Here is a 144179-nt window from a genome sequence, read left to right on the forward strand (position 1 = left end):
TGATGTTGCAGAGAAGGTTTCTGATCACATGCCTGAAGACTCCATGTCATTAGAGGATCATGTGCCACTCATATCCTTGGTTGGTGTTGAAGAAACAATAGAGTTTGATTGCTTTTAGGCTGTGAATCATCTAGTATGTCTTCTTTTTGATTAGTTGGAAGAATAACTAGTGTTGGAATAGCGATGATTGCGACTACACATAGCTATCTTTGTTTTCATCTTCTTATTGTTATTTTTTAGGTTTATTGGTATTAAATTCTAAAAATATTTTGAGGATGATGGTTTGCAATATTGTTAATGGTTTAATGTATTGCAATATTTTTATGGGATATGTATTGTTTGCGGCCGTGAACTTGAAGGTCCCATATTTTGTCAAAAGTAAAGTCGTCCATGATCGATATTCACATATTGGTTTAAAGGATGAACATACTTTTGACAAACACAAAAGTTAAGCCTATATTGTCAATTCTTTGATGGAAGATAGGTTAAAATCTTTTGTAAACAACGATAAAGTCTATTATGTCATTGTTATGATAAAAAGATAGAATAAATCCTTGTATGTTATCCACGGTATTGATCATTAATTGATCCAATTTCTTGTATTACCGTGAAGGCTCCATTGTGTATCTTATGTTGAGCACGATACGACTAAGTCGATTTTTATTGGCATAGTTGTTCCATAAAATGTTATTTGTCGAGCATTAGAAACTAAGTTAATCAACTTGTTTGGTTATTTAGTTTGTACTCCGTAAGCTTTATCACTTATGTTGAGTACATGTACGGTTAAGGATGTCATATTTTATGATAATCTTAATCGGGGTTCCATAATTCTTTTGTGTTGAGCCAAAAAATTTTTATAAAATTGATTACTTCGGTGATTAGTTTGGTAATCTGTTATCCAATTAGATTAACTATAGGTTCTCTTGTAATTAATCTAGTTGAAGGTTTCATATATTCCACAAGTTCTTGTGTTGAGTATGTGAACGGCTACACTATCATGTTCTATTGGTTAATGTAGTCATATATTCCATGAGGTTTTCCTTATGTTGAGTATACTAATATTCCGTAAGGTCTTCCTTATGTCGAGTATTTGAACGGTTAAGTTGTCACCTCCATATGACCAATTTAGTCTTAGCTCCGTAAGTTTACTTATGTTGAGCACCTTTCAATTAAATTAATCATGGATTTACTTGTGATTAATTTAGTTGAGTTGTGGATATCATAATCACTAATCATGGTTTTTGGTATTCATTCAAATCCTTGTTTCTTTCGAAATTAAGGTCGCCTTTGTTGTTTCTTTCTGGGAATGACATCAAATGGGGGAGAGTTCGTTTGAACTTGTGCTTAATGGTCATATCTTTGTGGGGAGTGCGGCTTTGGAATTTTTAGGGGTTATCTTGTATCTTTAAACTCCTTGATGAATGTTGTTAGTTTCGGCTATATGATTGCATCTAAATTAAGCTGATATGTGTCTTTCTTTTAGTCATGAAATATTTCTCGTGGAAATTTCATTATGAACCCGTTCGTGTACCTTTGCCAATTTTATTGACAAAAAGGGGGAGAAATATTGTAGGTCACACTACAAATACATATGGTTCTTGGATCATTGTGTAAGGGGGAGTGGTTTCCATGATCGAGGTGGAGTATTGACTAAGGGGGAGTGATACATATCACATAGTATTATTATTGAAGTCGTGATACAATTGGACTTTGATATAACATAATAGTACTATGTCACTGTATAACATTGATCGAGAATTTCGAGTTCTTACAGTGTTATAGCGCTACGGATCTTCAACAACGGTGATGCTAAACTTACAACCTTTGGGATCACCGGAGTACTTGGAAAGGACGAAGATTTCAAGGAACGTTGAAGAATTGGACTTATGGAATAAGAGATTTTTAGTTTCATTATCTTTTTTGTATTCCATATGTATTGATAGTTTTGTCACTACAATTTACAAATGGGGAGATTGTTAGAGCATAGCTCGGTCAACCTCGCATGCGTTGCTATCTCAAGCATGTTTGTCAATGTTAGTGATCAAAACTATAAGTCTTGATTTCTAGTCTATTATAGCTAAGTCTCGGACTAGGTTAGAAGGTGTAGTTGAGCTCAAGGACTTTATGGCAATTCATCAGACAAGAAGAAGAACTACTCAAGAAACCGGTGGAACTTCTCGACAAAAAGGTATGTGAAAACTTGAACTCATCTGTCACTCCAAAGTCTATCTATTTTATCTCCTACTTCTAGAGACAAAAGTCGTATGCTATATATATATACTATGATCATAAACATTAGATATTTCGAGTTGAGTATATCTCTCTTATCTATATCTCGAAATGTGTGTTGGTAAAGCGTTTCGCTTCGACCATAGTTTTCTTTACCTAGTGACGAAAGTCATGAATGTTTCAATCACCTTGAAAATTGCTTTGACGAGAAATAGTGTAATAACTATATAACGTCCTTTAAGAATGTTTCAATGATTGGAATAAGAGTTTAGATTACATTACCATGGATTCCTTGAACCAAAGTTGTCCAACTTTGTTGATCAAGAAAAATCGGTAGGATTGTGGAATTGGCTTGCCAAGTCCGCGAACTGGCGGAAGTTCTCATCCCGAGAATTTCTGCTGGGATTTCCAATAACTCGTTTGATGATTAAGTCCGCGAACCCAGTCCGTGAACTGGCGGAAGTTCTCGACCGAGAATTTCTGCTGAGTTTGGAAAACTCAACCGATGTACTTAAGTCCGCGAACTTGTTTGTGAGCTTAAGTGGTTATGATCTAAATATGATTTGTGAACATAGATATTAAATTATCAAGGAATGCTTTATGAAAACCGTGGCTATAATGTTCATGAACCGATTCAATCGAATCGAATCATCTTTGTTTCAATTGTGTCTTGTGTAGTTACATAATATCTCATAGCAATTGAACGACTCTTTAACTAGTTCGTGTGAGCCATATGAACTAGTTATGGTGAAGGAGAAAATGGTTGGTATGAAACACTCATATGGTTAACCTTTGGTTACTGTATTGAACCAACATACACGTACATGTTTGGGCACGGTTTTCACAAACCCAGTAAACGTGTATGGTATTGTGTATGACAAGCTAAAGATTTCGATATAACGGTTGAGAGATATTAGCTTGAATCTAAATCAGGTTTTCAACTAACGGTGGATATGGTTTGCTTAGTACCTAAGGAAAAACCCTGATTTGAAGACTATATATCGGAGACATCTAACAAGGGGAAAACCTAATCCCCACACGTTTGTGTGCTACTAGTGCTCTCGCTAGAGTCGGTCTTCATTAACTCTTAAGTTTCTTCTCTAAACTCGAGTTAACGACTTAAATACTTCATTGGGATTGTGAAGCCAGACCGATACTACTTTATCGTAGTTGTGTGATCTGATCTTGCATCTTCTATCGTACGAGTACAATCTTTGATTGGCTTGAGATCATGAGAGTTCTCCGATAGGCAAGATAAAGTAATCACAAACATCTTCGTCTCTCTGTTTGTGATTCCTCGACAAACCTCCTGTGTAGTCAGGAAGGATTGTCTGAGTAGGTGATTGATTAATCTAGGTTGTTCTTCGGGGATATAAGACCGGATTATCAATTGGTTTCTGATTCACTTAGATTGTAAAATCAAAAGACGAAACAGAATTAGGATTTATCTGTGGGAGACAGATTTATCCTCTTTGATAGACTTTTCTGTGGGAGACAGATTTGTTTATTGTTAAGCCTGCGATTGTGTTCGTAGCAACTCTTAGTTGTGGGTGAGATCAGCTAAGGGATTCAAGTGCGCAGCATCCTGCTGGGATCAGAGGCGTAGGAGCATAACTGTACCTTGTATCAGTGGGAGATTGATAGAGGTTCAACTATAGGCCAGTCCGAAGTTAGGTTGTAGTCGGCTAGTGTTTGTAGCGGCTTAATACAATGTGTGTTCAATCTGGACTAGGTCCCGGGGTTTTTCTGCAGTTGCGGTTTCCTCGTTAACAAAATTTCTGGTGTCTATGTTATTTCAATTTCCGCATTATATTGTTTTATCTTTACAATTGAAATAATACAGGTTGTGCGTTTGATCTAATCAATTGGAAATCCAACCTTTGATTGTTGATTGATATTGATTGATTCTTGGACATTGGTTCTTTGGTACCGTCCAAGCTCTCCTCGTATTTGATTAATACTCACAGTTTCTGTTTGAGGAAATCAAATAAGGATAGAAATATAAACTCGTTGATATAATTTTAATTGATTGAGTCTTGTTGATTCACTTAAAAGTATATTCGCGTTTGTTCATACAGATTGCTAAACAAAATATTGGGTGGTGTTTTTAGACCCCCTCTGTCTCCATCAGTGACAAATAACAAACCAGCCAAAGCGAAACACATGAACATATTCAAAATTGCTTAATTTTTAATCAAGATCCTAGATGAAGAAGGTAAGAAAAGGTTGATAATGTATGCCCCCATTTAAGGAATAGATATTTAAGCGATCATTGAGAGAATGAGTGCGGTGTTTGTTGTGGGAGTAGCATCTAGTTAATTTGCATTTACAGAGGATGCAAATATGATTTTGTATGGGAAAAAAGGACCGTATAATAATATAGTGTCTAGAGTGAAAAGTTCCCTTTGCACGATGTTTCACGTGATTAATTATTCGTGCACCACAATACATAGTGTGATTAAAGTGCGACTCTGAAGGGACGATTGTGTGATTTACGTTTGTCAACCAACATCATCCCACCTTGACTTTTTTCCTTATGACATTAGAGTTGAGAAACCTTTGAAACACTCGACTTGAAATCCTAAAGGGGTTACACCATGAGGTACAATTACCTAAACAAAGAATGTGAAACAACACAAACAATATTCTAGATTGCTTAATTTTAATTCATGCCGCGCGGAGGAAGGTAAGAAAATGATGATGACGTATGCCCTCATTTCAATAAACAGAGGTTTGAGTGACCGGTGAGAGAATAAGATGCGAAACAACATCATTTCTCTATGGAAAAGATTATATCCCTAAACAACGAGGATTGTAATTGTTTTTATTCAAACATCTACTCACATAGATTCTATAATATATATACGAATCAAGATGTTCCAAGTGTCTTTTCCTTAGATGCTGCTTCACAAAAGTCCAAGGAAAAAGAAGGCAACAAAATGTGATGAGGTGTGCCATCATTTCAAGAACTAGATATTTGTGCGACTGTTGAGAGAATTCGGTGCTGTCGCTGTGCGAATCCATATCATTTGTTTCACTATTAAAAAAAATATCTACAAAGTGCGAGGTTTATAAATCACTTGTATTGCTCATATTATTCATGTTGACAAACTCCCTTTGCTCATGGTATTAAAAATTGAGCAAACTACAACTATCTCATCTAATTTGGGACGGAGGGAGTAAACTAGGTAGGATCAAGTTCGCTCCATATTCTCTCAACAGACGCATAATAATCTGGTTAGGGCACCACATCATCATTTGTTGCCTTCTTATCCATGGACAATGTGAGTGAATTTTACAATAATATAGTAATTACACACATCGTATGTTATGGCTATAACCATCATTGCGAAACCAAAATGTTGTTTTACACAGAAACCGCAACGTGTTCAATCATGTGTCGCACAAACGTCTATTTCTTTAAATGAGGGCATATGTCATCATCATTTTTTGCCTCCTTCGAAGCATGAGTAGAAATTAATTAAGCAATCTAGAATATTGCTTGTGTTTCAGATTAGCTAATAGTTATATTGGAATATGCTCAAACAAGATGATGTAGTGTTTACAAACTACAATCTCACTTTAATATCTCTTTGGTCGCACTGGTATTACGTCTTTTACACTTTAGAATATGGTGTACAAACAATTGATCACGTGAAATGTGGTGCATAATACAAATTTCACCTGATAGAATTTTGTGTGTATAATAACATAGATTCACTGCTGGTATCATTCCACAAAAAGTAAATTCTAAATGTTTGTAATTTATTTATTTTTGATCATCTTTCATCAGTAATAGCGATGGATATGTTTCCAGAAATAACTACCGAGATACTACAGCGCATCCAAACTGCAGAAAGTGTTTTAATATGCAAATGTATATGCAAAGAGTGGAATATTGTCCTTGGGGACAAAATAATTGGACTCCTTTTTGGTGTCGCACAAAGAATGGGGAATGATGCTCAACTCTTCTATACAGAACAAATTAACGAGGAATATTTACGCTTGATCCTAACAGCCAACAATAACGGGGCTCCGTTTGACGGAACCTATGATTGGAATAAGTTACACCCAATAGTTGGATCTTGCAAGGGTCTGGTATGTTTTTATGTTTCACACCACGACATACAACATCCTGTACGTATTATGAATCCAGCAACGGGTGAGCACCTACATCTGCCACAACTATCCATCCCAATTGCACAAGATCAAGGGTGGTGTGCACGATACAACGTAATTGGGGGGTTTTGGATACTGTGAACGTACCAATGAGTACAAAGTAGTTCGCATTCACATGGATGGTAAAGTTCAAGTACACATCTAGGAGACGAGAGGGGATGGAGGAACATAATAAAGGAGATTACTTATACTTTTCAAAGTTCAGGTGTATATGCACATGGTTGTATTTTATGGAAGGATTGTCGTCCGCAGGATACATGCATAGTATCTTTCAATTTGGACACCGAAACGTTCCATGAACATTCTTTACCCCCGCATCATATTCCTGGGAGTGAATTTTGGGTAGATTCTTATCCATTACTCGGGATGGTCATGTTCGGAGTTCGCCTTTTTTTTACTACATCCATCTGGTGTCTGATGAGCCTCGGATATATTTTTGGACACCCATTTCCGAAAAGAATATTCATATATGGGCGCCTGGACGGGAATGGGATTGGAATCATAAGATGAGCATTTTCTTAGAAGAGGATAGGGATGAATGGTGGCCGACGTATATACCGATAGCCTATGGAAATAACAAGGACCTCCTATTTTGGCAGAATAGGCGTTTGTTGCGTTACAAAAAAAAAGCACCAGAACTTGGACGGAAATTTGGGGGAAACTACCGTGGGAAACATGGGTTGCAATTATTCCTCACATGAGGAGCGTTGTCTCGTTGAAGAATTTTGGTGGACAATAGGGAACGTGTACTCATGATGTCCATGCCATTAACACATTCCTTAGGTTATCTATGTAGCTTTATTTTATTTTTTTCCTGTTGTTTAGTGTCCCTTGCACGATATTTCACGTGATTAATTATTCGTGCACCAGAATATTTCGTTATTCTTTTTATATGTTGATTTGAATCAAGAAAGATCCAACTTGAACGAGTGGAAGAAATTGCTCTAATTTTTCAAATGCTTTCCAAACTAATAATCATTCTAATGAGTAATTAAAAATAAACACATCTTTTAATGCGATGGAGCAGTAGATTAATTCCAACAAGAAACCCCCAGGAAGATTAATTCTACAAGAAAATATAGCTATTGCTACACCATATATTGGCACACCTTCAATATAGGTGTTGCAAAAGAAAATTTCTAGCCACGGTACTTTTCAGCTGCAGCTAAAAGATATAATTTGGTGCTGCAAAATGAAACTTTTGCCACACAACTGCGACAACAATATAAAAAGAGTGTGGCGAAAAAGTATAATATCTTGCTGCAGCAATAAAATTGGTGCTGCAAAAAGGACTTCTTGCTACATAGGTTATCGCGACACTAATAGGGGTTTATGCCACAACTATAGGGTGCTGCAATATATTAAGTTTCTTGTAGCTATTAAATCATCATGAAGAGAGAACTTATCAACACCAAGGTAGATCTTTCCAAAGATTATACTCCCTTTGCCCCAAATTAGATGAGCTATCCCAAAATAGATGAGTTATTTCACTAATCAAGGGGATATTTGTAAAACTACCATTTTAATTGATTATTGTTATTATAAGAAATATGTATTGTTTGATACCCATGTTTATATTCGTTGCGGAGGTGTTTTAAAATGATTTTCAACGGTATGAAGTTTACGAAAAACCGTGGTATAGTTTAAGAGATAAATCACTTCTAAATTTTACTAGTTATTTTCCGTAAGGGTATAATTATAAAAAAACACTTAAATATACTCCCTTTGCTCATTGTCTTAAAAATTGAGCAAACTACAACTAGCTCATCTAATTTGATACAGAGGGAGTACACTAGGTAGGATCAAATCCCTAGTGTACACTAGGTAGAATCTTCAATAAAATAAAATCATAATCAAATCCCTACACTAGGTCGGATCTGAATCTCCCCAAAATCCTCAGAATGACTAAACTTCATATATCTCTTATAGATCAAATTCAGAATCTTTTGAAAAATAATATAAGATCAAAATGAAGTATCAGTGAACCATACCCAATACCAAAAATAAACCAGTCCTCTCCAATATCACTTCTGATTTATGAATCTCACCTGAAACTCCAGTAGCTCATGACCTAAAATGAAAAAAACAAAAATTTACAAACAAAACAAATCAGTTAGAGGATTAAAGGTAGATTGAAAAAGCCAAACTATCTGATAAGGGAAAAAATCATTTTGTAGACTTCTTCTCCCTGGACTTTTGTCAAGCGACAGCCCTGAAAAAGATATTTCTTGATTGGTACATACATTTTACAGTGACTTAAACTACTTAAGTGAGTGGAAATTTCAAAAGAAAATGGATACACTCCTACCACATAGTATTATGTTTTTTTTTTTTGAAGCATACATAGCAATTATGTAATCATAAACTTAATACTATGTGGATAAAAAAAATTTAAGGCGAAATGATACATTGGTCTCGCAGTGTAACCGGACCTCGTACTCCCAGCTGTAGCACGATAATCTTGTGAGATATCACGTCATCATCATTTTGTCTCCTTCGTCGCACTTGTGTTACGTCTTTTATACTTTAATATATGGTTCATAAACAATTGATCACGTGAAATGTGGTGCAATAAGATGAGCATTTTCTTGGAAGAGGATAGGGATGAATGGTGGTCGCCGTCGTATACACCGATAGCCTATGGAAATAACAAGGACCTCCTATTTTGGCAGAATAGGCGTTTTTTGTGTTACAATAAACGTACTGGAACTTGGACGGAAATTTGGGGGAAACTACCGTGGGAAACATGGGTTGCAATTATTCCTCACATGAGGAGCGCTGTCTCGTTGAAGAATTTTGGTGGACAATAGGGAACGTGTACTCATGATGTCCATGCCAACTTGAACGAGTGCAAAAAATTTCTCTAATTTGTCAAATGCTTTCCAAACTATTATGTATTTAACATTTAGTATTTATCCGAATACTTGTGTTACGTCTTTTATACTTTAAAATATGGTGCACAAACAATTGATCACGTGAAATGTGGTGCAAAATAGAATTTTAACCTTATGTAATTTTGAGTATAGTAACTTAAATTAACATGAATAATAACATAGATATACCTGATTCATATACTAAGCAGAGGAACGATGACGTAATCATGAAGCTCATACTTTGTCGATATATATTTTTAAAGCAAAATGATGCATTGGTGTCACAGTGTAACCGCACCTAGTACTCGCACATCATCATTTTGTAGCTCGGTGGACTTTTCAAGCAACATATTTGGAAGAGACCCATCTTGATTGGTATATGCGGGTCGAAATGTGGATTCAAATTCGGATTATGGGGAGGAAGAAACTGATTTGAATTCCTGCTTGAGTAGTAGTTTCCAAGTGTTTGTTGTTGCCTCGTTTTGGCCAATAAGCTTGAGTAGCGTATAATAGGGCCTTGCATGCATCCAGTAGGCATGTGCCTCCACAAGATCTTAATAACCCAATATCTATGATGTTTAATTGATGGTTGAGATGCGATAACTGTTGGTCTTCCCATCCATAAAACCTTCTGGAGAGAGAGCATTTCCATTTTCCAGCCCTGAAAATTCCAAGCAGTTCTTTGCCCATTGATTCGATGTCGAAGAGGAGCCAAATTTCTTATCAAAACTTGACTAATCTTGCAGCTATGTCTATAAATAAATATCCCAGTGGTGTTCCAGGAGTGCAGAAGTCCAAGATTGATGTGCATGATAAGCAGGTACTGATTTTTGTCATTCATAGACGAATAGCTGAGGTCTAGTTGTTGATATTGGTGTTCATAGTTGTATTCAGCAATGTTTGGTGTAATTAAGAGTCTGATAACCGATAATTTCCATTTCCTCCACTATGACAGGTGATAGAAATAAGTAGCAGCAGTGAATCTCCAGATGCAGACATGCAAGAGGTTACAAGTGGTGTTGGTGATGGTAATGAAGAGAAGGTTGCAGCTCATGGTAGTTTCAAAGCTTCTGGTGGTGTTGGGAGGCGAAATCCTCAACAGGTATCGCATCCTCGGCTCCTTGGAGTGCAGGAAGGGTGGGTGTTATATGTTGTTCATCCTGACAAAGGGAAGTTTTTGATCAATGAAGGGGTAATTATTGTTGGAGATCAGCAGGTGGTGTGTGGTGGAGCTACGCAAGGATTCTTTTCTGCACCAGTTCCAGTAGAATACAAGGTTAGAGTCTGTGAGAATGATTCTCTTGGACTCCCCAATGACATTGTGGTCTTCCCCAATATCTTCATGATGGCACTAGTGATGCAGCAATTGGAAGATGATGCTTATGATATAGCAATATTTGGTCCTGGGGAAATTACTGATCCTCATGAGATTCCAGAGGATAAGGTGCTTCCCATGTCCCCGACAGAGGATGGAGGGAGATATTCCGTGCCAAGGAGGAGAGCCGCACCAACAGAACATGATGCTGACAAGAAAGTTGCGGGAGGTGGTGTAGGGGGGTCTGGAGTTGCACCAGGAGCTTGACCAGGAGCAACAATCCCCATCATGTTGGTGAAGTAAGTAGTCCAGTTTTTTGTGTTTTGCTGAATTTTTCTTATACTTTCCAGACAAGAAAACTTGAAACTAGTGGTGTTGAATTTGATTTTATGAGAGTTGGGTTTGAAAACAATGTGGCAATGTAAATAAGAATGGGTGTGTTTATGAATTGTTATATTGTGCACTAAATTTGAAATTGTGTGTTTAAGTTTGTTATTGACCAAGGTTTGAGCTATGGCATAAGAGGTGAGGTTAACATGAGTAAGAAGATGAATGGCAGGGGGGGTGTTATGGAATGGTTTTTATGCATGATTCTAAGGGTTTCTGTGTTTGGTAAGTTTATTAGAGGTTTTATAAGAATTGACCCAAAAAATTGCATAATTGTAGTTACTGAATTATAGACAATTAAGCATATAGTGGCTGTAAGATAGGAGAGAGTAGTGAAGATACATACCAGTATAGTAAGTAGGCATTAGAGACGTAATGAGGCCAGCACAAAGGACTAAGAGGGCATATCTGCTTAGAAAAGCATTTAGAAAGGTTCTAGGATAGATTTTAAACTTCAATTTCAACTCAACTCCTTTGAGAATTAGGTTATAGGTATTGAGACATTGCATAGGTTCAGATTTTGGGTGTTCATATTTGGTGATTTAAGAGATAGAACTAAAACTAGCAATAAATTGAAAATCAGAATTGATACCAGTGAAGGAGGTGATGAATAAGTTGAAATGGATGTTTAATGAGACTAACAAGGTAACTTAATCTCTGTAGATAGTGTTGAAGGTAGATTCAATCAGGAGAGAATTTAATTTTGCAGGAAGTTATAGCATTGCAGCGGAAAAAAAACTTGGGAGAACATGCAGAAAATGCATACAATTTTCAGTATTTAATATAGTTTGAAGGTAGTTACAAACAATTTTCTTCGGTCAACCAATCAAAATCGAGGGTTTTTTCCACCTACATATTTACTCTTCTTACAATATACCATTGGATACGCGTCACATGTGCGACTCATATGCGAAACGGGTGTAATTTTCCTAGCAAAAAGTAACACTGAATACGGGACCCCAGTGAAATTGATTAATGACACTATAAATAATGTGCGACCCCGAGCCGAATGGATCTTAACTTAATAGCACAGTTTTTGCGATTCTTATTTGATGAATGTGCTACACATAAGCGATGTGGGGCCCAACTCTGTCTAAGCCGAGTAAACGCTGGCAGGCTCTTAACTTAATAGCACCATATTTGCTTTACCCCAGGGATGGGTGTATGACATATCTGCGACGAATTTTAATGGCTTGATTAAAGAAAATTAATAGCTAATGGTTACTGTTTCTGGTTCGCATTAGTGATTCCTGTTTGAATAAGAAGTAAAACCAATTGAAACAACATCCTATTGAAATCTCAAGAATAGAGATTTGAAATCAGTTACAGTTAATCATCATAACTAATCAATTTTAAACTTCCTTATACCATACAGTTAATCGGCTGCAACACAAGCCTGATAATGATAGCTGATCCACCATGAATGGGAATCCTAAGGGTATATTCAACAAACGAACCCCACATGAACGATGTAAATTCTGATCAGAATCTTGAAGGAGTATTTTTCATCACGAGTCTAATTAAAACTCGTGATGGAAACCTAATTAAAACTCTTTTACTGGAAACCTAATTAAAACTCTTTTACTGAATTCCCTGAATCACAAACTTACCAACCAATCAATACTCTTTCCTTACAACAACATTCTATTTTATCGATCAATCATGCACCAGATCCCATTTTTCAAAACGTGCGACCCCGAGTCCGAGGATATGTTAGGTAAATTATGTTTTGTTGGGGGCGAGTTAGTCAAACAACAAAATGGAATGCTATTATGTTAAGTAGTGTTATTTTGTGTTTCCTTAATTTTTATTGTGGTACCAAACGTCATTGGCCCATATATAAGGGACATCTAGCTTTGAGCAAAACTAATCCCCACACGTCTTGTGTGAAACTAGTGCGCTCGCTAGAGTCGATCTCCATTAACCTTTGATTTTCTTCTCTAAAATCAGGTTAACGACTTAAAGACTTCATTGGGATTATGAAGCAAGACCGATAATACTTTATCGTAGTTGTGTGATCTGATCTTGCATCTTCTATTCTACGAGTACAATCTTTGATTGGCTTGATATCGTGAGATTTCTCCGATAGGCAAGATAAAGAAGTCACAAACATCTTCGTCTCTTTGTTTGTGATTCCTCGACAAACCTCCTGTGTAGTCAGGAAGGATTATTGAGAGGTGATTGATTAATCTAGGCTGTTCTTCGGGAATATAAGCCTGGATTATCAATTGGTTTTTGTTCACCTTGATTTCATATCAAAAGACGAAACAAAATTTAGGGTTTATCTGTGGGAGACAGATTTATCCTTTGATAGACTTTTTTGTGGGAGACAGATTTGTTTATTGTTAAAGCCCGCGATTTTGGTGTTATAACAAATCTTAGTTGTGGGTGAGATCGCTAAGGGAATCAAGTGCGCAGCATCCTGCTGGGATCAGAGGCGTAGGAGCGTAACTGTACCTTGGATTAGTGGGAGACTGATTGAGGTTCAACTATAGGCCAGTCCGAAGTTAGCTTGGAGTATGCTGGTGTCTGTAGCGGCTTAATACAGTGTGTGTTCAATCTGGACTAGGCCCCGGGGTTTTTCTGCATTTGCGGTTTTATCATTAACAAAACTTGTGGTGTCTGTTTTATTTCCTTTCCGCATTATATTTGATTATATAATAGAAACAATACAGGTTGTGCGTTTGACCTAATCAATTGGAAATCCAACCTTTGGTGGTAGATTGATATTGATTGATCCTTGGATATTGGTCTTTGGTACCATCCAAGTTTATCTCTCTTTAATCGAGACTCGCAGTTTGCTTGAGTAAGATTAAATCGAGAGATGAGATATTAACTCCTTGAGATACTTTTATCTAGATTGAGTCTGACTGTCTAGTTGATTCTCTAGAAAGTGTTTTGGAGTTAGTTCATACAGATTGCTAAGCGAACCCCCCCCCCCCCCCCCCCCCCCCCCCCCCCCCCCCCCCCCCCCGCTTTTTCAATTGGTATCAGAGCAGACAAACACGTTTAAAGACCTCAAAAGTCTGTGTTTGTAGCGATCTGATTATGGACGAGTCTATCTCTGATAACGTACCAGTTCAGAAATTACCAGATGATTCTAAAAGCTTGGATTCACCTGAGAGAACTGTCACATCTAAGTCAATATCTAAACATTCTCTTGATGTAAAAACTATTGATTGGGAAACTCTCCTAGAAGAACAGTTGGATGAACTTTCTGATGAAGGTGATTCAGATATTGATAGAGATGTTGATGAGGAAGTCTCAGAGTATGTTAAGTTTTTGGATTCGTGGAATATTAAGAAGATTACAACTTCTCATGTCATACCTCTTCTGACTCCTCTCTGTCAAGAAAACAAGAAATTGAGAAGATGTTACGCAAGTGTTTATTTTTCGAATCGTTCTACCGAATCGATCCTCAAGGATTATGAGGAAAACCTACGTATGAAGTCACTTGAATGTGATAATCTTTATGAAAATTACTTTTTGTTGGAAGAGAAACTTTCAGAATCTGAAGCAAGGTTTAACTCCCAGCAAACAAGTTTTGACGATAGAGAAAGCGCTTATCTCACTCGAGAAAAACGCCTTGAGGCTGATTTTGCTGCTGCTCTTGATAAAGTCAAGATGTTGGAAGATGACTTGAAAAATTTCAATACTAGTTCAAGCAAATTAACCACTATGTTAGGAGTAAGTAAAAATCATCGTGATACACGAGGATTGGGCTATAAGGGAATAGATGTTCCAAGTACTAGCAAAGAGGTAAATTTTTTCAAGGCTAGTGATTCTTCTCAACAAAAGGTTCCCACTGATGGAAAAGTGAAATAACTTCACCGACAATTAATGTTCAAAAGAGCAAAGTTTATCAACCTCCATAGTTAGCGCACACGGATCGAGGTAAGAACATTCCTCATGTTTGCCACTATTGCGGAAATAAAGGTCACCTGGAAAGGAGATGTCGTTTCTGTATAAGGAATGAAAAACTTCATGATGTTCTTGTTTGGGCGTCACAAGAATTTGTGAGACCAAGATCATACGTTAAGACGGATACTCTTAACATTACAGGTTGTAATTGTCCAACCTTTAGGCAAAGGAATCAGTGGTATGATAGACCTAGATTTTCCTAGAAACATCGTACGAATCCTTTCACAATCATAATGGTTATCAAAAGGATAACTTCGTAAAGACGAAGACAAGATCCGATATTCTCAGTTGGAGAAAGACTAACTTGCAAAAGAGTACTAAATCCAATCCTCTTTCGAGAAATATTAAAGAGAGTAACGGGAAGAAGGTTTCGATTGTTTCTAAACACTCATAAGTGGGTTCCAAATAAAGTCAATGACACTTTGAGTGTGAAAAGTAATGATCTCCCAGAAAATTCCATGACTATGGAGAAGGCAGTATCCATGATGTCGGAACTTAAAGAGTTCTTTGGAAAGATGGATGTGGATGTGAAAGGTTCTGAAAGTGATATCTTTCATGATAATCCAAAAGTCACTTGTGGTGATCAAGACATTGTTCACCTCAACACAACTTGATTGTGTTGTAAGTTCTTCCTCACGAAGGAATGCCCTGTTATGTATACGGTGAGGGAAGCACAAGAATTGGGGCACACAGATTATGTTCGGTAAGGCTGTAGAATTCAACTGGATTCTTATAAAGAGGTATGTCTACAAACTTGAGCAATATTTGTGTAATGATACATGTACCTTGCTTATTGTTCACTTCTACCTAACTTGATTTGTGTTTAAGGTTCTTAAGTGTTTAGGTTTGAAAATAGTAGTTCGGTATGTTTGGACTTCATGGTACACCTATAAGGTATGCATAACATCTTTTAAAAACCAAAATCCAGGGGTTTAAGTTCGCGGACTTGAAAATTCGTTTGCTAACCCGTAAGTTCGCGGACTTGCCTGTAGACGTCGATATTCGGTGAACATGTTTTGGACGTAACTTCTTCGTCCGAATTCGGAATGACCTCATTCTTTTTTCATTCTCTTCCTATTTAAATTCTCTTCAAAATGGAGATGATAAACCTTGAATTTGGATGAGTTAAGATTGGTATTTGTCCTGCATCTTGTTTTTAAGTGTTTTGCTCCGTATCGTCGCACTTGTTCCACTTCTCTTGGACTCGGGCACTTGGATTCTTGGAGAACTACTCTTCTAAGATAATTGTAGCTTTTACAAGAATGTTTTTGGTGAATCACAAATAAGGAAGTTAAAGAGTGAAAAGTAGTACGCAGTTCAATGGAATTCTTGAATGTTCACAATCATCTTTTGTGAACTATGGTGCATGGTCGTTATTGACTTGGTATGTTCTTATTTGTTAAGAAAATATTTCTATACGACTTTGGTAGCTATTATTGGTGTAATTCCGGTCGGAAAAGATTGAGTCTACCCTCTAAGGACAAATCATCTTATATGTGCATTACGAGTTTGTCTTGATGCCTAGGAAACTTCTTATGATAATTTATTCTTGTTTGAGAAGGGTTACTAGAGTTCAGAATAGCCATGATTGTGATTACACATAGCTATGTCCAACGTTTTCATCTTCATGTTTTTAGATTTATTGGTTTAAATCCTAAAAATATTTGGAGGATAATATTATTGCAGCATTAATCTGTTTTGAAGTATTACAATATTTTTATGGGATATGTATTGTTTGCATCCGTGAACTTGAAGGTCCCATATTTTGTCAAAAGTAAAAGTCGTTCATAAATTGATATTCGTATTGATGAAAGGATGAATGGACTTTTGACATATACAAAAGTTATGCCTATGCAGTCATTTATTTGATGGAAAATAGGATGAAAAGTAGAATAGAATAGAATAGATCCTTGTATGTTATCCACGGTATTGATCTTTATTGATCCATTTTATTATGTATTACCGTGAAGGCTCCATTGTGTGTCTTATGTTGAGCATGATACGACTAAGTCGATTATTCTTATTGGCTTGGTTGGTTGTTCCATAAGATGATATATATTGAGCATTAGGAATTAAATTAATCAACTAGTTTTGTTATTTAGTTTGTACTCCATAAGTTTTTTTTCTTATGTTGAGTACATGTACGGTTAAGGTTGTCATGTTCTATGATAAACTTAGTCGGGGTTCCATAAGTTCTCTTATGTTGAGCCCAAAATAATTAAATTGATTACTTCGGTGAGTAGTTTGGTTATTGGTATTCCAATTGGATTAATTATAGGTTCTCTTGTAATCAATCTAGTTGAGTTTTCATATATTCCACAATTTCTTGTGTTGATTATATGAACGACTATACTAATCATGTTCTATTGGTTAATGTAGTATACTCCGTAAGGTTTTCCTTATGTTGAGTATTTGAACGGTTAAGTTAGTCACCTCCATATGATTAACTCAGTCGTTGCTCCGTAGGTTTACTTATGTTAAGCACCTTCAATTAAATTGATCACTTTTGTGGTTTGATTTACCTGCGTATTCCAATTAAGTTGATCATGAGTTTACTTGTGATTAACTTGGTTGAGTTTTGGATATAGAAAATCATTCTCATGGTTTTTGATGTCCAATTAAAAATCCTTCTTTTCTTTCGAAATTAAGGTCGCTCTTATTGTTCCTTTTGGAATGACATCAAATGGGGGAGAGTTCTTTTGAACTTGTGCTTAATGGTCGTAACTTTATGGGGAGTGCGGATGTGGAATTTTATAGGGGTTATCTTGTATCTTTAAGCTCCTTGATGAATGCTATTAGCTTCGGTTATATGATTGCATCCAAATTAAGATGATGTGTGTCTTTTCTTTTAGTCATGAAATGTTTCTTGTGGAAATTTCATTATGATCCCTCTCTTGTATCTTTGCCAATTTTATTGACAAAAAGGGGGAGAAATATTGTAGGTCACATTACAAATACATATGGTTTTCGTATCATTGTATAAGGGGGAGTGGTTTCCATGATCGAGATGGAGTATTGACTAAGGGGGAGTGATACATATCACCATAGTATTATTGTTAAAGTCGTGATAAATTGGACTTTTATGTTACATAATAGTATTATGCCACTGTATAACAATGATCGAGAATCTCGAGTTTTCTCATTGTTATAGCTACGGATCTTCAACAACAGTGATGGTAAACTTACAACCTCTAGGATCATTGGAGTACTTGGAAGGACGAAGATTTCAAGGAAGAGTTAGACTTATGGAATATGAGGTTTTAAAATTTCATTATAATTTTTTGTATTCCATATGTATTGATAGTTTTGTCCCTAAAATTGACAAAGGGGGACATTGTTAGAGCACTTCTCGGTCAACCTCGCATGCGTTGATATATCAAGCATGTTTGTCAATGTTAGTGATAAAAATTATAAGTCTTGATTTATAGTCTATTATAGCTAAATCTCGAACTAGGATAGTAAGTTTAGTTGAGCTCAAGGACTTCATGGCTATTCATCATACAAGAAGAAGAACTACTCAAGGAACCGGTGGAACTTCTCGACAAAAAGGTATGTGAAGACTTGAACTTATCTGTCACTCAAAAGTCTATTTATTTTATCTCCTACTTCTTGAGACAAAAGTCGTATGCTACATATATAGACTAAGATCATACACATTTGATATTTCGAGTCGAGTATATATCGCCTATCTATATCTCGAAATATGTGTTGGTAAGCGTTTCGCTTCAACCATGTTTTTCTTTACCTAGTGACGCGAGTCATGTATGTTTCGATCATCTTGAAAATTCCTTTGACAAGAAATAGTGTAACAACTATATAACGTCCTCTAAGAATGTTTCAATAATTGGAATAAGAGTTTAGATTACATAACCATGTATTCCTTGAACCGAAGTTGTCTAACTTTGTTGATCAAGAGAAATCGGTAGGATTGTGGAATTGGCTTGCCAAGTCCGCGAACCCAGTCCGCGAATTGACGGAAGTTCTCGACCGAAAAATTCTGTGGGGAATTCCAAAAACTCGTTTGCGTGTTTAGTCCGCGTACCTATTCCGCGAACTGGCAGAAGTTCTCTTTCCGAGAATTTCTACTGAGTTTGCAAAACTCAACCGATTGAACTTAAGTCCACGAACTTGTTTGTGAGCTTAAGTGTTTATGATCTAAAGATGTGCTTTGAACATGAATATTAAATTACTAAGGAATGCTTTATACAAACCGTGGATATAATGTTCATGAGCCGATATTGAATCGAATCATCTTTGCTTCAATTGTGTCTTGTGTAGTACATGAGATTTCCTTGCAATTGAACAACTTATTAACTAGTTCATTTGAAGTCAATTGAACTATTTATGGTGAAGACGAACAAGGTCAATATGAAATGCTCATATGGTTAACCTTTTAGTTACTATGTTGAACCAACATACGCGTACACGTTTGGGCACGGTTTCACAAACCCAGTAAACGTGTATGTCAATTGTGTATGACAAGCTAAGTTTTTGATCTAACGGTTGAGAAATATTATCCTGAATCTAAATCAGGTTTTCATCTAACGGTGAATATGGATTGCTTTGTAACTAAGGAAAAACTATGATTTGAAGACTATATAAGGGACATCTAGCTTTGAGCAAAACTAATCACCACTCGTCTGTGTGGTACTAGTGCGCTCGCTAGAGTCGATCTCCATTAACCTTTGATTTTCTTCTCTAAAATCAAGTTAACGACTTAAAGACTTCATTGGGATTGTGAATCCAGACCGATACTACTTTATCGTAGATGTTTGATCTGATCTTGCATCTTCTATCGTACGAGTACAATCTTTTATTGGATTGAGATCGTGAGATTTCTTCGATAGGCAAGATAAAGAAGTCACAAACATCTTTGTCTCTCTATTTGTGATTCCTTGACAAACCACCTGTGTAGTCAGGAAGGATTGTTGAGAGGTGATTGATTAATCTAGCCTGTTCTTCGGAAATATAAGTCCGGATTATCAATTGGTTTCTGTTCACCTTGATTTCATATCAAAAGACGAAACAAACTTTAGGGTTTGTCTGTGGGAGACAGATTTATCCTTTGATAGACTTTTCTGTTGGGGACAGATTTGTTTATTGTTAAAGCCTGCGATTTTGGTGTCGTAGAAACTCTTAGTTGTGGGTGAGATCAGCTAAGGGAATCAAGTGTGCAGCATCCTGCTAGGATCAGAGGCGTAGGAGCATAACTGTACCTTGGATTAGTGGGAGACTGATTGGGGTTCAACTATAGGCCAGTCTGAAGTTAGCTTGGAGTAGGCTAGTGTCTGTAGCGGCTTAATACATTGTGTGTTCAATCTGGACTAGGTACCGGGGTTTTTCTGCATTTTCGGTTTCCTGGTTAACAAAACTTCTGGTGTCTGTGTTATTTCCTTTCCGCATTAGTTATATTTGATTATATAATAGAAATAATACAGGTTGTGCGTTTGATCTAATCAATTGGAAATCCAACCTTTGGTTGTTGATTGATATTGATTGATCCTTGGATATTGGTCTTTGGTACCATCCAAGTTTATCTCTCTTTAATCGAGACTCGCAGTTTGCTTGAGTAAGATTAAATCGAGAGATTGAGATATTAACTCCTTGAGATACTTTTATCTAGATTGAGTCTGACTGTCTAGTTGATTATCTAGAAAGTGTTTCGGAGTTATTCCATACAGATTGCTAAGCGAAATATTGGGTGGTGTTGTTAGACCCCCGCTTTTTCATTTTCCGGGATATTTCGATCGTTATTTTTGGACAGAGCATTTCCAAGAATTATGGAAACCGAATTTTTGCTTTAATGAATATCTTGAGAATATTTTCGGTTTTTGAAATTCCTTGGTGTCCAAACTTCCTTGTCTATAAATACTTGAAGTTTGCCTTTCTAGCAAACTAATCCTTCATAACAACAGACTTCCTCTTTTGTTGTTGTTACTGGTGTAGCCGCCTATTCGGAGAGGAGAGTAACCTAATTAGGAGAAATCTCTTATGGCCGCTCAGTTTAAAGTCTTCTTTGGGATTGAGAAGCTCTAGTGTGTACCGTTGGTGGGAAAATAGATAATTGTGGTTTATCTTTGGTTTTCGATTGATTTGATTGACTAACGGTGGTTGAAATATGATTTCACCTAGTTTGTTTATGCTTGAGGATCTTCACTCAAACTAGTTCAGAATTTCAACCGGGATCTTTAGATTGTTGTTAGTTCTAAAGACGATCTTGTGATAATCCATTGTTAACAGACTCCGTTCTGTGCGTGATTGATCACAAGAGATTCAAGTGATTGTGTGCAGGTTTTTATTGAAGATTTAAGAAGATATGAAGACAAAGAAGATATTAAAGGTCTGACTTGGGTTTATAATCTTTGGTGTTCACAATACTTGTTTCGGTAAAAGAGGATCCAATTAATAATCGGTTTATCCTTGTGCTAGATTGGATTGATTAATTGAGTAGATCGGCATTAACACAATTCTTTGGATTAAGAGTGTTGTTGGCTTAATCTTAAACGATTACTTCGGTAATTGAACATAAGATAGATCCAAGGACCCGACGAAGGAGTTTATGTTAAGATAAACGGAAGAGCCTTTGTCCGACTGATATCAATTGGTTGAAGAGAGTTGATACCAAACAGATTTGTTGTTCCTTTACTGTTTGGAATACGAACCAAAGGAATTGTTCCAAGTACGTGACTTATTTATAAGTTGGAGGTGCGGGAATACAGACGGAACTAGGTGAACTATAGGTTTAGTTGCTTGGTCTCAACTATACGAAATTAGGTGTAATTTTGTGTAGCAGCTTAATCCTAAGAGTATCCAATTCTGGACAAGGTCCCGGTTTTTTTTTACATTTGTGGTTTCCTCTTTAACAAAATTTTGTGGTGTCATTTACTTTATATTTCCGCATTATAGTTGTTTTATTATAATTAAAGTAAATTACACAAACGTTAATACTATTTACTTGATAAGTGAATCATATTGTGTTTGGTTAAGTTCGAACCTTTTTATCAAGTAACATACTTCATTGTTGTATTATCTCGATCTCGTATCCATAGACGATCACATTAGTGTGAACTGGTTAGTTTTATTGTCTCGACTTAGTCCATTAACAATCACTTTCGTAGAAACGAATTATAAGTAGGAAAAGCTTTAGCTTGAGGTTTAATTGGGTACCCTCGCCTTTTCAGTTTGATCTTGATTCATTTTGCAGTTTGAGTGTTTCACATTACACTTTATCTTGTTTTTCTTCTTGTTGTTACAAACAATTCTATTAGATACCAGATCTACTATGTCTTTTTTAATGAGAGTTATCAATTCTCCGGGCAAGGTTTAATTTTATCAAACACTACTTTGCATCCATATTTCCAGACATGCCAAAGAATAACAACAATCATATCTCTATTATCTTTATCTCTTAGCCATTGAATACACAAATTCTTATAACTAATGTTAGCAGCTTTATAAAAAAAAATGGTGAGAGATAGGCCTCTCCAAATAGCTTCAGAAAAAACACATTTGGTGAACAAGTGATCAATACTTTCTGTACTAGAAGAATTGCAGATAGGACAAGTAATATCTATTGGAACATGTCTACCTAGGATTTCTCTAACAGGCAAATAATTAAGGCTTTTCTAGAGGAAAATTTTAACTCTAGGCAAAACACTAAGAAACCGGATTGATTTCCATTCTAATTTTTCATGATTGTTGTTTTTATTGGTAATGTATATAGTTGTAGGCAGATTTAACAGAAACACAACCATTCTAAGTACCTAACCATTTAATATTATCTTTACCATCAATGCTAGAGAAAGGTTCTATGGATTTTAATTCTTCAGCTGTATTTTTGTCAAATAGATTTTCGATAAGATTATTACTCCATTTACCGGAATTCTCAATGATGTCTGCAACTTTAACAAATCGGGTATTAATATTGTTTCCTTTAGGTTTAGGTTTATCTCCATTTAGTAGCCATCTATCAGTCCATAGATTAATGTTTTAACTGTTACCTATTTCCCAACTATGGACCATAGTCTATGGTTCTCCTTTATAACTTCTAAACCTTTGCAATACTTGTCCAAACCCAAAATTTAATTGTTTTCTTCTTATGTTTTAAATGGCTAGTTTTTGGAAAGTACTTACATTTAAGGATAATACTTCATAATTTGTTTGAAATTTCGATTAGTCTCCAAACTAGTTTAGTTAACAAAGCTAGATTAAACTTATGAGGATATTTAATTCACAAGCCTCCATATTCCTTACTAAGGCAGACTGAGTCCCAAGCTTTCATAAAATTCCTTTATTTTTCTTATTTTTTTCCATCAGAAATCCCTTTGTAAAGAATTAAGCCTATCTATGGTCTTATTTGGTAAGACAAAACACATCTTTTGATATTGACATAACACTAGTGACAAAGCTAACTAGAGTAGCTCTACCTGTTTGTGAGAGTAATTTTGCCTTCCATCTCTAGATTCTGCTGTAGACTTTATCTAGCATGTTTTGGTAATTAAAGGTTTTGGATATATTAAAAAACAAGGGGTACCTAAGTAAGTATCTGTTTTAGTGATTCTACCTACCGTAAGGATTCTAGCTTGAAGTTTACAATGTTTATTTTCAGCTTTTTTACTAAATTATATTCTTGGTTTTTGGTAATTTATGAGTGATAGGTAGGGGCGGAGCCAACCCATTGCATGGGGTTGCAATTGTACCCCTGCCCAGCTGGCTCCAAAGCCTAATTTAGGCCCAACAAGAATTTTTTTTTGCATATACAAACCTATTTTTGCTTCTTTCCATCCCCCAAAAATATTTTTTTGCACCCCCATCTCGTAATTCCTAGCTCCACCTCTGATGATAGGTGCCTAAATTATATCATTTGAGTATCAATTTCGTATGCTTTTTCTAGCTCTTTATTTATTTTTTGTATATTACGCTTCCTTTGCATTTTATAGGTGTTTTGGAGTATCAAATACAAAAAATACTAAAGGCAGTCGCACAATTCGCTCAATGGGCCACCAGCTCTCATTTTATACTTGTATAGGCAGAACTAGGTCGTGTCTGGTGCACATAATGCTACACAAGGCGCAGCTGCTTCTTTACTTTCTCAAGACAAGTTCAAGTCTCTTTCTGCACCATCAGCTAGACGGCTGAACCATGGCCCTGGTATGAGTGTTTGCCAAGAGTTTGGTCAGTTTTCAAAGCCGAAATGAAGGAAACTCAAGTTAAGAAACAGAGGCGAATGAAGTCAGTTTCATGCCGAGAAAACAAGTTAGAGCTGTGAGTTTCGAACATGAGATTCGGAGAATGAAGTTGCCAGCGAGGGAAGGAGTTACAGGAAAGTTTTCGGTGGTATTCGAACTCCCGATATCAGCAAGAAAGTAAAGTTCAAGAACTGCTACTTCTGCCACTGAAAACCTGTAATGGTTGGAGGAGGAATTAATGAGGTTAATTATGATTTGAAATCCTGAATGAATGTGGGTTTGTGTGATTGAACTTGGACTGTGCAGGGACGGAGCTGTGCAATCACCAATTTTCAGCAAGTACCTAGCCAAGGCCAGTTTGCTACACGGACAGCAAGTGTTTGGTAGAAGACCTGAACCAGTTCTGCTGCCAAGTTATGTCACCGAACCAATGCTCCAACCAAGTCTACCAGCGGCTAGTTACGGTCCTTGTGGTCGTGCTTGAAGAGGAAAGGCGTGATTCAGAGATTGAGACCGAGAAACCAGTGGAGAAAGACTTGTTGTCTGCCATTGATTCAGTAAAGGAAATGGTGATGCATGAGGAGTTTACAAAATCTATGGTAATGGAGTTTACACAGGGTTGAGGAGTTCAGGTGAGGGTTACATTACATTCTTATTGAATTTTTTCAATGATGGTTGCAAATTATTATTGATAAAAAATTAAAGTGAAATGGGCTTTTTCTGTATACAAATTTGGTTGTTCTATTCATTTTCTTTTAAGAAGTAGTGGGCAATTTTGAATTAAGTGTTGGAATTTCAGACATGGGATTCCGATTAAGTTTTTTCATTTGTTTTACTTTCCAATCAGTTTCTTACCGTCTCAAAATGACTGACTAGGAAATTGGCGAGATCATGTCGAGATGGAAAAGCACTTGCATGGCGGGTGATGATTACTAAACTCTCTGACCATAGCAGGTAAATTGTAAGTTCTAGAGGTGCAAATGCACACAATACAATGCATATAGTAGGCTTTTGAGTTTGCAGGTATGAAAGATGACATTTTTTTTTGTTCAATACTACGAAGAATTTTTATAATAGTGAAAGAGAATTACAGAAAAATGAGATGTCTGTATGAAAAATGAGATGCCTGGATGAAAAACTTTGTCAGTTATTGCGAGGACCAAGCTGAAGAAGTATATATTGCGCCCCTGTCTGTTTCTCTCGTGTAACTTTTTTGGGTCAAGTTGCAGCTGTGGTGAGGACGACCGTCCATTAAATGAGTTACTCATCTTGCAGCTCGGATCCGAGCACCCCAACGGCCGTTACAGCATTTCTTTATGTAAGATTTTTGGTAGTCATTGGAACCATGAGAAAAGAAGGTTTCCACAAGGAGCAGAGACTGAATTGGTATGCTATGCTGTTAATGAAACTAGATTTATTCAACTTTTCTTTTGCATTCTCCAGAAAACTTCTATGTGAATAAAAGAGAGCAACATAAGAGAGCTAGTGAAACAAAACCAAAGCAAGCTGTGTTGTGCGACTCAGGTTCGTTCTCTTGATTATTTAACATTGCATAAAACTGATTTTGCAACCTTTCCTAAATATTCTTCAGATGCTGTACACGCAAAGAATCGGAAAACAAGTGATTCTAAGCCATGAAGTGGAATCCGAACAAGAAGAATACTCCCTTTCATTGTCGCAGCATTCATCTCCTTCCCAATCTGACCAAGTGCAGACACCGATTAAAGCAACACCTCGTCCATTATGTTTGTTGAAGCAACGTTTTCAGAATCCAAATGTAAACAACGTCGTAGAGACTCAACCGATCAGATTAATAGCATTCAAAGAAGCCCACAAGATTTTCATTTTGTGTCTGGAGAAAATCCTAGACACCCCCCAAAGCAAGAACAGTTTCCACATATGAACACAGGATCGCAAACCAATTGAAGCTATGCCAGTGCATTCCTTGGTAAAATTTCATTTTCCGTACATTTATCAAGTTCGCTTTATTATCGCTTTAGTCTTTTTTAATTGAACCATCCTTTATTTGTGTGTGTAAACTTTATTGAACCATCCACATCTGTTTTATGTTATAGATTGGAGCTGATGTTCGAGGTAAAGTGGATGGAGCGTTCGATTAGGGATTCCTAATGTCTGCAAATGTTAATGGCAAGATCCTTAGAGGAATCTTATTTGCTCCTGCAAGTATTATCATTAACTCAAAGGTTTCCTTGCGTAATGTATTAAAAACATTAATTAACGATCGTGGCCTAATTCTTTTTAGGGAAACGGGTTTGTACCAAGGGGTGTCGTTCTTCCTGACTTCCTCCAAGTTCACCAGCTTTAGGTAGTTTTGCGTCAATTTTTTTGGTCGGTTCTCCCACCATGGCATATGTGAGGATATTAAGGTAATCTATTTTTAAGCTCGATTCGATCTGCGACGTCGAACTAAGATGCGACAGTTGATTTTATTTACCTCGAGATGTCCCTTCTCTATTGCAGGAAATTAACTTTGACCAATCATCTGGCCCGCCAAACAATCAAAGTACCATTGGAGTTGCTCTAAGTAGATCAATTTTTTTTATTTTTTTTTCGGAAAGAAAAATGGATGCCATGCTATACCACATCGGCCATAGGAAAAGGCCCAGGAAGTGCCAGAGAAACCAGTGCGGCCATAGGAAAAGGCCCAGGAAATGCCAGAGAAACCAGTGCGAAGAGCTATTAAAATGAAGTTTACTTTCCCGACCTCCCCAAATCTGCTGGTAAACATCACGATGATCAAGAAAAAGTAAACAGTGAATCTCTTCAACTCCACAAGGATCTTCTTCACCAGCAAAAGCTTCGAAAAGAAAACTCAGTGATTGGCTTATGGTCGTAGTTAGCAATGGTGGTACTTTGCCTCCACTGATAGCTGCCCAACCCAATTACCTCATCAGTCACTCTCCATTCTCTGTCAAAGTAAGTAATTAAACCTTAAAAAGCTAATTTTTTTCATAACTTTGATCTTTTCAGTATCTTAACCATCGGAAACCCTATATCGTATTCCATTTTTTGTAAGTTTTTTTTTTTTTTTTTTAGAGCTTAATACTTCAACTGGTTTTGACATCTTGCAGGTTGATCGAATATGGTCTGGTTGTAAAAACCCATCGGTTTACTCTTCTCATACCACTCTGCCTAGATTCAAATGTCAATTATCTCAATTGTACCTGATCCTGTTGATCTTTTATATTCTGAGGTTTGATGAATGTCAATTAATTTGTTACAGGGGATGTTATATACAATGCACACTACCCATTAGCGGCTCCCAATATTATATTTGCTGCTGAAGATGAAAGACTTTTTATCCATTTTTTGTTGCTGGTGATGGGGAAACACCTAAAAGTAGCTTATGTTATTGGAATATCATGGATCCTTCCAAGCTCTTGGCACTAATTCATGAACTAAGGTCGTTTATGTTTGAATCGAACTATTTTCTATTCTTCTGCTTATATATGTGGGATATGTTTATATCACACATTGGCACTTCAAATGGTTTGTTTTGTAGGGATATTTACGTACTGTATCAGAGGAAAAGAATTGCAGAACTTGACGACAAGATATTGAAATTCGAAATTAGCACCATTCTTTCTAGGGAGGTAAGTTAAGATTCTAAATGAAATTAGTGTTGTCTTATCTTAGAGATTGTAATTGTTGAGCTATGCTTACAACCATTCAGTTTTAATCTATTAACTACATTTAGTTTGTATGCATTCTTCATGGTCTTAAATCCTATTCAAAAAGAATCTGTTTTGTTCGATTCAGTATAGAACTTGTCCAAAACTTAACTGCATGTAACCTATCTTTTCTAATTGACTGTCTACATTTTGCTAGTACTTTTGTGACTTGAGACTTGAGCAATCGATGTCAGTATTAATTTATATGTTCATGGAACAAGGAATTGAAGTCTGTATGATTTCGGGGACCTGACAAGGTAAAGATATGCTAGATGATATTTATTGCTTCTTGGTGGCTTGGTGCCATAGTTCTCCATGATTACATTACTATATTCACATTTAGTCTTGGTTAATTTGTTTTTCCTTGAATTTTAGTGTAGCCAGAAGAAGTTAGATTCACTGTACCTTTGCTGGACATGGATATAAATAAAGATGCTTAATCTTTCCTTATATCCCAAAGTTTTAAATAGGATGACTATAGTTTGAAGTTTTTGTAGAAGCAAAATGGTTAGTAGGACAATTTGGTCTTCAATTCTCTCATGGTCTTGTTAAAGTTCCAAACAGCAACTGTTGCTGAGGTTTCTCTCTTATGGCAAATAGGCAGAGAAGACAGGTGGAGACTGTAGTTGTTTCTCAGTTTGATTGCTCCTAGAATGTAGTGATCTAGCTTACAAGTTAACCTTTTACGGTATACTTTTTATTAATCAAAGTTGATTAAATATCTAAACATATGATCAAAATAATATATCACGAAAAACTACAAAATATGGATCAAAATAACTTGAGATTTGATAATTCAAGAATGATTCTTGTTATTTTCCTTCTTGGATGATGTAATATTAGATTAGATTAGTGCAGGTCGTATTTCCCATTAGGAGAAGATATGCTCCGGCGCTTTCTGCTCCTAAAATGAAACTAGTCTCTTCCTCAGAACTGAAAGCACTATTCTGTGTTAAAGTGTGAAGCTTCTTCCATGGTTAGAAGGAACGTAAGTACCACATCCTAACATTATGGTTGCACCGGCTTTCCAACAGATCACAGCTGTTTTCGTTAATATTTCTTATTGTCTTGTTTTGATCTATCAAAGGTGCATGACTGAATATCTGCCTAATTTAGAGGAAACTCTCAAGCTTCGGGTATTATTATATGCTGTTAAAAGATCATTATCTACATTAGATGATATAGTTTCTTCTTACGAGTTTATAACAGTTTGTCACTGCTGGTAGGTCTAAAATCCTCCATGATACTTCGTTTGTAGATTGTTGATGCTGTTGCATCAGTTAGTGCTAGAAGACGCTTTATAGAGGCTTTAGCTCCAATATGTGGTGGAAGCCCCATAGAGCAGATCCAGTATGCATAATAAAAATATGTTGATTTTTCTTACTATCTGATCAGTTACCGATTATTATTTGTTTTGGGTGGGTGATTGTTCTCTACCATCAGGTCTTTTGCAGAAAGTCCACACTTCTTGCTGCAACTGGGGTGTTTATGTTTCTGGAATGATAGAGCTGTGACTTATGCTTGTTTAGTTATGTGTATGGTTACTGATGGAAGTAGGGAATTATTTCCAGAAGTGTTTTATCTAAGTGAGAGATTTTGTGCCTGAAAACACTAGTATGTTTCCCTAATTCTTTCAGATAACATTAACACTGCTTGTTTTTCTTTGTAAACGAATTTATAAGTTACAAATCAGAGTTTATAGTTGACCTGTTTGGGAACAAACCAACAAAGCATCAGATTTTCTCTTATATAAGCACCGACTCGTAACTTCTTCTACACCGGAGAGAGATTTTAGAACTCTATAGGAATTAGAGAGGCTCTACATGTACAAGGGAGGACATTGTGGGAATCAAATCGGAGCAAAATTCTGGGAAGTGATATGTGATGAAGGTTTAAAGGAGGGAGTATCAGATCTACAATTAGAAAGGAATAATGTGTACTATAGTGAAGCACCGGGTGGAAGATATGTACCAACAGCTGTACTTATGGATCTTGAACCTGGTACTATGGATGCTATTAGATCTGGTCAATTTGGTCAGATCTATCATCCTGATAATTTTGTATTTGGACAATCTAGTGCTGGTAATAATTGGGCTAAAGGTCATTATACTGAAGGTGCTGAGTTGAATGATTCAGTTCTTGATGTTGTTAGAAAAGAGGCTGAGAATTGTGTTTGTCTTCAAGGTAATTTGCATCTCCCTTCTCTTCTCACTATTTATTCTTATTTTTGAGTTTTTTCCCCCCTGTAATTTAATGTCAGTGGTTTCATATTTTCGTTAATGATTTTTGTTTTTCAATATTGTTTGTGGTGAATCGCATTGTTTGATTGTGATATATGATTCTCTTAGTGTGAATTTCTCTTTAGTTTATTTTTTCTGTCTGCTAAATATTAGATTTGCAATTTAGTAGATGAAAAATGAATTAGTTGGGATTTCTCCCGTTTACATGAACTGTATGAGAAATTGGTTGAATGAACTGATACTTCAATTATCATGTGAATGAATTCTTACGCATGAATTATTCTTATTTGTTATGTTCTTCTGTATTTTTGTTGCTTATTTGTAGTTTTTCTGCGTACAGTATTAAGTTGATTTAGCGAGATCTGCGCTTTTTAGTGAATGTTGCAAGTGTAACTAGCTTTGATCTGTCATGGAAATTCGGATGCATTTTGTTTTTGAGACTTTTGGTGGTTTTTCTTATGCATTTCGTTGCTAATTTATTGTTGAACTCCATGTTTTCTTGATTGGTGTAACTGTTGTTGGATAGTGATTCGGATCAATTTAATTACTAGATCTGGATTAAAACTTCCGTTACATTTTTTGCCGTTCCTTTGTATTATGTCGCTGCTTAGAAAAGATGTTGATATATTCCATATCTAGAAGCTGCAAATGATGAAAGGACATGATGCAGTCTGCAATATTCTTAATGAAGCAAAAATTGCTATATAAATGTGTTGATACTGTCTTACTGGTAATAAAACCCTTTTAAATCCTCTATTATACTGCTCAAAAACGACTGATGAGTCCTGATTGTTACTACTTGAAATTGGATTGTGGTTTTTTATCTTCTAATCGGATTTGACAGAATTTATTGATTGAAAGTTATATACCTATCTTGTCATCCCTTTCACAAAACTCATTTTCGGATTTTTCTTCTTCTTTTTGCTGCAAACGTTCCATTATTGCTACTGTGTAGTGAGAAGGATCAATTGCTTAATCATTTCATGGGATGCTGATCTTGTTTGTTACTTATTATTGATTTGCGCCAGCTTTTTCTTCTCTTAGTTATCTTCTTTTCTACAAAAACATGTCATTGCATGGTGCAAAAGTCACGATCTTTAAGTATTTCATGGTTCTTGATCTTTTTGGTTTGTTACCCTTGGATGATACTCTGTTATTAGGTTTTCGAGTATGTCCCTCCCTTGGAGGTGGAACTGGGTCTGGTATGGGAACCCTTCTAATATCAAAGATGAGAGAAGAATACCCAGATAGAATGATGCTGACATTCTCAGTTTTTCCCTCTCCTAAGGTGTTAAACACTGTTGTGGAGCCATACAATGCCACTCTACCAGTCCACCAACTTGTGGAGAACGCGGATGAATGGATGGTCCTGGATAATGAGGCTCTGTACGACATCTGCTTCAGAACCTTAAAGCTGAGCACTCCCAGCTGTAAGTATTTGATTAGTCACTTAAGCTTAACGTGGTCGTCATCGAGTATATGTCTGATATCTATGAATAGCGAAAAGCTTGGCATAAACCACATCTTTTTGTATAAATACCGTTGGAGATCTTGACCAACTCATCTGAGCAACCATGAGTGGTGTCACTTGCTGCCTATGTTTCCCAGGACAGCTGAACTCTGATCTTAGAAAGTTGGCTGTGAACCTTATCCCATTTCCTCGTCTCCATTTTTTCATGGTGGGATTTGCTCCACTCACCTCCCATGGATCTCAGCGATACATCTCTCTTACTGTTCCTGAGCTGACTCAGCAGATGTGGGATTCCAAAAACATGATGTGTGCTGCAGATCCTCGTCATGGTCGTTATCTCACAGCCTCTGCCATGTTCAGAGGAAAGATGAGCACTAAGGAGGTCGATGAACAGATGATAAACGTGCAGAATAAGAACTCATCCTACTTTGTTGAGTGGATCCCAAACAATATGAAGTCGAGTGTATGTGGTATCCCTCCCACTGGACTGCAGATGGCTTCAGCTTTTATCGGAAACTCAACGTCGATCCAGGAGTTGTTAAGAAGAGTGAGTGAGCAGTTCACAGCCATGTTCAGGCACAAAGCTTTCTTGCATTGGTACACGGGTGAAGGAATGGATGAAATGGAATCTACAGAGGCTGAAACCAACATGAATGATCTTGTGTCAGAGTACCAACAGTACCAGGATGCCACTGTTGAGGAGGACGAGGAGGGTGAATATGAGGAGGGAGTTGAAGACAACTATGAGAACTGTAGTTGCAAGTGTTTAGTAGTACACCAACCATTTCCTATTTCAGAACCAGTAGAAATTATATTCATGCGAGTGAGAAGGCAAGGTATTACTTCTGTGTTTACCATGTTCCTTTCAACGTATTATTTTCCCTTTCGTTGTTGTTCATTATTTCATTTTCTGTTCTGTTTTTTACTCTTGTAAGTGAATTCGTATGCTGTTGGTCTTCGCGAAAGTGACTAACAGATGATTGGTTGTATCCTTTAAATTCTATATTCTGCTATGATATATTCTGCTATGATAGTGGAGTATCATCTGCTTGATACAATAATCGCCTGTTTGTTAGTTTGCAGTCGGTTTTTGCTTGTTATGGCTTTTGATAGTTTTCTTTCTGAAGTTGTTAAAATTTTATTAAAAGAAAAATCAACAAAAGCAACAATTAGTGTTGGTGAGTCCACACCCCTTTTTGTTGAGATTGTCCACCGTGGGGATTGCATTTTGGACTGCTGAACAAATGAACCCTTTCACTAATGTCCTTAATGTAGTCTCATAGTTGCAACACGACCTATCATCATGGTAGACAGAGACAGATAATATATGGTGTAATCATTTTATCAATCTCAAGTTCGAAACTACTCTTTTAAAGAAGGGCAACTCTTAACACCAAGAGTTGGGGTAGTTAAAACTTCTGAGATATTGATTCATCTTGTTGACATTATTCTTAGTTTCATACGAACAATCATGTCAGGGTTTTGGATCTCCATATGGTTCAAACACAGATAAAATTCTCATATTTAAAACCAAGTGCACACAAACACAATATCTAAGGCAGGCTACACTGCAGGTTTCTAATGGGGTTAAGATATCAGATAGTATGAACGGAGTCTTTGAAACAATAACTAGTGCTTCGAGTTATAACTCGTAGGAAAATGTAACGGACCCCTTGAACTACATAGACATTATGATAACACAAAAAGATTGATATTGCTACTATAAAGCTAAGACGGAGCACATTTGACTTGAATGAGCAGAATACCTGTGGTTTAAGATGAAAGTCCAGGCAGGTACATCACGAGGAACTCAAACCAGGTGCAGGCCACCCTTTTTTTTCTTTCGAAGGCCACCCTGTAATAGTAAAAAGCAATATTAAGTTATACATAAAAATTAAACATAACAAAAATCACGTAATTATTTAAACAAAGGTAAGTCAGTAATGATAGTAAACAAAAACTAACATGTCTCTCAAAATGTGCTGGGAAAAGACCCGGAGAAATCTGCTTGACCAGCTTTCCCAAATAATCTGGAGTCTTTATATCAGATCTTGCTTAATATGTTCGGTAAGGTCTCTAGTACATGTTACATAGCCCTGAACAGTTACACAATTTGGGTATCCATACCCTTTTTCCTTGATAACCTTTTCCACTTGATCTGTGACAAATTTGCTGATGTTTCCCTTGAACAAATTTAGCCAGTCGCCAGAAAAATCAACAGGTGATAACTCTTCAAGTGGGACTTCCATCTTGTGATACTGACCTTTGCCTCTTAGACCGTCGCGCATTCTGTAACTCTTTATAATCAAGAAACACGGGGTGGTATAGTAATTCAACCGATTCCCCAGCTTTCATCTTCTCTCCGATCCAAGAATCAACACTAAAATAGAAACACAAGAAAAGAAAAAAACTAATGGTTGGAAAAACTTTATATTCAAGGCATCCTAAAAGTTTGTCCTAGAACTGGTATTATCAGAGAGGATAAAAATCAAACAACTCAACGAGAACAAAAGCAAAGCCTGCATAATTAGCAATCATTATTTCTGCCCCAACTAACAAGTGCTTTCACAACCTAATATAAATTAGTACGCATACCAATAGAGTTCTTCACAATTCCAGCACATTAAGAGCCTTAGACCATTTCCACTCACCAATTTCAGAATAAGACTTGTGTTTGTCTTGCCGAACCATCGCACGCATATGGGTGCTGAGAGACCGCATACAGTTTATACACAAATTAGAAGGCAAGACGGACACCCAACACCTCTCCTACCAGTGAAAGCTCCCAAAATCCATGCAGAAAGCTTCTCCACGGATTGGTGGGAGCTGGACCAGTGTTGTGAGGGGTTTAGCAATTAAGTATTTGACCAACAGTCGCAAGACAAAATAAAATAACAATTGGCTTTGAACTGATTTCTTCATGTCTCAAGTATTTAAGAACTTAAATCAGTTTGAGAAAGAGAATTGTGGTATATAATCTAATTATCTTCATATTTATTGATTCTAATTACAAATTGGCAGACTCTACATTTAGACCTAGTGAGAGTCTATCCAATAACAATTTAATGGATTTCCATCGAAGTTATTGTCAAATTCTGCACAAGTATAAAATTGTCGTACGGCCATTTCACCCTTATAGGTACATCTTACCCAGTTTATCAAAACCTAGACTAAACTCGTTTATCAAAAAAATATAATTATAGGTACATCTTACCCAGTTTCATTTCGCAGGCACCTAAGAAAAGACCGTACGCTTGGACTCAAAAGCTCCTCCCTCAAATTAGAAGGTTTACAGTGCATAATTAGATCGGCCAACGACCGGAATCCAGTGCCATTATCTAAAATCATTATTAGTGTTGTCAGATATGTTTTTCTTCTTTTTAATATTAGAAGAAAATGAAGTAGTAAAAAACAATAAAAAAAAATCAAAATCAGATTGTACTGAAAATTCTTACTTGACCCTAAAATTTGACAGTCGACAAGTTTGGGGTTTCCTGGGTCCTTAATGCTTCCCATAAATACGACATTCTGCGAAGTTATTTCTTCAATGTCACGACCATCTCGTGCAAAACCTACAAGCTTTACAAGTACTTGTCTGCATTACATATTAAACGTAAAATTAGTATTCTTATCTACTAGATGTAATAATAAAACAAGTAAAATTGTAATAATAAAGGAAGAAACACAGTTACATACTTACTTCACAATATCAGTAAGTAGAGGACCCATATCATACAAGTCTACTGGTTTGGGGCCACCACATCGAAATGGAACCCACAAAGTATCCCTACCCTTTGATATGATTAAATCTTCAAAAGAAAATTCGTACCCTTCATCTACACAGTGACGATGTACACCATCACTTGGAATTAAACATTTCAAAAGATTTCCTTCAACAGCGTGTGGACATTGATTCATATTAAAAAGTGCTACATGGTTGCTCAAATATTCTGCGTCCCCCCTCGGTTTCATGTAGTAGCTATTCTTTTTAAGATCCTTTGGAGTGAATTCAATTTCCAGTAACTAAACAAGATCATCAAAGGGAAATGAAGTGTTAACATCAGATCTTAATATTATTCAATTTGATTCAAAGTCCAAAGAACATGCAAGTAATAACAGAAAAAACAAATCAAATCCAACTAAACTAGCACATGTGCTCCAGCAATACTTCTAAGAAAAATAATTGCTAAAAAGAACAATGTAAAAAGCATTCCCACAAAAAGTTGGGCATTTCTTTGTTGACGAACGCTATCCTCGCGCATATTCTTACTAGTATCTAGTGATTCAATAATCTCCGGAACCATTCTATAAAAAAACACAATGGAGAAACTGGAGGAAGGTATGAAAACTACGAAGAAAGATATGGCTGCTGGCTGCTATGATGAAGATTCTAAAAGAAATACACTAACACAACAAGAATCAAAAGACAGTTCGATAGAATCTCCAGACTTTGCAGTTTAGTACCTATGGGCATGGGGAAAACTAAAGATTACAAGAAAATACTAGTAAGAAAACATACTGTATGTTATAATGCCCTTGTCCCCCTTTTCCGAGAGATGTCTGAGTGTCGGTGCCGAGATTCTCGAGAATCTACGGTGAGGGGAGGATATCAAAAGCAACCCCGGGAATATCGGTAAGAGTAATACATCCTATTTTTTGCATCCACTTTATACATGTAACAGTTGACCTTGTTTTGATTACATACATAAACAACACTTATTATCTCAGCCCCCGCCCTGTTTATATAAACTTTGTTCTTTGGGGTGGTTCTCAATCTGCAATTGGACTTAACTGATTCACCCAAAACAACGATTAATAAACCTGTTGGAAGAATTATTGATTGGAAGCTGATGGGTTCCAAGGCATTTAAGTATTTATGAAGGGGTTCCCACCTTCTTTGTTGAACATGCAATTCTTGATTGCAACTAGTCATGGTAGACCATACATATATAATATTCTTCGTTGAATGGAAAACAAATGATTTAATTTGATTTACACAACTCTGATTTATATTACCTTCAGATTTGAAGTCTTCATTGACATTGATAATCTCCCCAAAATTAGGACCCCCACCACCCAAAACACAAATGTTGCTGTAATTAGAGGTGCTGAGGGAAACATGTCTTGATCTAGGACCACTGAGCTTTTTGGGCAGAGACTCCCCACCACTTCTACCCAGTACACAATCTCATCACACGAACTTCCATTTTTCTTTCTCCCTCCTAAACAATACAGAATTCCCTTCTTCACATACACAGTTGATATATTTGATTTGTTTATGTCTTCAAATCCTGGGATTTTTTTGATCAAAAGATTGTTATCAGAAAGAGAAAGAGAAACCTTCCACCATTCCCTCACACCATCTAAGAAACTAGAAATAATGAGAATATCATATCATTCTTTTGCCTATGGTTAAGATTTTTTCATCTTGAGAAGTGGAGGCTATGGGGTTTGTGGACGAGGAGTTAGGGTTTTTGATTAATTTGTCTTTTGTCTGAGATGTAGAGGAGTTGCGGTTTGCGGAGGAATTAGGGTTATCCGAGAAGTGGAGGGGTTTGGGGAAGAGAAATCTTTTGATTTTTTTTCACGAGCAAGGATCTCCGCAAATGTTGGAACCTTCTTACGATTGGAATCAGATGATTCCCTCATCTTGAATCACCCAAAGGATGTGATCAATATCGGAGAAAAGTAGAAGGAAACCGTGAATTTTTTTTCTAAAACCCTAAAAAAATCGCAGAGAAAAAATCTGTTAATTCATTCCGTCAATCAGTTCTTAACAATCAAATATGGCTTAAAGATTGTTTAAAAGAACCAAAAGTTGAGATTAAACCCAAGCAACAACAAGTTTGCTGCTGGAAGTATGCGAGAACTGGTGGTGTAAGAAATCTGAATTCTGCTTTTTCTTCACGCTTATATAATACCAACTCCAAAGATTAATCAACGGCGTAGCTCCTCATAGCTGTTTTATTGGCTTGAAGACAAGCTTTTTTTTTTTTTCTATTGGCCTGAAGACAAGCTCGTTACCGCCAACACACTCAAGCCAACTCATCTCTGCCGTGAACCAATGGCCAACTAGCAACAGCGGTTCAGTTATACCGTCCAACACTCGAAACAAACTCCATACACCTGAGCCACACTGCTTGCCAATTCCAAATCAAATGCCTTATCAGCCGTAGACTTGTAAACAAACTCCATAGACCGTCTCATCTCAGCTTCTAAATCACATCAGAGTTCCCCAAACATGACCACTCAGACCCTTGATAACAATGGCAATAAATCTCCTGTGATGGCTGTCTTAAACTGCCATCAACCTTGGCAGACTAATCCTTTGAACACAGCTCACAAAATGAACAGCAACAGCTCCAGTTCTTCATTAGAACCCTGTGAGTCTCAACTTCCCCAAACCATCTCTCAATCTTTCGGACACAGACCACCTGACTCTTGGCAGAAACATCACCTAAGCTGCTGATTTTCAGCTGCAAACTTGACCTGAAACCACCACAAGTTTCTGCATATAAAATTATGCTCCGGATACAACCAAGATACACCTGAACCGAAACAGCCCCAATCTTGAGTCAATTCCTTCGCCTGAAATCTTCAACTTATTAGGATCAAAAATATTGATTAGGAAACAACAAGATCAAAACAAAGAGTAAAAGAGAATATATGGAAGATTTTATTAATGATGGTTTTTCTCTCAGAGAATTTTACAAAACATAGATCCATAGAGTTAAGAGTGGTGACAACTATTTATATTTTCTTCCGCATAACTAGAAGACGTTCTCCTCCAAACTCCTATTAATTCTCAACCACTTAGGAAATGGTTTACCAAGTTAACCAACGAGAATTATACACATAAGCCCCGTACCTATCCACCACTGAGCTAGCCGCTAGGCATTACATGAATGGGTTTTAAGTGCCGTCAGAAACAAAACGACTCATTCTTCCCACACCTATCAAGTACCCATGTCTACTAGAATATCAGCATCATGGTCAAATCCCGACCATTCAAATTATACATAATTGTAACTGACACTGTACCACTATAGTTATGTGCACATGCCAAATTTATTTAGTGAATATAAAATATTGCGTATATAATATAGTAGTAGAAAATAATACAATGCAAAGAAGGCTCAACAATTATTTGTGGTAGTTTACCCAATGGTGTAAGGCTTGACATTATCATCCCTAATTTTAGGCCGATTGGCAAAGGAAGGATCCCATTCATTTCAAAACTTCCACGACCTCTTCCCGAAGTAAACATGAATCTTTCGATTCATTTGGATCTCACGCTCGGTTACTTATAAGGGATTTTATTTATTTTTATGTAACGAACCTATCCTCTCTTCTCTATTCGTATTCCAAATTATCAAAACGAATAGTATTTTGAGGACTCCGATCAGATAAAAATTTGTAATTATAGGCGAAGTTGCTTTTTTTTCTTAAAATCCAAAAAATACTTCTTTCTTTAATACATAGGTCATCGATTCGGCACTGAAAAAATGAATTCTTCCTTTTTCCAGTAACATGTCCAAATTGAACTCAATGATGATACAACACAGCATGATCTAACCCCTGGATGAAAATTCTTGGTGTTTGTTAGGTAAACAAGTCCAGATACTGCTTGGCTATCCACTTTCCAAGCATCATTCAAGAGTTTGAAATCGACTTTACTAAGGAACACAAAATAATGGATACTTCATGCACGCCAGATCTACATGATTATCCATCTATTTATTTTGTAAAATTTAACAGGATTTCCGGGTTGAAATATAAACAATATATAGAACTTCTAAGGATTTTCTTCATGATCAAACTCAAAATTTGTAATATCAGTGAATTACTAGACTGTGACACGTCAACTAAGAAGAAATCTGAAGTTAGCTGCAAATTTTGTCCTTATCAAGTAATTGCCAAGGTTGGAGCAGTGGCATACCAGTTGAAGCTACCAATGGGCTCAAGAATACATTATACCTTTCATGTATCACAGCTTAAGCAAAAATTAGGGAATGGGGTGGTAGCTCAGACACTCCTGCCTACAACTGACAACAATGTACAATTACAAATGATTCTAAAGGAACTTTTGGCTACCATAAGTATTATGAAAAAACAGCAAGTCATAGCTCAAGTATTGGTGAAATGGGAAGGCTTGACTGATTCAGAAGCCACATGGGAGGACAAACACCTTATGAAGACACAATTTCCAAAGTTGATTCTTGAGGACAAGGATCTTGTGGAGTAGAGAGTATTTGTCATGTCCCGGTTATGGGTTATCCATCTTAATGGGTGCCTTAATAAACTTGTCAATTGTTGGTCTGTAATTGTTTCATTTTACCGTTAGTTTGTCGAGTCATGCTTCACACATTGGCCAGGTGAATGATATACATATAACCTCTTGTGGTTGTGATTGGAAGGCATGAGTTGTTTTGTAGTGAATTATCAATTTATTTCTCTTTTGTCTGCTTCTTCTCTCTTCCTTCTTCTATCAAACCCTATCTTCCTTCTTGTCCCCCTTCCCTTAATCATGTCGTCTTTATTCTTGTTCTAAGAGTTGTTTCTGCATATCCATTGTAGTAGTAATCACTAAAAAGATGAAGAAGTATAAATTTTAGTTCACGCTTTGTCACTTAACATATCCCCAAGCACAATCAAGATACATGGCATGACTCAGAATAAGCATCCCATTACTATACTGGTAAATAGTGGCAGCACACATAACTTTGTAGACCCTGAATTAGCCAAATTAAGTGGTTTTTATATTGAACCTACTGCCTCCTTCCAAGAAGTTGTTGTTGATGGAAACAAGTTAGTAAGTTCTGCTAAGTGTCTTATTTTTCAGTGGGGAATGCAGAGTGATAAGTTTCATTTTGACATGAGAATACTAGCTCTTGGAGGCTATGACGTGGTAATTTGAGTGGATTGGATGAAAGGAATTAGTTTCATGCAGTTTGACTTCAAGAAATTAACAATATCTTTCCACAAAAATGGGCAGAATGTGGTGCTACAAGGCATTACTGAGTCTACTGGTATATCATTGATGACAGGTGAGGAGTGTGACAAGTATATTAAGAAGCACAAGCATGGGCTTGTATGGAATTTTCTTTCCGTTACTGGTGAAGAGAAAAAAACCATAACCCCTCCTGACCTTCAACCACTCTTGGATTCTTTTCAGTCCATGTTTAAAGAACCTACTACCCTTCCTCCCACTAGGAGTCATGATCACCACATTCAATCACAACCACAAGAGTTTATATGGATATAGCATTCACCTGGCCAATGTACGAAGCACACGACTCGACAAATTAACGGTAAAATGAAACAATTACAGACCAATAATTGACAAGTTTATAAAGGCACCCATTAAGATGGATAGCCCATAACTGGGACATGACATCGTCTTTTGACTTATTATTTAGTTTCCAACTAAATTCGTCAAGAATAATGATGAACGTAGATAAGACAAAAAGCTACAAACACGTATATCGAGAAATAGATAACAAATGTGTATGATACAAAAGATTATATCGTATAAGGACTTTTGTCTCAATAAGAGATAGAAGAATATAATAGACATTCTGTGTGATAGAAAAGTTTTAGTCTCCACGTACCTTTTGTTGATGAAGTTCCTCCGAGTTCTTCAGTAGATCGTCGTATTCAGTTGTAAGCGTTGTGAAGTCTAAAGCTCAACTATACAATCTATCCTAGTCTAAAACTCCTATAGATAGACTAGAAATCAAGATTGTAGTTTTGATCAACTAAATTTGACAAACAAGCTTGAGATAGCAACGCTTGCGAGTTCGACCGAGCAACGCTCTAACAGTTGTGTATTCTGATCTTACTTGTTCTATCGTATTGAGTACTATATTCTCTAAGATTTGCTCGAGATTTATATCCGAAAGGTAAGATATAAAAAGTAATCTCAAATCTCTTCGTCTCATTCTTTGTGATTCCACAATAACTTCTTCTACTACAATATAGTTAAGTTATTGTGAGGTGATTGATATTTCTAGGCTGTCCTTCAGGAATATAAGACTGGATTATCAATTGGTTCTTGTTCATCCTGATTTATCATAAAATGGAAAAAAACTTCATAGGTACTTCTGTGGGATATAAATTTATCTATCAGAATAGACTTATATGTGGGAGACGGATTTGTTTATAATTTTCGACTTTGGGTCGTAGAAACTCTTAGTTGTGGGTGAGATCATCTAAGGGAATCAAGTGTGTGGAGTCCTTCTGGGATTCAGAGGCATAAGGAACACGAGTGTACCTTAATCGGTGTGAGACTTGGTTAGGTCTCAACGACATTCCAGTCCGAAGTTAACTTGTAGTAGGTGTTAAAGAATATCTTGGTCAACCTCGCATGCGTTGCTATATCAAGCATGTTTGTCAATGTTAGTGATCAAAACTATAAGTCTTGATTTCTAGTCTATTATAGCTAAGTCTCGGAATAGGTTAGAAGGTGTAGTTGAGATCAAGGACTTCATGGCGATTCATCAGACAAGAAGAAGAACTACTCAAGAAACCGGTGGAACTTCTCGACAAAAAGGTATGTGAAGACTTGAACTCATCTGTCACTCCAAAGTCTATCTATTCTATCTCCTACTTCTAGAGACAAAAGTCGTATGCTATATATATAGACTATGATCATACACAGTAGATATTTCGAGCTGAGTATATCTCTCTTATCTATATCTCGAAATGTGTGTTGGTAAAGCATTTCGCTTCGACCATAGTTTTCTTTACCTAGTGACGGAAGTCATGAATGTTTCAATCACTTTGAAAATTGTTTTGACGAGAAATAGTGTAACAACTATATAACGTCCTCTAAGAATGCTTTAATGATTGGAATAAGAGTTTAGATTACATAACCATGGATCCGTTGAACCGAAGTTGTCCAACTTTGTTGATCAAGAGAAATCGGTAGGATTGTGGAATTGGCTTGCCAAGTCCGCGAACTGGCGGAAGTTCTCATCCCGAGAATTTCTGTTGGGATTTCCAATAACTCGTTTGCTGATTAAGTCCACGAACTCAGTCCGCGAACTGGCGGAATTTCTCGACCGAGAATTTCTGCTGAGTTTGGAAAATTCAACCGATGTACTTAAGTCCGCGAACTTGTTTGTGAGCTTAAGCGGTTATGATCTAAAGATAATTTGTGAACATAGATATTAAATTATCAAGGAATGCTTTATGCAAACCGTGGATATAATGTTCATGAACCGATTCAATCGAATGGAATCATCTTTATTTCAATTGTGTCTTGTGTAGTTATATAAGATCTCATAGCAATTGAACGACTCTTTAACTAGTTCGTGTGAGCCATATGAACTAGTTATGGTGAAGGAGAAAATGGTTGGTATGAAACACTCATATGGTTAACCTTTGGTTACTGTATTGAACCAACATACACGTACACGTTTAGGCACGGTTTTCACAAACCCAGTAAACATGTATGGTATTGTGTATGACAAGCTAAAGATTTCGATCTAACGGTTGAGAGATATTAGCTTGAATCTAAATCAGGTTTTCATCTAACGGTGGATATGGTTTGCTTAGTACCTAAGGAGAAACCCTGATTTGAAGACTATATATAGGAGACATCTAGCAAGGGGAAAAATTAATCTCCAATGTCCGTGTGCTACTAGTGCTCTCGCTAGAGTGGATCTCCATTAACTCTTGAGTTTCTTCTCTAAACTCGAATTAATGACTTAAAGACTTCATTGGGATTGTGAAGTCAGACCGATACTACTTTATCGTAGTTGTGTGATCTGATCTTGCATCTTCTATCATACGAGTACAATCTTTGATTGTCTTGAGATCGTGAGAGTTCTCCGATAGGCAAGATAAAGTAATCACAAACATCTTCGTCTCTCTGTTTGTGATTCCTCGACAAACCGCCTGTGTAGTCAGGAAGGATTGTCTGAGTAGGTGATTGATTAATCTAGGTTTTTCTTCGGGAATATAAGATCGGATTATCAATTGGTTTCTGATTCACCTAGATTGTAAAATCAAAAGACGAAAAAGAATTAGGGTTTATCTGTGGGAGACAGGTTTATCCTCTTTGATAGACTTTTCTGTGGGAGACAGATTTGTTTATTGTTAAGCCTGCGATTATGTTCGTAGCAACTCTTAGTTGTGGGTGAGATCAGCTAAGGGATTCAAGTGTGCAGCATCATGATGGGTTCAGAGGCGTAGGATCATAATTGTACCTTGTATCAGTGGGAGATTGATAGGGGTTCAACTATAGGCCAGTCCGAAGTTAGTTTGTAGTAGGCTAGTGTCTGTAGCGGCTTAATACAATGTGTGTTCAATCTGGACTGGGTCCCGGGATTTTTCTGCATTTGCGGTTTCCTCGTTAACAAAATCTCTGGTGTCTGTGTTATTTATTTTCCGCATTATATTCGTTTATATAATAGAAATAATATAGGTTGTGCATTAGATCTAATCAATTGGAAATCCAAACTTTGGTTGTTGATTGATATTGATTGATCCTTGGACATTGGTCTTTGGTACCGTCCAAGTTCTCCTTGTATTTGATTAGTACTCACAGTTTCTGTTTGAGGAAATCAAATAAGGATAGAGATATAAACTCATTGATATACTTTTAATTGATTGAGTCTTGTTGATTCTCTTAAAAGTATATTCGGGTTTGTCCATACAGATTGCTAAACGAAATATTGGGTGGTGTTGTTAGACCCCCGCTTTTTCAGTAGGTTAGTGTCTGTAGCGGCTTAATACATCGTGGTGTTCAAATCTGGATTAGGTCCCGAGGATTTTCTGCATTTGCGGTTTCTTCGTTAAATTTTTTTTTGGTGTTTGTATTATTTATTTTCAGCACAGGTTGTTCGTAGTTCAGTCAATTGAGAAATCCTACCTTGTTTGTTGGATAGAAATTGATTGACACTTGAACATCGGTTTTTGATACCGTTCAAGTTGTTCTCATAATTAATCAGTTCAAATATTCCATCATGTTGAGTTACTGATTGATTTGTGAAAGAGATATAACTCTTGGATATATTTCCTTGATTGAGTCTGACTGTCAAGTTGATTCTCTTGGAATTATATTGGAGTTAGTCCATACAGATTGCCGAACAAAATATTCGGTGTGGTTGTTAGACCCCTGCTTTTTCAGCCAGTATTCCAAGACTACTATGTGATTGGTTATACAAAATCATAACGGTTAGTTGTGATTATCCTTCCAAGTCACATACATGGTTTCGGATCGGTTATACCAATCACTAGGATCGTTTATACATAAGTATGGTATTTGTTTGTGATCGGTCACACCAGTCACTAGTATCGGTTACACCAATTACAAGGATCGGTCAAACAACACTTATGATCGGTCCCACCAATTACTAGGATCGGTCACACCAATTACAATGATCGATCATACTATCACATGGTGATTACTTATGATCGGTTACACCAATTACCAGGACCGGTCATACCAAATCATAAGTCTAGGCATTGTGATCGGTTATACCAAGATACATAACCTAGGTTAAAATCGATTCTACTAACTCACACATATTGGTCATCCAAAAGATATGCAATGAATAGCAAGACCAATAATCCTATTGATTTCCCTTTCGGTTCATAAAACAAGTTCATGAATGTAGTTCCTTTAAACAAATGTAAAAAATTGTTTCCTAGGATGAAATCTTCACCATAACCCATACACATAATCTTAACGCTATATACAAGATTATGTCGATGTCATATCTACGAAGTTAAAAAGAAAATTGTTATACTTCGTAGTCTAATTCCTTAATAATATGATCATATTATTATGATCATGTCACATCGCTAGAGTATAATATACAATATATACAGTATCTACACCTTCGCAGTTTTGTTTTCAATATATCACGACTTGAAACATACGTTAGAAATGAAACAAGTTCAAGTCAATATTACTAACCTCAAGTGAAAGGATGATGTCGTCGTTGTAGTTTATTACTTCTTCACATTCTCCAGGTCATCGGATTAATACTTGTATGTCTCAATATTCTTAGACTTTCTAGTCTAACCTACACGAATTTGACTATAGTATTTAATCAAGCGACTCTAAATGAGTTTTGATACTAAAATATGACATCCAAACTTGACATACCAACGCTTGGTGAGTTCAACCGAGCAATGCTCTAACAGTTTCAGGCATAACCACAAAGAAATTAACTACTTGATAGTCTATCTTGCGAGAAAAAAAACTTCAGTTGGTAGAGGTAATGTCTTAAGGTTCAATTACCAGTTTTCTTTCTCTACTAAGTTTGAGATTCAGATGTTTTTTTAATTTAGATTTATTTGATTTTTGGTTATAATTTTTATCCTCTGATACTATTTTAGCTAAGTTTCTTTTTGAGTCACGATACTTTTTGGCTCAGTTTAGTTTATAATCTTAATTTTTTGCTTGAGTTAGTATAATCATTTGCCGAGAAAAAACCTTGCTACATGTTTTTGTAATTGCAGTGCACATGTGACTGATTTATATTTATTCTTCGGTTTCTCATATATCAACCAATTTAGTTCGTATTCTCTACAATAAATTTGCTTATCTCCCAATCATACTAGATATGCAATCTTGATTAACTATCCATGTACTCCATGATAAACACGCATTAATATCCATTGTATTATAGTCATTTAAGAAACACATTTATCAAGGTATGTACTCCATGATAAACACGCATTAATATCCATTGTATTATAGTCATTTAAGAAACACATTTATCAAGGTATCTTACGATGGATAATCTTATCCCATGTTTACTATTGAACATCATTCATTATTCCCTCTTACCACCCATTCTCAGCCAACGTTTCAGACATCTCGGCTAACAACTATGTAAGCCGTTATGGATTTTAACATTCACTTCAATACTTTTTCCATGACATAAAAACTACCATGAGTTTCCCCTTTGCTGTCTCTTCTTCCACATTTCATAATTTATGTTATTTGTGATACACATATCGAGACAAAGAAGAGAATGAAGAAAGTTTATTTATGTTTGAATAAACATAATGAAAAGGGATTATATACACTAAATTTAGGGGTTTTTTTTTATTAAAATTAGTTATAATTACTATATTGTGCTGGTATCACGACACCATGACTCAACCACCTTGACGTGAAGAAAATATTCTTTGCTTATACAGACAGTTACTCCAGGTAATGCACATGCCTTTTTTTGTTATCTGTCAAGAGAAGTGAACAATTATACCGACCTTGTAAAATTTGTTAACTCTTGTAAGAATATCTCTTCCCAAAGCCAAAAACCGTGATGTATTAGCTCTCTTCTTGCGGATAATATCTACTTGTTAGGAATACCAGCAGGAAGAATTAGTCAACGTGTAATGGTTATTCGTTTTCAAAAATTAGTCTAATGATTTTATGCAGTTACATAACCATCTAACTATAAGTATTTCTTCCATTTTTTCAATACTTCACCAGACAGGGAACATAAGTCGAAAATCTTACGTACTTGGATAGTTTTTAGGAGACGGATAGCCATTCTCCGATTTTACCAAAAAACGTATCATAGTTTTCCATTTATTTTTCCTTTGTAATTAGATAATGGTTATTCGTCCACACTAATAGTAGGGAACATGGATTGAGGGTTGCAAAGAAATTGGGAATCTTTACCAGACCTCATATAATATCCGTGAATCTTACGGAAAGAAATGCAAACATATTTCACATTTAAGATTTTCCTGCTTATTTACTAGCGCATTTCATTTATGTAAACTTCCATTACATTATATATCAAATCAAAATAATACGAAATAATAACTTTGCTAGTTTGAGGCTTATGAATTTTATTTCAGGCTTATGGATTTCTTCATACTACCCAATAGAGAAGGATAAGGGGTGTCTAAATTTCCAGAAACTACCAATTTCCCCTCTATCAAATAGTAATACTACCAATTAACCTATTAAATCTTAAGAATAAAACCTAAAAATTTAATCTTTTAATTTCTATTTAATCTATGCTTTTTCATCAACCGATTCTTCCCATCTTCTTCTCCCTGTTTTTTTCTTAATTTTCAAACGAAAACGTCGTCGATTATTAATGATTAATCGTTTTTCCTTTTTTTATATAATGTTGTTACCAACAAGCCTAACAAGATTCAAGTGTCCCACTTGAAGTACTTATCCAAGTGAGAGTATTCCCTAAATTGTTCAAGCGATTTGAAACAAACAGAAGAAGAAAACGATTAAGGAAGACGAACCATCTTTGATCTCACTACAAGCAGAGGAAATGAACTGAATCATGTACTTTCGGTCCACACAATCCTATAATAAGGTTTTAATAACATGTAATCGCTCAATATTTGAAAACTTTAAAATTAAAGTTTTCAGGGCTTATTATAATCGGTTTACGTCAATGTACTTGTGAACTAATTTCATTTAAAAACGGTTGTTGTTCATACCCAAAAAGATCGATTGTCCTGGATATGTATCATGTTTAGCAAAAATTTCAACTAGAATCGGTCCATATTTATTCCCACATATGTCGATTCTATATGGAAGAGAAAACCTTTTTTCTGTAAGTTTTTTTTTTTTATGTTAGAATCATATTACATGAGTGTCCACAAAAACCGATTATAGCCTTTGATTTCTTAAATGCTTAGCCCATAATTGGTTTATTTAAGTTTCTGTATAAACCATTTCTTGGTGGCAAAATGCCCAAATTTTTTTATTTTGTTTTTGTTAGAATCGGATTACATGAGCGCTTATATAAATTGATTCTTGTTTAGAATGTTAGGAATCGGTCTTTATGTGTGTATGTGTAAACCGATTTTATACGTGAAATTCATAAATATACTTTGGTTTCCATTGTTGTTTATCAGTTATACCCATACTTTCCTGGAAAAACAAAGGAAAACTAAAGAAAGCCGAAAAGAAATATAAGAAGAAACATGACATTGTTTCTCCTCAGAGTTTGGAACCTCGTCGAAAGGACGATAAAAATTTGGGTGCTTCCCACTGAAAGGGCTCGGTGACTAAACCCAAAGGGATCCACATCAATGAACCACCACCTTTAACGGAGCTACAAATACAAAAAGAATCTGATTTTGCTACACATACTAAATAAGAAAGTAATGAAGAATAAAGCGGTGACCAAGAAGTTGATGAAGAAGAAAGTGACAAGGAAGTTGATGACGAAGGAGCATAAGGATAAGAAGTTCGATAATAAGTTCAAAAACAAGTGCAAGAACAAGGTAAGAAAGACGCTAAGAAAGATGGTCCAAAGAAGAAGAAAGGGGACCACATGCCCGACCCTACGAGGACGTTCCATCGCGGCCCTACTGATCTCGATCATGGGTTACCAGGTGATAAAGGACAATTATTATGGGGGTATAGTAAATATATCAACCTTATCATCAGGGACCGAGACTCTATATTTCGGTGAATAGCAGTAAAATTTTGGCGAATATTGGCATCTCGGGTAAACACCGCAACCGATATTATTGGCGGTCAACGACGGAACCAGGAATTAAAGCTTGGTTTTTTTTGTTTTTGTTTTTTTTTGTTTTTGTTTTTTTTTTGCGAACTGTAAATTTCATACAAATCAAAGATAAATACATTAAGGGAGGAAGCGCACAACATGATGTTATTTTCTTGAATTACGACGTACTGAATCAAATATGAATTATTTCAAACAACAAGTCTAATATGAATTAGTCCTATAATATATTATTCTTCTGGATTGGTTAAAACAATATGCTTCTGAATTATTTTTTTCTTAGAAATGCAACTTGATTGCCAAGTGTGAGACACATTTTTGTGTCCGATTTGTCTCGATTCTATATATTGTTAGGGCTCAGTTTTGTACTTATTATGGTGTTTTATTTATTTGTAGGTATTTTTGGCTAATAAACATTTTTGAAAAAATTGGCTCGAAAAGTTGTCGGAAAGCACCGGAGGACATTTGCTATTCAGACTCTCACTTTGGATAAGGGGTAACCTAATTACTAAGGGGCATCCCATTTCCAGACAGTTGTTAATCGCACCCCTACTATGGATAAGGGGCAACCATATTCAACATTCAAAAAAGAGGATTTTGGCGGGAAAAGGTGTAGTTAAAGAGCAGTTTTGGCAATCGTGATTTGGAGGAGTTTGAGGTCGATTAAACCTCTGATTTTCATAGCAGAGACTCCTTATGGGTCTAGGAATCTGATATGGGTGTTTAAATCGATTAGATTGAGCTCAATCGACGGATTTTTCTCACAATAAGAAAATATGGAAAGTCACGTGTGTGACCTGTTTTAGGGAATTTTAGAGAGATTAAAACGTTGTAAACCTTCCTTAAGATTTGTATCTATCTAAGGAAGAGTTTAGAATAAAAAGGAAAGCTCAGAAATGCGTAGAAATCCTAAAACAAGAAATTGTCGCAACTTGGCCGTGAAGAGAAGGAAAGAGATTTGGGAGAGATTTAATCGGTACTTTTGATATAAATAGATGTCTTGGGTCATATAGAAGAGGTGTCGAGAGTTTGGGAACCTAAGGAGAGCCAAAGAAGAAGAAATCATAGCTTTACCAAACTCTGTTTCTGCTGCTGCCGCTGTTGAAGAAGAAGAACGCGAAGAACATTGACCTCGGTACAGTCGCAACAGAAAAGTGTCGTTTAACAGCTGAAGAACATTAAGCTGTTCAGGGCAGTCTTATTTAGGGTCTTAAAATCAGCGACAAAGCAACAGTTTTTCTGTAACAGTTCCATTGTAACAGCTGTTTTGCAACACCAATACACTGTTGCAAACAGTCTGTGTTATTACTTTTCACTCTTTTAATCATCTTTTGAGCAACAAACACATATTTTGAGATCATGATTAATATGAGGAGCTAAACCCCATTGCTGAGGCGATAGAGGAAGCTATTTTTCCAACAAAAAGTGGTATATTCTATTTTATCTTTTTATTTGCAATAATTATATGATTATTTGCCTTGAACTATTATTGAATATGATTTTTATTTGAGTGATTGTGATCTATTTTGATGGAGTATGCTTAGTTTTAAGACTTTTGATGCTTCATACTTGGTATTTACAATTATTACTTTTGAAAATCTACTTGTTGCAATATTTTAGAATCAAATTAAACAAGAAAATTGCATAAATATAAGTATTGGTTTAATCACTTTGAACTTGGAAAATAGTGGAATCTTAGCCTCAGTGTTTCTTTTAGTATTGATATCATCTTTGATTGAGTTTGCTATAATTTTTAGTGAGTTTTCTATTTTAATATTAGAATTTAAGTCTAATTAATATCCTTCACAAGTCTGAGAATCGAACCACTTTTACCACTATCTACAAATCACATCAATTTTTGGCGCCGCCGACGCGGACTTGTTTTTAGGGTTTTAGATTTTTTTTTTTATTTTTATTTTTTTTTTTTATTTTTGTTTTTATGTTTTTGGGTATTTATCTTGTGTCTACAGGTTCTGGATCATAAAGAAAATTGAGCCAAGGAGTTTGGTGATTTCATAAAGACTTGGAGCTAAAGATTAAAGCAAAAAGAACAGAAAAGAAGAAATTTTATTTTAGACAATTTTAGTTTAGGGTTTGTTTATTTTATTTTAAAAAAAAAACTGTATTAGGGTTTATTATTTTTGTAATTTTTCTTTATTTTTTTGGACTTTGGGACATTATTTTTTTTATTACCCTACGGAAGGGTACTTTAAATATAAACTGTTTGCAGAGAAGGAGGACAATTACGATATTGTCTCTGCACCTTGGGTTCGTACACTAGACATCGGAGTCAGTGGCCCGAGTCGACTACAACCGATTCATCCCCCGTCTGGAACGGGAGGTAAGATTCTAAACACTCGCGAATCCCCTGTCAGCGAGTTACTGGACTCCTTCGTATGCATATATGTTGAGGACTGAATACGGACATTTATTTTTCTAGTAAAGGGCAAGGCCTGGCCATACAAGATAAGGGTTCGGATTTCATCACCGTTCTCTTCTTGCCCGCTTTAGGAACACGTAACCTACGCGAACCTAAGCCTAAAATTTTGACTAGAACGAGACCGATAGGGTAACGAGCTTAACAGGAAAGTCATTCGAAAAATATTGGTTACTCTTTTAAGCATACTTCGAAGTTCTTGACGGTTTCTGTAAGTTGAATGCTGCTGCGCCGCCTTGTAATACCGGTGAGGCCTTGGGTATCAAAGCTCCACCGAGCTTCCCTCGCCTCTATTCAACTTACGTTAACTCGGATTGATTCCAGAGGGGTTTGCTTAAATTGTAACGAATTCCCGTTCGAAGGATTAGAAGCTGGTCTAGAAACAATCTAAGTGGAGCCATCATGCTTTTTGTTTGCTAGAAATCAATAGGTTTGATTTGGTTGAGTCGGCCTTGATCTGTGTTTGCTTACCCTTCCAATTTAGAAAATTCTATTGTATGCCTGAACGTAAAAGAGACGCACTAGGTAGATTTGTTAAAGAGAAACCTAGTAGTTCGAAGCGTCTCGATTACCTTAATCTAGAACGTCCGGATTTGAAGAGTCTGTTTTTGAACGTTCTTTGACTGAGGAGAGAATCCGTTGCTCCGATAGCGCCAGAAATGGCAACTTTGAAAGCTTTGTTGAATCCAACTAGGACTACCCGTCCTTCGTGTATTAAGTTAGCTGAAACGGAGGCACCCTATGAACTGAAACCTGGGACCTTACAGATGCTCCCAATCTTTTTAGGGAAAGAAAATGAAAACCCTTATTACCATGTTAGGGATTTTGAGGAAATTTGTAGTACTCTAAGAATTAGAGGCTTAGATGATGATGCTTTGAAACTTAGGTTATTCCCATTTTCCCTGAAAGATAAGGCCAAGTCGTGGCTGTATAGTTTGGACTCCGAGTCAATTGAGACATATGAACAACTTACATCTGCCTTTTTCAATAAGTTTTTCCCTAGGCACAAAACATCGTCTATTAGGACGCAAATATGCACATTTTCACAACAAGAGGAGAATCTTTATATAGGTATTTGGAAAGGTTCAATGATTTATTATCCCAGTGTCCTCATCATGGTTTAGAAAAGGTTAGGCTAGTTCAGATCCTTTATGAGGGTTTAGATTATTCCACAACGACCATGGTTGAGTCTCTATGCACTGGTGGATTTGAAAACCAAACTGTTGATGCGGCGATGGAATTTTTTAATGAAATCGCCGAAAAAACCCAGCAATGGGAAAATAGTAGGGCACCCCAGAAAACAATTCTTTTAAGTAGAGGAAACGTTAATAGGGTAGAAGGAGGCTATGAATCAGATGCCAAAATTGCTGCTATAGCAAAAAGGTTAGAAGCCTTAGAAGTGGGCCAGACTAGTGGTAGAGTGGAGCCTTTTTGGGAAGGCCAGAATATTGAAGAGCAGGCCAATGCTCTTTATAATAACACTAGATTTGATAACCGTCAAAAGATTGACCCATATTCAGAAACCTATAATCCTGGTTGGAGAAACCATCCGAACCTTTCGTGGTCTAAGGGCCAAAGTCAAGGTCAGTTTAGTAATTCTAATGCTCCCCCAGGTTTTGGCTATACTAAGAATCCTTCAGGACTAGCTCAGTTTCAGAATCAGTCAGATAAGAAAATCCTAAGTTTAGAGGAATCTCTCGCCTTGTTAACTCAGCAAACTGCAAAATTCCAGTTATCCGTAGAACAGAGTCTACAAGCTAGTAACAGGATAGGACAAGAAAATAGTCAGGCTATTTCCGAGTTAAAAACCCAGGTTGGTCTGATAAGTGATTCTTTGAGAGAAAAAGGTAAGTTTCCTAGTCAAACACAACCCAACCCTAGAGGAGTTCATGAATTAGGTGCAAAACCATCGAATCAATTGAATGTTGTTAGAACCCTTAGAAGTGGTAGAGTTGTAGACAATAAGGTAACCATGCCCGATAGTGAACATACTGTAGTTCACCCCTCAGGATCTCACCTCTCAGGACCAGTAGCTGAAGAGACTGATAAAGTTTCTGATGATGTGAATTCGGTTCCTGAAAGGTCTGATTTTAGGCCTAGAGCCCCATTTCCTCAGCTATTAGTACCAACAAAGAAGGAATCGAACTTTAATGACATAGTGGAGGTTTTTAAGCAAGTTACCATAAACCTTCCCTTATTAGATGCAATTAGGCAAATTCCTGCTTATGCCAAGTTCCTTAAGGATATGTGTACGCGAAAGCGAAAACTTAGCGTCCATAAGAAAGCCTTTTTAGCTAGTCACGTAAGTTCAATCATTCAGAACACCACAACTCCAAAGTACAAAGACCCAGGTTCTCCTACCATTGCTTGCACAATAGGTAACTTCCGGGTAGAAAAAGCTTTACTTGACTTAGGAGCCAGTGTGAACTTACTGCCATTCATTCCATGTATACTTACAGCTAGGACTTGGTGAAATGAAACCTACTCAGATGACACTGCAGTTAGCTGATAGGTCTGTTAAAATCCCTCGAGGTGTTATCGAGGATGTTCTTATTGAGGTCGACAAGTTTATTTATCCAGTGGATTTCGTGGTCCTAGATACCCAACCTGTCCCTGACCCAGAGAACCAGATACCTGTGATTTTAGGTCGCCCATTTTTAGCTACGTCTAATGCGATCATTAACTGTCGAAATGGTGTGATGAGTTTATCTTTTGGTAATATGACTATGGAGATGAACATTTTTAATATCAGTAAGCAACCTCATGAGCTAGATGACACATGTGTTGAGGAGGTGAACATGATAGAAGCCTTAGTTCAGGAGTCATTACCAAACATCTTGTCTGAAGACCCATTAGAAAGTTGTCTATCCCATTTTGGTTTAGATTTTGACGACGATAGCACTATTGAACAGGTGAATGCTCTATTAGATTCTACCCCTGTGTTAGACACTGATAGATGGAAAGCTAGGTTCGAACCGTTACCAGTTTCTGAGACTACCCTAATTCCTTCTTTAGAAGAGCCCCCAAAGTTGGACCTTAAACCACTACCCGATACTCTAAAGTATGTGTTTTTAGGCCCATCTGAGACTTTACCTGTGATTGTAGCTTCCAATTTGGATAGTGATCAGGAAAGTAGGCTAGTAAATGTACTTCAAGACAATAAGGAAGCTTTAGGGTGGACTATAGCAGACATTAAGGGTATAAGTCCTACTGTGTGTATGCATCAGATTCATTTAGAGGAAGACTCCAAACCTTCTAGGGAGATGCAACGTCGACTGAACCCTAACATGAAAGAGGTAGTTCGAAAAGAGGTGCTTAAGTTGTTAGATGCGGGTATTATTTACCCAATTTCAGACAGTAAGTGGGTCAGCCCTGTTCAGGTTGTCCCCAAGAAATCAGGTATCACTGTAGTCCAGAATGATAATAATGAATTAATCCCAACCCGAGTGACCACGGGATGGCGTGTGTGTATTGACTATAGGAAATTGAACAAGGTCACAAGGAAGGATCACTTTCCCCTTCCTTTTATCGACCAAATGCTAGAGCGATTAGCTGGACATAGTCACTATTGCTTCTTAGATGGCTACTCCGGTTATAATCAGATCGTTATTGCCCCAGAAGACCAAGAGAAAACCACTTTTACCTGTCCCTTTGGTACCTTTGCGTATAGACGCATGCCTTTCGGGCTATGTAATGCCCCTGCAACTTTTCAGCGTTGTATGAGCATATTTTCTGATATGGTAGAACGGTTCTTAGAGGTCTTTATGGATGATTTTTCAGTGTTTGGTTCATCTTTCGATGAGTGCTTGCATCATTTGACATTAGTGTTGACTAGGTGTAAGGAAAAAAATTTAGTGCTTAATTGGGAAAAATGCCATTTCATGGTTAAATCAGGAATTGTATTAGGGCACATCGTCTCTTCAAAGGGTATAGAGGTAGACAAAGCCAAAGTTGACCTTATTAAGACTTTACAGGTCCCAAAAACCGTAAAAGATATTAGGTCATTCCTAGGGCATGCAGGTTTTTACCGTCGATTCATTAAGGATTTTAGCTTGATTTCTAGACCTCTTTGCAATTTGCTTGCAAAAGATGTTAAGTTTGTCTTTGATGATGCTTGTTTAGAGGCTTTTGAGAAGCTTAAAACTTTACTCACTACTGCCCCGCCTAGTCCAGGCACCTAACTGGAACCTACCCTTTGAGATTATGTGTGATTCTTCAGATTATGCTATAGGCGTCGTTTTAGGACAACGAGAAAACAAATTACTTCATGTGATTTATTATGCTAGCAAAACTCTGAATGATGCCCAAATGAACTACACAACTACCGAGAAGGAACTTTTAGCCATCGTGTTTGCCTTGGATAAGTTTAGGTCCTACCTATTAGGTTCTAAGATCATAATCTATACAGATCATGCTGCTTTGAAATACCTTTTATCTAAGAAGGATACCAAACCTAGATTGATTAGATGGATCCTATTGTTACAAATTTTCCCCAGACATTAGAGACAAAAAGGGTGCAGAAGTAGTAGCAGATCACTTGTCTAGGCTAGTTGTTAGTTCCCCTAGTGATTCCCTTCCTATAAGGGATAGCTTTCCTGATGAACAATTGTTCTCTGTTTCCCAATCACCTTGGTATGCAAATATAGTGAATTATCTTGTTACTGGTCGAACCCCTCAACATTGGGGTAAGCAAGATCGTTCTAGGTTTTTAGCCGAGGTTAAGCATTTCTTTTGGGACGATCCTTATCTGTTTAAGTATTGTCCGGACCAGATTATTAGGAGATGTGTATCTGAGAGTGACCAGTCTAGTATTATCTCCTTTTGTCATGAACATGCATGTGGGGGTCATTTTAGTGCTAAGAAGACTGCTGCTAAGATTTTGCAGTGTGGATTTTACTGGCCTTCGTTGTTTAAAGATTCCCATAGTCATTGTGTTTCTTGTGAGCGTTGCCAGAAGTTAGGAACCATTTCCCGTAGAAATATGATGCCTTTGAACCCTATTTTAGTGATTGAGGTCTTTGATGTGTGGGGCATTGATTTTATGGGTCCATTTCCTATTTCGTTTGGTTATCTTTACATACTTGTCGCTGTAGACTATGTGTCTAAGTGGGTTGAGGCGGTTCCGTGTAGAACGAATGACCACAGGGTCGTAGTCCAGTTTTTGAAAGAGAATATACTTACACGTTTTGGTACGCCGCGAGCTATAATTAGTGATGGAGGTTCACACTTTTGTAATAGACCGTTTTCTCTTTTAATGAAACAATACGGTATTACCCATAAAGTAGCAACCCCATATCACCCTCAGACTAGTGGTCAGGTAGAGGTTTCCAATAGGGAAATTAAACGTATTCTAGAGAAAACAGTTAATCCAAATAGGAAAGACTGGTCGTCGAGGCTTACTGATGCCTTATGGGCTTACCGTACTGCGTTTAAGACACCCATTGGAATGTCACCTTATCGTTTAGTGTTTGGCAAGGCATGTCACCTGCCTGTTGAGTTAGAGCATCGAGCCTATTGGGCTATTAAGAACTTAAACTTTTCACTTGACAAGGCAGGAGCTCAAAGAAAGCTCCAGCTCAATGAGTTGGACGAGATTCGTAGAGATGCATACGATAGTGCTAAGGAGTATAAGAACAAAATGAAACTTGTGCATGATAGGAATATTTTACGAAAGTCATTTTCTCCAGGTCAAAAAGTTCTTCTGTATGACACTCGTTTGCATCTATTCCCCGGGAAGTTGCGCTCTCGGTGGACCGGTCCTTTTGTGGTCCGTACTGTTTTTCCTCATGGCGCTGTTGAGATTGAGACACCAGATGGTAGTAGTTCTTCGAAGGTTAACGGTCAGCGATTGAAGCCCTTTTTAGAGCCTTTTCCTACAGGTGATGTTGAGGAGGTCCCTCTGGAGGACCCTGTTTACCTTGATTGACCATCGAGGCGATTTTGTATGTTGTATAATATTTTTGTAGGTTTTTGGTTACACTTCACCCAGGTACTATCTTTCCGACTTCTCTCTTTACTATTTCCTCATGTTACTTATATTTTTGGTACTGTTCTTTGATTAGAAACATTGAGGACAATGTTAGATTTAAGTTTGGGGGTGGGGTAGAACTTTTTGTTACCTTTTCGTTGCAATAATAAACTCCAGAGCCTAGAAATTTATCCCTATTAAGGATGGCACTAACCAATCTAAGTGGATGGAAGCATTTTGGTTGTAGGAGTTGAGGAACCAATCTGACTAGATGGCAACATCTAAAGAGTCTATTCATAAAAGCACAGAGCTCAGGTGTTAGAAATAACATGATAGTTTCACCATATCTCGTTGAGTCCTTTTCACTTCTGTTTTTATTTTGTTTTGTTTTTAAACTATGTTTCTCTAAGTGATTAGGTGGGGCTCACGATTCAAGTTGTTACCAATGCTAGGGTGAATTAGAGTGATTGAGAGCAAAAAAAAAAAAAAAGACCAGACCATCAGACCAACTGGAATAAATTCAATAAAGTCGACCACTGGAACCCTTGTATATGCCAGTTGTGTTGACCTAGAGTTAGGATTATCAATCACTGGTTCCCTTGTATATGCCAGTGTGTTGATATTAGTCAGACTAGTATCTCAGTCCATTAGGATAGGTTCATTTTGGCGGAGGCCTTCAGACAGATATGAGAAACACCGTTCACCTAGTAAACATCAAAACCATCTATGTTTTTCTATATCCATCTTCTTGATCTATCCATGTGATTAGTTTTGACTCCGGATATTGATGTCCATAGTGCGACTATCTGAGTAGAGCTCTGTCACTTCATATGAATTTTAGTATGCTTGAGTGCAAACTCGTGTACAACAATTGGAATTTCGCATCAGGGTACTTCCTCCTGTAGTCAATAAGTATGCCAACCAAGGAGATTCTTTAGTGCCTTCCAAGGTTCTGTGTAGATAGCTAGGGTCTGGAGTAAAAGGTTTTGTGGGTATACCTCTGGTAAGCCCTCCGGAGACAACACTCCGCCACTAGGGACACCTAGGGGTTTAAAGGCTTATTGCATACGCTAAATGCAATCGACGATGCCTGCGACAGTGAGTTAGGATTTTATTTCTATTTTATTTTTGCTCGAGGACTAGCAAATAATAGGTTTGGGGGTATTTGATAGACACATTTTTGTGTCCGATTTGTCTCGATTCTATATATTGTTAGGGCTCATTTTTGTACTTATTATGGTGTTTTATTTATTTGTAGGTATTTTTGGCTAATAAACATTTTTGGAAAAAATTGGCTCGAAAAGTTGTCGGAAAGCACCCGGAGGACATTTGCTATTCGGACTCTCACTTTGGATAAGGGGTAACCTAATTACTAAGGGGCATCCCATTTCCAGGCAGTTGCTAATCGCACCCCTACTCTGGATAAGGGGCAACCATCTTCAACATTCAAAAAAGGGATTTTGGCGGGAAAAAGTGCAGTTAGAACAGTTTTGGCAATCGTGATTTGGAGGAGTTTGAGGTCGATTAAACCTCTGATTTTCATAAGATAGACTCCTTATGGGTCTAGGAATCTGATATGGGTGTTTAAATCGATTAGATTGGGCTCAATCGACGGATTTTTCTCACAATAAGAAAATATGGAAAGTCACGTGTGTGACCTGTTTTAGGGAATTTTAAAGAGATTAAAACGCTGTAAACCTTCCCAAAGATTTGTATCTATCTAAGGAAGAGTTTAGAATAAAAAGGAAAGCTCAGAAACGCGTAGAAATCCTAAAACAAGAAATTGTCGCAACTTGGCCGTGAAGAGAAGGAAAGAGATTTTGGAAGATTTGGGAGAGATTTAATCGGTATTTTTGATATAAATAGATGTCTTGGGTCATATAGAAGAGGTGTCGAGAGTTTGGGAACCTAAGGAGAGCCAGAGAAGAAGAAATCAGAGCTTTACCAAACTCTGTTTCTGCTGATGATGATGATGAAGAAGAAGAACAGCTGAAGAACATTGACCCTCGGTAGACAGTCGCAGAAAAGTGTCATTGTTTAACAGCTGAAGAACATTAAGCTGTTCAGGGCAGTCTTATTTTAGGGCAGTCTTAATTCAGCGACAAAGCAACAGTTTTTCTGTAACAGTTCCATTGTAACAGTTGTTTTGCAACACCAATACAGTGTTGCAAACAGTCTGTGTTATTAATTTTCACTCTTTTAATCATCTTTTGAGCAACAAACACATATTTTGAGATCATGATTAATATGAGGAGCTAAACCACATTGCTGAGGCGATAGAGGAAGCTATTTTTCCAACAAAAAAGTGGTATATTCTATTTTATCTTTTTATTTGCAATAATTATATGATTATTTGCCTTGAACTATTATTGAATATGATTTTTATTTGAGTGATTGTGATCTATTTTGATGGAGTATGCTTAGTTTTAATACTTTTGATGCTTCATACTTGGTATTTACAATTATTACTTTTGAAAATCTACTTGTTGCAATATTTTAGAATCAAATTAAACAAGAAAATTGCATAAATATAAGTATTGGTTTAATCACTTTGAACTTGGAAAATAGTGGAACCTTAGCCTCAGTGTTTCTTTTAGTATTGATATCATCTTTGATTGAGTTTGCTATAATTTTTAGTGAGTTTTCTATTTTAATATTAGGATTTAAGTCTAATTAATATCCTTCACAAGTCTGAGAATCGAACCACTTTTACCACTATCTACAAATCACATCAAAGTGCTATCCTTTTCTATAAATGCTGATATAAAAACGGGATTTATATGGTTAGACACCATCCAAATTTGACAATATGCCCCAGCACCACCCGTTTATACAAGGATCAAGGGAAAAAAGTTTTACTTTGACTTACCATAAAAATGGTACGAAACGTGGTTGCATTTGAAGTTGAAACATGACCTCATTTTACTCTAATGCATCAAACGTAAATTATAATATATATACTCCAGGTGTCGCAAATGAGAGAGACTCTCTACAACCGTCATCATGACGTCAAAAACCGTTTTGTGATATGCATTGCAAATCATAAACCCTTTCAACAACCTTTATCATATAACCCTTTCAAACCTAAAAATCATCTTAGTAGCATGAGCTAATTTCTCTGACCTGATTTCCCCGGCAGCAGCCATCACCGGAGTGAACTTGAAGGTATTGTTCTTATTGTTTTTCAGTTAATTTTCTTCTAAGTTTTCTCTGGTGTTTTTCAGGTATTACTATTGGCACCATGTCCCCTTCTTTGGTATTTGATTTGGGCCTCCTAGCCCTTATCTTCTCTCATTTACTACCCTTCTTAAACTCCCCTCTGTTTCTCTGTACCCTGCCTATATCCCTCTCCTTTCCTTCGCCGTGTCGCTCTCCCACATCTGTTATTCCCTTCAATTTCTTATCCTTTCCCCGCAGCCCCGCAATTCACGCGCCCTATCTTGGTTATCATGAACCATAGTAAAAAATCTTATCTAAGTTTAATGTCTTCAACAACCGTCTTTACTGTGATCAAAGTAGTTAGAAAAATTAAAAGATGGTTAGTAAGACTTTGGTTATTTGAACAAATGGCTAATTTGTGCGCCAAACTCTTCAACATGATCAAAAAAGTTTCTCATAACTCCATTAACCTGGACAACTCCGATATGAATAGTTTTCCACCGGCAATCTCAAACACCTCTCGTGAAACAGAAATCATTGACAGAATGAATACCCAACTTTCTCTCACCCGCTCTCTGACCCTTAACTCAGCAACAATTGCAAGATGCAGAAACAACACGGACTGTATGGTGGTTGCAAAGATTTTCTGCCCCTTCAAACTGAATATCATAAAGATGATGGAAATGTTGCAGTTCTTATGGGTCCTTGCTTACCATCCCATTGCAACACTTGTGAGTGGATCCACATAAGCAAATAAGTTCACTATTGAGCTCCAATCTCGTACGGATGCTCAAAGATCCATTCGTTATTCTACAACAAAGTATAATGCATGGTTACTTGTAGTCAAGGAATATCAGTTTACAATCCCCCCAGCGACGATCAATATGACTCTGGTCGATATTTGGGTTAGCTACTTAAACCTACCGGTAGATTTCTTCGGATAAGGAATACCAGAAATGATAGCAAACAAGATAGGAACTTTCATCAAAAAGGAACTTCCACAGGACTGTAATCATGCACGTCCTTTCATTATATGTCTTGTTCAAATGGATCTTAACGAACGGTTTGATCCAACTTTCCATCTTATCCTTGGATAAAATGATTGTTTCTAAGTCATGCTCTACTATGATCCATTTCCAAGGTCTCTCTGCAAAATTTGTAGAATAATAAATCATCCAAAAGGAAAATGCAAACCACCGAGTAGCGAAGACTACCCAAATATTCTTCTCGACCCAGAACAGGAGGAGGTGGATCTCGACTTAGTTACTGACCAGAGGCATATCTTTGATTTTGGAGCTTCGGGACCGACATCATCTCAAAACGTTCCACATAGAGTGTATGAAGCAAAGGATCTGATAAATACTGATCTCATCCCTCCTTAGAATTTGGTTGCACCTTTAGTGCCGCCGGGATTCAGTATGTCTATCTCAGATGCTGACTTGAATGGAGCTTATATAAGCCCACAAATGAGTATAGCGTCTATGAGCAGTTCTCATTCATCAAAACGTATTTGGGAGGAAAACACAGACAACTCATCGAACAAATATCAGAGGTGGGACACTCCTTTTGAAGGGAGCGATGCCACAAATGGTTCCTTCAAATTTCTTCATGGACCATCGACGGACCAAAATATGATGTGGGCACCGGAGGAAATACTTGCAGAACCATTTGACTTGAGCAGCATAGAAAATACCCAGATGGTCTTACCTGATGTTCTTGGGTCACCTCAAATGGCGCCTATATCATAATGCTTAGCTATAAGAGATGATCCACCGGCTGGGATAGATCCACAGTCCCACAAAGGAAAAGAAATAATGACTCCTGAGGAGGAATATGAAGATTTCAAGAAGAAGTTCCAAAATGTGAATCAACCGCAAAAATCAAAAGGGATCCTTAATATGCAAAATCTTATGAAGCCTCTGGAAGGAGGTGTGAAACTGACATTAAACAAAGGGAAAAAATTTCAAATGCTGAGGGAGGAAGAACAACAAGCTCCCCTCCTAGTCTCGGAAGAAATCAATAATCAGATCTCGGTAATCAATTCTAGAGGAGTGGTGATTAACCATATGGAGAAACCTCCTAAAGCTCAAAAAGGGAAATCAAAATCAAACTTTCCAAAGGCTAGAAAGAATCGATTGGAGGCCATTATCTTGAGGAAGAACATACAAAGCTTAATGGGAACCCAAAAACAGCAGAAGAAAAAGACTATTGGAAAGGGGAAATCAAAATCAAAACTGAACCAGCAACAACAAGATGATTGTTTAGTCCCCCCTCACCAATATTATGGTAAACCTCCGGTGAAATTCTGTCAAAGTGTCCCCATATCTCAACCCCAACAGTTCACTTTCAATACCCAGAAAATCTCAGATAATAGTGTTGTTTCAACCTTCAATGGCACATCCATGAACCAGAAAGAAATTTTTGTACCACCCTTTCACATCTCTGCTCCTTTAAATGTTGTTCCCTGGCCGTACCGTAACCCACCTCCGTACCATAAACCCTATCCGGCTCCTGGGATCTCAGTGGTGCCACCAATTGGTGATACCGTCAATCTCGCGGGAGGAAATGGTAAAGGAAATGAAGCTGCTGCTCAGGTTCACAGGGCCATCCAAGATACCCAAAACATTGGTGATGGTGCTGACTCTAAGGGGGGAAATCAGGTACTCCAAATATCCCATACTATTACAAAAATCTTCAATACTGAACTTTGCATAAATTGCCAGCCCCATACACATGTTATAATTGGTTTGCATCTTCTTGTTCATGACCGGTGCATCAATATTGTTTTTAAACTTCTTGTTGCAAATGTAAATGATCTTGCTTGGTACCTCTCCGGGAAGAATCCCTTGGTTTGCAGTGGCATCTCTGTCCCCTCTAGGATCCTTTTTAACCTGATAAACTATTGGTTAGGCCTTGAATGTTTTATATTGCTGGATGATTTGTCTAGGGAGGTCATGTCTCTTAACATACTATCTTGGAACCTTCAGGGTCTAGGGAAACCTTTCACAAAAATGGAACTTTCCAATCTGGTGAAGGAATACCACCCAGATATTCTCTTAATCTCTAAAACCAAACAGTGTAGCACTAGAGTCCATAAGAAACTAGATAGTCTGAACTTCCCCAATGTTAAGATTGTGAACCCCATAGGTACTCTCAGGACTGCCGGGGGTCTGGCCCTTGCTTGGAATGATAACATTAAACTTGATATTCTTAGAGCCAATGTTAATCAAATTGATTCTATAGTCCATGAGAAAGCCACTGCTAACCAATGGATGCTCTCATGTGTTTATGGAAATCCAAATAGGAAAAATAAAACCAAATCTTGGGAACCTTTCCAAGAATTTTCCAAGAAGGTTGATATCCCTTAGATCGTGCTAGGAGACTTAAATTTTGTTCTAAAATCGGAGGAGAAAAGAGGAAGTTGCCAAATAAATCAAAATGAGAGTTTTTTCTTCAACAATCTCATAAACTCTTCAAACCTTATAGACATAGGATTTGTGGGTTATACCTTTACTTGGTCTACTAAAAGAGCTAGAAATAAATTTGTGGAAGCAAGACTAGATAGAGCTCTGGAAAAATGATCTTTGGCTTAATTGCTTCCCCTATGCTAATCTGCATCACCTCCCTCCTATAGCCTCCCATCACAACCCTATTTTTCTTAAAACTTCTCCCATTTGGAAAGATGGTTCTAAACCATTCAAGTTTTTTGGTTTCTTTCTAGAAGACCCTTCGTGTTTTGAAGTCATAAAACAAGCGTGGAACTTATATATTTTAGGGACACCGGCCTTTGCTATGGTCTCTAAACTAAAACAAGTTAAACAGCGAAATAGAGACTACTTTGGGAACATCCAGCACCATATAAAGAAAACTACAAAACACATTGCCTTTGCTAAGAATATAAAAAAACTATCTGAAAATTCGGAAACATTAATCCATCTCAACTCGGAACTTGAAAAGTGGTGTCATTTCGAAGAAGCTATGTGGAAACTCAAAGCCACTGAAAACTCCATCATATTAGGGGATAGGAACACAGGGTTTTTCCATAACTCTGCTAAACAGAATTTTAGGAGACAAAGGATTGATTCCTTACAGGATAAAAATGAAAATTGGTGCTCTAATAGGAAAACCATTTCGGATGTCCTGTTTACCCATTTCTCGGAGATGGCCACCTCTGTGAAATCCCCTACCCCATCTCATATTCTTGATCTCTTTCCTAACTGCATTTCGCAGGAGCAGGCTCTAATAGCTGTCCCAAGTGAGGAGGAAATCAAATTTGTCTTATTTGGTATGCACCTCAATAAAGCTCCGGGTCCGGATGGTTTCCCGGCTATCTTCTTCCAAAAAAAATGGAACCTCGTGAAAAATGACATTATATCCACCATCGTAGATTTTTTCGAGAATAGAACTTTGCTTAAGGAATTAAATGCAACCTTCATCACCTTAGTCCCTAAAATCAAGTTCCCTACCTCCCCAGGAGATTTCCGCCCTATATCTTTGTGCAACATCATCTATAAGCTTATCTCTAAGATCTTAGCAAATAGATTTAAACCGCTTCTTGATAAGATGATCTCACCCTTCCAATCGGCTTTTGTCTCTGGTGGACAAATAGCTGATGATGTCATAAAAGCACATGAGATAATTCATACTATGAGAGGTAGGAAGAAGCTGAAAAAAGGATATATGGGGCTGAAAATAGACATGTCAAAAGCTTTCGACAGAGTTGAATGGAATTTCCTTGAACAAACTCTTAAAAAATTGGGTTTCAGTGAAACATGGTGTTCCTTAATATCCTAATGCATTGGCACAACTTCTGCGGCTGTCCTCTTAAATGGATCTCCCACAGCTTTCTTTAAACCATGTAGAGGCCTTCGTCAAGGCGACCCCCTGTCGTCATACCTATTTATCCTCTGTATGGAAGGGCTCTCGAGGGTGTTAAAAAGTGAAGATAACAAGGGTAGAATCCATGGAATTAAAGTAGCTAAAAAGGCTCCCTCAATCACCCACTTATTGTTTGCGGATGATTTCCTCATCTTTGCTAGATCCTCTAAAAAGGAATGTAAAAACCTTTTGTCCATCCTAGAATCTTTTAGCCGTGGTTCTGGTCAATTAATAAACTACCAAAAGTCGGGAATTTTCTTTGGAAAAAGCGTTGGAAATAGGGAGGCTACGGAAATCATTGATATTATGAAAGTGGGGAGGATTAAACTGGAAGATAGGTACCTTGGTCTTCCCCTTTTCACACATCGATCCAAAATTCAGTGTTTTGAAACCACTCTTGAGAACATTAAGGGTAGACTTCCAGGATGGAAGGGTATACACCTTTCCCCAGCTGGGAAAGCCGTCATGATTATACATGTTACAGACTCCTTAGCTTCCTACCAGATGACATGTTTTGTCATACCAAAATCTATCACAAAAAAATGAATGCTCTGAATAGAGCTTTCTTTTGGGGTCACAAAGAAGGACAAAGTAGAGGTTATTGTCCGAAAAAATGGTCTCGTCTCTGTCTTACCAAGAAGTTAGGAGGGTTAGCTTTTAAAAATTATGCGGAATTTGAAAAGGCGTGGTTCTAACAACACCACCCAATATTTCGTTTAGCAATCTGTATGGACAAACCCGAATATACTTATAATAGACTCAAAAAGACTCAATCAATTAAAAGTATATCGACGAGTTTATATCTCTATCCTTATTTGATTTCCTCGAACAGAAATTGTGAGTACTAATCAAATACAAGGAAGACTTGGACGGTACCAAAGACCAATATCCAAGGATCAATCAATATCAATCAACAACCAAAGGTTGGATTTCCAATTGATTAGATCAAACGCACAACCTGTATTATTTCAATTATAAAGATAAAACAATATAATGCGGAAATTGAAATAACACATACACCAGCGATTTTGTTAACGAGGAAACCGCAAATGCAGAAAAACCCCGGGACCTAGTCCAGATTGAACACACACTGTATTATGACGCTACAGACACTAGCCTACTACAACTAACTTCGGACTGGCCTATAGTTGAACCCCTATCAATCTCCCACTGATACAAGGTACAGTTATGCTCCTACACCTCTGATCCCAGCAGGATGCTGCGCACTTGATTCCCTTAGCTGATCTCACCCACAACTAAGAGTTGCTACGAACACAATCGCAAGCTTAACAATAAACAAATCTGTCTCCCACAGAAAAGTCTATCAAAGAGTATAAATATGTCTCCCACAGATAAACCCTAAAAACGTTTCGTTTTTTGATTATACAATCTAGGTGAATCAGAAACCAATTGATAATCCGGACTTATATTCCCGAAGAACAGCCTAGATTAATCAATCACCTACTCAACTGTCCTTCCTGAATACACGGGCGGTTTGTTGAGGAATCACAAACAGAGAGACGAAGATGTTTGTGATTACTTTATCTTGCCTATCGGAGAACTCTCACGATCTCAAGCCAATCAAAGATTGTACTCGTACGATAGAAGATGCAAGATCAGATCACACAACTACGATGAAAGTAGTATCGGTCTGGCTTCACAATCCCAATGAAGTCTTTAAGTCGTTAACTCGAGATTAGAGAAGAAACTCAAGAGTTAATGGAAATCGACTCTAGCGAGCGCACTAGTAGCATCCAGACGTGTGGGGATTAGCTTTGCCCATTGCTAGATGTCCCCTATATATAGTCTTCAAATCAGGGTTTTTCCTTAGTTACTAAGCAAACCATATCCACAGTTAAATGAAAACCTGATTTAGATTCAAGCTAATATCTCTCAACCGTTATATTGAAATCTTATCTTGTCATACACAATACCATACACGTTTACTGGGTTTGTGAAAACCATGCCCAAACGTGTACGTGTATGTTGGTTCAATACAATAACCAAAGGTTAACCATATGAGTGTTTCATACCAACCCGTTTCTTCTTCACCGTAACTAGTTCAAATGGCTCACATGAACTAGTTAAAGAGTCGTTCAATTGCTATGAGATCTTATGTAACTACACAAGACACAATTGAAACAAAGATGATTCGATTCGATTGAACCGATTCATGAAAATTGTAACCACAGTTTGCATGAAGCATTCCTTGATAATTTAAAATCTATGTTCAGAAATCATCTTTAGATTATAACCACTTTAGTTCACAAACAAGTTCGTGGACTTAAGTTTAATCGGTTGAGTTTTCCAAACTCAGCAGAAATTCTCGGTCGAGAACTTCCGCCAGTTCGCGGACTGGGTTCGCGGACTTGGTCACACAAACGAGTTTTGGAAAATCCCAGTAGAAATTCTCGGGATGAGAACTTTCATCAGTTCGCGGACTGAGTTTGCGAACCGGGTTCGCGGACTTGGCAAGCCAATTCCACAATCCTACAGATTTCTCTTGATCAACAAAGTTGGACAACTTCGGTTCAAGGAATACATGGTTATGTAATCTAAACTCTTATTCCAATCATTGAAACATTCTTAGAGGACGTTATATGGTTGTTACACTATTTCTCGTCAAAGCAATTTTCAAAGTGATTGAAACATTCATGACTTTCGTCACTAGGTAAAGAAAACTATGGTCGAAGCGAAACGCTTTACCAACACACATTTCGAGATATAGATAAGCGAGATATACTCAGCTCGAAATATCTAATGTGTGTGATCATAGTCTATATATATAGCATACGACTTTTGTCTCAAGAAGTATGAGATAGAATAGATAGACTTTGTATTGACAAATGAATTCAAGTCTTCACATACCTTTTTGTCGAGAAGTTCTACCGATTTCTTAAGTAGTTGTTCTTCTTGTTTGATGAATCTCCATGAAGTCCTTGAGCTCAAATACACCTTCTAACCTAGTCCGAGACTTAGCTATAATAGACTAGAAATCCAGACTTATAGTTCTGATCACTAACATTGACAAACATGCTTGAGATAACAACGCATGCGAGGTTGACCGAGCTATGCTCTAACAATCTCCCCCTTTGTCAATTTTAGTGACAAAACTATCAATACATATGGAATACAAAAAGGATAATGAAACTTAAACAACTCCTATTCCATAAGTCCAATTCTCCAACGTTCCTTGAAATCTTCCCTCTTTTGAAGTACTCCAATGATCCCAAAGGTTGTAAGTTTAGTATCACCTTTGTTGAAGATCCGTAGCTATAACAATGAGAGAACTCGAGATTCTCGATCAATGTTATACAGTGACGTAGTACTATTATGTTATATCAAAGTCCAATTGTATCACGACTTCAACAATAATACTACGGTGATATGTATCACTCCCCCTTAGTCAATACTCCATATCGATCATGGAAACCACTCCCCCTTACACAATGATCCAAGAACCATATGTATTTGTAGTGTGACCTGCAATATTTTTCCCCCTTTTTCTCAATAAAATTGGCAAAGGTACAAGAACGGGTTCATAATGAAATTTCCACGAGAAATATTTCATGACTAAAAGAAAGACACATATCAACTTAATTTAGATGCAATCATATAGCCGAAGCTAACAACATTCATCAAGGAGTTTAAAGATACAAGATAACCCCTAAAAAATTCCACAACCGCACTCCCCACAAAGATATGACCATTAAGCACAAGTTCAAAAGAACTCTCCCCCATTTGATGTCATTCCCAAAGAGGAACAACAAGAGCGACCTTAATTTCGAACGAAACAAAGGATTTGAGTGAATACCAAAAACCATGATTAGTGATTATGATATCCAATACTCAACTAAATTAATCACAAGTAAACCCATGATTGATTTAATTGAAAGGTGCTCAACATAAGTGAACTTATGGAGCAACGACTAAATTGGTCATATGGAGGTGAAAAATTAACCGTTCAAATACTCAACATAAGAAAAACCTTACGGAATATTAGGATACTCAATATAAACCTGATGGAGTATTAGGATACTCGACATAAGGAAAACCTTACGGAATATATGACTACATCAACCAATAGAACATGATAGTATAGTCGTTCATATACTCAACACAAGAACTTGTGGAATATATGAAAGCTCAACTAGATTAATTACAAGAAAACCTATAATTAATCTAATTGGAATACAAATATCCAAACTAATCACCGAAGTAATCAATTTAATTATATTTGGGCTCGACATAAGAGAAGTTATGGAACCCCGATTAAGATTATCATAGAATATGACATCCTTAACCGTACATGTACTCAACATAAGAGATAAAACTTACGGAGTACAAACTAAATAACCAAACAACTTTATTAACTTAGTTTCTAATGCTCAACAAAATAGCATCTTATGGATCAACCAACCATGCCAATAAAAGAATCCATTTAGTTGTATCGTGCTCAACATAAGATACACAAAGGAGCCTTCACGGTAATACAAGAAATTGGATCAATAAAGATCAATACCGTGGATAATATACAAGGATCTATTCTATCTTTTTATCATAACAATGACATAATAGACTTTATCCTTGTTCACAAAAGATTTTAACCTATCTTCCATCAAAGTTTTGACAATATAGGCTTAACTTTTGTGTTTTTCAAAAGTCTATTCATCCTTAAATCAATATAGATCATAAATGACTTTAATTTTGACAAAATATGGGACCTTCAAGTTCACGGACGCAAACAATACATATCCCATAAAAATATTGCAATACATTAAACCATTAACAATATTGCAAACCATCATCCTCCAAATATTTTTAGAATTTAATACCAATAAACCTAAAAATAATAAAAGAAGATGAAAACAATGATAGCTATGTGTAGTCAAAATCATCGCTATTCAAACACTAGTTATTCTTCCAACATGATCAAAAAGGAAGACTTACTAGGTATCTAAATCAAAACTCAGTTTTCCTTGACGATTTCATACCTTTGAAAAGGTCCATCAAAATAGGAATCAATGATTTCCTTAATCCCATTTACAGTAGAGACACCATGCTCAAAAGTTAGAACGCTGACTTTTCGATCAATAATGCGAACATAATGACGAGCTTTCACGCAGTCAAGGATAACTTTCTTCTGATTCCTAATCAAGATATTCTGAGTACCAAGGATTTTTACCTGTCCATCAATGAGCTGGTTTGTCTGCAATTGAAAGTTAGCAAGTTCGTTACTAACTTCATTCTGAATGCAAATTAAATCCTTGACAGATTCTCCAATCCAAGAGTTATACTCTTTTCTTTCAAGCATCCTCTTTAGAATAAGCTCTTGCGCAGGATCACTTCCTTTAGGAACATCCTCCATAGTAGGGTTAACTTCTTCTTTGGGAACATATTACATTGAGTTCCTTTGTGAAGACTTAAGGAACGTATATATAACAACACTTGTAAAAAGATATATATAAGTTCATGAAAATACCTGGATAAAAACCCTAATGAAATGCGGACGTTCGAGAGCTGACCCGACGGCTGAATAACTGAACACTGGCCCAATCCACCACTGAACACACAAATAACCAAAAAGATCACAGCTAATACACTTGAGAATCTTTCGACTATCATCCTTGTACCTCTCAAGTTAGATAACAAGGATGGAGTATCCTGCAACTAGGCAGCAGTGGGAGACACAGTCTCACCACGGGAGTCGAAATGAACGTTGTGATGCGCACCAGTGTTTGGGTCTGGTGTTTCTTATCTTTCCACAACCAGTTCTAAATCTCGGGAGATTCATCACAGTCTTTCCTGGTTGCTCAGAAAAGGAAGTCTGATTACTGAGTCTAGGACCTCTGGAGATTGGTTCAAGAGGATTTTTCGAAACGGGTCTCCAAATACCCGAAATCATCTTTCCAGACTGGTTCTTATAAACACAGAAATTGCTTCCACTAATAGTACAAGGGTTTATACTACTAAGATGAGCAAAATTCCTGTAATGACTCTCATATGAGAAATCATGTTTATAACCTTTCTGGTATTTTGTGGATATGGGACTCACTGCAGAAATCGATAGAGAATTAATTTCGTTGACAATGGATTGAAGCAAATTGTGAAGCTTTGCAATTTGTCTCTTCATGTCAAAGCACTAGAGTGCATAGTGATTTTATTTGCCACAAAAAATACAGGTTCGTGGAGGTGAAGTAATAATGGGCACTTGTTTGAACTTCATGGCCACCGGAGAAGATTGTAAGTTTTGAACACTTTTTTTGACACAATCTTCATCTGGAGTAACCTTCATTCTGTGCAGTAACTTATGAGAGTTAGGTTGTACAAAAGAGATTTTCTTTAAAACAGAGTTTTCCTTTTCCAAGGATTTGCACTGTTCATGAGCTATGAAAAGTGATGCTTCAAGCTCCATTTTCTCAACACGAAGACTGTCAATATTCGATGGATGCGTCTTGATCAAACTTGCTTCTCTAATTGAGCCTTCTCTGATCAGCTTTTAAAGATTACACATCTTTTCATGTTGTAGATTATTTTCCTGAAGAAGTTTCTCAATTTCCATAGAAAATGACCCTATAATGTTATAGAGTACTTGTTCACGATCAATAGACCTTTCAAATTCATCAATGAGTTTTCCATGATCTTGTAGATCAATAAACTCAGTAGAATTTTTTGCAAATCCGGTGAGCTCCTTTTCAGCTTTAGCCATTATGTCCAATATCATATTGGAGGAAGAATGATCACAACAAGATGAGACATTCTTCTTACCTCAGGATTAGGAAGAATCATCTAAGGTGTGACCCTTTGAGGTATTTCCATGACGCTTGACACAGTTGACAGCATAAGGAGGCATTTTTGGTATGCGTATGAGATTCTGTCCACAGAATCAGATCGCTACAAACACAGACTGATTAGGTCTTGAACGTGTTTGCTTGCTCTGATACCAATTGAAAAAGTGGGGGTCTAACAACACCACCCAAAATTTCGTTTAGCAATCTGTATGGACAAACCCGAATATATTTTTAAGAGAATCAACAAGACTCAATCAATCAAAAGTATATCGACGAGTTTATATATCTATCCTTATTTGATTTCCTCAAACAAAAACTGTGAGTATTAATCAAATAAAAGGAAGACTTGGACGGTACCAAAGACCAATGTCCAAGGATCAATCAATATCAATCAACAACCAAAGGTTGGATTTCCAATTGATTAGATCAAACGCACAACCTGTATTATTTCAATTATAAAGATAAAACAATATAATGCGGAAATTGAAATAACAGAGACACCATAGATTTTGTTAACGAGGAAATCGCAAATGCAGAAAACCCCCGGGACCTAGTCCAGATTGAACACACATTGTATTAATCCGCTACAGACACTAGCCTACTACAACTAACTTCGGACTGGCCTATAGTTGAAACCCTATAAATCTCCCACTAATACAAGGTACAATTATGCTCTTACGCCTCTGATCCCAGCAGGATGCTGCGCACTTGATTCCCTTAGATGATCTCACCCACAACTAAGAGTTGCTACGAACACAATCACAGGCTTAATAATAAACAAATCTGTCTCCCACAGAAAAGTCTACCAAAGAGGATAAATCTGTCTCCCACAGATAAACCCAAAAAATGTTGCGGCTTTTGATTATACAATCTAGGTGAATCAGAAACCAATTGATAATCCGGACTTATATTCCTGGAAAACAACCTAGATTAATCAATCACCTACTCAACTGTCCTTCCTGAATACACAGGCGGTTTGTTGAGGAATCACAAACAGAGAGAAGATGTTTGTGATTACTTTATCTTGCCTATCGGAGAACTCTCACGATCTCAAGCCAATTAAAGATTGTACTCGTGCGATAGAAGATGAAAGATCAGATCACACAACTATGATGAAAGTAGTATCGATCTGGCTTCACAATCCCAATGAAGTCTTTAAGTCGTTAGCTCGAGTTTAGAGAAGAAACTCAAGAGTTAATGGAGATCGACTCTAGCGAGTGCACTAGTAGCACAGAGACGTGTGAGGATTAGTTTTGCCCATTGCTAGATTCCCCTATATATAGTCTTCAAATCAGGGTTTTGCCTTAGTTACTAAGCAAACCATATCCACTGTTAGATGAAAACCTGATTTAGATTCAATCTAATATCTCTCAACCGTTAGATCGAAATCTTAGCTTGTCATACACAATACCATACACGTTTACTGGGTTTGTGAAAATCGTGCCCAAACGTGTACGTGTATGTTGGTCCAATACAGTAAACAAAGGTTAACCATATGAGTGTTTCATACCAACCATTTTCTTCTTCACCAAAACTAGTTCAAATGGCTCACATGAACTAGTTAAAGAGTCGTTCAATTGCTATGAGATCTTATGTAACTACACAAGACACAATTGAAACAAAGATGATTCGATTCGATTGAATCGGTTCATGAAAATTGTAGCCACGGTTTTCATGAAGCATTCCTTGATAATTTAATATTTGTGTTCAGAAATCATCTTTAGATTATAACCACTTAAGTTCACAAACAAGTCGGTTGAGTTTTCCAAACTCAGCAGAAATTCTCGGTCGAGAACTTCCGCCAGTTCGTGGACTGAGTTCGCGGACTTGGTCACACAAACGAGTTCGGAAAATCCCAGCAGAAATTATCGGGATGAGAACTTCCGTCAGTTCGCGGACTTGGCAAGCCAATTCCACAATCCTACCGATTTCTCTTGATCAACAAAGTTGGACAACTTCGGTTCAAGGAATATAGGGTTATGTAATCTAAACTCTTATTCCAAGCATTGAAACATTCTTAGAGGATGTTATATAGTTGTTACACTATTTCTCATCAAAGCAATTTTCAAAGTGATTGAAACATTCATGACTTTCGTCACTAGGTAAAGAAAACTATGGTCGAAGCGAAACGCTTTACCAACACACATTTCGAGATATAGATAAGCGAGATATACTTAGCTTGAAATATCTAATGTGTATGATCATAGACTATATATATAACATACGACTTTTGTGTAAAGAATTAAGAGATAGAATAGATAGACTTTGAAGTGACAGATGAGTTCAAGTCTTCACATACCTTTTTGTCGAGAAGTTCCGCTGGTTTCTTGAGTAGTTCTTCTTCTTGTCTGATGAATCGCCATGAAGTCCTTGAGCTACTACACCTTCTAACATAGTCCGAGACTTAGCTATAATAGACTAGAAATCAAGACTTATAGTTTTGATCACTAACATTGACAAACATGCTTTAGATAGCAACGCATGCGAAGTTGACCAAGTTATGCTCTAACAAAATTTAATTTGGCTCTAGTTACTAAACTTGTGTGGCGTCTCATTCATAACCAAAACTCTTTCTGGGGGGAAATTTTGAGAGCCAGGTATTTTAAATACTTATCCCTTCTTCTCCTAAAAAACACTAAACCTCCACCAAGCAGCTCCTGGCTCTAGAAATGTATGTGGAAAGGTTTAAAGCTAATACAGACCAATACGGTTTGGAGAGTCAGGAATGGAGAACATATAAACATCTGGGGCTCTAACTGGATTCCCCTAAACTTCCCAAACAGATTAAGGAGGGAAGATATTAAACCTCGAATCCTGAACACCTTGACAACAGTAGACCAACTTATTCATCAGGATACGGGAGAATGGAATGGTGATTTCATAGACCAGGTTTTCGAACATCCTGTTGCCGAAATATAAAACATATTCCCCTAGATGTTTTCAGAGATGAAAGTGACAAGCTTGTGTGGTTAACAAACCCTAAAGGTGGCCTCTCTGTTAAAAAGGTGTATAATTTCCTAGTGAGTGAAACCAACCCGGACGATAATCCTAGCAACAATCCCAGTACTTGGAATAAGGTTTGGAACCTAAAATCCGCCCCTAGAATCCAAATGTTCATGTGGAAAGTTATCCACGACATCCTTCCAGTCAACACAAATTTAAGCAATAAAATCAAGGATATAAAACCAATTTGCATTATGTGTAAAATTGAAGAAGAAGAAGAAGAAGAAGAAGAAACGATTGTCCATACCCTGTTCAGATGCCCTTTCAGTAGAGAAGTTTGGTCCGGTCTAGGATTAAATCCCACCCACAACCTAGGGATAGGTTCTAATGCAAAGGAGTTTTTCCTATCCTGGTACAATAATCAGATAGAGGAGGATCTCCCAGAAAAATGTGCTACAACTTGCTGGTATATCTGGAAAACCAGATGCAATCTTTGTTTCGAAGGAGTAGTTCCAATACCCGAAACAGCTATTACTCAAATCATGCAACATCTCAGAACCCAAAAATTGTCTCTAATACAGATGGTCGCTCTAAGAAATCCAAACTTAGAACAGAGAGATGCAATGCAACTTTGTCAAAATGATGAAAAGTGTTATATTTCCATACAGACTGTCCTCGACAGAGAAAAAGGAACAGCCACAACTGTTTTTGTTGTTACTAATTCGAATGACACCATTTCAGAAAGTGCAGGAATCTACAGCAACACCAGGATCCAACAACAGCTCGGTCAATCGGATCATACTAGCCAGAAGGAGACACAGAAGAGAGCTTCATCTAACGGTTCAAGATGGAAAAGCTAGAAGATAACTCATCAAACAACTGAAGGAACATGATCAAGACTCGGGAAATCCTATTTTCTTTTCGCTAAAAAACCTTTTAATGTATTTTAATTCCGTAATGTATAATCATTCCAATATACCTATTAGAAGTGTTATCCCAATCGGTGCTCAAAACATCCTAAACTACAATGATACTGGAGAAAGCTCGGAACCTTTGATGCCTGGGAACTATCATCTGTAAAACTCTAATACTCGGTGGGTGGTTTTTCCACTCACTTAGCTGTTTTTAATTTAGTTGCTTTTCAAAAAAAAATAAAATATACATACATATACTCCGTTTATACTGAAAGATCAGATCTTCTAGAGATTGACTTTTCTTTATAAATTAATGGGCTACACAAAATTGTCATTTGGGCTATTTGTTTTTTCTTAACAGTTATAGTGGCAAACCTAAGCTTTTAGAGCAACCACAGTGGGCGAGTATAACCAAATATTTGGTCAAAAAACGAGACACAGCGGGACAGACTATCGATTAAAATCCGGACCAAGACCAAATCCCAGACTGTATTTGGTCGGGAACCAAGAACAAACCCAAATATAGTCGAGTAAATGTATAATGTTCGCCCCCACACTAGGCGTGCATAAACACGCCCCACACCAGGCGTGCTTTATACCTCCACCCCATTTTTTTCTCTCTCTTTAGTAGGGCGGGCTTTATACCTCCGCCCCATTTTTTTCCCTCTTTAGTGGGCGGTCTTTATACCTCCTCCCTTTTTTTTTCATGCTTTATATCTCCGCCCCATCGGGCGAACATATAATGTACGCTCCACCAACCGGGCGAACTTATAATGTACGCTCCACCAAATTTAGTCATCTACCATAGCGTCACATTACGGACTAAACTCAAATTTGGTCGTTTTTTTTTGGTCTTTGATCTTTGGTTATACTCGCACCACTGCAGTTGCTCTTACAGGATTTAGGGGGAGCTACAACCAGGGTAAGCTACCCCCTGCTACCGTCTATGTCGGCGGTATCTCGACCGAGATTGACTACATTGGTATGAAGCCAGGAACGTCAGCGAGTATAATGACCTTATGGCCACTAGAAGGAATATAATCAACCATACGATAAGTACTAAAAGTAATAAAACTAGTCTCTTTTACGGGGTTGTTGGTTGCTTCCGACAATTCGGTTGTTGGTTATGGCAAACCTATTGTTTCCTCCTTCACCGAGAGATTTTACGGGGTAACAAATACTTTTCATCTTCCGGTTGACGAAATGATGATAACTCCAAATGATGCGCAATTGATTATCGGTCTAAGTATAGGAGGTAAAGTTGAGAGGCACAAAGACTACGCGAATGAGCTTGAGTGCAACAAGATTTACGAGTTCACCAAGAACGTGTTCGGTTGCAATGAGGAGAAGACCAAGTTAGAAATGCAAGTAGGTGAAGCAAAACAAAGGATATTCCATCTTGTGAGCTTGAGGAACCACTTCATGGGAACAAATAAGCTTCATGCATAAGGAAAATAGGTGACCCGACAACGTATCGTTGCTACGTCCAATGCATAGTCTTTCTACATCTTGGGAGATGTTATCTTCCCTGACGTTTTCTATGCCCGCGTGAAAGCCAATTTTATTCAACTATTGCATATATTTGACAAACTTAGCGACTACTTTTGAGGCTCTGCCATCCTTACACACTCGTTGAGAAAAGCTTCTAGGGGTCGAAGGAACCAAATTGGAGGGAATATGGATTTTTCTGCAAGTGTGGATATATTTGCACTTCCCAATATTTGTTGAAAAGGCTTTTCTGAACAAGCACTGGGACAGTAATTTTTATGGAGACAAGTACACCTTCAACGGTAATTCGAAGTCCCAAGATGAGGAATATCTAGAGTTGAGATGCCAATTAAACAACTTAACGGCGAAAGATGTTGTCTGTTAGAGCATTGCTCGGTCGAACGTGCATGCGTTGTTATCTCAAGCATGTGTTGTCAATGTTCGTGATCAAAACTATAAGTCTTGATTTCTAGTCTAATATAGCTAAGTCTCGGACTAGGATAGAAAGTGTAGTTGAGCTCAAGAACTCCATGGCGATAATCATACAATACAAAGAACTACTCAAGGAATCGGTGGAACTTCATCGACTAAAAGGTATGTGGAGACTTGAACTTATATATCACTCAAAATTCTATCTACTCTATCTCCTATCTTGAAACAAAAGTCGTTTTGCTATATAGACTTTGATTATACACATTTGCTATTTCGAGTCGTGTTTATCTCGCCTATCTATTTCTCGAAATATGTGTTAGTAAGCTTTCGCTTTATCCAAATTCGTCTTTACCTAGTGACGAAAGTCATGTCATGTTTCAATCACTTTGAAAATTTCTCTGACGGAAAATGGTTTGTGAATAACAACTATATAACGTCCTCTGAGAATCTTTCAATGATTGAAATGAGAGTTCAGATTATATAACCATTGGTGGATATAAGCATTATTGTGGAAACACATATACGTACAAGTCCTTATTCCTTGAACCGAAGTTTGCGAACTTTGTTGATCAAGAGAACCAGAATAGTGGCGTGAGCTAAGTCTGCGAATTCAGTCCGCGAACTGGCGGAAGTTCTCGACCCGACAAAATCTGCTGGAGTTTGTCAACTCCTTTCAGGAACTTTAGTCCGCGAACCCAGTCCGTGAACTTGAGTTGGTTATATCTAAAAATGATTGTTTGTAAACTTATTCATATTGACTAAGGAATGCTAATTGCAAATCATGGCTATACAATTCATGAACCGATTCGAGTGAATCAAATCTTTTTTGCTTCAATTGTGTCTTGTGTAGTACATAAGATTTCCTTGCTATTGAACAACTCTCAAACTAGTTCATTTGAGTCATTTGGACTAGTTATGGTAAATAATAAGATGGTTGATATGAAAGTGATCATATGGCTAACCATTTGGCTCACTATTGTTGAACCAACAAATGTTCATGTTTGGGTACGGTTACATAAACCCAAAATAGTACATTTCATTTGTGTGTAACAAGCTAAGTTTTCGATCTAACGGTTGAAATATATTAGCTTGAATCTAATCAGGTTTTTCATCTAAAAGTGAATATTGAATGCTTTGTTACTAAGCTAACATTGATTGCAAACCTTGATTTGAAAGACTATATAATGGAGAACTCTAGCAACTGGGAAAACTAATCCCCACACCTTACGTGTGATACTAGTTGTGTAAGCTAGAGTCTATTCTCCTTTAACCTCTGGTTTTATTTTCTCAAACCGGGTTAACGACTTAAAGACTTCATTGGGATTGTGAAGCCAGACCGATACTACTTTCTTGTAGTTGTGTGATATGATCTTGCATATTCTATCGTACGAGTACAATCGCAAAGATTTGCTTGAGATTGATATCTCCGATAGGAAAGATATAAAAGTAATCACAAACATATTTGTCTCATCGTTTGTGATTCCACAATATCTTATTTTGTCGCGTCGATTAAGATTATTGTGAGGTGATTGATAATACTAGGTTGTTCTTCGGGAATATAAGTCCGGGTTATAGATTGGTTCATGTTCACCTTGATTTATCAAATGACGGAACAAAAACTCTTGGGTATTTCTGTGGGAGACAGATTTATTCAATCCTATAGACTTTTCTGTGTGATACAAATTTGTTTATCAAGTCTTCGACTTTGGGTCGTAGCAACTCTTAGTTGTGGGTGAGATCAACTAAGGAAATCAAGTGCGTAGTATCCTGCTGGGATCAGAGACGTAGGAGCATAATTGTATCTTGGATCAGTGTGAGATTAATTGTGGTTCAACTACAGTCCATGCCGAAGTTAGTTGTAGTAGTCTAGTGTTTGTAGCGGCTTAATACAGTGTGTGTTCAATTTGGACTAGGTCCCGAGGTTTTTCTGCATTTGCGGTTTCCTCGTTAACAAAATTCTGGTGTATGTGTTATTTCTTTTCCGCATTATATTTTGTTATATAATTGAAATATCACAGGTTGTGCGTTGTTCAATCAATTAGAATATACGACCTTTTGGTTGTTGATTTAAATTGATTGACACTTGGATATTGGTCTTTGGTACCATCCAAGTTATCTCTTTAGTATTTGATAAAGACTCGCATATTTCTATTAGCTTGAGTATAAATCAAATCGAGAGATTGAGATATAAACTCTTTGATATGCTTTTTATCTAGATTGAGTCTGACTGTCTAGTTGACTCTCTAGATAGTATATCAGAGTTTGTCCATACAGATTGCTAAGAGAAATATTGGGTGTGGTTGTTGTACCCCCGCTTTTTCATTGTCTTTCACCCTTACAAGGAAGACTTGATTAAAGGAAATATGGTTGGTTGCACGATTTTGGGACTTTGTTTCACCCAAGAAGGTATGTAATGTACAACCCGACGAGAGTCGCAAGACAATACATATACGTACAAAAAAATCCTAGATGAGCACAATAAGTTTAAAATAGATGATACCAAAGTCAAGTCATTTGATAATGATATTGAGGTTGTTCACAAACCTTTACCATCATCTGATAACTGGGAAGATAGAAGGTACAAAATCCACGTGATGGATGGCCGTCCGGAAATAGATGATGAAGAAACTCCGAATTACATGTCATGGTACCTCAACGTTCCGAACACTCAAGTGATACGAGTATAAGAGAGGCCCCAAATCAAGGACAGAGATACAACTCTCGAATACCTTGTGCATATTGTTTCTCAATTATTGTTTTTTTAATGTTTTAGCATGATTTGTGGAATGTTTGTTGTTTCAAAACGGAAACAGAAAAGACGAATCAGACATTTGATAAACCAAGCAAGGTTATGTATTATGGGAAAAAAAAAAGATTTTAATGCCAATGAAAGAAAGATATATGTATGTGGGTGCAAATTTTGGGGAAGCGGTGGAGAATACAAAGAAAAAGAGGAAGAAAGTCATTGCAAAAAGAAACTCTCTAGGTGCCCAACATGATGCCGGTGAAGAAAGATTTACTAAACGAGGACAAGGTGCTCGTGGTAGTGGACGTGGACGTGGTCGTGATGTTGATGGCGATGAAGATGATGATAAATGCATGAACTTATGAATGAATGAACTTTGTGTGTCTTTAACCATGGATAATTACCGAATCAAAATTTATGTCTTGAACTTATGTTTGTGTGTCAAATTATGTTAGTTAGTTTATGGATGAATGAATCCAGTTAGTTTTGAAATTGTTGTATTTGCCTAAGACGCGACAAACGAATCACAATTTATGAAAAATATATAGGATTCTGGCAGTTAATTTAGTCAGAATCGGTTTACATTTACCTACATAAAAACTGATTCTGCCTCTTCTCCAGGGTTACCATTTCAGAATCGGTTTTTACAAGTTCACCACATACACCGATTCTGGGAATTTCATCCCTTGTTTTGTAAATGTTCATAATTGGTTTATCTAGTTATAGTTAAAGACTGATTATGAAAAACAAAAAACAATTAGAATTTTGACAACCTACGGAATTGGTCTATGCGGTGTAACATTTAATACGATTCTTGTAAGAAAAAGTGACACTTTTCTTGTATTTTTTTTTTTTTGACAAAAATCGGATTACATGTGCAGTATTATAAAACGACTGTGGAGAGGCAGATTTTATATGATTTTGTAAGACCAAAATCAGTTGATGTGTATATTCATGAAAACCGATTACATGAATTGATTTCGACAAAATAGCCGTTGAGTCTTTATCTATATAAGGACAACCTCTTTGAGCCATTCATACATCATCCACTACTCAAATAGAGCTTGGAAAATGGAATGAGATCTGGAAGAAGATATGCAACTCATGAAATCATTCATTCCCGCCTTAAACGAACGTTCCAATGAACTATATTCCATGTTTTGGAAGAGAGTGAAAAAGCTCTATTACGTGCGCATCACGAATCTAAAAAACCGTAGATAGAGAGACATAGCGTTTTGATTTGTATACATAAAAAGTGCAATGCAAAAGTATGTTAAAGTTGGAAAAATGGTGCACGACCATCATCCACAAGCTCCTCTCAGTGAGGAAGTGGAGTAATCCGATTTTTTTTTTACCTATGGGCCTTGCGTCCACTTCTGGAAGCGACTTGTGCTAGTTGCGTCCATTTTTGAAAGTAATTTGTGCTAATTGCGTTCACTTTTCAGAAGATAAGAGTATTTTTTAAAAATGAATAAGGATATATTTTAAGGGACAAATTTTTAGGGGTATTTAAATAATCTTCCCTTTTAGCAAAAATGATTTAAGCTTAATTAATTTTTAGGTTAACGTGATTAAATATTAATTATTCGATTTAACACTAATTAATCAAAAGATTAACAATGCATAAGTTTTTAACAAAAAGGAAAGTGTATCATTGTGTTGGTGCCCAACCTGTCCAGAAAAAAAATGCACGGATGTGTCCACGAATCTTAACCATCTCCAATAATGGACAATAGATTAGTGGCCGTGGGTGGCAATCTTGTTGGCAAGTGGGTGAGACTCAAGCCTTTTATCCCTTTCCTATCCCTCATATGGGAAAAACCTAAAAACACATTCACTATGATTTCCATATCCACGTAAGTAGGGAAGCGAAATGACGTGAAAAAACTCAATTTTGTTAGTAGGTGTTTTAAAATGCTTTTCAATGATATAAAATTTACGAATATTCATGGTATAATTGGAGAGATAAATCATTTCTAAACTGCATTATTAGGTCAATTAATATTAGGACGGAGGAAGTAACGCCATAAATTTTTAGCAAAAATGACAGTTTTTTTTTTTTTTGAGATGTAATACCCCGTTAGTAGTGCCCAACCCGTCCAAAAGAAAATGCACGGATGTATTCACGAATTTTAACCATCTACAATACCACGACTCAACCACTTGGGTGGCAATCTCGGCGGAGAAAAAAAATTAAGCGGGTGGGACTCAAGAGGTCTAGTAACCATTTTCTCTTCAACAAATTGCGTGAGATCATAAGATTGTTGTGCATAAGATTAAGTCTTATGGGCTAGATTGAGCTGCTAGATTGGCTAAAAAGTGTTGCAAATCAAAAAATAAGTGTGAGAAAAAAGTTAACACATGTACCTGCTACTTCTCTCTCCTAGCATTTGCTCGCAGTTCAACTAGCAGCTAGTTTCAAAAGCTTAACCGTTCAGCGCTCAAAAAATAACCAAAACGTTGAGAGAAAAATTTCTGATCTAAAAGGCTGAGATTTAAAGCGCTAAACCAAAAAGCGCTGAACCGTTCAGCGCTAGATGGTGGTCCCGCTGACGTGGTCCTCTAATCTAGCTGCTAGATTCGCCACCCCATAGAACTTAGGTGGTTGCCCTAGATGATGTGGATGGCCAATCTAACTGCTAAATTAGAAGACCATAGGACTAAGTCTAAATACATGACGACCAACATCTTTCTGGTGATAAATGGAATTCTGCATCATGCAATGGATTAAAGAGGGGACATTTCTTAATAAAATATAAAATTTGACCAACTTTGACTCTCTAGGTCACACACACTATCTGACTTGTCTCGTCACACATCCCATCACGGTTTCTCTGAATACATCCAATTCGACTCTTTGACCATATCTCTTCGGTAGTTTAAATTTATTAACTAGTATAACTGTTGCCACGGTGGGAGGGCCGACCGAAGAATTTGACAAAATGACACCACTACGCCCCATTTCAGAAAAAATGATACTTTCGTTCCATTTCAGAAAAATTGATACTTTCGCATCGTTATAGAAAAGTGACACTTTCACGCCGTTTCAGAAAAATTGATACTTTCGCGCTGTTTCAGAAAAGTGATACTTTAGCTCCATTTCATAAAAAGTGATACTTTTTCCACACAACATCCACCGTCAGATGAAGCGTAACCAAACCGTGTATAAGACCACGCTCATGAATTGTTAACCAAAGCTAGACTACTGAACTATAAGCTTGAACATTTACATAGACACTTAAGACTCAACTCGAGTTACAATCAAGTGATCAAATATGTCTATGGTGTTTTATAAATAAGAATAAAGATTATTCAAATGCTAATTATATCGAAGAACTAATTTTATGTGCATAAGAATTTAATTGATATGGTAAGTAGGCGTACAAAGTATAAGTAGTTAACCTGTTTGTGAACAGTTATGTCGTTGTACGTGTACCGGTATGTAAACCTTAAGACATAACCGAGTTCCAGAGTTCACAAAACTATTTTGGTATGCGTACTGGTATGGATACCATTCAAAAATAACGAACATAACTTTTATGGTATGCGTACTGGTATGGGTATCATTTATACATAGTCACGCTCTGGAGTCCACAAAACTTTTATGGTACGTGTACCAGCATGGATACCAAACTGGTTCCGTAACAACAGTTCCTTTCTAGTACGCGTACTGGTTTGCGTACTCCGGATTCACGAGTTCCTGTTTGTCGACATATAACTACTCTGCTACGTGTACTGAGTACATGTATTACGGCTTCAGGCTTATAATAGCTTTCCCAGTTTGTAAGACTGATATGTACAATATCTTATATCTGAATTTATAATAGTTCTATATTTCTCTAAATTGATTCGAAACATTACCGAATAACATCAATGACACATATCACTGTTTTAGGATATTTTCGAATGATGATCTTGAATCATGATTTTGGTTGCGAACAATTTATTTTTGCAACCGAAATTCATCAAGTATGAAATGTTCATTAAGCTTAGTCATATTTCGAAGACTAATTACAAGAAGAATCTTGACTCGAAATTCTTGATATGCTTACGACAGTCTAATTAGTTAAGCGACAACGTCTCAAAGATAGAAAGGTGAATATAACTTGAGAAATATGTGGTTCAGTCTTCACTTACCTTTTGTTGATGAAGTTCTCCAAAAGCTTCGGTTGACTCTTCGCCTTCACACGTTAGAACGCAATGATGATTGTCGTGATGTCCGTTTCTCAACCACATCTTCTATCCTAATCCGAGACTTAACTAATTGTAGATATAGTTTTGACAACTAAATTTGATAACAAGCTTGAGATAGCAACATTTTTGAATTCGACCGAGCAATGCTCTAACAGTTTGACTTGTTTTTAGGAAATGAGAAACCATTTTCTGATTTTATAAAAGCGGATCATAGTTTTATATCTTTTCCTTTAGAATTAGGTACTCGTTATTCGTCCACAATAATAATAAGGACACATGGATTGAGGGTTGGAAAGAATTTGGAAAGCTTCGCCAGACCTTATGTAATAGCCATGGTTTTGTGGAAAGAGATGCAAATAGATCAACTCTGTTACTTTGAAAATCAACCATCAAAAATCAATGAATTTTTAACCGTTAAAATTAAGATCGGTAGATGGTGAGGTTTGATATTTTAAAATTAGCTCATTTTTTGTACATATGTAATGCTAAATACATCGGAAAAATACTAGTTTCAACTATCCTACCGTTTATATTTTATTAAGAAAAATACCTCTTAAACTGTAGGATAATGTGAAAGCAGGAGTGTGAAAGAATCATCACTCATCAAAATAATAATGCATATGTTTTTAGTAAAAATGAGAGTGTGTTATACTTTTCTTGCAATCCTGTTATAGGGGCGGCATGTTTTATTAGAGGGGAGGCAGAGTGAGTAGTGTCCCTTTAGTTGGTTAGGGGATGTCCTAAAAGGGATGCAAATTGACTAGATTACTCTTCCCATTTTTTAACCTAAATCGAAACTAAATTGAAAATTTGTTTTCTTTCTTCTTCTCTTCTCCTCCTCCCATCGACCGTAACCTCCATTAAAACTCAAAGTTTTCTTCGTCTTCGATTAATCGACGATTCAAAAATTAATCAAGTGTAGTGTAATGACTTTTGAAAAATCCAAGTAGGGTTTAGTTTATTTTGTTCGATTTAAGTTTAATTTCTATCAAAAATAGGGTTTTAGATGAAAATTGAAATTGAAGTTTATGGACTTATGTGAGTTACGGTTGATTTTAACTCTATTATGAACCGTAAATTGAGATTTTGACGTTGTTACGGTTGGTAATAGTTCAACTACCAATTGTATGTTTTTATATCTGAGAATTTTCTTCAATTACGGTTGGTAACCATTTTAGTTTACGAACCATAACTAAGTTACGGTTCGTATCGAGGATTCGGTTACCAGCCGTAATTCAGTTACGGTTGGTATCGAATTCAACTACCAACTGTATGTTCTTATATCTGAGAATTTTCTTCAATTACGATTGGTAACCATTTTAGTTTACGAACCATAACCAAGTTACGGTTCGTATCGAGTATTTGATTACCAGACATAATTCAGCTACGTTTAGTATCGAGCATTTAGTTACCAATCCTAATTGGCCCCTCTAATAAACCATGCCGTCCCTATAACAGGCTTATTTTCTTGAGATGTAAAATGTGTTAGTAGTGTCCAACCTGTCCAAAAGAAAATGAACGGATGCGAGTCTTAACCATCTCCAATACCAGGACAATAGACTAGTGGCCTTGGGTAGCAATCTCGCCGGAAAAAGAATCAAGCGGGTGGGACTCAAGAGGCCTAGTAACCGTTTTCTCTTCAATAAATTGCGTGAGATGAGATTGCTGTGCATAAATACAGGACGACCAACATCTTCCTAGTGACAGGTGGAATTCTGCATCATGTAATGGGGATGGATTAAAGAGGCACATTTCTTAAAATAAAAAGATAAATTTTGACCAATTTTGACTCTCTAGGTCACACACACTATCTGACTTGTCTCGTCACACATCCCATCGCGGTTTCTCTAAATACATCCAGTTCGACTCTTTGATCATATCTCTTCGGTAATTTAAATTTATTCATTATTGATATTCTTATAAACAAATTTTCTTCTGAAACTACAACTTTAATTAATATCCATACGCTGTTTTATTGTTTTCTGATTCGATCATACAATTAATCGAAATTAATTATCCACAATAAGTAGGCCTCTTTAAGCTCATTAACTTCACCGAGAGAAAACCCAAACGTTTTCACACTCCACCTTCTGCCTAACAACTAACAGGGATACCAATTTATTTAAGGGAGTTCCAAAATTCAGATGCAAATAAAACATCATAAAGCTTTAAAACCGGTGCACCCTTTAGTAATTTGGTATATACCCATTAGCAATGTTTTGTGGAAAAATCGAAAAACAAAACGACGAAATTGAAGTGGTACAGAGAACTACAAGTCTACAACCACCTCCGCACCGCACTCAGTCTCTCTCCACAACAGAAGTATATCAGCAGAATTAAAAAAAAACCTAAATGAAAATCCAACGGCTGTAAGCGTTCCAATCCTCAATCTGGGACCGTCAATTGTCATCCGAAATCCTCGATGGAAGAGTCTATAACTCTAGATATTTTCACAAGAATGACGTGGCAGTCGATTCGATTTTAAAGGTCTAGTATAAATATTCGATATTCCCCACCAGCATAAATAAAAAGCAAGCAAAGAAGAGAGAGCAAACAACTTCACACACTCTTTCTTCATTTTGTTCTAGGGTTTTCTTTGTTTGAATTAGGGTTTGTTTTTCATTCCTGATTCAATTTTCATTTTCTGAGAATGGCACAAGAAAAATCAACTGGTACTGTTAAGTGGTTTAATACTACGAAAGGTTTTGGTTTCATAACTCCTGATGATGGTGGTGAAGATCTTTTTGTTCATCAATCATCGATCAAATCTGATGGTTACAGAAGTCTTTCTGAGAATGAGCAAGTAGAGTTCGAGATTGAAACTGGTGGTGATGGAAGAACTAAGGCTGTGAACGTTACTGGTCCTGGTGGTGAAAATGTTAAGGGAGGTGACGGAGGAGGTGGTGGTGATAGCTATGGTGGAGGTGGAAGAGGAGGTGGTCGAGGTGGCGGTGGTGGTGGCTATGGTTCTGATGACCGATCTGGTGGTGGTGGCTATGGAAGCAGAGGTGGTTCTGGAGGTGGATACGGTGGTAGCGGTGGTGGTTATGGTTCTGGTGGTGGTGGTGGTTATGGAGGCGGTGGTGGTAGAGGCGGTGGAAGCTGCTACAACTGTGGTGAGTCTGGTCACTTTTCTAGGGAATGCACTCAGGCTAAGAGTGGTGGTGGAGGCGGTGGAAGTTATGGCGGCGGCAGCAGAGGTGGTGGTGGTGGTGGTGACCGTAGTTGCTACAGCTGTGGTGGTTCCGGCCATTTTGCTCGTGAATGCCCCAACGGCGGTGGAAACTAGAATCGGGACAAAGAAAAAGAGGGTATGAACGTTCAAATCTATCTTTTAGAGTCTTTTTCTGTTCTTTTTTACTTTCGTACTGCTGGGGGTTTGTCTTTTGGAACAATTTTTTGTTCATAGAGTTTGATCAAGGGCAAGTGTTGTACTTCATTTTCTCTGTCTTACTCTTTACCGGATATGCTACTTTTATTTACGTGTCTTTAGTCTTTACTTCTTGGTGGTCTTTAAGTTATGGAGTCTTTTACTTTTGAAGAGTGAGTACGAACATGTTGATTGGAAGAACTGGTGTTTGAAAGATATTGATGTACTCTCTCTTTCTCTGAATATAATAGAGATATATGGTTTAATTAGTCTATATCATCTTGTTTCTCTGTGTTATTTGCATTCTCTTCTTCAGTTATGCAGATTCATGCTTATCATTTTGTTCTGGTGTTTTATGTTATTTTCCTGTTGAGGGTTTTTTTCTTCTGTGGATACTTTTCATTCTTTAATGTTGGGTCATTATCCTTTTCTTTGATTGATATTTTAATGGGGATTATTGTTCCTGTTCAAGCATATATATCTGGGTTTCTCTGCATTTGTCTTAATTAGTGACTCAGATTCATGCTTATCATCTTGTTCTAGTGATCATCTATTGATCAAAATATCAATGTTCACTGTTTCAGTATCTTCCTGTGTTAATTTTTTGTCTGTTTTTTTTATTATCATTTTCATTGTGAGATGGACCTCTGTTATGGGGGATATTGGTTCCTGTTCATGTTTATATGTCTAGCCATCTGTGCGTTTATCTTAATCAGGTACTCAGATTCATGTTTATCATCCAACTCTAGCGATCAAAATTTCAATGTTCACTGTTCTAGTATCTTCCTTGGTGTTACTTTTTTTTTCTGTTTTTTCTGTTTTTTTTCTTTTTCTTCTGTGGATGTTTTAATGGTTGGAAACAAATGTTCTTTTCATTCTTTAATGTTGGATTATTAAATTTTGATGGATATTTTAATGGGGATCATTTTCAATGTGAGATAGACCTTTTAATGTGGGATATTGGTTCCTGATAAAGCTGGTCACGAATATTGGATGTGACTGAATAAGATACGTTGGATTAGGACCATTTCCCTTCTTCCTAGGGGTTATCATTCATTGTTTAAATCTTTTCCTTGAAGTTGAGAATTCTTTAACCATGATTATACTCATCGAAATGATCGATTCTCTTTAGATTAGACAAACTTTTTATCCTCTTCAAGTCCCTGTTAATGTTTCTTTTTTATCTCAAATTAATTTCGAGTCTCTTTGTTTCTGTATAGTATATATCAGTTTTTAATCCTGAACGCCAACTTCTGAGTTGTGAGTCGTGACAACTCCCTGAGTTTGATTTGAGTTTACTCAGTTCCTTGGTTGCTGGAGGACCCAATTTTTTGTATATATGTATTTGTTGTCTTTAGACTTGGCATGACTATGTTCCAAACCTTGTGCGTTTGTCTCTTTTGAGTCCCTTACCAAGTGCCCTTATCCACATTGCTACAATTTGCTTTATGAAAGACATGCGATCCCCTACTTGTACTTGATAGAGAACATGTATGGATGGTTATAACTCATGAAGCATGAAATGATTTCTTTTTTGTTGATAAGCAACTGGTCTTTCTCATTCATAAACCAGTGTCCTTCCATTAGAGTTGAGGGGTATATGTGTGAAGTATATTAATTGGTTGAGGGTGACACAATGACAAGTTCAAAATTTTGGGTTGTTTTGTAAAGTACGAAAGGGTTTGGCTTTGAACGAAGATGCTACAGGCTTTGCAGTGTTTGAAATTTAATGACGGGCATCCCAGTCAGTCTTTCCTTCCACTGTTCAAAATTTAATGACGAGCATCCCAGTCTTTACTTCACTGTTCAAAGTATTATTTTGTGCAGAGATTTGGTTGCTATTTTGTTGGCACTTTCTTTATGTTAATTTTTTGCCAGTTTTGTTTGCATCCCAATTTGGTGAAAAGCAACAAAACTTTGATCTGGCAAACAAAAAAGAAAAGCTGAGTTGGATTTTGTCAACTTTTAAAACCATCAGAGCTTTGTAATCCAAAAGGGAAAGAAAGCATTAAAGCTTCACAACCACTTTTGCTCTAACGCTCTTATTTTCTGATATTCGTCGGGAATCTCTGCAATGAAGAACAAGGAGGAAAGAACAACTACACAAAAAACAAAAGAGCTTTCCTTTGCACTCTTTTTCTGCCATCTCCCTCCGCAATAATGTTACACAACAAGAAAACCATCTTTTACCAAACAAAAGAAAACTTCAATATCTGTATCATGTGTATCGGATGAGTTTTGAAGGCCCACCAGGTTGTAGAATTGAGCAAATGACACACCTATGTCATTACTTTGGACTGCATCTACAGGTTGGCCAGGAACACATTTGAGACCGAATCCCTTAGCCTTTGATGGTTCTGTCTTGGTACACTGATCTATCTGTTCTTGGTGTATATTATATTGGTTTGGTTCGGAAATGAAAACTAGTTTTCGGAATGTAATCAAAACCGAACTCTTTTGCATGATATGCATCAACTTCCTTTGTAGAGATGTCAATTTCTTATTTTTCCCCTTTCTTTTCTTTTGGTTCTTTGCTTTTTTGTTTTGGTGGACATGCTACATGCATCACTCCTTTCCCCAATCCCATCCAGCAGATGCCAGATAGGAATATGTACTCCCACTTTCGATCTTCTTTTTATGCAAGAAAAGATGTGGATATTTCCCAATGAGCTAGGGCGATTACAACAGCTAGCGACACTTCAAGAGTATAAGCAAGCAGTGAGCATCATAATTGGGGCTTTCTTTTACATGATGCAAGTGCAATACAGTTTTTTGGCCATCATCCCAAGAAGGCCAGAAAAATAGTATAATGGCCAAAGTGGTTAAAAGAAATGCAACTTGGTTAAGTGATTAAAACCCTCCTGTTTTTTACTTTCAGTAAAATGGTTTTTCCTTATTCGATTTTCAAATTGTTAACCATGGCAATTAGGCAAGAAAAGGAATAAGACTCATGCTTGCATAAGGTTTAATAGCATATTAGCATTACATATATTAAAAAAAGAGTAAAAAAATATTCTTCAGACAGTTTGATTACATAAATACTTGAAAAATCCTAATGAGACTAAGCTAGATATACGGCAGAGATGTGGTTTGATAGGGAATGATCTTGCAACCTAAACAAAACTCAATTCTCCCATGTAGAAAGTTCTTTCACTTCTCGATTTTCAGGGTGTGAACCCAAAGACAGTTGCTAACAGTGACATAGGAGGTATGGATGGGTGATTATTGCCTGTGGAGATGAACGCCGTGGTGGTGAGACGGTGGAGCTGCGAAAGAGGAGTTGAGGAAGTGGTGTGCCATTGGTGGTGGTGATGGTGGGAGTGGTCCTCCAGGTGGTGGACATTGATAACATTTAGTGAAGAGTCCAAATGTATCAATTTGATGTACAAAATTAATAACACTTGCCCAACCACCAAACCCAAAACCAACAATGAATACCCACACCACTACAAATACATTAATTGAGTATACTCCAGCCCATCTTCCCAAAAACTTTGGTGGTGGCTCCACTGCATTCTGCACATAAACACCACACATTGAAACCTTAAAATCAAAACTAGACCATGAAGTGACCACAAGAAAATTAAGTAAACTGTATGTACTAATGCTTATTTACCTCTCTAGCAGCGGCAGATCTAAAGACAAGGATGTGAGCAAGAGAAGGAATGATGTACACAGTGAAGCTAACAAGTAAAGATCCAACAGTTGAATTGATAGGACCAAAGAATGGGAAGATAATAGCAAGGAACCAAATGGGGATCACAACTGGTAATCTTGCTGCAGCACGTTTGCATAAGCTTTTACATTCATGCATTCCAATAGCTTTCTCCCATACAAAATACAATGGCGTACATGCGAACCCAAATGTTATAAACTGCACAATTCAAAGAACAAAATCAATGAGATTAGTTTTTTAATATAAAAATAAGCTAAGATTAAATTATAGATTGTACAAACAAAATGCTGTTGTTGTGTGGTTTACCTGATGGATTAGCATTAAAACAACAGCCATATCTCTGAGTGGTGATTTTGGGAGAAGAGCAAAAGCATTGGAGTGATTTAGAAGCAAGTCTCCAAAGGCCCAGTAAACAGATATTGCAGATGGTAATGTCAGTGTCAGTACATATAATGTTGCCATGAGATATATTGCTTTGAATTTCTGGGGCTTCCACATTGCGTGCATAATTTCTCTGTAATACACCGGACCAGAGAGTCAAAAGCCTACTTTAATACTACAACACACTTCATAGATTGACATATCATCCTACCTACGGTAATTCAATTCGCTGCACAAATCTCAAAATATGCGCTTATGTTATGTATCTGTCAACTGATATATGGTGTGATTTATTAGAGTTCTTGCTTTTCCTCAGTCTTTATCTGACAGTCTACATACATATATATATTGTACTGTATTCTTGACAGTGTGCCACTCTTTATATCATTTTTCGAATCTCTCAGTATTGTTTCATTCTACATTGGACTAACTAACGATAAATCATGGGAAAGAAAATGAAAGTGTTGGGTAATAGTATTAACCCAACTCTTATGTTGGAGATGTGTGTAAAAACTAAAAAATTGTTGCGTACAAGATCCGTCACCATTTTTAGAATTATTTATATGCATGCCAAGTTCAAACAAAATACTAGGGATGGGAGTTGGGTTTTGTTGTTGGCTTACACAGTAACAGCATGACCACCAAATGTGTAGAGAATGTTTGTTGCTCCTGTGAAATATAGAACCATTTTGGTCGGACCTGAATGCTTCACATCTTGAACCTACATGCAAGTTCAGCATAAATAATCAAACCCCATTTTTTCTTCTTTTTTTGAGAAAATGAAGAACAAAAAATAGCAGTAAGTGTGATCTACAATATACCTGGCCATGAAGGAGGGAAGCAATGGTGAGGTACCAAGAAGTATAAGTAGTCATAATAAGTCCAAGAAAAGACCAAATTCTGTAATTTTTAAAGGAAGGAACAAAGACTGTGGTAGCACAACAAGCTCCAAATATATATGTCCAAGTCCTCTTGTCAAGGTTGTCATTTATGTAATATATGTTGCTGCAAAACCAAACAGAAAACAAAAACTAAACATTATCTTATGAAATTGATTCTGTTTTAAAATTAGAAAAATGAAAAACTAGGATATATAGTACTCTAGCTGCTAATCTGTTGTATGTAGTAGAGTATTATAGACAGTACCTTGCACAGGCTATGAGTTGAATAACAGATCCAAACAGAAGAAATGTGCAGTTAAATGCTAAACCCACGTTCCTCCAGTGTTTCCCAAGCAATCCATCCAAAACCTCAAACCACTTTTGTTAAACCAAAACAAAAAAAAAAAGGTTAGAAAATTAAAACCAAAAACAAAAGTTAAGTTGAAATGTAGTAGAAAGTGAAAAATGGGAAATCAAAGCACAAACAAACCTGGATAACATGGTTTCTGAAATCAACTTTCTCTCTTTCTTTTCTGGTTCTATACTCAACATACAGAACACTAATGAGATAAGCTGTCCAACTCCCTAACAATCCATAGAACAACTGGAAACAAATCCCTGATAACATCCCAAGTTGTGAAAATGAGTATGGTAATGTTAGCAGCACTTGAGCTACCTGCACAAAACACAAAACCAAAAAATGTCATGAGACAACAAAACTAACTAAAATGTGACAATGGTAGATGAAATTAACACAAGCCCAAAGACAGAAACAGAAAAAGAAAAAAAAAAACAAAGTACCTGATTTGAAGCACAGCTGAACCAAGCATCATAAACAGAACCACCATCCCATAAAAACTTAGAGAGTCTTGTTTTGTAAGTAGTTGGTTTTCCATCTGTTTCCATTTCAACATAGCTTCCAGCTATAACTGTCTCCACCACCTTATCTGATCCCCCCTCCATTTTCTTTTTGTTCCTCTACTCACTCAACTCACTGTAATTTTCTTACTCTCAAAATGGGGTTATGGTTAAAAAAGAATCACTGGGTGTTTGGTTTGAATGAGAGAGATTCTGAGGTTTTAAAGAAGAAACAAGCCTGAATAAGGATATTTATACAAGACAATGGGAGTCTTGGATGCTGTAAAAGGCATGTTTGAAAGCTATATAAAGTAGTAGTAGTAGTAGTAAGTTTTGGGAGAAAAGAAAAGAGTATGCAGAAGAAAACTGCTTTCATCGCTGAACTCTCTCTGATTCAGATTTTAGTGGTATTGATTTAAAAAATTGTGTGTGTTTTTGTCCTTTATAATAATTTAATCTGTTTTGTAAGTGCATTAAATAAAAACTAGTAATTTGTTGCAGAGGACATAATATTTTTTCACTCTTTCCCACACGAATGAGTAAGTTCTACCCCATAATTTTTACACTGTTCCCCAGTTAATTAATTTTTAGTTACACCATTCCCTAGTTAATTACTCTCATTACTTTTGTTACCTAACTCAGTCATCTCATCATCGTCGAATTACTCAAAGACCAGTTCAGGAGAGTTAGGCTTACATTTGACCTGGTCAGGAGCCGGGACCAACCTAAGCAAGTGCCTTTGTATGTGAGCTAAGTTAGGTTTCACTGCTATCTATTTTATGTCCAACTTTTTTAAGCTACATTTTGTTCTATGATACCGTGTATGCATGAAACTGTCGAGGCAGAGAGACCCAAGCGAACATCCGCAAATTCTTAAAGTATATAAAAATGCATCTTGAATGATAATTTTTCTGTATTTTTATGATACGAAATGCTTCTTGTGTGTATCTGTACGGTCCGTGGCAATAATTATATGGCCGAATAATGCTAAAACTATAGCGTATGCACTTGTCCCGCACTCTTCTGTCCATTGTCTCATTTGCATTATTAGACAATGGACAGAATTTGTTGCCGACAATGATACTACCCGAAAATTTATCTCATGTAAGCTGCATGCATCTACCATTCAATATGTTAACAAGGTTTTCAGTTGGTTCTAAGTTTGGAATTTTGTCTGTAAGAACCTCATTGCTAGTGATGTCTACATCTGTTTCCTCATTCACCATCTTTCTTTTTGCATGGTGGTGGAAGTAGAACTAACCCACAGATGATAGTCCATTTCCATACCAGTGTTTCTGACTAATCATGTCATGGGTAGGTCATTAAACACTTTTAGTGGCTCTAACCAGACGTTATAAACATAATTGAATAAGGTAGACCGTATGATTGCACACAACGAGCGTGCTTACTTTTTGTCACGTGGAAGCTTTAGGGATGATCTCGAGAGAGGCAGCAGTAGAGTTAAGAATTTAAGAGAACCCAAAAAATAATATCCCATCACCTTTAGGACCAAATCTTAATTTTGTATACCTACCTCTAACGGTAAGTCAACAAAATCCCACAATTTTAGTTAGAGAGTCGCCATTCATATACCCTCTGGACAATTCATTCGAGCGGCAAGCTTATAAGGGGTTATGAGAAGGTTTAAGATATCGGTGCTTGCCATCGTACCAGTAGTTACTCCTCTCTATGAATACTAAAGTAGGTTCTCTTTACCCATGTTCAGCATGGTTTATGAAAACTAAGCTTGGTTATGGACTGTATTATAAAATGAGAACATAGAAAAACTCAAATCTCTTGGTTTCTAAAACTAAATCTTGGGGAAACCAAACTAAACCTCTTAAAATTAACAAATACTGATGATATTCCTTCTTTCCCTCTGAAATTTTCATGTGTTTGACTCTCTTTGTACTAGTAATTCTCTGTTACTCTAACCAAGAAGGTTTAACTCAACCCCCGCAGACATTACTTAACCCCTAATAAGCTATATTAACCTCAGTTTATTTACTTAATACCAAAAAATTAGCCACGCTTGAATTCGATAGCTGTAAAAATTTTGTCTAGTACGAAATATTTACTTGGGGAATTGTCCTTGCTTGTGCAAGTATAAATGTTTTCAAATGGATTAGGGACATCGTAACGACCATGCTACCCGCCTCGAATCTGATATTTGGACACCCACTGATATATGGGAACTCATTATGTCTGCCTCTAACTTCATTCTTAACTACATAAGAATGAGTTCCTTCTTAACCTCACTTACTAAATTAAACCTCAAAATTATGAATTTTTTTGTTGTCAAAGTGTAGAAATTTATGGGCCACTGTAAGTTGGACCCAAGACATCCATGATGTGGATCAGTGACTTATCTTGGCATGCTCATCATCTAGATCACTCCTTCAGTTTCCAGAGTTTATGGCCGAGTGAGAGTGGGTTAAATTGTCGCTGTAAGTCTGTTCAATATTCATCACCCGAGGTTTCAGGGAAACACCCCTTAGCCGAATCGAAACGTTAAACCAAATCCTGCTAATAACACTGACATGTTTTTTCTGACAGTATTTTTTACGAACATGCGACCGATATATCGATCCGATACAACTGACAGATTTGAAAATAACTCGTATCGCTGATATAGCCCGGTATTAACTATCACATTGGTGGCATGCCTATTTTCTGAGTACATTACTTTGAAGAGCAGGACATGTATCTTCAACAACCAATGATAGCATGTAATCTATGGGAATAAAAGCACGCCAGAAAGGGCTTGGTTGTGGTGGTGGTGGTATGGGGACGGGTCACACCATTATGAAATGAGTACTGTGCTTCCTATCAGAAATGATCATATGAAGAAAAGCTATGGGGTTAAGTGATATTCTTAATTATGATTAATTCATGAAATCCACAAATTATGCTTTAAGCTTTTGAAATATGCCACTCCAGAGCCATTATGCTGGTGAATAGCTAAAGTACGTAAAGTTTAATATTGGAGTTAATTTTTCTTGTCCCAAGTCTCAAACAATTATCTTGTCTCTATCTAGTTCTATTTGGATCGATAGTAATGCCAAATATGCATAGTCTTCTTCTTCTTTAATTAACCTCTGTCCAATGTCTTTATGAAGTCTAATTAGTGAAAGATTTGGTGAAAAAGTTTGAAGTGTTTCAGAAAAAAGCTGTAGCCTGTAGATTGATACTTGTGGTTTCATTTCCATAAATGATTAAAGGAACCCAATCCATTATATTCCCTCATCTTCTTTTCTTTTTTCTCTTTTACAAGATTGCTCTTTACTTTTTTCATTTTATGTGCTTTGAGTTTGAGTATGGAAGCATGCATGTTTGCTTTTTTGGTATCCAAAAGCCATGCTACAGCTTACAAAGTTTCTTCTTTCTCACCCTTTATAATGAATTTATCTGCTTGTTTTCTTTGCCTTTAAAATGGATTCTATATGCTTGTTGTTTTTATTTACATACACAAAATCTAAAGTGTAAAAATGTAGGCATATTTTCAAGAAACAGCATAATGTTGTTGAGTAATCCTTTATGGTCTCTATATTGGCAGCCAAAATCAGGACCATTGAATCCTTTTTTCAAGGAAGAATATCTCAATTCCAACTACAATTGTGTGCAATTAAACATACATTTGAACATGAGATATGATTTTTGAATGCTCATCAAAAAGTGGGGAAAAGAAAAGGAAGTTACCTTTATCACTGGGATTTAGCTTGGGAGAGAGTAAGACTGTGAGGATATATTTGAATGGTAAACCAACAAGAAGTTGGGCTACTGTTTATTCAAAGAAACGAGGGAATTTTGATAAAGTGGTCTCGATTTGAATATAGTAAAATAAAATGTCCCTTTTTTTTTCTTCGAATTTTTCAAAAGTGTCTCGTTTTATTTAGAAAATGGCTAGCGGCGGGTTAGGGCGTTAAGCTCAAGTTGGCACACAACAAATGACATCTACATCCCTCGCTCGTGCATCTCACATACACAATAACAACATGGACAGAAAATTCTTCGGATGTGCAACTCAAACAGATAGTAACATAATGGCTAGAAAACACGTGGCATGATCATGTGCAAACAAAATGAACGACCAAGATTGACATGACTGAAAAACGGCTATCTTCATCTTCTCCACCTTATAAAAAACAAAGAAGAACCCTAATTCATTCATGTCAATTAGACAACATTTTCTTTTAGTTACTCATCATATTCAAACTTAAACAACACAAGAAAGACATGGGTGGAGGTCAGAAACAATCTCCAAGTAGTAGCAACAACAAGAATATGGACAAAAATCCATGATTGATTGTGCAATGTGTGAACAAGGAAATCATGACACACACATGTGTCCTTGGTTGAATTCTAGGTGCAAGCACATTCCCTGTGTTGGTGTGAGAGCATTACTTAGATCTACAACAACTGAAAACTATGGAAAAATGTTCTTCAAGTGCACCGTACCTAACTGTTATTATTTTGAATGGTTTGAAGATGCTTCAGACCACTGTAAATCCAAGGACATTGTGTTACCATCAACCAAAAGTTGTTGTGTTTGTAGAGAAGAAGACCACTGCTACAATGATTGTCTACTGCATAATCAGGTTTGCTTTTCTATAAATCCAAACTCACACTGAAGATGTGCAAAAATTAACACAATAATAACATAGCTTACCTTGTCTGCCAGGATTGTGAAGCTTTTAGACGGGCTTCAGATGCCATCTTCATTGCTGCAAAAGACAGGGTTAGAGATTCTGCAACCCAAATGGCCGCTATATGTAAGCAACTAGGGAAAACCTCCATATGTAATATGCAAGAAGTTGCTTTAAGAAATAAATAATTCTGTATTTCATATCCTGTTATAACAAAAGATGTTAAAAAAAACCCGATTGTTGTTGACTAAAGCACAACCAGTGCTTACATTCTTACAAGAACTTAAAGTTCACAAATTAACTGGATCACTGCAGTATCAAAATAACCATTCATAAAAGAAAAAAAAAACCTCTTGTCTTTCTTTGCCTTGCTAGGTTTCTCTATCTTTTCTTTTGGATCTGTCATAGTTTGGCTCACTGTTTGTTTAGCATATCCAACATTTGTGAAATTTTGAGCAACTTTCTGCTTCTTAGTAGTTCCAACTGTTTTTAAAGTAGATGCACTAGTATATCATATGCTTTCCTCTTCTTAGATCTTGAAGAAGTTGTTATAGGTGTATCAAAGATTGTGAGAGTTGCACCATCAACTTGAGTTCTCTGTCTCTGTGGTTTAGAGTTCTGACCAACAACACCACTAGCACATCCCCTACTGTTGCGGCCTGAAATCCCATACCCGCGGAATTTATACACTCTGGGTTGTAGTGGAGGTTCATCATATGCCCTTCTCCTTTTAACTTTGGGACTTCTTGTTTTCCTGACACTTCTAAGAGGGTTTAGCTCCATCTTTTCCTGCAACCAAACAGTAATGAGAAATGAAACCCTAAAATGAGAAATAAAACTCTAAAGGAAGTTATACAAAGAAGAATATTATGAATATTAAATGTACAACTACCAAGAAAGTGCTTACCTTGACCAAGTCTTTGACATCATCCAATGGTTTCGGATGTAGTGCATATGTGGCCCTGAATGCTGCCACAGAATAGTAAGGAGAGCAGTACCTGCTCAACAACAAAAGTAAATGGTTAATACTAACAAAAGTTTGAATATTAAAAAGAGCAAAAATACAAACAAACAAATGTAAAAGGTGGGTGAACTTACTTATGCCATTTTGGTCTATATCCTTTTAGTGCACAAACTGCATGTATGCAGACAAACCCTCTAAGCTTCCATTGGAGACAAGAACATGTTTTTTCTTCCAAATTAACAGTGAAAACAGAATTGTTAACAGATGTAACTTCATACAGTTCCCAAAAACACATGGATTAACATCAAAAGGACCAACTAACTTGCATATCTTCTTTATCATCTTAATTTCCTTTGGAACCAATCCTTCATCTGGCCATTTTTCAACCTCTTTCCTCCTTTCATAAAATTTTGCATTCACCAAATGACTATAAAGCATTCCAATTTTGCAAATAGGTTTGTCACTAAGCATTAAAGGACTCACTAAATTTTTTATTCAAGTGTTCACATTTACTTTGTGTCATCAAAAAATGCTTTTGACCAAGACTCACGACCAGCATCCAAAAGGTATTGATGTGCTTTGGGATTTACCCCTTTCAAAGCATTCATGTATTGCTGCTGCATATAACACTAAAAAATGTTTACACATGACATCTAAATATTATAATAAAAACTGGAAGTAACTTGGGAATATACATTACCAAGTAATGGTGCATTTTATATGCTTTGGAAGCATGCCACAATGAACTGTTTAAAAAATGCCATTTATAGTTTTTTTTTTAAAGTTCAGATACAAGTGTCTGCAGTTTATGAGATACAAATAAGAGAACATAAACCAAAAAAAATCAGCAGATGCAATGAACATACAAAAATCCAAACAAAACATACTCCAAAAATATCTATGAGGCCTGCCAGGAAACACAACAGGAACAGCTTCAAGTAAGCCTTTCTGCTTGTATGAGATGAAGGTAGGAGGCATATGATGACCATATATTGCTGGTTTCAAATTAGTGATAAACTGTGTCCAGTTCCTAATGGTTTATGACTTGCAAATACCAATGGCACTAATCTATTTTCTTCATCTAATCATGTTGCAGCAAGTAATACACCTCCAAACTTACCAATTAGATGGCAAGCATCAAACCCAGTAACATTCTTTTACCATTCTTGCCATCCTTTGATTTCTGCCCCAAAGCCAATAGCCATGGTTTCAAAAGCATTGTCAGTCCTGCAGTAAGAAAAGTTTGCAACATTGTCCTTGTCCTTGTTACTTACCATCTTACAAAAGGTTGGAACCATCTTAAAATTGTCTTCATAATTTCCATGCATATATTCCAATACTAATATCCTAGATTTTCATGCAGTATGGTAAGGAATATTAATCATATGAGAAAATTTAAAATGCTCTTTAATATGTCTTGGTTTTGGAAATCACCTTAAGTACACAATTGGCTTTAAGATGCCTTTTTATTAGGATATAATGTACCTACCACCATCTGTGAGGGTTCAAGAGGTTCATCATGGTCTTGATCTGGGAACAAACCTTATTCTTTTTCTTCTTCTTCTTCTTGTTCAATAACTTCATCAGGGTAGTTCAATGCCCTCTCATCTTTAAAATTATTGAACTATTCAGGATCATCATCATCATCTTTCTTCTCATCTTTGTTCTCGGCATTACCTAAACAACAACATAAAAAACAAATTAGTTATTATTCTAGTCCAACCAAAACAATAAGTGCAATAATGTGTGACTGTTAGCTTCATCATTTTTTCTCCAGCATCATCACTTGAATCACCACTGTCTTCTCTTGCATCATCATTTGAATCACCACTATCTTCTTCTGAATCATACTCCATACAAACATTATCTTGATCACTATCATATATTGGTGAAGTATCAGGGTCCTCAACAGGGTGGCACTCATCCTCCTCTAAGTTCTCAAGTTCAAAAACATAATCATCAGCTTGAGAAGCTCCCATTTATCTATCTAGCATGGCTTGATTTACCCAATAATCATGATCAAATACATCTACATCTTCAACATTTTCATCACCTTCTCTATGTTCAATATCTGCAGCTTGAGCATCTCCTATTTCTCTATCTTCAATATCTTCATCATTATCAAGTACAACTGGCTTAGTATTTGAACCATCTATCTCACAAAACAAATTCTTTGTAACTCCTTTACCTTTAAGTGTAGAGCTTCTTCTCACCGGTACTATTGGCGACTTCGACACTCTAGTATTCTTAGGTATGTTCATAATACCCTGCAAAGTATGCTATTTTGAATTGAATATCCTTACTTGTAATTCTATACAATCATTCATTAAGCTACAACTAACTCCATTATTTATTCACATTAAATCAACAGTTTCAATATTTTCTAGTTGTAGATTATTGTGAATCATTTTCTCAAGCATCTTCAAACTCAATTCATCTTTGTGTAAGTTTTTTTTAGGACAAACTGAATCTGGCTCAAGAAGAGGGGGCTTAAAGTATCACAAAATTTGAGTAAAACTCTCTATGGGTTTAATTTTAGCAAATGTTTAGAGGAGGTTTCTTCCACAAGTTCTACTTGCTCTTCTGAAAATATGTCTTTATGTTCTCAAGAAGAAGTTAAGTTAAGCCATGTATTCACAATCAATTATTCAGATTATGAGAAATATTTTCATGATGATAAAGAAAATATTGATTATATCAATATAAAAATATCTCAGCTAGATTAACTAAGTAAAGAGTTCCTCTCGTATGCAATCGAACTCACTCTTGCACTAAAAAGAGAAAAGAAGCTTCTTGAAGACTTATGTCTTATGAAAGCTGAAAATGATCAACTCAATCTTGATCTAACTGAAAAAGCGGGGATCTAACAACCATACCCAATATTTCATTTAGCAATCTGTATGGACTAACTCCAATATACTTTCAAGAGAATCAACTAGACAGTCAGACTCAATCTTAAGAAAAGTATATCAAAGAGTTATATCTCACTTTCTCAATTCAATCTGCAATCAAACAAATCGGAATTTGCGAGCCCGATTGAACATAAGAAATAACTTGGCCGGTATCAAAAACCAATATCCAAGTGTCAATCAATTTAATCAATAACCAAAGGTTGGATTCACGATTGATTGAACTTATGCACAACAGGTGATATTTCAATTATATAAACAAATATAATGCAGAAAAGAAATAACACAGACACCAGAAGTTTTGTTAACGAGGAAACCGCAAATGCAGAAAAACCCCGGGACCTAGTCCAGACTTGAACACCACACTGTATTAAGCCGCTACAAACACTAGACTACTCCAAGTTAACTTCGTACTGGAATGTAGTTGATCCCTAACCAATCTCACACTGGTCAAGGTACAGTTACGTTACTTACGTTTCTGAATCCCAGCAGGGCTCTACGCACTTGATTCCCTTACCTGATCTCACCCACAACTAAGAGTTGGTACGACCCAAATTCGAAGACTTGATAAACCAATCCGTCTCACACAGAAAGTCTATTGAATAGATAAATATGTCTCCCACGGATATACCTATGAGTTTTGATCCGTATTTTGATAAATCAAGGTGAACATGAACCAATTGATATACCAAACTTATATTCCCGAAGAACATCCTATAAATAAGAATCACCTCACAATAATCTTAATCATATGGTAGCGAAACAAGGTATTATGGAATCAAAAACGATGAGACGAAGATGTTTGTGACTACTTTTTATCTTGCCTATCGGAGATTAAATCTCGAGACAATTTTAGAGGAGATAGTACTCAATCACGATAGAAAACAACAAGATCAGAACATGCATCTACAGAGAAAATAGTTGGGCCTGGCTTCATAATCCCGATGAAGTCTCCAAGTCGTTAACCTACTGGGTTTTGGAAAAACCTAAGGCTAAAGGAGAATCAACTCTAGTCGCAACTACTATCACACAAGAGGTGTGGGGATTAGGTTTCCCAGTTGCTAGAGTTCTCCTTTATATAGTCTTCAAATCAGGGTTTGCAATCAATGTTACCTTGATAAAAAAAGTATTCAATATTCACCTTAGATGAAAACCTGATTAGACTCAAGCTAATATCTTGCAACCGTTAGATCGAACTTAGCTTGTTAGACATAAATGAAAAATAACTTCATTTAGATATGAGTGATTATACCTAAACGTGTACACCTTTGTTGGGCTCAACAATAGTTAACCAAAGTTATCCATATGAAAACTTTCATATCAACCTTATTCATCTTAACCATAACTAGTTCAAATGACTCTGTTAGAGCGTTGCTCGATCGAACTCGCATGCGTTGCTATCTCAAGCATGTTTGTCAATGTTAGTGATCAAAACTATAAGTCTTGATTTCTAGTCTACTATAGCTAAGTCCCGGACTAGGATAAAAAGTGTAGTTGAGCTCAAGAACTTCATGGAGATTCATCATATAAGAAGAAGAACTTCTCAAGGAACCGGTGAAACTTCTGGACAAAAAGGTATCTGAAGACTTGAACTTATCTGTCACTCAAAAGTCTATCTACTTTATCTCCTACTTCTTGAGACAAAAAGTCGTACCCTATATATATACTTAGATTATACACATTTGGTATTTCGATCCGAGTATACCTCGCCTATCTATATCTCGAAATATGTGTTGGTAAGCATTTCACTTCGACCATGTTTATCTTTACCTAGTGACGAAAGTCATGATATGTTTCAATCACTTTGAAAATTGCTTTGATGAGAAATGGTGTAACAACTGTATAACGTCCTCTAAGAATGTTTCAATGGTTGGAATGAGAGTTTAGATTACATAACCAATGATGGATATAAGTATTGTTGTGGAAACACATATGTGCATAAGTCCTATCCCTTGAACCAAAGTTTGCGAACTTTGTTGATCAAGAGAAATCAGAAGAATGGCTTGTTTCCAAGTCTGCGAACTCAGTCCGTGAACTGCCAAACTTCTCATCCAGAGAAATTCTGCTGGAGTTGACAAACTTGTTGCGTGAGTACCAGTCCGCGAACCCAGTCCGCGAACCCACACTACACCAAATTCAAGTATTAGTAACTAGATTTCGCAACAGCTTATCCCCTTTTGCTAATTTTCAGTTGCAAATTTCAGTTGAGAAAAATTTGACTGTTTATTTCTGTTATGATTCGCAACAAATTGGAGTTGTACGCGTGCCACTCGTGAGTGTGGCTACCCACACTTTTAAGCTGTCTCGGTTTCAGCCCATTCAGTGTTCAGTCAGCTTCAAAACTGACTCGGGTTTAGACTTATCTCGAACAGAAGTCTCATTCTTCATTCTATTCTCTCGCTATTTCATTTTCTCTTAGTATTGGGGTTGAACTTCTTCTTCTTGTTTGGAGGTGCAATAATCATCTATCGTTATACACACATACTGATGATGATGGTGATGATGATTATCAAATCCCTTTATCCTCGTTTATCCCAAATCAAGTTTGAATTTGCTGATTTCAGAGATCTCAAATCCCAAATCGCGCCAACCACTTTATTAGGGTAATTTTTTTTATTTTGAGAAAAACTTATTAGGGTTTAGACTAACAATTGTCAGATATCCTTCATGTTCTAAAGTTAGGGTTATGTCATCTCGTACTAGATTTGTAGAGTTTAAGGGGTTTTGGGTATAGTTCATTATTGTTTTTTTTTTTTCCGATTGATGAACTTAGGGTTCTTCATCTCATCTTCGATTGATGGTTGTTCAGCTGCAAGAATACCCACCTTCTCTTGATTCAACTTTAGAATTGCATCCAGGATTAAAGGTAACAAGATAGACGACAACAAGTCTTTTTACTGTAAATATTTGTGAAAAAATTGTTGTTGATTAGTATGGTTTTTCCATAGTTCGTATAATTTCTTAATTAGATTAGATTCAGATACAAATATTTGTGAAAATTGTTACATGTATGTAAGTTTTCTGATCATCATGATGAGTTGATGTTGTTTCAGTTAGGCAAGTGGTGAAAAATGCTGATATTTGGATTTCAAGCTTATCTATGCTTGTAATTGAGCAGGTACTCATTTCTTTATATGCCATTTTCGTTGAACTTCAATTTTGGGTCAATATTTATATGTTTAGATGTAGTTGGTACTGGTGTTGATATTGTTTCACTGATTTGATATAAATTATAGTGCTCTTATTCAGTTTGTAATGTAATGTATTTCATTCAATGACTGGTTCATATCATGTGTTGTATAGAGGTACCAATGGGTAAATTTGGTAGTTTCTTTGTGAACAGGTAAGAGTGAGAGGAAGGGTACCAGAGAATCTAGGTTGCCTACCAAGGTTATCTGAATTAGGAGGATGTGTATACTCAGGAGGTTTCTCTGCAAGTACATGGAGGCAAAAAAGATTGACAAGCACGTGTACCATGATATGTACTTGAGGCATGTGTTCAAGAACAAGCGTGTATTGATGGAAAGTATTCACAAACCTAAGGCAGAGAAGGCCATAGAGAAGACTTTGTCTGACCAGTCTAAGAAAAGGCTGGCAGAGGAAGGAAGCATGCTGGGTGGGAGGAGCGTTTGAATGCGGTAAGATACTGATAAACTTGTTTATTTTCTGTTTAAATTTTTTATTATCAATTTGGAATGATGCTAGGTGAGAGGAGTGTTTGTATTTCATTATTTCAGCTGGTTAGTAAGTATTAAGGCCTTTTCTGTTTGAAAAGGTCCATCTGGTTTCGGATACTCAAACGCAACTGAAGATATAACTCATGGGATTGTTGGAACTGGACTTACTGCAATTGTTACTGGTAACTAGTACTGAATTCTTTGTATGGGTTTTCTTATTTCATGTTTTTCTTTACTGGGTTCATTTTTTATTTTTCATAAAGACATTAAAGATTTTGTTAGTTCTGGTAATGGTGTTTGATGAAATGGGTGAGAGAAATAAGTATATGGCTTGTTTCAGGGAGATCTTGGGTGAGTTATATTGATTCATACCTGAAGAAAATCATTTTAAATAGGTATTGGTTGATGTAGGATTTGATGCATTTGTACTTGTATAGGTGCTTCAAGTGGTATTGGTTCTGAGATTGCGCGTGTTCTTGCTATGCTTGGAGTTCGTGTAGTCATGGGAGTGTGGAATATAGCTGCAGGTAAAGATGTTAAGGAAACAATATCAAAGGAAAACTCTTCGGATAAATTTGATGTTACGGAGCTATATCTTAGCTCCATGGCGTCGGTGAGACAATTTGCTTCCAAATTCGAGTCGGTAGATCTCCCCCTAAACTTGCTTATGTGAGTAAAACTGAAGAATTTGAGCAATTTATGTATCATCTCGATGTCAAATGTTTATACATATATGGGATATGGTTTTTTTGTTCGTCTCACTTGGTTGTCCATTACCAACTTGATTATGAAGCTGATTTTTTATCTTCTTTGTTGTAGTAATAATGTAGGAGTCATGGCATGTCCCTTCATGCTTTCCCATGACAATATAGAGATGCAGTTTGCGAAAAACCATCTAGGTTTGCAACATGATTCTTTTCAGGAAGTAATAATGAGGGAGTCAAGGATGGCGTAGAGACATTGGCAATCATGATAATACTTTTTGGCTTTAATATGTATGTCTATAACGCTTTCATTTGTCAAGGTAAACATTCTTATTTAAGTCTTATTTACTCTGTGCTTTTCCTCTCTCTCTCTAGAAAGCATCAACCAGCAGCACAACAATGGTATCCCATAATGTCGGCTATGTTGAAAAGGGTCAAATTCCAACCAAGGTATGATTTTATACTATAACTTTCTTTAGTACGTCACTTGTGCATTGAGATGTTTTGTCCAGTTGCTTATTTCTATAATAGTTCATTATACCAGTAAGGGATTATTCCTTATTCCTGTATGTCGAATGCCAATTTCTTATTGTCGTCATGTTTACATTTTCGCAGATTGGGTTGTTTGGCAAGATCCAGAGATACTGACCTTTTCGATGATACTCCGTAATACAGGATACTTCAATTGAACTAGGAAGTTTAGTTGTTTGTCAATCTCATGTTTTTGTTTGTAAAGTTTTGAAACAATGTCTCCATGTTGATTTAGGTAAGCAATGAAGTCATCCTATAATTTTTGTTGTTGTTGTTGTTATCTCAATATGATGGGGTATGCATTTGCCTGACTAATATATCATTTTTTGTAGCCTTGTAGCCATGGAGTTTGAGTTTAATTTGAAGGAAGCGACGAGTGACGATACCAATCACTTATTCACTGGTAAGTCATACTCATCATCACAACTACATGCCACTACTGGGTCATAAGATTAGTGATGCGGTTAAGTGCACGATAGATGCAGCTAAGATGCTCCCATCTACAATCTTATTCTAATTCAGTGTTGAGTGCTTTGGTATTCTGACTTCATAGTTGCTATGGTATTATGTAATTGTTTTCACATTTGGAAATTCAGTGATAGTAGTTTGTTGAATTTGTAAAATTAAGACGGTTAATAACGTTCACTCAATTTAAGTTTTTTTGATAGTTCTGTTGGATTAATATGATTTCCAAATGAACAGGATAATTTGATTTTGTTGCGGGGAATTATAATTTTGATCTGGTTTTGACCAGTCAAAACCAGTGTTTTTTTTATGTTGCAAAATGTTTGCAACTGGGTCTTGCGAACATTCAATTTCGCAACTACGGTAAACTGTTGCGACCATCTACTTTCGCAACTGTACTGTTGCGATTTTTTACGTTGCAATAGTTCACAACTGTTGCGACCAGAAATTTGCAACGGAAATGTAGCCGTTGTGAAAAATTGCATATCTACTTTCGCAACAGAGCTGAACTGTTGCGACGCACTTTGCAACTTCCACCTGCCGCTGTTAATCACCAAATTTGGTGTAGTGCCAGTCCGCGAACCGGCGGAAGGTCTTTTGCCGAGATTTTCTGCTGGAGTTTGTAAACTCTGTCCGGTTTCTTAAGTCCGCGAACCTAGTGTGCGAACTTAAGAAGGTTATATATCTGAAGATGATTTCTGAACTTAAACTTATAAAGATTAAGGATGTAATTTGCAAATCGTGGCTATAAAGTTCATGAAGCGATTCGAGTGAATCAAATCATCCTTGCTTCAATTGTGTCTTGTGTAATACATAAGATTTCCTTGCAATTGAACAACTTCTAACTAGTTCATTTGAGTCATTTGAACTAGTTATGGTGAAGAAGAATATGGTTGGTATGAAATGCTCATATGGCTAACCTTTTGGTTAACTATTGTTGAACCAACAATGTACACGTTTGGGTACGGTTAACAAACCTAGAAGCGTTCATTTCATTTGTGTATAACAAGCTAAGTTTTCGATATAACGGTTGAGAAATATAAGCTTGAATGAAAATCAGGTTTTCATCTAACGGTGGATATTGTTTGCTTTGATACCAAGGAGAAACCCTTATTTGAAAGACTATATAAGGGGACATCTAGCAACTCTGCAAACCAATCCCCACACTTCACGTGTGATACTAGTTTGCGTGCTAGAGTCGTTTCTCCTTTAACCTTTGGTTATCTTCTTCTAAAACCAGGTTAACGACTTAAAGACGTCATTGGGATTGTGAAGCCAGACCGATACTACTTTTATCGTAGTTGTGTGATCTGATCTGGCATCTTCTATCGTACGAGTACAATCAGATTGATTGGCTTGAGATTGATATCTCCGATAGGCAAGATATAAAAAGTAATCACAAACATCTTCGTCTCATTGTTTGTGATTCCGCAACATCTTGTTTCGCTACCATACGATTAAGATTGTTGTGAGGTGATTGATTTATCTAGGATGTTCTTCGGGAATATAAGACCGGATTATCAATTGGTTCCTGTTAACCTTGATTATTATGAAAAGACGAAACAAAAACTTTATGGTTTTTTAGTGGGAGACATATTGATCCTTTGATAGACTTGTTTGTGTGAGACAGATTTGTTTATTGTCAAAGTCTGCGATTTTGGGTCGTAGCAACTCTTAGTTATGGGTGAGATCATCTAAGAGAATCGAGTGCGCAATATCCTGCTGGAATCAGAGGCGTAGGGAGTACAACTGTATCTTGGATCAGTGGGAGACTGATTGGGGTTCAACTACAGTCCAGTCCGAAGTTAGCTTGGAGTAATCCAACCTTTGGTTGTTCAATCTGGACTAGGTCTCGGGGCTTTTCTGCAATTGCGGTTTCCTCGTTAAAAAAATTTCTGGTGTCTATGTTATTTCTATTTCCGCATTATAGTTGGTTATATAATTGAAATAATACAGGCTGTGCGTTAGATCATCAATTAGACTAATCCAACCTTTGGTTGTTGATGGTCATTAATTGATCCTTGGATACTGGTCTTTGGTACCATCCAAGTTATTCCTTGTGTTTGATTAAAGACTCGCTAATTTCTATTAGCTTGAGTAAATCAAAACAAGAGAGAGATATTAACTCCTTGAGATACTTTTACCTAGATTGAGTCTGACTGTCTAGTTGATTCTCTGGAAAGTATTTCGGAGTTAGTCCATACAGATTTCTAAGGGAAATATTTGGTGGTGTTGTTAGACCCCCACTTTTTCAGACTCAAATGAAATTAGTTCTATATTTGCTCAATTGTTTATATTATCATAGAAGTAAATACGCCACAATTGAAGCAAACCGATTTTGATTCACTCGAATCAAGTCATGAACATTATAGCCACGGTGTGCAAAATATTGCATTCCTTATTATATAAATGTATTAGTTCATGAACAGACCGATTTTAGAACATAACCCACTCAAGTATGCAAACAGGTACGCATACCTTAGTGTCCGGACTAAGTTTGGGTTCGCCAGTATGTGAATAGTTACGCATACCAGAAAACTCAGTAAAGTCCAGGAACTTGAAGCTCACGCCAGTATGCGTACTTAGTTCCTGGACCTCTACTAAACCAGTACGCATAATGGTATGCATACTAAGGTTCCCGGACTTGGATTACACATATGAAAGTATGCATACTGTGCTTATATCCGACTGTACCAAACTCTCATTTCAACCATTGAAACATTCTCGGAAGACGACAATAGCTGTCTCACACAAACTATTAGCTTCAAAGCAATTTTCAAGTGATCGAATGATCAATACGAAACATTCCAAGTCTACATCAAATGACTGTCTCAAACAAATCATGTAAGATGTTACCTTGCGGTTTTCGCATGATCATTTTTTGACTTTCGTCAAGAATATAAGATGAACTTGGTTAAAGCGAAAGCTTACCAACACATATTTCGAGAAATATGTAAGCGAGTTAAACTCAGCTCTAAATATCAATTGTGCATGATTGAAGTCTATATAGTTATACAAATTTCGGTCTCAAATATGATACAAAGTAGATAGACTTTTGAGTGATAGATGAGTTCAAGTCTCCACATACCTTTTGTTGATGAAGTTCCACAAGCTCCCCATAGTAGTTCTTCGTCTTCAATTGATGAACACCGTGAAGTATAATGCCCAACTACACTTTCTATCCTAATCCGATACTTAGCTATAAGTAGACTAGGAATCAAGACTTATAGTTTCGGCAACTAAACTTGACAAACAAGCTTGAGATAGCAACGCTTGTGAGTTAGACCGAGCAATGCTCTAACAATCTCCCCCTTTGTCGATTTTAGTGACAAAACTATCAATACATATGGAACACAAAATAAATAAACTTTGTAGCTCTCAATCCAAATGCTTGATTTCCTTAGTTCTTCAACATTACTCGAAATATTCGTCACTTCCAAGTACTCCAATGATTCTGAATGTGTTTCACTCAGCTTCATAGTTGTTGAAGATCCGTAGCTCTAACAATGAGAAAACAGTAGCTCTCAGTCATTGTTATACAATATCATAATATTAGTACACATCATCAAAGTCCAATTGTATTACAACTTTGACAACAATATTATGGTGATATGTATCACTCCCCCTTAGTCAATACTTAATCTCACATGAAAACCACTTCCCCTTACATAATGATTCGTAAACCATACGTATTTTTAGTGTGAACTACACATTAATTCTCCCCCTTTTTGTCAATAAAATTGGCAAGGGTAAGAAAACTAGTGGGATCCTAATGAAATTTCCATGGAGATAATTCATGACCAAAAGAAAACATATCAACTTTGTTTAGATGCAATCATATAGTCGAAACTAAATGCATTCATCAAGGAGTTAATAAAGATACAAGAAAACTCCTATAATATTCCACATCCGCACTCCCCACAAAGATTTGGCAATTAAGAACAAGTTCAATTAAGAACTCTCCCCCATAAAATGTCATTCCCGAAAGAACAACAAGAGCGACCTTACTTTCACAAGAAAAGAAGGATTTCTTTTGATATTAACAAATCACTTGAACTTGTATCCAAAATACTCAATTAAATTATCCACAAGAGAACCTATGATTAATTTAATCGTAAATGCTCAACATAAGAGAACTTATGAAGCCGTACAGTACTTACACAAAGATGTGGATCAGGGAAAGACCAATACTACGGAATATTCAAAGATTCATTTTATTTTTCATCAATATTTGCATAGAAACATGTAATAGACTTAATCTTTGTAGACAAAAGTTCATCATATCTTCCATCGATATTTGCATAATGACATGATAAGCTCAACTTTTGTTGTCAAAATTTCATTATATCTTTTATCAATATTTGCATAAAGACATGATAGAATTAACTTTTGAGCAATTATGGTACAATCATAGTTCACGGACGCAAACACACATATCCCATAACAAGTTGCAATTTATAAAACCATAAAGATTAATACTGCAAAAATCATCTTTCAAATAAACTTTAGAATTTAAATAAATAAATCTAAAAACATTGCAAGATGAAAATCGTAGGAAATAGATATGTGTACCCACAATAATTACTATTCCAAACCCTAGTTATCCTTCTTAAAACATATGAATAAATTATCATAAGAAGTTTTCTAGACATTAAGGCCTCTATTAAATTCTTTATCGTCCCCGAACTCCTTGTTATCAACAGCCATAAGAACATAAGGTTCATGAAGAAATGAGTCAATTCCAACAAACCTTCTAGACTGATGCCGAACCATGGCCTTCTGAATTTCGAGAGTCCTCAAAACAATAGCCTTTATTTGCTGAATCTCATTTCTTATTTCCTTCAACTCTTCAAGAACCCCAGAAATCTTCTGTAGATTAGAAGGAACAACTCTTGGTTTCCTCACATTCCTCATTTTTCTTTTCAATGTTGAAGGTACAAGAGACTTATATTTTTCCTTCATGATTGATAGCTTGACAATCATACTAGCATCTTTTCCATCAGAAGACATAATGCTTGGATTCTCCATACCAGTATGAGATTTTGAGAGGAATTCACAAATCAGACTCAACAAGCAATCTTATGATAAAAAGAGTTTTCAGAGAAGGAAAAAGGAACCTAGGGTTATGAAACCTTTATATACTAAAGGATTCATGCACGCATAACTCACAACCCTAAAGAAGGCAGAATTGTCGATTTTAACCCTCTTTTTATTGATCAAACAGTGTAAAGTCCTTTCAATATCAGTTAGATACGAAAAGATGGAAGAAATGCAAAATGGTGAAAACAAGACCAAAAAGAAGAAACAAAACATGAAAAATTCTTTTTCTCTTTTCCTAAAGCCTGAAGTATGCAAACCCTTGTCTCTCTTGAACCAGGCACATGAGACAAGATACACAACCAACCCATTTAAGTTGTGTTGGGGTGAACAATAATCTGTCCACCATAACCTTATTGAATGGAATTCTTAGAACCTTGTTTCACAGATTGTTTAGACCGTATTATTTTCTCACGTGGTCTAATTTTTTCTTTGGAAATTAAATTCTTCGAGGAAGAGATGAGATTACATACCTCAGACGATTTCTGAACAAGTTTGAGCTTGTTTTCTAATCGATTTGCTCTTCGTTGAAGTTTGTTGACATATCTTATCTTATGTTTGTGCTTGAAACATTTGGAAAGTTCATGACCCTTGAGAGTACAATAAGAACATGTCAATGTGGAGGATAGTTCAGACGTCATGGATGTGCAGGCTGCTAGACAAATGGTAGAACCTGAAAAATTAGAAACAGAATTTCCAGTAGACATAGAGAAATCCATTTTATCCTCCAGGGTGGTTGAAGTTTCTCCTGGAAGAATATCGACATTGATGTATGTATTGCTACAATTGTGAAAATCAATATTTTCACAGAGGAGTGCAACACTTGATTTTTCGTCTTCATTAGAATCATAGTGATCAGACATTTCATCAAGAGTTGCAGCAAGACCTTTGTTTCTAGTGTATTTTCTACGATTTGGACACTCATTTGCAAAATGACCAAAACCTTTACACTTGAATCATTGTGGCATATCCTCGTCATCAATATCTTCAATATCCCTGTTTTTAGGAGGAACACGATTATGAGGTTTAACTGATGACTTGGGTTTATCTCTAGTGAACCGTTTATTTCTCTTCAAAAGAAGATCTTTAAACTGTCTTGTGATCAAAGAGACCGACTTGTCAATATCTTCATCTAATGAATTAGTCTAAGAAGGATCATCTTCAGAGATGCCAACACTTTTACTTTTATCAAGTAATTTAGTGTTCTTTTGTGCTTTGAAAGCAATATTCTTTCCAAATTTGGATACATGCTCATAATCAAAGATCTTTAACTTCCCAACGAGAGTATTTCTGGAAAGCACATCAAGGTTATTTCTTTCAAAGATGGCATGTTTCTTAGAATTCTATCTAGATGTCAATGATCTGAGAATTTTTATCACAATGTCCTTTTCAGGAATAGTCTTACCCAACGCAAAAGATGCATTAACAATTTCAGACACTTTGTGATTAAACTCATCAAATGAAACTTCATCTGCCATACGAAGGTTTTGAAGCCTAGCTTCTTTTTCACAGGTATTCCCTTCAAATATGGTTTCTAAGATATCCCAAGCATCTTTAGACCGAGTGTACGTAATCGCATGATGCTGAAGATCTGGGGTAATGGCATGGATGATTGCATTCAATCCGTCAGAGTTTTCCTTTACAGCAAGAATCTCGACAACATCATAATCACCAATATCTTCTGGAACAATTACATTGCCAATTGTAATAACCGGAGGAGAATAGCCATTACCAACGTAAATCCTTGATTGAAAATCACGCGCTTGAAGAAAGGAACGCATAATAATTCTCCACCACAAGTAATTCGAGCCATCGAAGACTGGAGATACGTTAATAGGGATAGCACTTCTGTCCATAGAGTAAGATCGCTACAAACACAGACTTATAAGGTCTTAAACGTGTTTGCCTGCTATGATACCAATTGAAAAATCGGGGGTCTAACAACCACACTCAATATGTCGCTTAACAATCTGTATAGACTAACTCCAATATAATTTCAAGAGAATCAACTAGATAGTCAGACTCAATCTGAAGAAAAGTATATCAAAGATTTATATCTCACTTTCAAAATTCAATCTGCAATCAAACAAATAGGAATTTGCGAGCCCAATTGAATATAAGAAATAACTTGGACGGTATCAAAAACCAATATCCAAGTGTCAATCAATTTAATCAAAAACCAAAGGTTGGATTCAAAATTGATTGAACTTACGCACAACCTGTGATATTTCAATTATATAAACAAATGTAATGCGGAAAAGAAATAACACAGATACCAGAAGTTTTGTTAACGAGGAAACCGCAAATGCAGAAAAACCTCGGGACCTAGTCCAGATTTGAATGCCAGACTATATTAAGCCGCCACAGACACTTGACCACTCCAAGTTAACTTCGGAATGGAATGTAGTTGAGTTCTAACAAATCTCACACTGATCAAGGTACATTTGCGCTCCTTACGTCTCTGAATCCCAGCAGGACTCTACGCACTTGATTCCCTTAGCTGATCTCACCCACAACCAAGAGTTGCTACGACCCAAAGTCGAAGAATTGATAAATCAATCTGTCTCACATAGAAAAGTTTATCGAATAGATAAATATGTCTACCACAGATATACTTATGTGTTTTGTTCCTGTTAGATCATTGCTCGGTCGAACTCGTATGCGTTGCTATCTCAAGCATGTTTGTCAATGTTAGTGATCAAAACAATAAGTCTTGATTTCTAGTCTACTATAGCTAAGTCTCAGACTAGGATAGAAAGTGTAGTTGAGCTCAAGGACTTCATGGCGATTCATCATACAAGAAAAAGAACTACTCAAGGAACCGGTGGAACTTCTCGACAAAAAGGTATGTGAAGACTTGAACTTATCTGTCACTCAAAAGTCTATCTACTCTATCTCCTATTTCCTGAGACAAAAAGTCGTATGCTATATATATACTTAGATTATACACATTTGGTATTTCGAGCCGACTATACCTCGCCTATCTATATCTCAAAATATGTGTTGGTAAGCGTTTCGCTTCGACCATGTTTATCTTTACCTAGTGACGAAGGTCATGATATGTTTCAATCACTTTGAAAATTGCTTTGACGAGAAATGGTGTAACAACTATATAATGTCCTCTATGAATGTTTCAATGGTTGGAATGAGAGTTTAGATTACATAACCAATGATGGACATAAGTATTGTTGTGGAAACACATATGTGCATAAGTCATATTCCTTGAACCAAAGTTTGTGAACTTTGTTGATCAGGAGAATCCGGAAGAATGGCATGTTGCCAAGTCCGCGAACTCATCCCGCGAACTGCCGAACTTCTCATCCCAATAAATTCTGCTGGATTTGACAAACTTGTTGCGTGAGTACCAGTCCACGAACCGACGGAAAGTCTTTGCCGAGATTTTCTGCTGGAGTTTGTAAACTCTGCCCGGTTGCTTAAGTCCGCGAACCTAGTGTGCGAACTTAAGAAGGTTATATATCTGAAGATGATTTTTGAACTTAAACTTATAAAGACTAAGGAATGCAAATTGCAAACAGTGGCTACAAAGTTCATGAACCGATTCAAGTGAATCAAATCATCTTTTCTTCAATTGTGTCTTGTGTAGTACATAAGATTTCCTTGCAATTGAACAACTCTCTAACTAGTTCATTTGAGTCATTTGAACTAGTTATGGTGAAGAAGAATATGGTTGGTATGAAATGCTCATATGACTAACCTTTTGGTTAACTATTGTGGAACCAATAATGTACACGTTTGGGTACGGTTAACAAACCTAGAAGCGTGCATTTCATTTGTGTATAACAATCTAAGTTTTCGATCTAACGGTTGAGAAATATTAGCTTGAATCTAAATAAGGTTTTCATCTAACGGTGGATATTGTTTGCTTTGTGACCAAGGCGAAACCATGATTTGAAAGACTATATAAGGGGACATCTAGCAACTCTGCAAAACTAATCCCCACACCTCGTGTGTGATACTAGTTTGCGTGATAGAGTCGTTTCTCCTTTAACCTTTGATTTTCTTCTTCTAAAACCAGGTTTACGACTTAAAGACTTCATTGGGATTGTGAAGCCAGACCGATACTACCTTTATCATAGTTATGTGATCTGATCTTGTATCTTATATCGTACGAGTACAATCAGATTGATTGGATTGAGATTAATATCTCCGATAGGCAAGATATAAAAAGTAGCCACAAACATATTCATCTCATTGTTTGTGATTCCGCAACATCTTGTTTCGCTACCATACTATTAAGATTGTGGTGAGGTGATTGATTTATCTAGGCTGTTCTTCGGGAATATGATACCGGATTATCAATTGGTTCCTGTTCACCTTGATTATTATCAAAAGACGGAACAAAAACTTTAAGGTTTTTCTGTGGGAGACAGATTGATCCTTTGATAGACTTGTCTGTGTGAGACAGATTTGTTTATTATCAAAGCCTGCGATTTTGGGGCGTAGCAACTCTTGGTTGTGGTGAGATCAGCTAAGGGAATCAAGTGCGCAGTATCCTGCTGGGATCAGAGGCGTAGGGAGTACAACTGTACCTTGGATCAGTGGGAGACTGATTGGGGTTCAACTACAGTCCAGTCCGAAGTTAGCTTGGAATATGCTAGTATCTGTAGCGTCTTAATACAGTGTGTATTCAATCTGGACTAGGTCCCGGGGTTTTTCTGCATTTGCGGTTTCCTCGTTAACAAAATTTCTGGTGTCTGTGTTATTTCAGTTTCCGCATTATATTGTTTTATCTTTATAATTGAAATAATACAGGTTGTGCGTTAGATCATCAATTAGAGTAATCCAACCTTTGGTTGTTGATTGTCATTGACTGATCCTTGGATATTGGTCTTTGGTACCATCCAAGTTATTCCCTGTGTTAGATTAAATACTCGTTGATTTCTATTATCTCGAGTAAATCAAAACAAGAGAGAGATATTAACTCCTTGAGATACTTTTACCTAGATTGAGTCTGACTGTCTAGTTGATTCTCTAGAAAGTATTTCGGAGTTAGTCTATACAGATTGCTAATCAAAATATTGGGTGGTGTTGTGAGACCCCCGATTTTTCAATTGGTACCAGAGCAGGCAAACACGTTAAAGACCTTATAAGTCTGTGTTTGTAGCGATCTGATTATGGACGAGTCTATCTCTAATAACGTACCAGTTCAGAAATTACTAGATGATTCTAAAAGCTTGGATTCACCTGAGAGAACTGTCACATCTAAGTCAATATCTAAACATTCTATTGATGTAAAAACTGTTGATTGGGAAACTCTCCTAGAAGAACAGTTGGATGAACTTTCTGATGAAGGTGATTCAGATATTGATAGAGATGTTGATGAGGAAGTCTCAGAGTATGTTAAGTTTTTGGATTCGTGGAATATGAAGAAGATTACAACTTCTCATATCTCACCTCTTCTGACTCCTCTCTGTCGAGAAAACAAGAAATTGAGAAGATGTTACGCAAGTGTTTATTTTTAGAATCGTTCTAACGAATCCATCCTCAAGGATTCTGAGGAAAACCTACACATGAAGTCACTTGAATGTGATAATCTTTATCAAAAGTACTTTTTATTGGAAGAGAAACTTGCACAATCTGAAGCAAGGTTTAACTCACAACAAATTAGTTTTATGACAGAGAAAGTACTTTTCTCGCTCGAGAAAAACGCCTTGAGGCTGATTTAGCTGCTGCTCTTTATAAAATCAAGATGTTGGAAGATGAATTGAAAAAGTTCAAAAGACATAATGCTGGATTCTCCGTACCAGTATGAGATTATGAGAAGAATTCACAAATCAGACTCAACAAGCAATCTTGTGATAAAAAGAGTTTTCAGAGAAGGAAAAAGGAATCTACGATTACGAAACCTTTATACACTAAAGGATTCACGTACGCAGAACTCACAACCCTAAAGAATGCATAATTGTCGATTTTAACCCTCTTTTTTGATCAAACAGAGTAAAGTCCTTTCAATATAAATTAGATATGAAAATATGGAAGAATTCCAAAATGGTGAAAACAAGACCAAAAAGAAGAACCAAAACATGAAAAATTCTTTTTTCTCTTTACCTAAAGCCTGAAGTGTACAAACCCTTGTCTATTTTGGACCAGGCATATGAGACAAGATACACAACCAACAAATTTAAGTTGTGCTGGGGTGAACAATAATCTGTCCAACATAACCTTCTTTAATGGAATTCTTAGAACCCTGTTTCACAGATTGTTTAGACCGTATTATTTTCTCCAGTGGTATTATTTTTTCTTTGGAAATTAACTTATTCGGGGAAGAGAAGAGATTACATACCTCAGACGATTTCTGAACAAGTTTGAGCTTGTTTGCTAATCGATTTGCTCTTCATTGAAGTTTGTTGACATATCTTATCTTATGTTTTTACTTGAAACATTTGGAAAGTTCATGACTCTTGAGAGTACAATAAGAACATGTCAATCTGGAGGATGGTTTAGACATCATGGATGTGCAGGCTGCTAGACAAAGGGTAGAACCTGAAAAAGAAACAGAATTTCCAGTAGAAAGAGAGAAATCCATTTTATCCTCCAGGGTAGTTGAAGTTTCTCCTGAAAGAATATCGACATTGATGTATGTATTGCTACAATTGTGAAAATCAATATTTTCACATAGGAGTGCCACACCTGATTTTTCGTCTTCATTATAATCATAGTGATCAGACATTTCATCAAGAGTTACAACAAGACCTTTGTTTCCAGTGTATTTTTTACGATTTGGACACTCATTTGAAAAATGACCAAAACCTTTACACTTGAGGCACTGTGGCATATTCTCGTCATCAGTATCGTCAGTATCCCTGTTTTTAGGAGGAGCACGATTATGAGGTTTAACTGATGACTTGGGTTTATTTCTAGTGAACCGTTTACTTCTCTTCAAAAGAAGATCTCTAAACTGCTTTGTGATCAAAGAGACTGACTTGTAAAGATCTTCATCTGATAAATCAGTCTCATAAGGACCATATTCAGAGATGCCAACACTTTTACTTTTATCAAGTAATTTAGTGTTCTTCTGTGCTTTGAAAGCAATATCCTTTCCAGATTTAGATACATGCTCATGATAAAAGATCTTTAACTTCCCAATGAGAGTATTTCTGGAAAGCGTATCAAGGTTACTTCCTTCAACGATGGCATGTTTCTTAGAATCATATCTAGATGGCAATGATCTGAGAATTTTCATCACAATGTCCTTTTCAGGAATAGTCTTACCTAACGCAAAATATGCATTAACAATTTCACACACTTTGTGATTAAACTCATCAAATGAAACTTTATCTGCCATACGAAGGTTTTCCCAATCAAAATTTAGGTTTTGAAGCCTAGCTTCTTTTTCACAGGTATTCCCTTCAAATACGGTTTCTAAGATATCCCAAGCATCTTTAGACCGAGTGCATGTAGTCACATGGTGTTGAAGATCTGGGGAATGGCATGAATGATTGCATTCAATCCTTCAGAATTTTTCTTTGCATCAAGAATCTCGACAACATCATAATCACTGATATCCTTTGGAACAGTTAACAACGTAAACCCATGATTGAAAATCACGCGCTTGAAGAAAGGCACACATAGAAATTTCCCATCACAAGTAATTCGAGCCATCGAAGACTGGCGGTACATTTATAGAGATAGCACTTTTGTCCATAGATTCAGACTGCTACAAATACAACCTGCCTAGATTTATGCTTCCTCACAATCAGAATTTGGGGCAACAAGTGAGGATGCATTCTTCAATACAATCAGTTTGTGTTGAGGTGAGAATTACTCTCACCATAGGTAACAAAGACATCCTTTGGATGACTTATTAGCACAATAGACTGTGCTTCCTTGTGTTCTTTTTTTCTCTTGTGATTGCAAGAGTTTGCAATTTCCTTTTGAGATCTAATAAACTTAGAGTCTTAATAAATTTATTTTGATGGAGGTTTTCACGAGAGATTGCGGTGTGAATATTTCCTCCATATAAAGAACGTGGTGTCCTATTATCAGAAGAACTAGTTTCTGATTCTTTTGGTTTTTCACCAAATTTTTCTTTTTCAGATTTTACCATACCGGTTTTATCTGATAGAAACTTCAAAATATTTTCAATTACCAGGATTAACCTTTCATCTTCCTTAATTCCCAACTCAAGTTTTTCTAGGAGTTGATTAGACACACCGGAATCATCACAGTTAGAGTTGGAAAGAAGTGCATTGCAATTAGATATTTCTTCATTGGATTCTTCCTCCGGAATATCAACAAGAGTGGATACATACGCCTTATTGCACTTCTTATCTTCTGCTAGGACAATATTTTGCCATATGTCTGAATGTACGACACTTGAAGCATTGTACTTCATCATTACCCTTTTTATGGCAAAGCGAAAATGTGTCACGAACATGTTTATCAAAATATAAGATGTCCTTAATTCGTTGCGCTAGAAGCACAATGGTTGAGACAAGATATTTTTCAATAGGTACCTTGTCCTCTTGGAAACGTTTCCCAGTTTGATTCTTCAGCAGAAATTCTTTATCAAAAATCTTTAACTTTCCTACAAGGGAGCTTTGGGAAAGTATAGAAAGATCATTTCCTTCTATTATGGCATGTTTCTTAGACTCGTATCTGGATGGTATCGATCTGAGAATTTTGCATACTATTTCCTTTTCAGGTATAGCCTTTCCAAGACAGAAAGATGCATTAACAATCTCTAAAAGTTTAGAGTTAAACTCCTCGAAAGTATCGTTATCCATTTTGAGGTGTTCCCATTCAGATGAAAAGGAAAGAAGTCTAGATTCTTTTTCAGAATCATCTCTATCGAATACAGTCTCAAGGATATCCCATGCTTCTTTAGAAGTCCTACAAGTCAGAACATGATGTAAAATATCATCACTAACTGTATGTATAATGACATTCAAACCATTAGAATTCTGCTCTGCTAGAGTCCTTTCTTCATGAGTATAACACGCTAAACGTTTGAACTCAGTTTCCGAATAATCCATCGGTTGTTGGTATCCGTCTTTGATTAATAGCCAAGTATTAAAATCTCAGGATTGAAGAAAATCTTTCATAGCAGACTTCCATACTGGGTAATTCGTCCCATTAAATCTCGGCGGTACGTTAACTGAAGTCGATTCATGAGAAATCGAGTTCATTCTTATAGGTTGGATCGCACCAAACACAAATTGTTAGATCTTTTCGTGTTTTCCTGCTCTGATACCAATTGAAAAGGCGAGGGTACCCAAATATAACTCAAGCTAAAACTTTTCCTACCTATAAATCCTATCTCCGAAATTGATTGTATATGGACTGAGTCGAGACAATGCAACTAATCGTTTCACACTTCGTGTGATGGTCTATGGATACGAGATCTAGACAATACAACAACAAAGTATGTTTACTTGATAAAAAGGTTCGGGCTTAACCAAACACAATAGGATTGCTTCAAGTAAATAGGAATTAATGTTTGTGTAGTTTACTTTAATTATAATAAAACAATTATAATGCGGAAATATAAAGCAAATGACACAGCAAGATTTTGTTAACGAAGAAACCGCAAATGCAGAAAAACCCAAGGACCTTGTCCATAATTGAGTACTCTCAGGATTAAGCCGCTACACAAAATTACACCAACTTCGTATAGTTGAGACCAAACAACTAAACATATAGTTCACCTAGTTCCATATGTATTCCCACGCCTCCGACTCATGAATAAGTCACGCACTTAGAACAATTCTTTTGGTTCGTATTCCAAACAACAAAGGAACAACAAATTTGTTTGGTATCAACTCTCTTCAGCCAAGTGATATGAGTCGGACAAAGGCTCTTCTGTTTATCTTAACATAAAATCCTTCGTCAGGTCCTTAGATCTATCTTATGTTCAACTACCGAAGTAATTGTTAATATTTTGCAATCAATACTTTTAATCACAAAGAATTGTATTGATGCCGATCTACACAACTAATCAATCCAATCTACCACAAGGATAAACCGATTATAGTTGGATCCTATTATACTGAAACAAGTATTGTGCACAACAAAGATTATGAACCCCAAATCAGAAATCTTCAATATCTTCGTTGTCTTCAAATCTTCTTAGATCTTTAATAAACACCTGCACACAACAAATTGAATCTCTTGTGATCAATCACGCACAGAACGAAGTATGTTAGCAGTGGATTATCACAAGATCGTCTTTAGCACTAAAAACAGTCTAAAGATCCCTGTCGAAACTTTGATCTAGTTTGAGTGAATCTTATATCAGAAGAGAAGATTCTCAAGCATAAACAAACTAGGTGCAATCAAAGTTCAACCACCGTTAGTCAATCAAATTAATTGAAAGATAAACCACAATTATCTAGTTTCCCACTAACGGTACTAATAGAGCTTCTCAATCCCAGAGAAGACTTTAAACTAAGCGGTCGTAAGAGATTTCGCCTAATTAGGTTACTTTCCTCTCCGAATAGGCGGCTTCACCAGTAACAACACAACCGAGGAATTTTGTTGTCACGAAGGATTAGTTTGCTAGAAATGTAAACTTCAAGTATTTATAGACAAAGAAGTTTGGAAACCAAGGAATTTCCAAAGCCGAAAATATTCTCAAGATATTCATTAAAGCACAAATTCGGTTTCCATAATTCCTGGAAATGTTCTGTCCAAAATAATGACCGAAATTCTCTTTGGAAAATCTTTAACTAGTAAATGCACATTACTAATTCTTATTTTCCTAAAAAAAAAATTAAGACCTTAATTAAAAGATTCTTAACTTATTAATGTTTCGATCCTGGGATTTTCTTCCTTTAGCTATTAAGGAATAAATTTGAACAATAAAAGATAAACATTACTGCGTGTGTTCAAAGTGTGTCGACTTCCTTACTTTGTAAGTCCTCTTTCATACTTACACCCTTGAAACCGATTTTCCACACTTCCAAACAAGTTTAGAATTGGTTCATCTGACTTTCAAGAACTATGTGATTGATCTAGAACACTCAATCACAAATCATGGAGTGTCGGTTCTACCTCCATGTGAGTATTGTTCATAATCACACTAGCTTTCCAAAATTCGGTTGACTAGGTACTAGGATCGGTTCTCGACATATATATGGTATCTAACTTATATGTGTTGCACATATCCATAGGATCAGTTCCCCTTTGCCTAAAAACGTGTTGCACATGTCCATATGATCGGTTCCCCTTTCTGCTACAAACTTGCTGCACCTCAGACAAGGATCGATTTCCCTTTGTGATGTGTTGCACCTCTTACTAGGATCGGTTCCCCTTTACCCAGATTCGGTCATACACAAATCACAAACTCGATCGTACTATCTCAGGTGATTACTTAAGATCTTTGTCACTAATAAAATTCATAACAATATATAAGTCAGGCCGTTGTGAATAGTTTTACCAAGAACACAAACAAGTCATGAGCGGTTATACTAAATCACACATATTGGTTGTTCACAAGATATGCAATGAATAACAATACCAATAACACATGGCGATTCCTTTTCCATTCATAAACAAGTTTATGAACTTACTTCCTTAAAACACATATAAAACATTGTTTCCTAAGATGAAATCCTCACCTCATACCCATACATAATAACAATATCATTTAAACGATTATGTCGATGTCTTATCTACAAAGTGTAATGGTTAAGCAATAAACCTCGTATTGTATTCCTTAATACTATGTCTAACTAGAGTATTCATGCTTCGCAGTTTTGTTTTCAATATGAACGACTTGAAAGATATGTTAGGGAATGAAACAGTTCAAGTCAAATATCACTAACCTCAAGTGGAAGGATGATGTTGTCGTTGTAGCTTCTTACTTCTTCACTTCTTCAATTCTTCGCAATACTTGTAATGTCGCATATCATAATACTTTCAAGCTAACCTATACGAAAATTAACTCTAGTACATAATCAAGCGACTCTTAAAATGAGTTTTGATTCACTAAAATATGACAACCAAACTTTATATACCAACGATTGGTGGGTTCAACCGAGCTATGCTCTAAAACAATCAGTACACATGCAGATATGCATACTATGGTTCCCGGACTTGGAATACACATATGAAAGTAGGCATACTATGCTTATATCCAATTGTACTAAAATCGCATTTCAACCATTGAAACATTCTCGGAAGACGACGATAGTTGTCTCACATAAACTATTAGCTTCAAAGAAATTTTCAAGTGATCGAATGATCAATACGAAACATTCTCGGAAGACGACGATAGCTGTCTCACACAAATCATGTAAGATGTTACCAGGCGATTTTCACATGATCATCTTTTGACTTTCGTCAGGAATATAAGATGAACTTGGTTAAAGAGAAAGCTTACCAACACATATTTCGATAAATACGTAAGCGAGTTAAACTCAGCTCGAAATATCAATTATGCATAATTTAAGTCTATATAGCTACACGACTTTTGAATCAAATAGGAGATAGAGTAGATATACTTTTGAGTGATAGATGAGTTCAAGTCTCCATCATTGAAGACTTGAGAAATATAAATTCCATCATTGTGTTGTTGAATTGAAGACCAAAAAAGAATCTCAATTCACCAACATTTCTCAAATGAATTCCTTGCCAAGAGAGGTTTGAAACTCTTTAGCAAGCTTCTCGGAAGTAGACCCACAAATTATGTCATCTACACAGATTTGAGCAATAAGAACATCTTTCCCACTCCATTTGGTAAACATAGTCTTATCGGCTCCTCCTCTTGAGAATCCTTTTCTAAGAAGTGAAGTAGTAAGCTTTTCATACTACGCTCGAGGTGCTTGTTTTAATCCACATAATGCCTTTTTGAGCTTAAAGACATGATTGGGATACTCTAGACTTTCAAAACCTTTAGGTTGAGCAACATATACCTCTTCCTTCAAACACTCATTTCAAGAATGCAGATTTTACGTCCATTTGAAATAGCTCAATCTTAAGAAAACAAGCATTAGCTAATAATAATCTTATGGACTCAAGGCGAGTAACATGAGCAAAGGTTTCGTCAAAGTATATTCCTCCAATCTGTGAATATCCTTGAGCGACAAGTCTAGACTTATTTCGGACCATTGTACCAAATTCATCCGACTTGTTCTTATATATCCATTTTGTACCAACAATATTAACGTTAGAGGTACAAGGCACGAGTTCCAATACATCTTGTCTTTTGAATTGATTTATCTCTCCGTACATAGCATTCAACCAAAAGGGATCATTCATAGCTTCATCAACATTTTTAGGTTCCACTTGCGAGAGATAACAACCAAAATTGCAAATATTTCGGAGTTGGTTTCTTGTCTTATCTGTGGACTCCGTACCTTCAATAATATTGTCAGTATCATGATTCATATGAACTCATAAATTTCATGGAGTGTCATGTTCAAAAGGAACACTCTGAATAGGGTTTTCTTCTCGTCGTTATAAATGTCAGGATCAGTAAATGTTGGTACAACTTCTAATGATTCCGGAACTTCTTTGACTTTCTCAGTTGTCTCCAAGGGAGGTAACTCATCAGGAGATTCACCGTGACGAAAGTCCTTCAAGTCATCAATGATAAAATTTGCTGATTCCATCATAACACGAGTTCTGATATTGTATACTCTAAAACCACGACTGCCAGATGCATAGCTAAGGAAAATACCTTCATCGTTTTTTGAACCAAATTTTCCCTTTTGCTCTTGATTCGTGAATGTAGCACTTACTTCCGAACACACGAAGATAGTGTAAGTTAGGCTTGTTACCATACCATAACTCATAAGGAGTATCTAGAGTTCGTGAGCGTAAATACACACAATTTATCAAGTATCAGGCTGTAAAGGCTGCTTCTCCCTGAAACTTTAACGGTAATTTTTTGTTATGGAGCATTACCCAGGCCATTTCTTGTATACTTGTATTCTTCCTTTCTGCAACTCCGTTAGCTTGCAGAGTGATGGGTAGAGAATAATGTTAAATAGTGCCCAGTTGGTCACAGAATTCGAACACTTTGGTGTCCTTGAATTCAGTTCCCCGATCGCTCCTATTTTTCTTTAGTCTACGAAATTGTTCGCTCTGTATTCTATTAACAATAATCTTAAACTCACTTAGGGTCTCATTCTTGTGGGTTAAGAACACCACCCAAGTAAATTTGGTGTAATCATCAAACATTACCTGAGCATATTTTTTCCCTCTAACCGTAGGTTGTTGAATAGGTCCAAAGAGATCCATATGAATTAAATCAAGTGGAGATTTCGTGCCAATGTCTTGAGTTGATTTATGTGAAACTCGTACTTTTTACCTTTTTGACAAGCTCCACAAACACCATCGATATTAGCATTGAATTTGGATACACCTCTAACAAGTTCTTTGTTGGTGATCTTGCCAAGGAGGCGAAAGTTGATGTAACCAAAACGCTCATGCCAAAGATGCGTAAATTCCACTTTTGCAGATTGCAACAAAGATTAAACTGAATATATAAAAGATAACATTTATTCTTGCTAAGTATTCCCTAAAAAATTACTTTTCCGGATTTATCTTCAATGTCATATCCTTCAGCATTGAAGATAACTTTATGGCCTTTGTCACAAATTTGACTAACAGAAAGAAGATTCCAAATTTGCAGTCATACCTTTGACGTAAACAACATCATGAATTTCAGGTACACCATGCAGTTTGATTGTTTCCTTTTTGATAATATAGTAACAACTCATCCCGTCTCCGAATATCACAGGTCCTCCATCAAAGTCGCTCGAGTTCACGAACCATGAAAGATCGCTTCTCATATGCCGGCTACATCGACTGTCAAGAAACCATTGAAATGGTGAGGATGACTTTAAAGCGAAATCTCCTATATTAACATTATTGTTCCCAGGGGAATATTTTGTTGGTTTTTTAGAACTCGTAAGGTTAGAGAAAAGTTTTCTAGCTTTCTTATTAATATTACTAGCAACCTTTATTTTCTTCCTAAAGAGTTTACAAGTATGTTGGTAATGATTTAGAGTACCACAAAACATACATGGGCCTATAGCCGTTGAGGCAACACCATTGGATTCTTTTGAAATACTCCGAGTCGTATTGGTTTTATTGAAGCCTAAGCCTCTTTTATCTCCATACTAGCGATGATTCATGAGACATGAAATAAGAGAATTTATCTAATCCTTAGATAAATTGGAAGATTTTTCAACAGAGTTCATTATCCCAAGAGTTTTGTTGATAGAGGATATAGAATGTCCTGCACCTATAACTTCCTCTTTATTAATTCGAATATGTTCATCCAACCTATCCTGGAGAGTCTTTTGTCCTTCAGATCCTTCTCGAAGATCAGAATCTTTGATGTGAATTTCACAGCGAATTTCATCGATCATCCTTATCAATCAGTGTTTCTCATGACAAAGTTTATCAATCATTTTCTTTAGATCAATACCAAAATCAACATCGGTGGTTTCTACAACACACTCGGGATTCGACATAATCTGTGCAGGTGATACGTTTTTAGAGATTTTGTCTTTGTCTATAAAACCAGACTGCTTTAAACATAGACTTGTTAGGTCTTAATGTGTTTGCTTGCTCTAATACCAATTGAAAATATCGGGGGTACCAAAATAAACCACCAATTTTTTTAGTATGTAATATGTATGAACAAACTCAACACAACTCTGACAGTTAAAATCAATCAAGGAAAATGCCTATAGTTATATCTCTATCTCTCTTGAGATTAGAACGTTTACAGAATTGAATCCGTGAACTTAATCACAAAGAGAGTTCTTGGACGGTACCAAAGACCTATGTCCAAGGATCAATCAAGTCGTATCCAACAAACTAGGTCGGACGTCTCTACTATGATTGATCAACGCACAACCTGTGATATTTCAATTATAAAGATAAACAATATAATGCGGAAAAAGAAATAACATAGACATCATAAATTTTGTTAACGAGGAAAACGAAAATGCAGAAAAAAACCGGGACCTAGTCCAGATTGAACACCAAACTGTATTAAGTCATTACAGACACTAGCCTACTACCAATTAACTTTGGTCTGGAATGTAGTTGAGCCCTAAAAGGAAATCCACCGATTAATGTACAGGCGCTCCTTACGCCTCTTGAATCCCAGCAGGACTCTGCGCAATTGATTCCATTAGATGGAGTCCTACCAACTAAGAATTTCATCAACTCAATTGAAGACTTTAAACCAAATCTGTCTCCCACAGATTGAGCCCATACAATTGATTTCCGGATTTACGATCGAAACGGATGATCAGATCAAACGTATGATCTAGGTACTGGAAATCGATAACAACATGACAAAAGTCTGGCTATCCTCAAAATCCGGACTTATGCAACCCAAAGTGCAGCCTAGATTATTATTCACCTCACAAGTATAAAACTTTTGGAATCACAAAGTTGGGACGAAGAGAACTTCGTGATTTCTATCTATATTGTTCAAGTGATAAATCAACAATCGAACAGGATCAAGATACTCAAGTTATCAAAATAAAAGATAATTGGACCTGGCTTCACGAATCCCAATGAAGTCTTTGATAGTCTCTAAACCCTAAAAGGTTTTCTATAGAGGATGACTCTAGATACAACTAGGACACACAAAAAGTATTTTCGGGATTCAAAGATCCCAGTTTCCAAGAGTTCCCCTTATATAGACTTCAAAGCATAAGTTGTTTTAAGTTTAATCTAAGCTAGCTTTGGAACCAAGCAAACAATATTCACCGTTAGATGAAAGCTTTGAATCTTATTCACATAAACAAGATATACACTCTGGTTAGGTAAACCGTAAACGAACCGTGTACAAAGAGTATGTTCAACATGGTTATCCGAAACTAGCCGGTATGAACTTAAAAGATTAATACTCATTTTCGTGTTCACAAGATAATAATATTGAGTCACAATCATGTGATCAAATGAGTCTAGTTTTTATAGAGAATTGATCAAATGTGTTAGAGCACTGCTCGGTCGAACTCGCATGCATTGCTATCTCAAGCATGTTTGTCAATGTTAGTGATCAAAACTATAAGTCTTGATTTCTAGCCTATTTATAGATGTCTCAGACTAGGACATAGTTTGTGTAGTTCAACTTAGAATTCACGGCGTTTATCACTTGAAGACGAAGAACTACTAAGGAGAGCATGTGGAAATTCATCGGCAAAAGGTATGTGGAGACTTAAACTCATCTATCACTTGGAAAGTCTATTTCTACTCTATCTCCTATATTGAGACATAAGTCGTGTTACGATATAGTTTTCTCTATACACATTTGAGATTTCGAGCTGAGTATATCTCGCTTACATATTTCTCGAAATATATGTTGGTAAGCTTTCGCTTCGACCAAGTTCATCTTATATCATGAGAAAATTGCCGAGTAACATCTTACATGGTTTGTGTGATACAATCATTTGGTGTAAGACTTGGAATGTTTAGATAGTGATTATCTCAATATCTTGAAAATGGCTTTGATGCTAATAGTGTGTGAAAATGTGACAGTACGAACCTTTTCTCGGATTTAACCGAACCCATTAGAATTGGAAATCAAATTCTACCTCGGATGTGCTAAAAAGAAGAAAATAAAAATTAAATGTTATGTGCCTTTAACAATTTTGGGTGCCTTAATGGTGAAGATTAGATTCTAAGTAGTGAGTTTGTCTAAATCTGAATCATGGGTGCCTTAATATGCCTGTGTGCATGATGTGCACGTGTCACATTTAGAACTGAGAATAAAATTGAAGGAACTAAAAGAAAATGGAAAAAAAAAAGGATTCCTGTTCTTCTTTTTTCTCCTCCTCTCTTTCTCAACTAGAAATGGAAAATATGCATTTGTTAGATCTCATTTGATATATATGTTGATTTCAAATTACAGTCTCGAATTAATGAGATAAGGGAACGAACTATAGGTTTGTACAAAAAGGGGATTTTTGGGTTATGGGAAAACGCAGAGTGAAATATCAGTATAAATCTTAGAGGAGAGAACGAGATTAAGGAGGAGAGAATACAGGGAATTTTTCTTAACACTAAGTATCATCGATTTATGAGGAGAGAACGAGATTAAGGAGTATTCAGAATCCATGAAGAATAGAGAAGTGGTAGAGTTTCATGCGAATTTGGTTTGGATTTAGATTGAAGAATTAGTGGAAAAACTTGGATTGCATTTAATGTAAGTAAGTGTTTGTACCTTTGCATCTAGGAGACTGATTTTTTTGAATTCTTAGATAAGGGTTAACTTGTATTCTCTTGAAATGATAGGTGGTTGTTTGTACCAAATCGATTTTGTGAATTGCTGCTTATGTATTCCCTGGTCGGGTATTTAAATGGTTGTACACTCTGCCTTTGATAATTGAGAATGTTTTACCTTGTGTTCCCGTATCAGTAGCTACTATACTTATGATCGATAGATGGGTGAAGCAATAAGGGATGCAATTTAATCTAGATCCATCATTTATTGTTGTTGATACTTGAGTTTCAATGATTGTTTTGCTTGGAACCTTAGTCTACAAGATAAATCCTTAGCATGAATCCCGAATCTGTTTTCCGACATTTAGAACATATGAATTGTTGGTACCATAAAATGAAATCCAGCCGTTAGAACTCGGTGATTTTTGGACATAGGAGTTAATTTGGGAGTACTTTTTTCAATACCAAATCTTTTAACAAGATATTTGGCAAATTTTTCTTGAGAAATATAAATTCCATCATTGTGTTGTTGAATTGAAGACCCAAAAAGAATCTCAATTCACCAACATTTCTCAAATCGAAATCCTTGCCAAGAGAGGTTTGAAACTCTTTAGCAAGCTTCTCCGAAGTAGACCCATAAATTATGTCATCTACACAGATTTGAGCAATAAGAACATCTTTCCCACTCCATTTGGTAAACATAGTCTTATCGGCTCCTCCTCTTGAGAATCCTTTTCTAAGAAGTGAAGTAGTAAGCTTTTCATACTACGCTCGAGGTGCTTGTTTTAATCCACATAATGCCTTTTTGAGCTTAAAGACATGATTGGGATACTCTAGACTTTCAAAACCTTTAGGTTGAGCAATATATACCTCTTCCTTCAAACACTCATTTCAAGAATGCAGATTTTACGTCCATTTGAAATAGCTCAATCTTAAGAAAACAAGCATTAGCTAATAATAATCTTATGGACTCAAGGCGAGTAACATGAGAAAAGGTTTCGTCAAAGTATATTCCTCCAATCTGTGAATATCCTTGAGCGACAAGTCTAGACTTATTTCGGACCATTGTACCAAATTCATCCGACTTGTTCTTATATCCATTTTGTACCAACAATATTAAAGTTAGAGGTACAAGGCACGAGTTCCAATACATCTTGTCTTTTGAATTGATTTATCTCTCCGTACATAGCATTCAACCAAAAGGGATCATTCATAGCTTCATCAACATTTTTAGGTTCCACTTGCGAGAGATAACAACCAAAATTGCAAATATTTCGGAGTTGGTTTCTTGTCTTATCTGTGGACTTCGTACCTTCAATAATATTGTCAGTATCATGATTCATATGAACTCATAAATGTCGTGGAGTGGCATGTTCAAAAGGAACACTCTGAATAGGGTTTTCTCCTCGTCGTTATAAATGTCAGGATCAGTAACTGTTGGTACAACTTCTAATAATTCCGGAACTTCTTTGACTTTCTCAGTTGTCTCCAAGGGAGGTAACTCAGCAGGAGAGTCACCGTGACGAAAGTCCTTCAAGTCATCAATGATAAAATTTGTTGATTCCATCATAACACGAGTTCTGATATTGTATACTCTAAAACCACGACTGCCAGATGCATAGCTAAGGAAAATACCTTCATCGTTTTTTGAACCAAATTTTCCCTTTTGCTCTTGATTCGTGAATGTAGCACTTACTTCCGAACACACGAAGATAGTGTAAGTTAGGCTTGTTACCATACCATAACTCATAAGAGTATTAGAGTTCGTGAGCGTAAATACACACAATTTATCAAGTATCAGGCTGTAAAGGCTGCTTCTCCCTGAAACTTTAACGGTAATTTTTTGTTATGGAGCATTACCCAGGCCATTTCTTGTATACTTGTATTCTTCTCTGCAACTCCGTTAGCTTGCAGAGTGATGGGTAGAGAATAATGTTAAATAGTGCCCAGTTGGTCACAGAATTCGAACACTTTGGTGTCCTTGAATTCAGTTCCCCGATCGCTCCTATTTTTCTTTAGTCTACGAAATTGTTCCTCTGTATTCTATTAACAATAATCTTAAACTCACTTAGGGTCTCATTCTTGTGGGTTAAGAACACCACCCAAGTAAATTTGGTGTAATCATCCATTACCAGAGCATATTTTTTTTCCCTCGTAGGTTGTTGAATAGGTCCAAAGAGATCCATATGAATTAAATCAAGTGGAGATTTCGTGCCAATGTCTTGAGTTGATTTATGTGAAACTCGTACTTTTTACCTTTTTGACAAGCTCCACAAACACCATCGATATTAGCATTGAATTTGGATACACCTCTAACAAGTTCTTTGTTGGTGATCTTGCCAAGGAGGCGAAAGTTGATGTGACCAAAACGCTCATGCCAAAGATGCATAAATTCCACTTTTACAGATTGCAACAAAGATTAAACTGAATATATAAAAGATAACAGTTATTCTTGCTAAGTATTCCCTAAAAAATTACTTTTCCGGATTTATCTTCAATGTCATATCCTTAAGCATTGAAGATAACTTTATGGCCTTTGTCACAAATTTGACTAACAGAAAGAAGATTCCAAATTTGCAGTCATACCTTTGACGTAAACAACATCATGGATTTCAGGTACACCATGCAGTTTGATTGTTGCCTTTTTGATAATATAGTAACAACTCATCCCGTCTCCGAATATCACAGGTCCTCCATCAAAGTCGCTCGAGTTCACGAACCATGAAAGATCGCTTCTCATATGCCGTCTACATCGCTGTCAAGAAACCATTGAAATGGTGAGGGTGACTTTAAAGCGAAATCTCCTATATTAACATTATTGTTCCCAGGGGAATATTTTGTTAGTTTTTTAGAACTCGTAAGGTTAGAGAAAAGTTTTCTAGCTTTCTTATTAATATTACTAGCAACCTTTATTTTCTTCCTAAAGAGTTTACAAGTATGTTGGTAATGATTTAGAGTACCACAAGACATACATGGGCCTATAGCCGTTGAGGCAACACCATTGGATTATTTTGAAATACTCCGAGTCGTATTGGTTTTATTGAAGCCTAAGCCTCTTTTATCTCCATACTAGCGATGATTCATGAGACATGAAATAAGAGAATTTATCTAATCCTTAGATAAATTGGAAGATTTTTCAAAAGAGTTCATTATCCCAAGAGTTTTGTTGATAGAGGATATAGAATGTCCTGCACCTATAACTTCCTCTTTATTAATTTGAATATGTTCATCCAACCTATCCTGGAGAGTCTTTTCTCCTTCAGATCCTTCTCGAAGATCAGAATCTTTGATGTGAATTTCACAGCGAATTTCATCGATCATCCTTATCAATCGATGTTTCTCATGACAAAGTTTATCGATCATTTTCTTTAGATCAATACCAAAATCAACATCGGTGGTTTCTACAACACACTCGGGATTCGACATAATCTGTGCAGGTGATACGTTTTTAGAGATTTTGTCTTTGTCTATAAAACCAGACTGCTTTAAACATAGACTTGTTAGGTCTTAATGTGTTTGCTTGCTCTAATACCAATTGAAAATATCGGGGGTACCAAAATAAACCACCAATTTTTTTAGTATGTAATCTGTATGAACAAACTCAACACAACTCTGACAGTTAAAATCAATCAAGGAAAATTCCTAGAGTTATATCTATATCTCTCTTGCGATTAGAATGTTTACAGAATTGAATCCGTGAACTTAATTACAAAGAGAGTTCTTGGACGGTACCAAAGACCTATGTCCAAGGATCAATCAAGTCGTATCCAACAAACTAGGTCGGACGTCTCTACTCTGATTGATCAACGCACAACCTGTGATATTTCAATTATAAAGATAAACAATATAATGCGGAAAAAGAAATAACATAGACATCAGAAATTTTGTTAACGAGAAAAACGAAAATGCAGAAAAAACCGGGACCTAGTCCAGATTGAACACCAAACTGTATTAAGTCGTTACAGACACTAGCCTACTACCAATTAACTTCGGTCTGGAATGTAGTTGAGCCCTAAAAGGAAATCCACCGATTAATGTACAGGCGCTCCTTACGCCTCTTGAATCCCAGCAGGACTCTGCGCAATTGATTCCATTAGATGAAGTCCTACCAACTAAGAATTTCATCAACTCAATTGAAGACTTTAAACCAAATCTGTCTCCCACAGATTGAGCCCATACAATTGATTTTCTGATTTACGATCGAAACGGATGATAAGATCAAACGTATGATCTAGGTACTGGAAATCGGTAACAACATGACAAAAGTCTGGCTATCCTCAAAATCCGGACTTATGCAACCCAAAGTGCAGCCTATATTATTATTCACCTCACAAGTATAAAACTTTTGGAATCACAAAGTTGGGACGAAGAGAACTTCGTGATTTCTATCTATATTGTTCAAGTGATAAATCAACAATCGAACAGGATCAAGATACTCAAGTTATCAAAATAAAAGATAATTGGACCTGGCTTCACGAATCCCAATGAAGTCTTTGATAGTCTCTAAACCCTAAAAGGGTTTCTATAGAGGATGACTCTAGATACAACTAGGACACACAAAAAGTATTTTCGGGATTCAAAGATCCCAGTTTCCAAGAGTTCCCCTTATATAGACTTCAAAGCATAAGTTGTTTTAAGTTTAAGCTAAGCTAGCTTTGGAACCAAGCAAACAATATTCACCGTTAGATGAAAGCTTTGAATCTTATTCACATAAACAAGATATACACTCTGGTTAGGTAAACCGTAAACGAACCGTGTACAAAGAGTATGTTCAACATGGTTAGCCGAAACTAGCCGGTATGAACTTAAAAGCTTAATACTCATTTTCGTGTTCACAAGACAGTAATATTGAGTCACAATCATGTGATCAAATGAGTCTAGTTTTTATAGAGAATTGATCAAATGTGTTAGAGCACTGCTCGGTCGAACTCGCATGCGTTGCTATCTCAAGCATGTTTGTCAATGTTAGTGATCAAAACTATAAGTCTTGATTTCTAGCCTATTTATAGATGTCTCAGACTAGGACATAGTTTGTGTAGTTCAACTTAGAATTCACGGCGTTTATCACTTGAAGACGAAGAACTACTAAGGAGAGCATGTGGAAATTCATCGGCAAAAGGTATGTGGAGACTTAAACTCATCTATCACTTGGAAAGTCTATTTCTACTCTATCTCCTATATTGAGACATAAGTCGTGTTACGATATAGTTTTCTCTATACACATTTGAGATTTCGAGCTGAGTATATCTCGCTTACATATTTCTCGAAATATATGTTGGTAAGCTTTCGCTTCGACCAAGTTCATCTTATATCATGAGAAAATTGCCGAGTAACATCTTACATGGTTTGTGTGATACAATCATTTGGTGTAAGACTTGGAATGTTTAGATAGTGATTATCTTAATATCTTGAAAATGGCTTTGATGCTAATAGTGTGTGAAAATGTGACAGTACGAACCTTTTCTCGGATTTAACCGAACCCATTAGAATTGGAAATCAAATTCTACCTCGGATGTGCTAAAAAAAAAGAAAATAAAAATTAAATGTTATGTGCCTTTAACAATTTTGGGTGCCTTAATGGTGAAGATTAGCTTCTAAGTAGTGAGTTTGTCTAAATCTGAATCCTGGGTGCCTTAATATGCCTGTGTGCATGATGTGCACGTGTCACATTTAGAACTGAGAATAAAACTGAAGGAACTAAAAGAAAATGGGAAAAAAAAAAAAAGGGATTCCTGTTCTTCTTTTTTCTCCTCCTCTCTTTCTCAACTAGAAATGGAAAATATGCATTTGTTAGATCTCATTTGATATATATGTTGATTTCAAATTACAGTCTCGAATTAATGAGAGAAGGGAATGAAATATAGGTTTGTACAAAAAGGGGATTTTTGGGTTATGGGAGAACGCAGAGTGAAATATCAGTATAGGTCTTAGAGGAGAGAACGAGATTAAGGAGGAGAGAATACAGGGAATTTTTCTTAACACTAAGTATCATCGATTTATGAGGAGAGAACGAGATTAAGGAGTATTCAGAACCCATGAAGAATAGAGAAGTGGTAGAGTTTCATGCGAATTTGGTTTGGATTTAGATTGAAGAATTAGTGGAAAAGCTTGGATTGCATTTAATGTAAGTAAGGTGTTTGTCCCTTTGCATCTAGGAGACTGATTTTTTTGAATTCTTAGATAAGGGTTAACTTGTATTCTCTTGAAATGATAGGTGGTTGTTTGTACCAAATCGATTTTGTGAATTGCTGCTTATGTATTCCCTGGTCGGGTATTTAAATGGCTGTACACTCTGCCTTTGATAATTGAGAATGTTTTACCTTGTGTTCCCGTATCAGTAGCTACTATACTTATGATCGATAGATGGGTGAAGCAATAAGGAATACAATTTAATCTGGATCCATCATTTATTGTTGTTGATACTTGAGTTTCAATGATTGTTTTGCTTGAAACCTTAGTCTACAAGATAAAGCCTTAGCATGAATCCCGAATCTGTTTTCCGACAGTTAGAACATATGAACTGTTGGTTCCCTAAAATGAAATCCAGCCGTTAGAACTCGGTGATTTTTGGATATGTTGTTCTTAAATATGTCAGGAGGCCTCAACCAAAAATTGCAGGATGATCAGGGTTGCGAAAGTGGAAGAAACTGCTGCATTACAGGGAACCATACTACATAATTTGTACACCGCTGGCAGAGATTTGGAGATTAAAATGAGGTACCTAGACTACTTGAATTTCTCTGGTTTTTTGATATGAGGAACCCATATTTGTGATGTTTAATCTGTGAAAATTTCAAAGCAAATGGATTCCGGTAAGTACCCCAAGTAGAGGACTTTCTACGGTTATGCCTATAGGAATTCATTATGTGTCTACATTAGGTTGTATGTGCAGTGACTAGCCATTGTAGTATTTGTGAAATATTGAGTGATCATGTTAATTGTGCTTATATGTATACATACATATTTGAATCACGTTTAAGCTATGTGACTCCATAATTATTTTATGGTATTAGTTAAAATGGTTTAATCTCTTGTCCCTTACTCAAATTATTGTGCATACTTACTGTCTACTTGTACTGTACTTGACCCCCCGTTGGTTAAAAACAAATAGCAAACAGTGAACATTAAGAATTCCATTATGGAGCCTGTAATTACATAAAACCAATTGTACTAGTTTGTATGATGAATGATTACTTTAGTGTGTCCACTAAATGAGCCTGATGCTAATTAATTTATGAAAACCATAGATTTTTGATACGCCTGTAGTGGAATTGTAGAATATTATGTTTTAGACTAAACATACAACACTTTGGAAGCATATGGATTTTTGGAGGTTTATCACTTCCATAGCGATATCACTATATGACATTTTGTTGCTGGTATTGTTGAGGCTCCAGTACACATCTCCAACTCGTATTTCTTTTATGTGTAGTGAGAGCTTGAGTTAGCCTTTGTATTTAGCCTAGTGTCAGTTAATATCATACAACAATTATAGTAATTTGTATCTAAATTTCTTTAAGTTATTAACAAAGCCTGAAGTTAATGTTGTTACATTTAGTCCTTATATGCTAGACAAGAGAAATAGATCAATGTGACGTTTACATTCATCCTTGTTAATTGTTTTTGCTTCGGCTCTCACATGGAGCTTACCTCTTGTATATGGTGTTTCAATGGCACTTCTTATCAATGGCTTGAGGGTTATCCATACGGTGTATATATTTATTGAGTCTTATTAGTACGTCTTTTTGAGAATTTTCAACTTGGTTTCAAATACTACTCCCTTTATTTTTATGGAATGATTCATTTTGGGTTTGTGAAGTATCTGGCTTTGATAAAACAAACGAAGAAATGAGATTATTTGTTTTAACTTCATAGTACAACAACAATGGATTTTCAGTCAGTATTTGCATAAAATTATGTTGGGTGTTCACGCGTGAGGCTTTGCTAACATTTTCCCATCTGTTTCCTATTGTATCAAAACAAAACTTAGATATTGTTTCGAGTTTACTGTCTTTTTTTAAATGGGAAAGTTAATAGAAAGTCGCTCTTGATCGACTTATGTTTTATAAGCTATCCATTTATTTTGCATCAACTGGTAATGTTCTCTTAAGAACCAAAGCAGGATGTCTTGCCTTTGAAAACAAGAATATTTTATGTTTAGCCACCCTATCTCTTTGTGTTTGTGCTACCAATTGATTTTCATTCCTTAATAAATTCCCCCGGAGCCAAGTTTGGAATTGCTAGTGTAATTTGAATTTATCAGAATTTGATTTTCTTATCAAGAAGGTGATAGTGTGGGAACTGTGGAATATCTTATTAGATGATAAAGTGCTAAGAGGTGTCAGTTTACATGATAGTTGATAAGAGATAGTTGCTATGGTGAGTAGTTCATACTATCCAAACCAAGATGACGAACTACGGTCGTGCTTGATCCCTTCGAGCAACAGAGAGGGTATGTAGGCAGCCGCTATGCTGTTCAACACAATTTTGCTAGGTTGTTCCTATCGTCGGAAATAAGTTGGTTACTGCTTAGGCTGTTCATATCGTCGGAAATAAGTTGGTTACTGCTTAGCAGTTCATACCATCTATTCAGAGATGATTGCAATCTTGGCAGCATATACTTTGGTACGAGGTAGTTGCAGTATTGGATGTTCACACTACCTAATGAAGAGATGATTACTGCTTGGCAGTTCATATCATCTAACTACACTTAGAGATGGTTGTTGCCTTTTGGAGGCAATTCATACCATTTGAGAAGGATGGTTGCTGCATATGATAGCAGTTCATACCATCAATCAAGAGGTGATTACTAACTTTTTGAGCAGTTTATATCATCTGAAAAAGATTTTCAGTTGAGCTTGAAATAGTACTGTAAATTGCCAGGCCAGAAATGGCACCCCACCTACGGGTGGCAACCCGGAAGACTGTTAGCTGTAACGGTGGCTGGTATCGGACTACCCTGGCATTGAATTACCGTTTGTTTGATAACGGCGCATTCTGCCAGGCCTTAATTGGCATCCCACCTACGGGTGGCAACCCGGAATACCGTTTGTTTGATAACAGTGGCTGGTATCGGACTACCGTGGCAAGAGACATTATGTCTTCACAGTAAAGACGATGGAAATCAATTGTCGGTCTCGATGACCCTTGGAAAGAAAGCAGAGTTTGCCTGCTCATAAAGCAGTTTGGCATGGATCGATGAACATTTTGCTTGGTAAAAACCGAACTGGTTCGAAAACGCGAAAGTCTGGTTTCTTGAGTGGCGTATCAGAGAGTTGGAGCTTGCCAACTGGGTCTTAACCCGACCCATTGGAAGCTAAAATTTTCTGATCCGTCACAGAAAATGTCTATTGTCATTATAGAAGAATGTTTCAATGATTGAAATAAAGAGTTTAGAATCATGTAACCATCTTTGAATATAAGCGTAGTGTGTTCGCACATTAGTGTATAAGTCCAAAACCGGTAGCCTAAAGTATGCATACTTGTGGGTATACAAAAAGGTCGTATGAGACTGGGTAAGTATGCGTACCCGTACGCATACTGGCGGAAATTCACGTTTGTGAATTTCTACTGAGTTTGAAAACCAAAGGACGTGAATTTCCGCGGAGTTTGAAAACCAAAACCAAACTTACCTAAAGTACGCGTACCCGTAGGCATACTGGCGGAAAGTTCACGTATGTGAATTTTGCTGAGTTTGAAAACTAAAACAAACTCAAATCCGGTTGCTTAAGTACGCATATCCGTACGCATATTTAAGTGGTTACTTTCTAAAATCGGTTGTACATGAACCTAAAACATTTATCAATAAGGAATGCAATCTTTGTAAACCGTGGCTACAATGTTCATGTATTGATTCGTGTGAATCAAACCGATTTTGCTACAATTGTGTTCTTGTATAAATCCATGAGAATATAACAATTGAACAACTCTTTAACTAGTTTCATTTGAGTCATTTGAACTAGTTATGGTTAAGATGAATAAGGTTGATATGAGAGTAATCATATGGCTAACCTCGGTTAACTATTTGTGAACCAACATGGTGTACACGTTTGGGTACGGTTACATAAACATAAATGAGGGTACATTTCATTTGTGTGTAACAAGCTGAGTTCGATCTAACGGTTGAAATATATTAGCTTGGTTGAATCAGGTTTTTCATCTAACGGTGAATATTGAATGCTTTGTTACCAAGGTAACTTGGATTGCAAACCCTGATTTGCAAACTATATAAAGGATAATTCTAACAATTGGGAAACCTAATCTCCACACCTCCTGTGTGCTACTAGTTGCATAACTAGAGTCGATTCTCCTTTAACCTTAGGTTTCTTCTCGAGACCCTGTAGGTTAACGACTTGAAGATTTCATTGGGATTATGAAGCCAGACCCAATTATTCTCTTTGTAGTTGCGTGATCTGATCTTGTTGTTTCTATCATGATTGAGTGCAATTGTAAAATTGGCTTGAGATTTATATCTCCGATAGGCAAGGTAGAAAAGTAATCACAAACACCTTCGTCTCATCGTTTGTGATTCCACAATAACTTGTTTCACTAGTCGATTAAGTTTATTGTGAGGTGACTGATAATACTAGGCTGTTCTTCGGGAATATAAGTCTGGTTTATCAATTGGTTCTTGTTCACCGTGATTTATCAAAAGACGGAACAAAAACTCTTGGGTATTTCTGTGGGAGACAAATTTATTCAATCCTATAGACTTTTCTGTGTGAGACATATTTGTTTATCAAGTCTTCGACTTTGGGTCGTAGTAACTCTTAGTTGTGGGTGAGATCATCTAAGGGAATCAAGTGCGTGGTATCCTGCTGGGATCAGAGACGTAAGGAGCGCAACTGTACCTTGAATCAGTGTGAGATAGATTAGGGTTCAACTACAGTCCAGTCCGAAGTTAATTGCTAGTAGGCTAGTGTCTGTAGCGGCTTAATACAGTGTGGTGTTCAATCTGGACTAGGTCCCGGTGTTTTTCTGCATTTGCGGTTTCCTCATTAACAAAATTCTGGTGTCTGTGTTATTTCTTTTCCGCGTTATATTTTGTTATATAATTGAAATATCACAGTTTGTGCGTTAATATCAATCAATTAGAATATCCAACCTTTGGTTGTTGATTTACATTGATTGACACTTGAACATTGGTCTTTGGTATCGTTCAAGTAATTCCTCTTATATTCAATCGGGCTCGCAGATTTCTATTTGTTGATTGCGGATTGAATTAAGAATTAGAGATATTAAACTCTTTGATACACTTTATTCTATATTGAGTCTGATTGTCTAGTTGATTCTCTAGAAAGTGTATTGGAGTAAGTGCTCTCAGATTGCCAAACAAATTGTTGGGTGTGGTTGTTAGAGCCCCGCATTTTCAAAATGCATATCATCTCATGGAAATAATTTAATCGCAATTGAATCATAATCGACATAGTTGGTAAATGCACAAAGTACAAATAATTGAGTCGTTCGTGAGTCGGCTGAGTCAAGGTACGCAGACCGATTTGCAAACTTATAGGAAAAACCGAGTTCCGGAGTTGACAGAACTTTTTCAGTTCACGTACCGGTTTGCAAACTTAGGTGCAACACTAAGTTCTGGAGTTGACAGAACTTTTTCAGTTCACGTATCGGTTTGCAAACTTATGAGTTTTACCGGTTCTGGAGTTTACAAAACCTTTTCAGTTTGCATACTGGTTTGAGTACTAAAATGGTTCTAGAACATAGAACTGTATTGGTTCGCATACCGGTTTGAATACTAACCCGGTTCCCTTACCACAGTTCCAAATTGGTTTATATACAAATATACATACCGGTTTGTGTGATACATATTTGTTTATTGAAGTCTTCGACTTTGGGTCGTATCAACTCTTAGTTGTGGGTGAGATCAGCTAAGGGAATCAAGACCGTAGTATCCTGCTGGGATCAGAGACGTAAGGAGCGCAACTGTACCTTGGATCAGTGTGATATTGATTGGGGTTCAACTACAATCCATACCGAAGTTAGTTTGTAGTAGACTAGTGTCTGTAGCGGCTTAATACAGTGTGTGCTCAATCTAGACGAGGTCCCGGGGTTTTCTGCATTTGCGGTTTCCTCGTTAACAAAACTTCTGGTGTCTGTGTTATTTCTTTTCCGCATTATATTTTGTTATATAATTGAAATATCACAGGTTGCGCGTTGAACCGATCAATTGGTAAATCCAACCTTTCGTTGTTGATTGAAATTGATTGATACTTGAACATTGGTCTTTGGTACATTTCAAGTGATTTCTCTTGAGATATAACTCCTTGATATACTTTTTATGAAGATTGAGTCTGACTATCTAGTTGATTCTCTTAAAAGTATATTGGAGTTAGTCCATACGGATTGCTAAGCGAAATATTGGGTGTGGTTGTTAGACCCCCACTTTTTCAGCAAGTCTAATTAGTTATGCGACAATCTTCTCAAGGATAGAAAGATGAATATAACTTGATAAATAGGTGGTTCAGTCTTCACTTACCTTTTGTTGATGAAGTTCTCCAAAATCTTCGATTGATCTTCGCCTTCAAACGGTAAAACGCAAATGATGACTAGTTCGTTTCTCAATTACCTATATTCTAGACCGAGACTTAACTAATTGTAGACTAGAAATCAAGATATAGTTTTGACAACTAAATTTGATAACAAGCTTGATATAGAAACACTTGTGAGTTCGACCGAGCAATGCTCTAACATTTTCAACTTCTAAATTTGATTTTATAGTTGTTATGGTTTTAGTGAAATGAAATGGGTTAGGTTTTGCCTTCAAGTTTTAAATGGCTCATAGTATTGATCACCATTGTAGATAAAAAATTGATAAGAGTCAAGTTAGAGAGTAATTTTTGTTCAATAGTTGTTGTTGTTTCATTCATATGGTAAGATGAAATCCCTCTAAAAGGAATTAATTTGTGATTTTAGAATTGTGATTTTTGTGAT

General features: G+C 36.5%; 6 protein-coding genes and 1 long non-coding RNA gene across 25 annotated transcripts; 4 read left to right on the forward strand and 3 right to left on the reverse strand.

The window, feature by feature from the left end:
• Positions 1-26885: 26885 nt before the first annotated feature.
• Positions 26886-38248, reverse strand: LOC113288902. 10 transcript variants are annotated; one of them, XM_026538049.1, is made up of 7 exons: positions 36512-38248; positions 35196-35518; positions 34951-35090; positions 34710-34833; positions 33623-33875; positions 33262-33350; positions 26886-27021 (listed from the first exon to the last, which is right to left on the reverse strand). In XM_026538049.1, exons 1-5 carry the CDS (start codon positions 36614-36616, stop codon positions 33728-33730), a joined length of 840 nt encoding a protein of 279 aa, XP_026393834.1. In that variant the 5' UTR covers positions 36617-38248; the 3' UTR covers positions 26886-27021; positions 33262-33350; positions 33623-33727. The 10 variants fall into 10 exon arrangements, with proteins under 10 accessions (XP_026393834.1, XP_026393831.1, XP_026393830.1 ...); XM_026538046.1 differs by having other exon boundaries at positions 33461-33875; XM_026538045.1 differs by lacking the exon at positions 26886-27021 and adding an exon at positions 32067-32133 and having other exon boundaries at positions 33461-33875.
• On the forward strand, positions 26889-31911 carry LOC113288903 (tubulin beta-5 chain-like). Of its 4 annotated transcripts, none has more exons than XM_026538054.1 (4): positions 26889-27029; positions 27185-27516; positions 27616-29968; positions 31185-31911. In XM_026538054.1, the coding sequence occupies exons 3-4, from the start codon at positions 29608-29610 to the stop codon at positions 31577-31579; spliced, it is 756 nt and encodes a 251-aa protein (XP_026393839.1). In that variant the 5' UTR covers positions 26889-27029; positions 27185-27516; positions 27616-29607; the 3' UTR covers positions 31580-31911. The 4 variants fall into 4 exon arrangements, with proteins under 4 accessions (XP_026393839.1, XP_026393840.1, XP_026393842.1 ...); XM_026538055.1 differs by having other exon boundaries at positions 27185-27257; positions 27337-29968; XM_026538057.1 differs by having other exon boundaries at positions 27185-27198; positions 27337-29968.
• LOC113288904 lies at positions 31829-32146 on the reverse strand. The gene is given in 1 exon segment (XM_026538058.1): positions 31829-32146. A coding segment is annotated over 1 exon segment (318 nt).
• A 23827-nt stretch (positions 38249-62075) lies between the features above and the next one.
• Positions 62076-76314, forward strand: LOC113286059. Of its 2 annotated transcripts, none has more exons than XM_026534777.1 (2): positions 62076-63193; positions 75887-76314. In XM_026534777.1, the coding sequence occupies exons 1-2, from the start codon at positions 62348-62350 to the stop codon at positions 76010-76012; spliced, it is 972 nt and encodes a 323-aa protein (XP_026390562.1). In that variant the 5' UTR covers positions 62076-62347; the 3' UTR covers positions 76013-76314. The 2 variants fall into 2 exon arrangements, with proteins under 2 accessions (XP_026390562.1, XP_026390563.1); XM_026534778.1 differs by having other exon boundaries at positions 75896-76314.
• Positions 76315-87455: 11141 nt separating this feature from the next.
• On the forward strand, positions 87456-88565 carry LOC113288905 (glycine-rich protein 2-like). Its single transcript, XM_026538059.1, has one exon. The coding sequence runs from the start codon at positions 87570-87572 to the stop codon at positions 88206-88208; it is 639 nt and encodes a 212-aa protein (XP_026393844.1). The 5' UTR covers positions 87456-87569; the 3' UTR covers positions 88209-88565.
• Positions 88566-91227: 2662 nt separating this feature from the next.
• On the reverse strand, positions 91228-94456 carry LOC113288906 (auxin transporter-like protein 2). The gene is made up of 8 exons (XM_026538060.1): positions 94029-94456; positions 93718-93903; positions 93493-93605; positions 93168-93351; positions 92970-93067; positions 92272-92479; positions 91906-92163; positions 91228-91805 (listed from the first exon to the last, which is right to left on the reverse strand). Exons 1-8 carry the CDS (start codon positions 94188-94190, stop codon positions 91512-91514), a joined length of 1503 nt encoding a protein of 500 aa, XP_026393845.1. The 5' UTR covers positions 94191-94456; the 3' UTR covers positions 91228-91511.
• Positions 94457-105016: 10560 nt separating this feature from the next.
• On the forward strand, positions 105017-108182 carry LOC113286060. Of its 6 annotated transcripts, XR_003329084.1 has the most exons (10): positions 105017-105207; positions 105414-105470; positions 105658-105722; positions 105948-106242; positions 106380-106632; positions 106719-106950; positions 107101-107276; positions 107361-107435; positions 107601-107751; positions 107849-108182. It is a non-coding gene; the product is annotated as an uncharacterized LOC113286060 (long non-coding RNA). The 6 variants fall into 6 exon arrangements; XR_003329086.1 differs by having other exon boundaries at positions 105378-105470; positions 107101-107435; XR_003329087.1 differs by having other exon boundaries at positions 105933-106242; positions 107101-107435.
• The last annotated feature ends 35997 nt before the right edge of the window (positions 108183-144179 follow it).

Source organism: Papaver somniferum, chromosome 6 (genome assembly GCF_003573695.1).
Source record: "Papaver somniferum cultivar HN1 chromosome 6, ASM357369v1, whole genome shotgun sequence".
NCBI lineage: Eukaryota > Viridiplantae > Streptophyta > Magnoliopsida > Ranunculales > Papaveraceae > Papaver > Papaver somniferum.

Coding starts and splice junctions, on each gene's coding strand:
- LOC113288903 (XM_026538056.1), top strand. CDS start 29,608: ATGTACAAGGGAGGACATTGTGGGAATCAAATCGGAGCAAAATTCTGG. Junction 29,969..31,184: donor GAATTGTGTTTGTCTTCAAG/GTAATTTGCATC, acceptor CTCTGTTATTAG/GTTTTCGAGTATGTCCCTCC.
- LOC113288902 (XM_026538049.1), bottom strand. CDS start 36,616: ATGTTTCCCTCAGCACCTCTAATTACAGCAACATTTGTGTTTTGGGTG. Junction 35,091..35,195: donor CTACTTACTGATATTGTGAA/GTAAGTATGTAA, acceptor TATGTAATGCAG/ACAAGTACTTGTAAAGCTTG. Junction 33,876..34,709: donor TGCCTGCGAAATGAAACTGG/GTAAGATGTACC, acceptor TTTCTATTTTAG/TGTTGATTCTTGGATCGGAG.
- LOC113286059 (XM_026534777.1), top strand. CDS start 62,348: ATGACTCCTGAGGAGGAATATGAAGATTTCAAGAAGAAGTTCCAAAAT. Junction 63,194..75,886: donor ACTCTAAGGGGGGAAATCAG/GTACTCCAAATA, acceptor ACACCATTTCAG/AAAGTGCAGGAATCTACAGC.
- LOC113288905 (XM_026538059.1), top strand. CDS start 87,570: ATGGCACAAGAAAAATCAACTGGTACTGTTAAGTGGTTTAATACTACG.
- LOC113288906 (XM_026538060.1), bottom strand. CDS start 94,190: ATGGAGGGGGGATCAGATAAGGTGGTGGAGACAGTTATAGCTGGAAGC. Junction 93,352..93,492: donor CAACTCATAGCCTGTGCAAG/GTACTGTCTATA, acceptor TTGGTTTTGCAG/CAACATATATTACATAAATG. Junction 93,068..93,167: donor CTTCCCTCCTTCATGGCCAG/GTATATTGTAGA, acceptor ACTTGCATGTAG/GTTCAAGATGTGAAGCATTC.